Raw genomic sequence first — 106,979 nt, 5'->3', positions numbered from 1 at the left:
AAGGGAGAAAATCCTAAACCTTTTTGAACAAGTTCTCCACCTCTAAAAATGAGAAAATTGGATTAAGTGACCTCTGGTTTTGCTTATAGAAGGAAGCTAGGTACATAGTGGATAGACCTGGAATCAGGAACACCTGATCCTGCCTCAGATGCTTAGTAGCTGTATCTTTCTCAAACACAGCTTTTCCTCCCTATAAAATGGTAATAATAATAATAGCATCTATTTCAGTTGTAATAAATAATACATGTGAAATGCTTTGCAAACTTTAAAAGTGTTGTATAAATATTAGCTATTATGTCATAACATCCCTAAAATTATATAAAGGAAGTCATCCCAGAAAGACTAGTAATCCATCAGATATCAAATTGAGAATTCCAATGAGGAAAAAAAGGAGTTAACTAAAAAATGTGAATATACAAAGCAAGCTATATACAGAGTAAATATGAGGTAATAGAGGAAAGGTATTGGAATTAGGAAGGGCTGAGGAAGGCTTCCTATTGGAGGTAACATTTTAGTTGGAATTTAAAGGAAACCAGTTGTTCCAGGCATGGGGACAGCCAGAGAAAATGCCTGGAGTCAAGTGTCTTATTTGTGGAACAGCAAAGAGACCAGTGTCACTCAAATCAAAGAGTACATGTTGGGGAATACATAAGAAGATTGGAAAGGTAGAAGGAAGCTAGGTTGTGAATGGCTTTGAATGCCAAGCAGCATACTCTATTTGCTTCAGGAAGCAATAGGAAGCCACTGGAGTTTATTAAGGTGTGGGGGAGCAGGAAGAGGCAGAGATGTGATGAGGCTTGCATTTTAGGAAAATCACTTTAGTGGCTAAAAATGGAGGATGGGTTGCAGTAGAGAGACTTGAAGCAAGCAAACTCGCCAGCAGACTATTGTGGTGGTCCAGGCATGAAGTTACAAGGGCCTGCACAGGAGGAGTGGCAATATTAGAGAAGGGGGCACATTCAAGAGATGTTGCAAAAGTTGGCAACAGATTGGATTTGTGAGGTGAGAGATAATGAGGAATCCAGGATAACTCCTACATTGAGAGCCTGAAGGAACTGGTAGGTTGGTGTTGCCCTCTACACTAAAAGGGAAGGTGGGAGGGCGGGAGAGATTGGAGAAAAGAATTCTGTTTTGGACATAGTGAGTTTAAGATATCTACTGAACATCTAGTTCAAGATGTCTACAAGACAGTTGGAGATGTGAGATTCGAGGTCTGCAGAGAGTTTGGGGCAGGAGGGATAGATTTGAGAATCATCAACATAGAAATGTAATTAAATTCATGGAAGCTAAGATCGAGTGAAATAGTTCATGAGAGAGAAGAGCCCAGGCTAGAGCCCTGTGGAACACCTATGGTGAGAGGGTGTGAACTGGAGGAGAATCCAGTAAAGGAGACAGGGACAATCAGATAAGCAAGAGGAGAATCATGAGAAGGTGATGTCCTGAAAACGAGAATGGTATCAGGGAGGCAGGATCAGAAATGTCAAAGGCTGCAAGGAAATCATCAGTTTCGTAGATTGGTTTTAGTGGAATGATATGGCTGAAAGCCAGATTACAAAGGTTAAGAGAGCAGAGAGAAAGTGGAAATACCTATTGTAGGTGGCCTTTTGGAGTTTAGCTACAAAGGGCAGAAGAACTATAGCATTAGAGCTGGGATGGATGGATCAAGTGGATATTTTTCATGATGAAGGAAGCATAAGACATGTTTATAAGGCAGTAGAGAATGAGCTAATAGGGAGAGACTGAAAATAAGTGAAAATGGGGAGGAAGGGGGCAGTCTGTTGGAGAAGACAGGATGTAATGGATTACTTAAATAAGTAGAGGGATTAGCCTTGGTAAGGAGTAAAGGCACTCCATGTGAGACAGGTGAAGAAGGTGGCAGAAAGCATCTGAGTGAAAGGAAATGAGGAAGAGGGAGTTCCAGCTACAAGTCAGCTGAAAAATCACATGGTCCTCAAGGTGCAGCAGCAAAGCCAGTGTTAATGCCTCTTCTTTAATGTCATTTTGACTTATCAGTTTCTGATATTGTGCTTTTGACAGTGGCAAGGACTCTGGTGGCAAAAACTTCCTTTTCTGGGTCTAGTAGCTGTGACTGTGTCAGATTGCTTCCCAAAGTGATGTCTGAAGGCACTGCTATTCCTAAGATTCTTAGATTCAGAAGTACCCCCTTGGGAGTGGAGGGTTGGTAACACTCAAGGTGGTGATGGTGGTCTTTTGACCTGCCTGGAACATGCTGCTTTCTGTCTCTCCCTCAGATTGCCCCACTGTTGCAGCTGGGCTGGTTTGCTTGCCCTGGGTATGGAGGTTGATGGGAATGACTGGTCCCTTCTCCTCAGGAGTTGCTTCCCAAGATGATAATTGTAAAGGCTGGCATGGAAGCAAGAATCGGTTTGAAAGATGCTGCCATGTCCAGGGCACTTATCAGTGGCATTTGATCAGTAATTAATTGTTGCTGATGGTGATGGGAAAGGGGAGCCCCCCTCTCCAGAAGGTTTTCCTCCCCCAGTTGACTGGGATAGTTGTTTGTCCAGATGATGGATGGCCATGAAGGCTGACTAAAAGTAGTAAGGATGCCATGCCTATGCCTGGTCAGGTGTTGCTCATTGAACAAAGGAATTTTTTTAAATAATGATTTTATTTGTTTTCAGTGTTCTATAGTCACTTTCATGTATCTTAGATCTTTTCCCTTCCCTCCCCCCCTTTTCCCCTTCTTCCCCCCTCCCTCAAGGTGTCTTGCAATCTTACATAAGTTCTGCACATACATTCCTATTAAATACAGTTTCACCAGTCATGTGGAATAGAAGAATTAAAATGAATGGGAGAAACCATAAAACAAAACAAAACATAATACAAAAGAAAATGGTCTGCTTCAATCTGCAATCCAGTTCCATAATTCTTTCCCTGGATGTGGAAGGCTTTTTGGCTCAAAAGTCCATTGGGAATATTTTAGGTCCTTGCATTACTATGAAGGACTAAGTCTACCAGAAAAATTCCTCACACACTGTGGTTGTTGCTGTGTACAAAGTTCTCCTGGTTCTGCTCCTTTTACTCAGCATCAGTTCATATAAGTCTTTCCAGGACTCTCTGAAGTCTTGCTATTCATCATTTCTCATAGCACAACAGTATTCCATTACATTCATATACCACAACTTGTTTAGCCATTCCCCAGTTGATGGGCATCCCCTTGATTTCCAGTTTTGGGCCACCACAAAGAGAGCTGCTATAAATATTTTTGTATATGTGGGACCTTTTCCCATTTTATGATCTCTTGGGGATACAGTCCTGGAAGTGATATTGCTGGGTTAAAGGGTATGCACATTTTTGTAAGCCCTTTGTAAGCAAATTGCCCTCCAGAATGGTTGGATCAGCTCACAGCTCCACCAACAATGAATTAGTGTTCCAACTCTCCCACATCTTCTCTAATATTTATCATCTTCCTGTTTTGTCATGTTAGCCAATCTTGTAGGTGTGATATGGTACCTCAGAGTTGTTTTGATTTGCATCTCTCTGATCAATAGGGATTTAGAGCATTTTTTCATATGACTATAGATAGCTTTAATTTCTTCCTCTGAAAATTGCCTATTCATATCCTTTGACCATTTATTAATTGAGGAATGACTTGTATCCTTGTACATTTGACTCAGTTCTATATATTTTGGAAATGAGTCCTTTATCAGAGACACTAGTTGCAAAAATTCTTTCCCAGTTTTCTGGTTCCCTCCTAATCTTGGTTGCCTTGGGTTTGTTTGTGCAAAAACTTTTCAATTTAATGTAATCAAAATTATCCATTTTGCACTTCATAATATTTTCTGTCTCTTGTTTAGTCAAAAATTTCTCCATTCTCCATAAATCTGACAAATACGCTATTCCTTGCTCCCCTAATTTGTTTATAGTATCAATCTTTATACCTTGATCATGTACCCATTTGGACTTTATTCTTGTGCACAGTGTCAGGCATTAGTGAGTTCTTATCCCAGAAGCTGGGGTCCCTGGGTTTATCAGATAGTAGATTGCTATATTCATTGACTACTGTGTCTTGAGTACCTAACCTATTCCACTGGTCTACCCGTCTGTTTCTTAGCCACTACCAAGTGGTTTTGATAATTGCTGCTTTATAATACTATTTAAGATCTAGTAGGGCTAAGCCACCTTCCCTAGCATTTCTTTTCATTAGTTCCTTTGATATTCTGGACCTCTTCTTCTTCCAGATGAATTTTGATATTATTTTTTCCAGCTCTAAAAAATAATTATCTGGTAGTTTGATTGGTATGGCACTGAATAAGTAAATTAATTGAGGTAGAATTGTCATTTTTATTATATTGACTTAGCATACCCAAGAGGAACTGATGTTTTTTCACTTAGATCTGACTTTATTTATGCGAAAAGTGTTTTGTAATTGTGTTCATATAGTCCCTGGATTTGTTTTGGCAGGTAGACTCCCAGATATTTTAGAATGTCTACCCTAGCTTTAAATGCGATTTCTGTTTCTATCTCTTGCTGTTGAGCTTTGTTAGTAATATATAGAAGTGCAGATGATTTGTGTGGGTTTATTTTGTAACCTGCAACTTTGCCATAGTTGTTTATTATTTCAGGTAGTTTTTTACTTGATTCACTGGGATTCTCTAAATATATCATCATCATATCTGCAGAGTGATAACATAGTTTCTTCTTTGCCTATTCTAATTCCTTCAATTTCTTTTTCTTATTGCTACAGCTAACATTTCTAGTACCATATTGAATAACCGTGGTCATAATGGACATCCTTGTTTTACCCCTGATCTTATTGGAAATACATCTAGCTTATCCCCATTGCAAACAGTGCTTGCTGACGGTTTTAGGTAGATACTGCTTATTATTTTACGGACAGTTCCATTTGTTCCTATGCTCCACAGTGTTTTCAATAGGAATGGGTTTTGTATTTTGTCAAAAGCTTTATCTGCATCTATGGAGAGAATTATGTGGTTTCTGTTAGTTTTGTTGTTGATATGATAAATAATGCTAATAATTTTCCTAATCTTGAACCAGCCCTGCATTCCTGGTATAAATCCTGCTTGATCATCAGAATGTATTATTCTTGTGATAAGTTGCTGTATCATTTTTGCTAATGTCTTATTTAAAATTTTTGCATCTATATTTATTAGAGAAATTAGTCTATAATTTTCTTTCTCTATTTTGTCTCTTTCTGGTTTAGGTATCAGAACCATATTTTATCATAAAAAGCATTTGGCAGGACTCCTTCTTCCCCCAATTAACTGTTCTTTAAATGTTTGATAGAATTCACTTGTAAATCCATCTGGCTCTGGAAATTTTTTCCTAGTGAGTTCATTGATGGCAAAATTTCAAATTCTTTTTCTGAGATGGGGTTATTTAAGTATTCAACTTCCTCTTCTGTTAACCTGGGCAATTTATATTTTTTAAAAATAATCAAGCATCTCATTTAGATTGTTGAATTTATGGGCATACAGTTGGATGATTTCTAATTATTGTTTTAATTTCCTCATCATTTGAGGTTACTTCGTTTTCATTTTTGATATTGGTAATTTGGTTTTCTTTTTTTAAATCAAATTGACCAAAGGTTTATCTATTTTATTGGTTTTTTCATAAAACCAACTCTTAAGTTTTATTTATTAGTTCAATAGTTTTCTTAATTTCAATTTTATTAATCTCTCCTTTGGTTTTCAGAATTTCTAATTTGGTATTTACTTGGGGATTTTCTTTTTTTTTTTTCTATTTTTCAGATGATGGGGAATTTTATTAAACAGGAATTTTTTTTAATTTTAATTTTTCATTTTTTAACAGTTTATAATAGATAAAACAATTCAAACTTTGGGTCAGGTGATACTTCTTTTTAAAGCACTTACAATATGGACCACAAAATAATTTTTTTTTAAACATTAACCAACTAAGACACAAATAATATTTAAGTTGCTAACCACAAGCTCTTGACCTAATTGTCTCCACAGTATTGCTGAGAATTAAAGTACCCTAACTTATTGTTGTTGGTCTAAAGTCCTATGCCTAATAGCTTAAACCGTGGATGTTCCCCTTCCAATAATTTATAATTGAATAGTTCTGTTATTACGCTTGCAAACCTTTTGACTATAGGAAGTTGCCACCAAGAGTAGGGACATTGCAGGGATACAGTATCTCCCCAATTTCATGTCAGTTCCAGGCAGGATTAGATTATCCACTTGCATTCAGTTAGGCTTAAGGTCTGCCAGGTGTCTGTGGGGAAACTGAGTCAAAAGAATCCTACCTCAGCCCAGGCTGAACAGCTGCTCTCCCACCCTTCCCATGAGATCACCTTTTGCAGTTCATACCAGCATCTCACCAGCTTACTGACATCATGGCTTGGAGGCTCAGATCACCTTTCTTGCTACCCATACCTGGAGTTAGACTAGGAAGAACAGTCACTTAATAGTCCCATAGCATCTAAAAAATGGCAAGTTCCAATAACCAGGTTTCAAATATGATTATAATTTTCACTTTGGCTAAGGAACATCTTTTGAGGCAAGTCTTAAGTGGCTTACATGCCTTTCTATACATGTTCTAGTTCCTGATTAAATAGCTATCATAAAATGAAATTTGTCATTAAAACCTTAACTTTTCCATCAATGCCAAATTTTACCCAAGGCTACCTTCCTCTAGGAAATTTAGACTGAAATTCTTTTCCCCAAACTAAAGATGTCATTGATTTATTCTCAGTAATTCAGTCAATTGTTTTAATACTAATTGCTTTTACCTCACTTTGTAACATGCCCAATTTTTCTCCCCATCTACTTCCCTCCCCGCCCCCGCTTCCTAATACCTTGCATTCTGATTACCCCTTCCCTCAATGTATCCTCCCTTCTATCACACCCCACCCTTTCCTTATCCCCATTTTCTCTCTTTTCTTGTAGGGCAAGATAAATTTCTGTACCCCATTCCCTGTAGTTCTTATTTCCTGATTATATGCAATAAAAATTCTCAACATTCGTTTCTAATACTTTGAATTCCAACTTCTCTCCCTCCCCCTCTCCCTCCCCAGCCCCACTGAGAAGGGAAGCAATTCAATACATACTAAATATGTGTTCTTTTGCAAAAGACTTCCATAATAATCATGTTGTGTAGTACTAATTATATTGCCCTCTGTCTTACTCTATTCCCCCTTATTTTTCCCCCTACAATTGACCTTGTCCCTTCTCAAAAGTGTTTTATTTCTAGTGACTCCCTTCTCCCATTTGCCCTCCCTTCTAACAATCCCCTCACCCCACTTGTCGCCTCCTCTCCTAATTTCCTGTCCTGTGTTATAAATTTTCATATCAAATGTAGTGAGCATGTTATTCCCTCCTTCAACCACATGTGGAGAGAGTAGCTTTATTTTTCCCCCCTCTCCCCTTCTCCCTTACCTCCTCTGCTGAACAAGAATTTTCTTGTCTCTTTTATGAGTTATAGCCTGCCCTGTTCCATTTCTCCCTTTCTCTTCCCAGAATTTTCCTCCTTCACCCCTTAATTTTTTATTTTATTTTAATTTTTTGTGTGGATATCATCTCTTCCGATACAACACACCCTGTACTCTCTATCTATGTGTGTGTGTATGTACAATCTCTCCATCTACTCAAATACTGAGAAAAGATTCAAGAGTTAAAAAATATTTTCTTTCCATGTAGTAACGTAAACAGTTCAGCTTTAGAGAGTCTTTTATGATTTTTCTTTCCTGTTTTTCTTTACCTGCTTCTTTTGATTTTTGTCTTGGGAAGTCAAATTTTTCTATATAGATCTCGTCTTTTCCTCAACATGAATGATTGAAAGTCATATATATATATCATTGAATGACCATTTTTTCCCTTGAAGTATTATACTCAGATTTGCTGGATAGGTGATTCTTGATTTCAATCCCAGTTCCTCTGACTTCTGAAATATCTCATTCCAAGCCCTTCAGTCCCTTAATGTGAAGCTGCCAGATCCTGTGTTATCCTGATTGTATTTCCACAGTACTCAAATTGTTTCTTTCTAGCTGCTTGCAGTATTTTCTCCTTGATCTGGGAACTCTGAAATTTGGCCACAATATTCCTAGGAGTTTCTCTGTTCGGGTATTTTTCAGGAGGTGATGGGTGAATTCTTTCAATATTTATTTTGCCCTCTGATTCTAGAACATCAGAGCAGTTTTCCTTGATAATTTCATGGAAGATAACATCTAGGCTCTTTTTTTGATCACGGCTCTCAGGTAGTCCTATAATTTTTAAATTATTTCTCCTGGATCTATTTTCCAGGTCAGTTGTTTTTCCAATGAGTTGTTTCACATTATCTTCTATTTTTTCAAATTTTTGGTTCTGTTTACTAACTGCTTGGTTTAACTCAAAGTCATTTGTTTCCCTGAACTCAATTCTCTCTTTCAATGAATTATTTTGTTCAGTGAGCTTTTGAGCCTTCTCCTCCATTTGGCTATTTTTTAAAACTGCTTTTTAAAACCTCCTTCTCCTTGTTGGCTTTTTGGACCTCTTTTTCCAATTGAGTTAGCCTCTTTTTAAAGCTGTTATTTTCCTCAGCATTTTTTTGGTTCTCCTTTAGTAAGCTGCTAACTTGTTTTTTAAGGTCTTCTATTGCCTGAGCCCAATTTAAGTTCCCTTTGAAGGCAGAGGCCTTGACTTTCTCTGACAGTATGCCTTGTTCTTCCTCATCCCAAAGGATGGGGGAGACACCTGTTCCCCAAGAAAGTAACCTTCTGTGGGCTTATTTTTTCTCCCTTTTTTGGGCATTTTCCCAGCCAGTTACTTGACTTCTGAGTTTCCTCTCCACAACCACCTCGCCTCCAGTTCCGCCAAGCCAGCACTTGGGGGCTGAGATTCAGATGAGCTGCTCCCAAGCCTCAGGAGCTTTAGGCTGGGGCAGGGCTGCTATTCAGTGTGAGATTAAGATCAGCTGCTCAGGTGGGGGCCGGACCACCACACAGATCTGACTCCCTCCTGATGACACAACCTCCTAGGCCACTATTTTCAGCACTGGCTACTCTTTCACTCATTTTCCCTCACTCACTGTTCAAGGTGAGGAAGATTCAAAGACTCCTTCCCCTCATTGCCACTTCCAGGTTCTCCCCTCTCACTGACCTTTGGTTGAGGGATCTGTGGTGCAGCTGGAGATTCTGTCCCTGAAGCTTGCTCAGATCTGCTCCTCTTGGTGCTGCATGACCAAGGCAGGGCTGGGCTCTGCTCCATGTCTGGTGCGCAACAAACCTTTCCCTAGTCTTTCAGGTCTCTCTGGGACAGAAATCTCCACTCCATTGTTCTGTGGCTTCTGTTGCTCTAGAATTTGTGGAGAGTTCTTCTTTACAGGTATTGTATGGGCTGTGGGGTAAGAGCTAAGCATATGCATGTCTTTCTGCTCCCGCCATCTTGGCTCCCATTCTTCAGGATTTTCAGTTTGTTCTTTTTTGAGCTTTTTCAGCTGCATGCCCACTTCATTGATCTCCTCTTTCTCTATTTTATTCATGCGGGCATTCAAAGATATAAAACTTCCCCTAAGTACTCTTTTGCAGTATCCCATAAAACTTGGTAGGTTGACCAAGGGAATTTAATAGACCCTCTGAATGCTACTCTACTCAGACCACATCCGGAATATTAACTTTTAGGGCATATTTTAAGAAAGATATTGAAGAGCTGGTGTACATCTGGAAGGTAGGATGGTTAAGGTTTTTTGTATCTTTGCAAGGTGTCATGCTTGGCTGAAAGAACGGAGAATGTTTAGTCCAAAGTGAAGTCCCTGATTCTCACTTAAGTATTGTCCTGTAACTCTGACAGTCTTAGTCATCTCATAATTTTTTTTGGACCTTCAAAAGGAAAACAACCCTTAAGATTGTTAGCTTTGTTACTGAAATTTCTAATTTTCTTAATTTTGGTCTCTTAACAACTTTTGCACTTTGTATGTTATAGTAGATACAGATCTGGATTCCTCAACCTCAGGTACGCTTTTTGACTCTGGACAAGTCACACAACTTTTCAACTTTTCTTTTCTGTAAAATGGATTAGGGTCATTTTCAGGATCAAAGTGCTTTGCAAACCTTAAAGTGTTAAACATAAGCTATTATAGATTGTGGTTCATTACTAGAGAACTGACAGAAGCAATCTTAGGTCTATTTGATTACCTGTACACATGTTCAAGTCAATTAAAATGATTTTTCCATTAGAAAGTTTTCCATAGGCAATATTAAGTCTCCATCTTAAACTGAACATTTGTTTAAAGTTTGTAAAGCACTTTGCTCCTAAAAGCCTTTTGAGACAGTCAGTACAAATACTGTCTCCAGTGCAGATGAGGAAATAAGCTCAGAGAGGTTTTTGCCTTTCCTCTTCCCACAGGTAGCAATAGGAGTTAAGACACTTAGGCCTGAATGCTGCTTCCAAGTCCAGTGTTTTTTTAATAAAAAACTATAAAGCATCATGCTGCTTCAATAGATAATGTAAAAGTTTTCTACTAGAAGGTTAAAAGTACACAGATTCTAACTTTTTTTAATGGGAGCAAGGAAATGCTGGAAAATATTCTTTGTAAGTTCAGAAGCTATATTCAAACTAAATTCTTGTCTTAAATTCAGAAGTCATTTATTAAGGGTGGGAAGAACAACTCAACACTTTCCTAATAAAGTTTCCTTGGTGATTAGGCTTCAGAAGTGGCTTCAGTGTGTAATTCTGAGGACACAATATGAAAACATGAATGAAGTTCTTTTCCCTACCCTCAAATATTCTGAACTTTTTGTTCACTACTTCAAAGGTTAAAGTGAAAGTAAATGATTTCCAGAAGCCAAGCTACTGAAAAGTATTGATTCTCTTAATAACTCATTGCCACAAAAGAAATGTTTGTATCAGAATGTATAAAAATCAGTTCACTTAGTAAAAACAGTAAAATTTGAAAATATTTGGGATTGCTCTCTATAGCTGAAATTTGTCACCCAAGATGAACTACACTGCAATACTATCATCAAATGCAAAAGTATATAAAAGGGAGAAACTAATTCACCTAAGACATAGCCCAATATATACTGTTTCACAACTAAACTGAAATGACATAAGGATTACTACACAGATATGTAATGAATTTTAAGACAGTAGTAAATGAGGCATGTTAAGAGTTAATCATTTTATTTGATTTTTATTTCAGAACTTTCCTTTAACATGGTTAAGGCGACAATTGAAGCATTAGTTATACATCATTAAAGATAATATCACAATTTTGTGCAACTCTACATTTTGCCATTCATAATGCTCATGTGGAATGAAACCAAGATTGCATAATTGGATTTTTGTAAACAAAATTGGAACTAGCAGAAAAGTTATTCTAGCAGTACAATAGCAAAGCATTAAAAATACTACACCAGAGGAAAAGTAGAAGGAACAATCTTACTTTCTAGAATATCTAAAATACAGGTACCTGATTATAACATTTTAAAAAATCTGTATTAGTTATCTTAACCATAATGGCTTATAGAAAGAGTAGTTTAACGACTGGAAACTTGATGCCATGAAAGTCAAAACTCTTGAAAGGTTCACATCTGTAAAACCAGTATAAGGCTACAAATACAATTTACAGTTTGAACACAAAACTGTGTCAAACAGTAATATTCCCAGCCATAATACGATTCAAAGGCTCTCATGCAGCATATGCTTCTTGGCTCCCAGTAAGGTTTATGTGTCTAATACAGAAGATGCTGAGTAAACTGCCCAAGTTCAGCGGAGTTTTCATTATGTGAAAGATACACTTGCTTGAATTTTAAACTTCTGGGATAGCATGATCCATTAGATTTTTCATAACACTTGATGCCATCCTGTAAGAGTGATATATATTATATATACATTTCAAAGCACCCAAAGACTTGTAATTTAATTCCTAATGCCTGCTAAGTCACAAGGTAAAGACTAACTTTTTACTGTGGAAGTTAAGAAATGAAAGCCTCAAACTTTCCTACAGTGGAAAAGAGTTAATAAACAATTTGTTAAGAAATTTGCATTTGTCTGTCATATCCAATCACATGTTAAATGACTAGCCCAGGGTAACACAGCTCGTCAGTGTCTGAGGTCCCATTTGAACTAATTCCAGACCCAGCACTCAATAATCCACTGAGCCATCTGGCTGCCTTGCCTGCTCCTGAGTACTATTTTTCTTTGCAATTTCAAGAAATTCTATATGTGACCCTACTCAACACAGTCCTAAAAACAAATCCTTCCACAAGACCTAATTTGTTTGTTGTTTGTACATAGTTGTTATAAAAGGGGGAAAAAAACAGTTCCAATCTTGGCAATTAACTATCAATAGTCAGTACAGCAGTTAGTAAAACTTACTAAAGTACTTTATTTATAGAACTTGTCTTCAAAAGCAGTTTTTAATATTCCTAACATAACATCACTTTTTAAAAATAAAGTGATCCCCAAATTAAGAGTTAGAAGTCACAAAGACAGAACTGTCGGGAAAAAACAGGGCAACCAATACTTTGAAGCTATTTTTGGATGCTGAATGGGCTCTGATCTCACAGAATTTCCCCTTTCTTTCTCCTCACTCCTGACCATCCCCCCACCCCCTTTCCCATGGCACTACACACAATTTCTTGAGGAGAGTTAGTTCAGCTCTCCTAGCATTTCATGTATCCTCAAAGTTACAAGTGAAGGGTCTACTCCTTACATCAGAGCCAACGTCCCTTATCACCAACCAAGTCCAGGATGCACGAGCAAATTTCACACTGCCCAGGAGCCGTGGAAATAAGCAACGCTTCCTTTTAACACCTTCCTTTGCTCACCGTTTTTTCTCCATGGCTGTCCACAAGGCAGTCAGCATTTCTGTTCTCTCCAAGCCAAACTTCAAACCAAATTTAGCTTTTAATTGCTTAGCTCTTCAAGAGCATATATAATATGGCCACAGCCTAGCTATATCTAATGGGGGATTGGGATGAAGAGAATGATCAAATAAGAGGGAAAAGGAAGGCAACAAAAACAAATAATTCTTATCCAGATAACCCCACCTTAACTGATTTCTTAAAGAGAATAAGGGAAGATCTGATTAACAGCTACTGTAGCTAGGATCAATTCTGACCCTTAAAATGCATGAAATTACAACATATTGCTTGAATTAATTTATAAGAACTATAAAAAACATTTAAGTTGAAGAATATGTTACTTGCCTTTTGATTATGTGTTCAAAGATGAAAGCAGGCATGATTGTAATGGTAACTACAGTCCCAGATGTTGAAAGTATGTCTGCAACTTGAGAGTCCTATTAAAGTAATACAAAAGGAAATAAATTGAATTGAGGCTCAATTGAATTGAAATCACAATTGGCTACAAAGTTCTCTTCCTTCTCTTCATGGGAATGACATATCCTTTAAAAATGTGAGGCTCCAATGTCAATTTTCATCACTATTCTCTGAACCCGGCAGAGGGTCTTAGATGTATATATGCTTAGAAATGTTTGTTAAAGTGAATTAATTTTGATAATATGGTATCTGATCCTTTACATTTTATTCTTAGTAGAATGATTTATACAGAATCACACAGTTGGTTGATAGTTAATTTTTTTAAAAACAACAAGATCACAATTTGGTTGCATTTGACAAAGCTATTAAGATGATTATTACCAAAGCCCCTCTTCTAAGACATTCACATTTTAACATACACCAAAGACTAGAAACTCTCAAGTTTCTAAATTTAAACTTAGCTTTTCAAAGTTAACTATCACTGTTAACAATCATTGTTAACAAAGTTAATCAAAGTTAACAATCATTGCTTATATAAATTTCCTATATAACATGAAGAGTAAAAATTATAAAACCAATTAATTGCCTGATACAGGGTTTCTGATAAAACCAAAAAATGTATGGTATCTAAACTACAAAATTTTACCAGCATTAAAGCTATTCATTCAGAAGTAATAAAATGTAAAATATATAAAATAAAAACTAGTAAAGAAAAGGCACATATCACATTACCTTCAGGCCAATTACATTCTGACCATTGATTTCACAAATGCTGTGCTCAGTAAGAAGACCATTTCTTGCGGCAGAACTGTCTTTCACTATAGAGGTTATCTTTCCATTTTTAAAAATGAATCCAACATGTCCTGTACTATCCTTATGCATGGTAATAGTTCGTTCAAATGGTCTGTGAAAACATTTTCAGGGGAAAAATTAGTATATATTTAATCGAGACAAATTTCTGGGCTACAGTGGCATTGCCTAATAAATATCATCTAAAAATATAATACTAAAATGAACAATCAACTTTTAATATTCTAAATGTGTTCAACTTAACAGCTACTTTGGACGGTTTCACTAAGGATGCTGGCTCTAACAGAGACGTTTAAAAAGGACACCACTGTAAGAACAGAGGCAGCTAGTTGACACAGTAGATGCTGGGCCTGGAGTCAGGAATAGCTAAATTAAAATCCAGTCATAGACAACTTAGTAGCTGTGACCCTGCCCAAGTCACCTGACTGGTGTCTGCCTGTTTTCTCAGCTGTAAAATGGGAACAGCATCTGCCTCCCAGGGTTGTTGTGGATCAAATGAAATATCTGTAAAGTATTTAGCACAATGCCTAGCACACAGTAGACACTTAATGACTTCCCCCTTGTCTTTTGAAGTAGTAACTACCTTTAGCACTAATTTTTTTCAAGAACTACTAAAGTTCTAAAAAAGAATCACTTAAGAGACTCAGTACTTTCGTTCAGAGCAAATGCTTTATGCATTCTGAGGGAGAAAAGCATATTGGCAAAGTCCCTGGCTCTCTGACTGCTCCTTCCTGCTTTCCTCTGCTCTCTCACAGGGTTCTTTCCTGGGCTCTCTTCTCTATTATTTGTCTTGGTGATCTCATCAGCTACCAAGGATTCAATTACTCTCTATGCTGATGATTTTCAAGTCTACTATCCTGCTCCCACCCCACTGCTGCCCTCCAATCTCAAATCTCCAACTGCCTTTCGGCTATCTTGAACTGGATGTCCTATAGGCAACTCAAACTCAACATGTCCAAAACTGGACATGGATATTTTACACCAAACCCTCCCCTCTTTCCAAACTTCCCTACTATTGTTAAAGGTCCCATCATCCACCCAATCACCAGGCTCACAACCTAGGTGTAAATCCTGACTCTTCACTGTCTCTCCTCCTTCCTTTCCTATAGCCGTATTCAATCTGTTGCCAAGGCCTGTTAATTTTATCTCTGCAGTATCTCTCAAATACATGCCCTTCTTTCTGACCTCGCCATGGTCCTGGAATGGGCCTTCACCTTCTCACACATTGGTTGGTGTGCCTGCCACAAGTTTTTTCCTACTCCAGTCCATCTTCCATTAAGCCACCAACCAAAGTGATTCTCCTAAAAGACAGGTCCAACTACATCACAGCACCCTCCCCCAGCGCCTCCCCCAACTTCAGTGGCTATCACTTCAAGGATGAAATATAAAATCTTCTGTTTGGTATTCAAAGCCCTACAGACAGACAGACACACATACACACACACCTTTCCAACTTTCTTACACCTTACACTGTCCTCCCACTCCTCAAATTTCTGGCCACTTTCACTGGCTGTCCCCCCAAGCCTAGAATGCTCTCTCCTCTATTCCACATCCTGGGTCCTTTCAATTTCCAGATAAAATCCCACCAATCTACAGGAAACCTTCCCCAATTCCTCCTAATTCCAGTGCCTTTTATTATAATTATCTCCTCTTTATCTTGTGTATAGCTTGCTTTGCATATATTTGTTTGCATGCTGTCTCCCCCAGCTCATTGAGGGCTGGGGCTGTCTTTTGTCCCTTTTTGTATCCGTGTTTAGCACAGTGCCTGGCACATAGCAAGTGTGTAATAAATGCTTACTGACTGGCTGACTGAAAATAGATGCCATAATGACCCCTGCATGCAAAAGTCATCCAGTTTTGAGTTATGTGTATCTCAAAGTAAAAAACTCTAATTCTCAAAAAAAAAAAAAATCCAGAATGACCATAACTTCCAACTAGATCCCATTAACAGTTTTATTATAGTTACATCTTTAAATTCTGTCTAGGTCAAAAGTAAAAATGGCACTGGAGAGGCACTAAGATATAGTGCTGGGCCTGAAATCAGAATGCCTAAGTTCAGATCTGACCTCACACATTTAGTAGCTGTGTGACCTCCTTCTGCTTCAGTAACCCCAGCTGTTAAATGGGAATAATAACAACACCTACCTCTCACAGGGTTGTTGTGACAATCAAATGTGTTAATTGATGTAAAGCACTTGGCACAGTCCCTGGCACTAAATATTTCTTTCTTTCTTATACCTCCCCTTCTTTCCCCATTTTTACATTATACATTATTACATTATACAAAATTGCTATATGCCACATATTGAAAATGGATTTTGTTTTACCTACCATTTTTTTATTTAGTAGCAGCACAGATTTAGCAGAACAATACCATTAAGAGAAAAAGTAAAATAAAATGGAAAACTAGTAGGAAATTTTGCAAGAAATTCACTAAACTATCTAGAGCCAAATAATGACAGTAATTGTTCAAAGGAAGTTATGCACACAAAATCCTGAGGATAAGGGAAAGAATGTGAACCTATCTGGCATTTAAGTGTGTATTTTTAACATACTGATTTCCACTACCTTACCTGTCCCGAATAGTCATGGTAATCTTCTCTCCAAAAGCCTGTTTGAGAACTTTATGAGCTTTATCAGAGCTCCACCCTGCACAATTTTCACCATTAATTTGAAGAACTTGGTCCCCAAATCTCAGACCAACCAGAGACGCTGGAGAATTGGCCTGGACTAGCTGAACAAATACACCCTAAATGTGTGAAAAAGGAAGAAATGTTAGAAATACTTTATAAACAAATATGGCAAATTATTCTTCGAAAAGAAAAAAACTTACAAGTAATTCAAGGGTACAAAACCAGCAGGAGAATTCTGAGAACTAGGTCATAAGACCCTTCCTTAAAGCATGACTTGATCATGCTCTGAACTTCTATCTACAGATCCCAACAATACTGGGGGGAAGAGAAGTAATATAAATTCAAGTTTTTCCAAGGGTGAAAGGATATATTTTGTGGACCGAACAAGTATTAACCCTCTGTGTGTTCATTTTCTTTATTTAAAAAGGAAAAAAGAACAATTCAACTCAAATTTGGCAATTTCCTTTGCAATTTAGGACTTAGAATCTTAAATCTGAGATATGTAGCTATGCTTTCATCTCCCTCTCAAAATATACCTAATCAAGTAAGATTAGGGTTACAAAGAATTCAAAAATGAGCTAAAGTCGCTTTCCCAGTTGCTGCCCAGAGAATGTAATCCAATTCTTTCTCACCAAGATCAAATAAGTCTGAGTACCTTATAGTAACAATAAAAGTCAACAAAAGTGTATGTCTCTGTGTGGGTGTGCGCATGTACATGTTCTCCAAGAATCAGTGGAGTTATGGAGCTAAGTTCAGTGAACCTGAGTTTAGTTATAAGTGATGACTTTTTTCAGCCAAGAAAGTCACGAAGACAGCCTGCTAAGGTGTAGTGGGGTAGTAAAAGAAAAACAAATACCAATGAAATCCTGGATCCTCAAAACTGAATAGTAACTGACATTTATATAGCCCTTTAAGACCTCCACTATCAAGTACTTTAGTATTATCTCCATTCTATCTGAGAAAACCAAGATTGAAAGAGATTAAGGACTTTGCCCAAGATTTCCTATTGAGGTACCTACCCAGGATTCAAACCCAGGGTTTCTGACTCCCAAATCCATTGTTTTTCTCCTATTCCAAAAACTGCTTTGCCACCCTCGAAGGTCTGGTTCAAATCCCACCTCTGTTTTATGTAAGCCTGCTTTCTAATTGCAGAAAAAGTGCCATCCTGCTCTGGTATAGCATTTTCTCACCTCAAGATTCCCTATATAACTGAAATCACAGGTCCAGTCCCTATACCTACCTCTACTATGGCCTGCAACCAGAATTTGGGGTACATAGCCAGAAATAAACACACAACATGCTAAATGTGTTGTCTGAATATGAACATTTTAATTTTATCACGATTCTAAAATCACTTTCAGAATGGTCAGACCAATTCACAGCTCCACCAAATAGTGCATTAATGTGCTCATCTTTTCATAACTGTTCCAAAACTTTGCCAATTTGTTTGGTATGAGGTAAAACTTCAGGGATTTACACTTGTTTGTTTATTTGAAGCATTTTTTTCACATAGGTATAAATTATTTGCATGTCATTTGGGAAAGCTGAGACTGGTTGGCTTCCTTGATTCAGGAATTCTGAGTTACAGTAGAGCAGATTATGTGTCCACCCTAAGTTTGGCACCAATATGATGAGCCTCCAGGAACAGAGGATCACCAGGCTGCCTAAGAAGAAATAAACTGGCCCAAATTGGAAAACCAGAGCAGTTTCTATATCAATTAATACTGGGATCAGGGCAATGAGTGGCTGTTGCACTTCCATCCTGGGAAGGGAAGAGGAATGGGAAAAGGGAAGGGAAAGGAAAATTTTCAATATTCTTCGCTAACAACTCTTAGGGATTGGCTTCTGGTATTTACTATTTATTTTAGTTATCTCTACAAATCTTAGAAATTAGACCTTCATCAGAATTATTTGATATAAAGATACCTGCCCCCTTCCTCCACCCATTGCTGCTTTCCTTATTATTCTAGGTTGCATGAATTTTGTTCATGCAAAACTTGTTCAATTTCAATTTCCTTCCTCCTTCATTACTTATTATAGCTCTCATGGAGATCTGACTCCCTTCTGATGACACAGCCTCCCAGGCCACTATTTTCAGCACTGGCTACTCTTTCACTCATTTTCCCTCACTTACTGGTCAAGGTGCGGACGATTCAAAGACTCCTTCCCCTCATTGCCATTTCCAAGTTTTCCCCCAATCCATCACTCTGTAACCTATCTTCCTTTGAGGTTCACTCAATCCCTATCTACCACTCAATCAAAATTTGGGTAGCAGTTGTCTATGGACCTCCAGGACACTCCCCTTCCTTCCTCAGTAAATTCAGTATAGGGCTCACAGTCTTTCTCTTCTCTCTGCTGTCATACTAGGGGCACCCTCAAACACTCTATCCTCCCAGTTCATCAACTTACTCATGTTCCATGACCTACTCCACTCAGTCACAAAAATGGACAGACCATCACCCACAAACTGATTATGTTCCATGCTCATGAACTCTGAAATTCCCTCATCTGATCATAACCTAATGGCATTTGACCTTTCCCTCTGTCTTCTCACAGCAAACCCTGTTTCTCAATTCCCTGACCTCCCACCCTCAGGCCCTCACTTGCCATTTCCCTTCTAAGCCATTACCCCTCAACAAGGTACACTCTCCCTTGAACTAGGTGTACTCTCCTTTCCCCAGACAGATTCCTTGGTGAACCAGTTCAGCTCTACACTACTCTGTTCTCTGTGTCACTGACTGCAACATGCCAAGCCTCAGACTTGGATCACTACCAACACCCATTGCTTTTGTTCCTACATACAGGCTACTAAACAAAAGTAGAGACAATCATTCAACCATATTGACTGGGTCCTCTACCGATTTATATTGTATAAAGCTCAAATGGGCCCTCACCGTAGCTAGACAATCCTTTTACACCTTCCTAATTAACTATCACACTTACTACTGTGACTCTTCCAAACCTTTTCACTCCTCCTCAAACCTCCCATCACCCTCTCACAGCTGAGAACTTTATTTCAAATTTTACAGAAAACTGATTCCATTTGCCAAGAGCTCGCTCTTCTCCCTTCTGCCTTATTGCACACCATTCAAATACCTTCTGCCACCATCTCTTCCTTCACCTGACTCACCTAAGGTGACCCCTTTTGCTTGCAAAGACAACCCAATCACCTTCTACATGCACAAATTGTTCCATTCCATTCCATTCTCTCCAGCAGACTGACTCCAGTATCATCCCTATTCTCACTTATCTTCACTTATCTTCAATCTCTATCTGCTGACTGCTTCTCTACTGAAAACATACATATCCGTGTGTGAGCTCCAGTCTCAAAAAACCCTCACTTGATCCATCCATCTTAGATAACTATCATCTTCTATCCCCCCTGTCTTCTCTGGCTAAAGAAGGCCATCTACAACAGGTACTTCCACTTCCTTTTCTCCTACTCTTCTGAACTTCAGTCTGGCTTCTGTCCATATTTAACCAGAAGATGTCTCTTCAAAGTTCTCTCTGCAGCCTCTGACACTGTCCATCTCACCTTCTTCACCTGCTCGATAGGTTTTCAGAACAACACTCACTCTTTCTCCTCCTACCTATATGATTGCTTCTCCTCATTATCCTTTGCTAGATCTTCATTCAAGTCATGGCCCTAACCAGGGGTGTCCCAGTAGGGCTGTCCTGTGCCCACTCCTCTTCTCCCTTCTATACAATTTCACTAAATGATTTCATCAGCTCCTATAGATTCAATTATCTCTGTGCCAATGATTCTCAAATCTACTTATCCAATCCTAACCTCTCTGCTGACCCTCTATGATTACATCTTCAACTGCCTATTAAACATCTCAAACTGGATTTCCAAAGAAATCATATACTCAACATGTCCAAAACTGAACCTTTATCTTTGCTCCAAAACCTCCCCCCCCTTCCAAACTTCCCTGTTCCTATCAAGGGGACCACCATCCTCCCAGTCCCCCATGCTCACAACCTGAGTGTCATCCTTGATATTATTTTGTTGGGCTCCCTGCTTTCTTATGGTGGAAACAGCCATAACTACTCTATCTCTGACAGATAATTCTTTGGGGATTCTGAGTTTTTCACTTCTAGCTCTGTATCCCTAGAATCCAGCACAGTGCCCAGTAAATAGTAAGTGTTTAATAAATGCTTGGACAGCTAGATGGTACAGTGAACAGAGTGCCAGACCTGGAATCAGGAAGATTTGAGGTCAAATCCTTGACCCTGGGCAAGTCATTTAATCCTATTTGCCTCAGTTTCCTCATCTGCAAAATAAGCTAGAGAACAAAATGGCAAATCACTTTAGCATCTTGCCAAGAAAATCTCAAAAGGTGGTCACTAAGAGTCAGATATGACTGAAAACAACAAACAAAATTAAGCAATAAATAATTGGCTGGTTGTTGTCCTTTGTTCTCAAAGAGTATCAAAATGACATCATTATGTTGGGGTCTGGCTGCTAAGACCAATATGGCCTCAGAAGACTCTACCACAGGTTGGGCACAAATAGTCCATATAAACATTTGGAGTGGAGATGTCTCTAAATCTATGCATCTCACGTTTCTTTTGACCTACTACAATTCTGCTTCACTCATTTGTCTTCTTTGATGTGGGCACACCATGCTAGGTGATTCTGTGCCAGTGTTTCCCATGTCTCACAATCAAATCCAAAGTTCATTAGAGAGACCTTGAGAGTTTCCTTATGTTGCTTCTTCTGACCTCTGTGTGAGCACCTGCCTTGTGTGAGTTCTCTGTAAAATAAGTCCTTTAGGCAAACATACATTTGACATTCAAACAACATGGCCAACCCATCAGAGTATTTGATAGGTTACTATGGCCAAAGAATTCATCCCCCTAGTGATCAGTCTATTGGCTGATACTTACCAAGGAAGGTTCTCAGAAATTAAACAGTATGTCACTGGGACTGTAGTCAAAGCCTATATGTTCACTAGCTCAACCTTCAAGAGAAGTATGGATAACCTCCATGTCACAATGAGGCAGAAAAATAAGTATGGAAGAATCTATACCTCTAAAGAAGAAAAAAAAAACCCAAATACTCACATTGTCTATTGACTTAAGTCGAAGGCCAATTTTTCCCTGTTGATCTTTACACAAAATGACTTCCCGGATTCCTTGTTTAATTTCTGCTCTTCGAATTCCAACATCATTGCCAGTTATAGGAGCCACCATGTAGTTCACAGCAGAAGGCCTGGCCACCAATTGCTGCTAAAAGCATAGATAATGTTATTATATTTAGAAAAGCTTTTCTGTACATATTTAAATCAAAAATTTGTAGTCATTTGCATACACTCTTAAAGATAGCATTTTTAGACAGGTTTTTCTACTAAAATACCTTGTCTCTTAATAAATACTAAATAAACCTTTCTCATAGTCAGGCCTTGTTCCCATAATCATTCCCTCCATCTCTAGCATTTTAATGTCTATCTCTCTCATAGTTATTTCCTTTGTGCTTTTTTTATTTCACGCATGTAGTCAATCTACCTCCAATATCTCTTGGTAAAACTGAAGGGTTATGCAAACCAGATACACAAGTTAAAAAATATAAAGGCTTGTGTACAAGAAAAACTGCTAAAGCTTCAATCTTTTCAATATCCTCTTTGCATATTTCTATTATTAGATCCCAATAGCCTATAATCATATGTAAGAGAAGAAAAGTGGGCTCACTGCCTATCCCAAAATAACAACCTGTTACACCTACAGCAGACCATACTCCTTGCTATTTTTTTCACAGAAGGGTAATAAACTCACTGTGTGAAAAACTGATTATAAAAATGATTGATTCTATAATGAAAGCTGCAGCTCAGCTACTCATTTTGTTCAATTCAACAAACATTTATTAAGCACTTCTGAGCAGAACACCATGGTGGACATTAAGAGTTACACAAAATTTAAACCAGACACAATCTCTACCCTGATGGAACTTACATTCTATTGGGGAGATAAGTAAAACATAAATATGCAATACTATGTAAGATTTGTGTTATATAATAAATGCAAAATAGACATGATAAAAATGCTATGTGAAGTCAGAAGAAGGTCATATTGGCAAGTAATCAGTGAAGGCTTCATGTAAGAAGTACCATCTGAGTTGGCCTTAGAGAAAATGGAAGTCACAGTGTGGATAAAAGAGTAGGGCTTGGTATAGGATGAGAAACGGGAGAAGTGGAAAGCCAACATTATGTGATCAAATAAGGGAATTTCAGAGTTCTTGAACAGGGAGTAGATACATTTGTCAGGGATGGCCAGATCAAAAGATTTAAGGTGAAGGCAAGTTTGTTGCCTGCTTGATGGAAGGATCATGCATTTTTCTTAGCTCTTAGAAATCTGCATGAGATATTATGAGATTAAATTTCTCAAACATCTGACCTATCACAGTTATATGAATGATTCTAGTCTATGTACACGGACATTTTTATTAGGCAGGGCTCTTCTGCCTAACACACAGCCTAACAAGGAGGGAATTACACAAATTCAACTGCGGCAAGATCATATGGTCATTAGTCTCCTAAACACTGAAATATGTGGAAAGGGTTAGGGGAATATTTGGAGAGAATTATACAAAATGAAGCAATATTACATATAACAAGACATAGCATTTTATAGAAATAAAATTAATTTTCCAAAATTGTTCAAATGGACTTTTCCTCCAAATACTTTATAAAACACAGAAGTTTTTACAGTGGTTATATGCAAATACTAAACTGCAATAAATTAAAATTGGAAAGTAATATGGAAATTAGTGCACTGGCTAGATTATGAATCAAATGACAGACAGATTCAATCCTAAATCTTGTCACTTCCTTTGGACCTGAGTTCCCAGTTCAGCTCTAATAATATCATAGATTCTAAAACTATTAAAGAGATAACATGTATACATTAATTACATAAAAGTACAGTTATTTATTAACAATATGCTAAGTACAATTTACTGAATTCTAATCTACTTCCACTTTACATACCCCCTGAGATGTTGCTCCAGGAACCAAAGCCATGTTGGTACATATTTCTTCTTCATTTAAACTTAGGCCCATGTACTGAGAGAGTTCAGGATAGAGTTTGGGATAGAGACCTAAGAAAAAGGAATTAAGTAAACTTAAAGTAGAAAAATTACAGAAATAGAAACAGAACTCACACTTCATGATGAAATCAATATTATAAGCTTCTACTGTATTCAATAATGTTCAACTTCAAACAGGATAGACGAAGCAGTCATTTGTTAGGGCAGTTTCCTTACGCTTCCTATGAATACGGTGTCAGAGACAGGAGATTTTAATAAGAGTAACTCACATTTGGAGGAAAAAAACCAACACAAAAGATAAGGGGATGAGATGTGTGCTATAGCAAATGAAAGAAATAGCACTATTGCTCCAGATCTAAGAGGAGAAAGGGTTTTCCCTTGATATTTACCAAAGAATCTCACAACTTTACTTCCTATGATTAATGGCTTTTGTATTTACTTTAAATAAATCAATCTGCTAGTCAAGATTTCTGCTTCCACTCTCGTGAGGAACTCACTTTATGGAAACTCCCTCCACCAATGTAGATCTGTACTGTACTTTTACTTTCGTTAAACATTTCCCTGATTACAATTTAATATGGTTCCAGATGCACTTGGAGTTATATAGGTATGAGTTTGATACATCTGGATTAGAGGAAAAAATGAGACAGATTCAGGACTGGTTAAATGGCTGAACTTAAAAATTAGTTACAAATTTGATGTCAGTTTGGCAGGAAGTTTGCAGTGGTATATTCTAAAAGGCTTTGAGCTTTGTCATATGTTATTTCACAATTTTATGAAATGACTTAGATAAAAGCAGAGAAAATTCTCATCAAATTTGCAGATGACAAAAGCTGGGAGGGACAGCCAACGCTGTATGACAAACTAAAGATGCAAAAAGATGACAAGGTAGGATAGTGGGCTAAATCTAATAAAATGATATTTAATAGGAATGCATGGGTTAAAATAACCAACATCACAAGAAGAGAATGGAGGAGGCATAACTAGGCATCAGCTTGAAAAAGATTTGGGGTTTTTTAACAGACTACAAACTCAATGAGTCAGCAGCATGCAGAGCAGAAAAAAAAAACCAATGTGATCTTTAGGTGAGAGTTTCCAAGAAAAAGTTGACAATTTGTTCCACTACACTACTCTGCCATAATCAGATCAAAACTGGAGTTCATGTTCAGGTATAAGCACAACCTTTTAGGAATGAAATTAATGGGTGGAGCCAAGATGGCAGAGTAGATGCAGGGACCCGCCTGAGCTCTTCCCCCAAGCCCCTCAAAATCCCTGTAAAAAATGACTTTAAACGAATTTTAGAGCAGCAGAAGCCACAAAATGACAGAGTGAAACAGATTTCCAGCCCAAGATAATCTGGAAGGCTGACAGTAAGGGACTATTGCACCAGGCTCAGAGTGCAGTGCAGCCCAGTGCAGGCAGACAGGACTTAGCAGGTCTCAGGGCACTGAATCACTGGCAGCTGTTTCCAAACTTCTCAACCCACAAATGCCAAAGACAATTTCAAAGGTCGTGGGAAAGCTCTCTCACCTGGGTAAGAAAGGAACGTAGTCTGGCCCTGGCCCATGCCCATGCCCAGGCCACTGCAGCAGTGGCGGCTGCCTCTGGAGCTCTTGGCCTACAGATAGTGGGGGAATCAAGCAGCTGATCTGCGTCTCAGTCCTGAGTGAGAGTCCTGGGGCGAGAAGGAGTGCTGGCATGGCAGAGCCAGTGGTGGCTGTGGAGAAGGAATCCTGCTTGCAGTTCCAGGGCAGAAAAGAATGCTTGTGGTTGCTCGTAGACTAGAGTACAGGCCAGGAGAGGAGTAAATACCTCTCCTTTGATTATACTACCTTGGAGGAACTGAGAAGTTACAGGTCTCTACAGATATCTCTGAAAACAGTTGCACAAAAACCCTGAAACTTGGGGCAATACACCCTCCACTTAACAAAGAGCTTGAAAGTCAAGTAATTGGCTGGGAAAATGACCAAGAAGGAGAAAACAATAAATACCATAGAAGGCTACTTTCTTGATGAAATGGTATTTTCTTACGATGAGGAAGATCAAAGCATACGACCGGAGGAAAATCAAAGCGTACAACTGGAGGAAGACAGAAAGGTCAAGGCTCCTACATTCAAAGCCTCCAAGAAAAATGAAATGGTCTCAGGCCATGGAAGAGTCCCAAAAGGACTTTGAAAATCAAGTAAGAGGAGTAGAGAAAAAAATGGGAAGAGAAATAAAAGTGATGCAAGAAAGTCATGAAAAACAAGTCAATAGCTTGCTAAAGGAGACTCCAAAAAATGCTGAAGAAAATAACATCTTTAAAAGTACACTAACCCAAATGGCAAAAAAAGTCCAAAAAGCCAACAAGGAGAAAATGCCATAAAAAGCAGATCTGGACAAATCGAAAAGGAGTTCCAAAAGTTGACTGAAGAAAATAATTCCTTAAAAATTAGAATGGAGCAAATGGAAGCTAATGACTTTATAAGAAATCAAGAAATTATAAAACAAAACCAAAAGAATGAAAAAATAAAAGACAATGTGAAATATCTCATGGGAAAAACAACTGACCTAGAAAATAGATCTAGGAGAGGTAATTTAAAAATTACTGATCTACCTGAAAACCATGATCAAAAAGAGCCTACACATCATCTTTCAAGAAATTATCAAGGAAAATTGCCCTGATGTTCTAGAGCCACAGGGTAAAATAGAAATGGAAAGAATGCAGAGATTACCTCCTGAAACAGATCCCAAAAGAAAACCCCTAGGAATATTGTAGCTGAATTCCAGAGTTCCCAGGCCAAGAAGAAAGTATTATAAGCAGCCAGAAAGAAACTGTGGAAACACAAATCAGGATAACACAGGATTTAGCAGCTTCTATACTAAAGGACTGGAGGGCTTGGAATGTGATATTCCAGAGGTCAAAAGAGCTAGGATTAAAACCAAGAATTACATACTCAGCAAAACTAAGTAGAGAAAAAAATGGAACCTCAATGAAAGAGAGGATTTCCAAGCATTCTTGTTGAAAACACTGTAGGTGAATAGAAAATTTGGCTTTCAAATACAAGAATCAAGAGAAACATAAAAAGGTAAACAGGAAAGAGAAGGCATAAGGGACTCATTAAAGTTGAACTGTTTACATTTCTACAAGGAAAGATATTTGTAACTCATGAGACCTTTCTCAGCATTAGGGAAATTAGAGAGAATGTGTATCTATGTCTATCTGTCTATATGTATGTGTGTATATGTATATATGTGTATATGTGTGTGTGTGTGTGTGTGTGTGTGTGTGTGTATGTGTGTGTGTGTGTGTGTGTGTGTGTATGTATACACAGGCAGAGGGCACAGGGTGGGTTGAATATGAAGGGAAGATACCTAAAAAATTAAGTGTTGAGAGGAATGTACTGGGAGAAAGAGAAAGGGAAAGGTAGAATGTAGTAAATCATCTCATATAAAAGAAGCAAGATGGAGGGGAAGAGGGGGGAGGTGAGAGGGAATAAGTGAGCCTCACTCTCTAATCAGATTTCTTAACAATTAGAACTGAGCAAAAATGGGACATGCTGCCTCAGAATACACTCAGGTTTGCCATCACCAGATAACATAGTATACAGACTACAGTCAGGAATGGCATACTTGGGGGATCCATTCTTCCATGGGCTCAGATGCCACTAAGATGATATGCTATGATTCAATTTTCATTAAGTCATAATTCATATTCATAAGTTAACAAAAAACATCACTATTAAATGAAACAAAAGTACTTTGTTTCCTTGTGAAATTTCAATATTTCTTCTTAACATCACCAATATTTCATGAGCTGACATTTTATTTCCAATAAACTTCCTGAAAATTAAGAAATTAAAAACCTGAAAGTTTTTATGTTTCTGTATTTCAATAGTTCTGTAAACTACAGAACACAAAGCACTTTCCATACAACATCCCTGAAAAGTAGAAAGTTCAAGTAATATCATCACCCTTTTACAGATGAGGAAACTAGTAAGAGATTTTCCTATGGTCACAAAGCTAGAAAATCTCAGAGCAGGGATTTGAACTCAAGTTTTCAGATTCCAATTTGAATTTTCATTTTACTATGACTTCTAGAAAAACTTAAAACTATAACTACTTACTTCCATCTTGAGAAGTGGAAGCAGAGACATCTGACAAAATTGCTGTACTTGCAGGGTTTGCAGAAAAGGCTGCCTGAGCCTGAATGAAGAAAAAAATAGAAACGCACATTACAAATTGTTATTACATAGTAATCGTTACTTCAAAGTAAACTGAAAAGTCTTACAACAACTTCAAGAAAGCATTCTTTTAAGCACATAAGTAGCATTATCACATATCTTTCAAAGAAAATCTCCTTCAGCCTAAATTCATGAAAAAAGTAAGTACATTTACCTTATAACTTTTAATGAAACAAATTTTGGAGTCCTAAATAAAAAAGGTTAAGTGACTAGTCTAGCATAAAAAAAGATTGAGTACATAATTAGAAGCATTATGTGCCATTTCTTATCCATTTATGTCACTACAAATTTAGCACTTAGTGAAAGATCCTTAAACTCCATTTTAAAGTCCACAGAGCAACAAAGTAGATTTTAAAAAACACGCCAGGCCTGAGATCTCATGACTACTATTAGCTCTGTGACAGGGAGCCTATGTTCATGAGAAAAATATTTATCTCCTACTCTGTATGTGCACTGAGACCTGGCACTCCTATGCTAAAAGGATAAAGTAGAGTCAGTACTCCTGTTCTCCTCACGATTGTCATAAAAAGGATAGACTTCAGGTGCCAAGGGGCAAAATGACAGTTTGAGATTTTTGTTGAAGTTAGACTTAAGGTATTTTGTACCTCGTGAATCACTTACAGAGACCTAAATTCCATTTTACAACAAAATGAGGCTAGTTTCTCTGGTAAAAATGACCTTTAAGTTAAGCTTTGAAAAAAACAAAAGACACAGCATGTTCACCACAGACTATTAATAATACAACAGATGAATATGGTTGTTAAAGGAGACTTAAAAGTATTTTGTTAAGTCATATAAAGAATAATTTTGTCTAAAAAAGACTCAGAATGTATAATTCATGATAAAATTAAAAAGTCATATACAAACAGGATATCCTTTTGCTATAAGATCCAATCCTAAAATACAAAGTATCTTAAACTCAGATATTTGTCAATAAGACACCAAATCCAGATAGAAGTTCCTTATTTTGAATGCTCTACACTGGTTTCCTACAGCAATGGGACTACGCATCTAAGAGTCAGTTAAGAAGATGGCAAGTGAAATGGTCTCTTCTTACAACAAAGGAGAAGTAATCAAACTTAGCTACTACACTTTCACCGTACTTTTTCATTAGCAGTCTTACTATAAACCTCAATGAAGAACAGAAAACCTGAAAATTGCTGTAGCTTAACTTTAATCACAAAATGAAAGGTAGTCTTCTCCTGAAGACTGGACATGCCTTGACTAATTAAGCCCAGTAAGAAATGACCTAACCTTTTTTTTTTTTTTACAATTGCCAGAGCACTCTATACTGTTATTCACTTACATTATATTCTGTATTACAATTATTTGTATTCTTGTCCGTCTTTGTATCTCTCAAAGTCTACAACAGAGCATTACCTGATCAGCACTTAGTATATGCTGAATGAGCATCCATCTGATTGCTCCTTCTCAATTTCCTGTGATGAATTTTCATCCAGCTCATGCCTGCTAATGGTAATTGTCCCAAAAGGATTCTGTGTTCTGGGCCTTATTCTCTATTCACTTGGTGATGTGATCTCATCAACTATTATGGATTCACTGATCATCACTGTGCTGATGATTGTCACATCCATATGTCCAGCCCTAACCTCTCTGCTGACCTCCTAACACGTTGTTGTTGTTCAGTAGAGTCTGACTCTTCATGAACCCATGGAGACAGTATGTCACTACTGTCCATGGGGTTTATCTGGCAAAGACACTGGAGTGGTTTGCTATTTCCTTCTCCAGTAGATTAAGAAGAGAATAGGTGACTTACTGAAGGTCACATAGCTACTGAGTGTCTGAGGCCACATTTGAACTCAAGTCTTTCTGACTCCAGACACATCACTCTATCCACTGAGCCATCTAACAGCCTCATCTTACATTTCCAACTAATATCACACCATGTAACTCAATGTCTCATAGACATCTTGAACCTACATGTCCAAAGCTGAACTCATTATTTTTCCCTAAAATTCTCCTCTCTCCTAACCCTATTTCCATGTCAGGTAGCACCATCCTTCTAGTCCTCCAGGCTCACAACCTAGGTGGTGGCATCCTTGACTCCTCACCTTCTTCAAGCCCCTATATCCAATTTGTTGCCAAGGTCTGATGATTTTACTTTATCACACTTCTCACAAATGCTCCCATCCCTCCAACCCCTTATCACTTCATGCCTGGATTACTTTAATAGCCTACCAGTTGGTCTCTCCACCACAGGTCTTACCCCACTCCAGTTCACCCTATACACAGTTATTAAAGTAATCATCCTAAAATGCAGGTCTGATTTGCAACTATGTTCAAAGGGCTATAAAACCATGGAGACCATGCATGCAATTTGAACAAGCAATACTGCTACTAGGTCTGTATCCCAAGAGACATAAAAAACAAAAATAGAAAGCACCTATATGTACAAAAATATTTATAGCAGCCCTTTCTGGGAGCCAAGAAGTGGAAATCAAGGGATGCTCATCAGTTGGGGAATGGTTAAATAAGTTGTAGTATGTCTTCTCAGAAAAACCTGGAAAGACCTGAATGGGCTTTAGTAAAGTGAAATGAACTGTGTACAAAGTAACAGCAATATTGTACAATGATCAGCTGTGAATGACGTAGCTACCTTAGCAAGACAACTCTGAAGGACTTGTGACGAAGTTCCTTGAAGTTCCTTCAACACCTCACTTTGTTGATTATTTCCAATTTGTCCTGCACATAACTTACTTGAGTTTTATCTCCTCCATTAGACTGAGCTCCTTGATAGAAGGAACTGTCTTTATATTCTTTCTTTGTATCCTTAGTGCTTAGCACAGTGTCTGAGCACACAGTAGACACTTAATAAATGCTTTGACTGACTGATTTGGCCAAAAGTAAAATATCTTTTAAAATAATTAATTCCACAGTTGTGAAAGTCTCAAAGCCTTAAAAAGACTGCTTCAACGTAAATGTGTATATACTAAATACTTGGCCATGATTCAATTGTCTGTAGTAGAAAAGTCTCTAAGATTTCAGGAAGCCCAATTTTTTTTTTAAATGTGATTAGGCTATTGGGTTGCACTGAGAGGCAAGCTTTCAGAAAACAGAAGATGACAGTCACACTCTACCCTGCTATGGTCAGACTACATCTGTTTTTTGTTCAGTTCTGGGAACCACATTTTAGGACAACCAGAATGGTAATGGATCTTGGGTCCATTTCACATATGAAGATATAAATCAATAAAACTTTAAGCACCAGGGGGCAGCTTAAGTGGTGAAATGGATAGAGTACTGGCCTTGGAGTCAGGAGAACCTGAGTTCAAATCCAGTCTCAGACTTTGTAGCTGTGTGAACCTGAGCAAGTCACTTAACTGATTACCTCACAAAAAATAAATTTAAGCACCTACTACGTGCCAGGAACTGTACAAAGTACTGAGGATGCAAAAAGTGGCAAGATGTTTCCCACCTTCAAGAAGCTCACATTGGGGGAAACAACAAGCAATCCAATATGGGCTTCATATCAGGAAAAACTTCCTACCAACTAGAACTGTTTCAAAGTGAAATACGACGTCTCAATGTGTATAAGCAAAGACTAGAAGACGAGCACTTGTCAGGTGTGTTATCCTGAAAATGATTTTTTGATGCAAGGGTTGGACTAGATGGCCACTGAGGTCACTTTGTGTCCTAGAGTAAAATAGAAAACCCTGCCCAGAGTAAAGTGGAAAACAGCTTCATTGTATTAGAGCAAATAAGTGGCTTTTAAAGAGAGCAAATAGATGCAAGTCATGCCACAGTTAATGTTATAAATGGAGGAATCAAACTTTCAAAAGTTGCCTGAGAACAATCAGTTCAGAGAAACCATGTTTTAATTTGTATCTCAAGCCATCAACTAAATAGCTCTGCAGAGTAATGGGAGGAAAGAGGATTTTTCCTCTAGCATTCATTCTTATTCTTTATTTATATCAAGAATATTTATAGTAAATCCCCCTTCATCCTCTACTTCCCACCCTTCCAAAAAAAAATAAGAAAGAAAGCAAAAGAAAAATATACTTAAATATACCTGAATCACTTTATCTACTTTCAGGTCTTCAAGCGATGGATACAAAGACATTTTTGCAGGATTTTACTAAAAAGAGAAGAAAAAAACCAGTTAAATTATCCCCTATCCACCTGGAAATGCCTTTAAAAACCATACAATTGTGGTTATTTTAAAGTCCTGCTTTACAAAGACATAGTAAAGCCACATGTTCATAAAGTTACCATAATAAAATATTTAATACAACAGTTACATTCAATAGCAGATAAAACAGTGGAAGAATATGAACATATAATTCACAATACAAGTTGCTATTGCTCTCTAAAACTAAGTACATGGAATACCTGAGTACTGTAATAGGCCTACTATTTATATGTGAGAGGCAGTGTGGCATAATAAGTAGACAGTATTGGTATCAGCAAGACCTGAGTTCAAGTTCTGCTTCTAGCACATTCTGGCTATGTGACCCTGGAAGAACTGCTTACATTTCTCTAATATTATAAATTGCATTATGGTTCTTAACCTGCATGGTAGAGGGCATTTCCAACACCAATGAAATCAAAGGTCAGGATCAACTTTTGCACTCCTCAAACTCATACAATTATGTCATATTGTGCTGGATTTAGAATGATAGACTATTACCACTTGCACATGGAACCTTAGAGACTGACTAAGACCCATAAAGATTAAGCGAATGATCCATAGTGTCTAAGGCTCACCATCACCAACAACATATTCTGTGACCTTAGGCAAGTAAATTTCAAAATCTGGACCAGTTTTCTTATCTGCAAAATAAAGGGGTTGGAGTGGATGGATGATCTATGAGGTTTCTTTCATCACTAACACTCTAATCCAAAATAATTTCATCAACATGCTACAGTTACCTATATAAACACAAATTACCTGGAAATATATTAAAGAACATAAAAACCAGGTGCAAGGGCATTACACAGCATGAAATGGGAAAATAAGAAAAGGAGATCACATCCAAATTTATTTAATCCATATTTAATTGAAAAAAGTTATTTTGCCAACCTATCCAATACTACGTAGAACATTAAACAGGAAAGCAGGATAGCAACTTGTTCTAAGGCTGTTTCTTTCTGAATTTCATAAAAGACCTATGGAAGAAATCAAAACCATGTAGTTAAGCTAGGTAGGGTACATGTTATATTTTGTGTAAAACTGAAGAATTCTAAGATCTGTTTGGTGGATCCACAGAAGATAACATTATAATCTAATACCTTTATTCAATTTCAAAAAGAAAATATTTTATCCACTTGTGAGAATCAACAAAATAAATACAAAAGATAAGCAAGATATCTTGCCATCCAAACCCATTCAAAAATGATAAAAATGAGAATAATTGGGGCCGTTAGGATAGAACACTGACCCTGGAGTCAGAGGGACCTGAATTCAAAGTTGGCTTCACACACTTAGGAGCTGTGTGACTTATGCTGTCAGATATACATACAGCTGAATCCATAAAAAAGACAGAAATACTCCCTTTCTTATTTACCACTACCATCCCCACCCAAGGTAAAAAATTCATATATAAATAACACCAGAGAATGTATCTAGGCTCCAGTTCTAGGAAAGTATCATGCAGCGTTGCTCTAACACTGTCATATCGCCCACCCCAAAAAAGCAAGAAGCAAGTAAACATCGCTTCTGCCAAGGAAAAAGGAAAGGAGTGAGAGATAGAACCTATCCCTACCCAGAGCTCCAGGCCACTAGAATAGTAAAGCATTAAGACTGCGGCAGCAAGAAGCAGAAACTTAGACTGGGCTAGTTTCCCTAGCCAGCCAGATGATATTCCCCAACAACAAGAGACAAATGCCACTCAGCAGCCCAGCCTGGGCCAGGTTCTGTGCAGCAATGAATGGCAAAGGAAAGGAATATTCCCAAAATATTGACAGGGAATATTAGGAAAATGCTCCAAAATGAAAATTTTCATCAAGAAAACCTATATAAAAACCTATCATACAAGCCAATGAACCAAAGAAGACAGAAAAAAAATCAAAACAAAAATCCAAAGTACCTCCAATAAATATAATAAAGGAAGATAAATTTAATTATTCAAGTCTCAGCACAAGCACCATATTCTAGGAGAAATCTTTCTTGATCCACAACTGCTAGTACTTAGTCCCTTAACTACACTGTATATTTACTTTGCATATACTTATGTAAGCATGTTTTGCTCCCCATTAAAATGTAAGGCTCTTGGGAGCAGACTTTCATTTTTGTCTTATTTCCATCATAAAGCATAGTAAGTACCTGGCATAGAAGAGGTGTTTGATAAATTCTTATTGACTGACTAAATATTGGTTGGTTGGTTGGTTGTTGTCCTTCATTCTAAAAGAGGACCAAAATGACATGACCATGATAAAGTGAAATTTCAGTGTGTCCAGCCGTGGCTCATCAGATCAATACGAGCTCGGAATGTTCTACCACAGGTTGGGCACAGATAGTCTGTGTGAATATTTGGGGTAGATTCTCCAAATCTGTGCATCCTACATGTACTTTAAAAGACTATCTTGTGGACTCTGAGAGATCATTGGAAGATTCCAAAAAACTCCAAATTGGTCCAAAACAGAATTAAACTCTTAAAACAAATCAGGAATAAATTTAGGCAAGAATATTTTGGGAATGAAGTACCATTATGATTGCCATTTTGCAGATAAGAAAGTTGAAGCTTAGAGCAGTCAAATGCAGCAATCAAAGCTACTACAATGCAGACTAGCTAATTAGAGCAGTGATTATAATTAACAAACACCTACCAACTGCTAACTTTCAGACCGTTTTGGGTTCTGTCTTGGTCCTCTTCTCCCTCCATACTACTTCACGTGGTGATCTCATCAGCTCACATGGATTTAATTATAATCTTCCTCAAATCTTCCCGTTCCTTTATGTGCATCTCTGTTTTCATGATCCATATTGTACTTGCAGTTTTCTTGGTAAAGATACTGGAGTCATTTGCTACTTCCTTCTCCAGTGGATTAAAACAAACATAGGCTAAGTGTTGCACAGACCACACAGACACACAGCATCTGAGGCCACATTTGAACTCAGGTCTTCCTGACTCCAGATCCAGTGCTCTATCTATTGAGCCATCTAGCTGTCAAATCTACCTATCCTGCCGCAATATCTTGGTTGACCTCCAATCTCACATATCCAACTGCCTTTCAATCATCTCTAGATATTCAGTAGAAAGTTTAAACTCAATATGTTCAAAATGGAATTCATTATCTTTCCTCCTAAAATCTTCCCCACTACCACCTTCCCAGTGGCACAGTGCCAGGCTGAAATCAGAAAGACTCATCTTCATGAGTTCAAATCACTTACTAGCCCTATGATCCTGGACAAGTCCCTTAACCCAGTTTGCCTTGGTTTCCTCATCTGTAAAATGAGCTGGAGAAGGAAACAGCAAACCACTCCAGTATCTCTGCCCAAATGTCACAGAGTCAGATACGACTAAAATGACTGAAACACAAAAATTACTATAAAGGACACCATCTTTCTATCCCTCAAACTCACAACCTAGGAGTCATCCTGGATTCCTCACTATCTCTCACCCTTTGTAGCCACACTGTTGCAAGGCAGGCTGAATTCACCTTTGCAACTTCTCTCACATAAACACTTGCCACCTCTCTCTGGTACAGGCCCTCATCAACTCATGCAAACTGGTTGTTCTGCCTGCCTCAAGAGTCTCCCCATTCTAATCCATCCTCCATTCAGTCATTAAAGTGACTTGCCTAAAGCATGGTTCTGACCACGTCAGCCCCCTCCTTTAAAAATTACAGTGGCTCCCTTTGGTCTCTTAGGATCAAAAACAAATCCTGTTTGGTTTTCAAAGCCCTTCATAATATAGCTCTCCAACCTTCCCAATCTTCTTACACCTTTCCCCTCAACACATACTCTCCCAGCAACAGAACAGTGTTCTCCTTGCTGTTCACAGAACAAAGCACTCAATCTCTAGGCTCTGGGTATTTTCTCTGGCTGTCTCCCATGCCAGTAAAGCTCTCCTTCCGTAATTCCACCTACTGGCTTCCTTTAAGTCCCAACTAAAATCCCTACAGGAAGCCAAAATTTTCCAGCTCCTCTCAATCCTAATTCCTTCCTTCTTTTAATTATTTTCTGTTCATCCTGTATATAGCTTACTGGTAATAGCTGTTTGCTTGTCTCTCCCCCATTAGCCTCTGAACTCCTTGACAAGGATCCTATTTGTCTCTTTTTCTATCCCCAGAACCTGGGACATACTAGGCATTTAACGTTTACTGACATTGATTTATATAGACGCTCAGAAGAGAAAGCACCGTGCAAACTAGTTCAAAGAGGTGCTAATTCCAAACTGGCCATACCTTTCGCATATTCGGGTCTCAGTTTTCTTATTTGTAAAATAAAGATATTTCTACTCATACTACCTATAACACCTGGTTTTTGTAAGGACAGTAATTTGTATACTATCAAGTGCACTTCAAATGAAAGCCCATATTACAATGGTCTCTACTCCTTCCATTCATTTTCTCACTCAACCAAAGAACAATCATTACCTGTCTTCTATGGAGGTCTTTTTTGTTTGTTTGGTTTGGTTTTTTTTGGTTCAAGCCTTGATCTCACTGATGTAAGGGGCTGGGTGAGACACTTCCACTACTAACCCAAATGAGCACTTGGGCTTCAACTAATCTTACAGAGCTGCCTAAGGACACTCAAGAGGTTAGGCAACTTGACCAGGGTTACATTAAGTGCTGCAGATTCAAATTTTAAAATAAGATAAAATCCAGAGTCTCTGAACTATCCAGGTAACTCTCCATTTTCCATCAATGTCTCTGGTTTGACTCCACAGAGTAACAAGCTCCCAGCCAGGGACCCCCCTTTTTCAGCTTCCTTTTATAGTCTTTTCCCCCATTAGACTGTAAGATTGTAAATTTCCTTGAGCACAAACACAGTCTTTTTTCTTTTTTGTACCCCCAGGGTTTAGCACAGTGCCTGACACATAGTTTTTGATGTTATTGTTGTTCATGCTTCAAAGAAGTCCAATGACATCCTGGAGTCATGTTTGGCCTTGCCCATTAACTAGATTTAAGTGAGGTAGAGGTGTACAAAGTCATTAGGCTTACTCTCTCTTCAGGTCACTGAAGACCAGGGGCAAGACAAATGTCAGGACTACTGGCAATGGGGATGCAGTGGACGACCTTGATGTCTTCAGTGTCTGACCAAGCTCTAAGGGCTCCACACTTGACCTGCATCAGCTGCCTTCATGGCCTTGGAATAAATTGTTCTCACCTGCTCATTCCACAGGGGCAGTGTTCACATGCTTGGGGGTAGATTTTTCCATAACTCACCGAGGCCTGAGTCTGAGGACTGTCAGTTACTCTCAACCTGGTTTAGCCAATCTACTGAGACCTTTTTTAGCAGGGTGTGGCTGATGCACACACTCTACAGCTTCTTGGAGCCACAGGTGAGACTTGGGTGAAGGGGAACACCAAAGGTGGATGAGCAGCCCTCATAAGAAGTGTTAGTTTTCCCTGAACACCCCACACACCCCTGGCACAGGGTAGGCACTTAATGTTTATTGAATTGAACTGAACTGAATCTGCCCTTAAGGGTAAAGCAGGAAGCCCAAATAATCATAATACAAAAAAAATTATAATATACAAGCATGACAAGAAAATTTCTGGCTCAGACTTCTTGTTCCCCTCTGACTAAAGATTAATGGGAAAGAAATTGGCTTAGGCATCTTTCCTCTACTATGCTATGAGGGCACTTCCCCAGCTTTACTTTGAGCTTCCGGTCATTGTTCCTGGAAGCTAGAAGTCTGCAGAATCAAAGCTGGGAAACCAGCTCGGTGTCATTTTTCCCTTTCTGTTACTAGTTTTCAGATGAGTTTCCTTATCTTTCCCTACTGTTTTCAGTGAAATTCCACTTTTCTATGCTATTTACATATTCTGCTATACAATATCTCACATATGCCCTCTTCTTTCCAAGGTCAGCATAATCACCCTAGTCCCACTATTATAAAAATGTATTCAACTCTTCTTCCTGCCTCCACTCTAGCTTCTCTGTTTCTTCCTTCATATGGACAAAGTAATCTTCCTTAGAAACATCTCTGATCACATGACTCCTTTACTAAAAACTCAATTGCTCCCTATTAACTATACAAAGTATAAACTATTGATTTTGGCATTCAAAGCCCTCCAGATTCTTGTTCCAACCTGCTTTTCAAATTACTTCACATCTCAAGTCTGTCCTTATTCGGTGTGATTCAGCAAAAAGTACAATACTACATCCTCTATCTGTATTAGTATCTGATCACGGTACCTCTTCATGCCTTGAATGGACTCTCCCCTCCATTTGTCTATTAAAGTTCTTCCCTTTCCTTGGAGGTCCAACTTGATGATGTATTCTCCATAAAGATTTCTTTGGTACCTAGCCCCCATTTTCCCTACTTATATGAATTTTTCATTGTACTTTGCTTGAACCTGGCCTTTGCATGTTCTCCCTTGTATGTTTTTTGTGTGCTTTTCTCTTCTTCACTCAGCAATTAAAGGATCTTTTTCATATTTATTTTTATATTACCATCACCTGAGAGTATCTTTCATGTAACATTAAAAATGTTGAAATTAAATGAAAAACAATGTCCAGTCTTAATTTCAAGAAACTGATGATGAAGCATACTCTCATCCTGGTGAAGAAGTAGTAGACTATGGTGAGTACTGCTACATAGGGATTGTATTGGTTTGTTTTACTTGACTGTTTCTATGTTACGATCAGGTGGGGAGCTATATATATGGAGGAATTCATGGGAAGCAGCTGTGGCAAAATGAACACAAAAAATCACAAAAAATTCAAAACATTTTAAAAGTAATTAAATGAACCTCCCTACCTATCAATCCGAGAGACCTTCCTCGGATAGTTTCCCTTTTGTAACATGTCTTCCCATTTGCATTTATCTGACTCACTGTTATTTTTAATATTTATGTTCTAGGTTTTGATTCCTCTGACATTCATTTAAACCAGATTTTACCTTTACAAACATGCCAAGAATAGAAGACAGACCCACTCCTTTCTTGGGATATTCTCTCTCCACTTACCTAGAATTAAACTGGTTTACCCCTGACACCTAACAAATGATCCACTGGCCTAAAAGCAACCATCAGAAAAAATATTTCCAGAAATATCCAACAAATCTTAAATGTCAGCATATATTCACGTGATAAAAACATCATTATGAAAGCTTTGTGCGACCTTGGAACAAAAGATATACTAAAGGGGGAGGATAGGAGGGAATAATGACCTTCCTTCTTGGAACAAGTGATGAGAAAGAATAGGATCATATTGCTGGAAATAACCTCAGAAAATATCTAGTTCAATCCTTTCCTTTCATAAATGTGGGAAAGTAAATCACAGGCAGGTTAATTGGCTTGCCCCCAGTCACATAGGTACTATGTGACAGTCTTCTGACCCCAAAGCCAAAGGTTCTCCTACCATACTCAAAAAACATTTTCCTATTCATTTGTCTATAACTTTGAAAAAATAAATACTTCCTAAAGGGCAATAGAAAACTATGATATACATATAATTGAATTAATGTTCCATAAAGGTAATTTTTTAAAAAACAAATTCCATGTTCCACATATCTAAACTAGACTATGAAAAGACAATAGAGTATAGTAGAAATAGTGCTAGACTTTGCAGTGCTAGTAGTTATTAGCTCTGTGATCAGGGCAAATCACTTCATCTCCATTTCCTCATCTGTTTTCTCATCCAGCTCACTAGTGATCTTCGTTAAGTCAAGAGACTTAACCTACTTCTCTGTATCTGTCTCATCTGTAAAATGAAGGGGTTGTATCAGGATGAGCTCTAAAGTTCAAGATCAAGATCTCTGGTCCTGTTCATTTCAGACTCTTGTTCCAAGAGGTAAGTTCATATATTCATGTCTCAATTAATATTCCCTTTGAGTATTTCTTTTGCTTCAACCTAGCACCCAAATGATATTCATGTTTTTCTTAAGCATACTCTTTAAGATGGACAAAACAGAAAAACCTTAGTGAGAATGTAAAGAGCTTTGCAAACTCTAGATCACAAGAGAAATGGCAGCTATTTGTGTTTACAGATAAAGAAAACTGAGGCCCAGAGAAATGACTTAAATTGACTTTCTTATGGTTACATAGTGCCAAAGGATAAAAATAGATTTCACCTACCTAATTCTGTCAAAAATCTGGAGGATAAGTCAACTCTAAGGAGATAGTTTATTAACTACAGTAACTATCTACTATTATTAGATTTTTCCCATTCTGGTTGGGGAGTACGGTATACTACCATTCCTACCAGTATCTTGGAAAAAAAAAAGACCAGAAATTAACAGCCAAAATCTAGTTTAGGTTACAATTTTATGGTTACCGAATAATCTTTATGAAAAGCTTGATGAATTTTTTAAAATTTTTATACTGCTTACTTTTGTACTATTTAGCTCAAATGTCTTGTAGGGCTACCAGGCTCTCTAAGAGTTCATTGGTGATAACCAACAAACTATGAAGTTACAATTTTTATCTTTCTACATTTTTAGTCCCAAGCTAGGATGAGAAAAAAAATGAAACGACTAGACAACTAAGATCTTCTCTACATCTTCTGCATATAGCGTAACAGGAAACCCTAAACCCAGTGGGTAGGGCTACTACCCAATCTTTATAAAATATACTTGAGGCAGAACTGCAGCCTATAAAAAGACATGTCAAATGAACTAACACTGTATTAAGTGCCTATTATGTGCCAGAAACTGTGCTAATAACTACCATGAGTGGTCATTCATTTAAAACTTTTCCCTTTATAAGTCACTAGTATTCTTTTCCCTCAACTAGAGGCCAGCCGCAGATATTAATAGAAATTACAATTTGGCACAAAATACGCCCCAGAAACATAGACTTTTGAAATAGCCTTGGAATTTCCTGTCAAAACTCTGTCATTTCGGTTGAAATGAAAAGCCCGTGTTGTAAGAGTCCCCTCTACACTTCAATCAGCATTTATTAAGCGCCTGCTAAAGACTGTCAACAACCACTCTCGGCTCTCGGCCCCCGGCCCTCCGGGTCAGGAAGGCAGGCTCCGGGGCCCAGGGCCGAGGGCTCTGGGCTGTCCGCGCCCACACCCGGCAGTGCCCTCCACCGGATCCACCTTCTCCCAAGTCAAGGTCTGTGCGGCGAGCCAAGGCTTGGGTCATCTCCACGTCCCCAGCCGAAGCTGCGCCCACGGAACCAACAAGCCCCCCACCCCCTCCAGGCCCCAGGCGCCCCACCAAGAGGCGGGGAGCGAGCCCGCAGCCCGGCTTCTTTGGGGTGCTTCTCCCCCGTTCCTGAGCCTCTCGCAGGTAACGGGGGTTCGGGAGGAGGTGCCCCGAGGCCCACGCCCTTCCCCCCCTTGGTTCTGCCCCGGGGGCGGCGGCTTTCCGCGCCCCCCCCCCCAAGCCCGAGCCCCGGGCGGGGGCCCATTCGGATCGCGGCTCCTGGGGGGGGGGGCGGATGAAGCCCCAGCGCAGCTTCCGCCCCGCCCCGGGGGTTCACAGCCCCAAGGGGTGAGTCCTACGGCTTCCCATCCTCGCCCCCAAACCCACCGAGCCCGGGACGGGGGGGTCACCTTGCCATTCCGCCCCCCCTAAAGCCTGCCGCCCACCTGAGCGTCGTCCGCTGTCTCCTCCAACGGGTCTCAACTGCTTTTCCCAGCAACGGTTTTCCCGATCCTCAGGGAAGGGAGAAGTCCGGGAACCGAGCAATCAGTCAGCGGGGGAGTTACGTCACCCACCCTAAGCCCCGCCCCCCGCCTGCGCAGACCACTCTCCGACATCCAGGTCAGGTGACACTCTCCTCGGTCACTCTCCCCCGCCCTCGGGGTTGCCAAGACAACCTTGGGGCGGGGCTAAGCCTGAGAGGCTGGGAGAGGGGGAAGGGGATGTGGTTTGGCATAGAGCCACTGTCCCCTCTGCTCGTTTCGCTGGCTCGCGTCCTTCAGCCCCTGCAGGAGGCGGAAAACCATCCGCGACCCCCTGGGGACGGAGACTCCCCGCTTTCCGCTTTCTCCATCCTTACCTTGGAGGCGCCCGGCACACAGCGGGCGCGTCATGAATGTTGATTGATCCGACCACTGACCTCCCAACTAAACTCGCCCCCTCCGCAGGAAGCGCTCCCGACGCCCCGGATTCCGGAATCTCCTGTCTCTGCCCTGACCACCTCTCTCCGGCTTCCTCCTGCAGGAAGCCTTCCTGAACCCCCTTTATCCCGGTGCTTTCTTCCTCTTAGTTAGGTCTCCTTGGTCCTGGCTGTGGTGTGCCTTGTCCACGTTCGTCTCCCCGTAAGCTCCTTGAGGGTGAGGGCCGTCCTTTGCCTTTGTGTACCCAGCTCTCAGCACAGTGCCTTGGCTTAAGGAAGGCTCCCGAACCGAATTCATCAAGATGTCTGAGTACACCCCCCTTCCCCCACTTACTGTCTTCTTATTGCCCGGATCCCCAGAGCCCCTCTGTAATAGGGGACCCAAGTCTGAGTACTAATCATTAATTAGCTGCTAAATGCAAATTGCGGCTGTATGTTAAGCAACTTATAATTTTATTATAGGTAAAATATGAATGTAGCAAAGGAGTTGGTCAAGGAACCCCAGGACAATTGACTTCTGCCTCTGCTCCCCATCTACTTGGAGACTTTAGAATGTAAGGAGGAAGTGATGGCTTGGAAGGCGTGAAAGGGCACAGCCTTGTCAGGCACTTGGCTGCTGGTAGTGAGGTGCCCTCTTCAGACTCTGAACAGCCCATTTGTACAGGGAACTAGGTTAAAGTTTGGGAAAGATAAGCGTGCCCTTTCCTCTGCATAACAATAAGAGTAACGAGAATAGGAGCTAGCATCTGTGTAGTCCTTTTAGGGTTACAAAGCACTTCCTACTCATCTGATTCTCCCAACCCTTTATGTAAAGTAAGTGCTGTTATATTCCCACTTTTCAGGTGAGGAAAATGAGGCTGAGAAAAGGTAAGTGATTCGCCCAAGGTTATGTAGTCTACTCTTTGACTTGGGCAAACAGGAAGGACCTGAGGCGCAAGAGCCAAGCCTGCTGTCTAGCAAACAGATGGATCAAGAACAAAAGAGAGTTGGTTATGGAGAAAGCACTCAGCTTTTGAGATTTTCATTCTTTACATTTTCCCTTGTACATCTTGGAGAGTGCCACAAAGAAAGGAAAGAATCACCCCCACCCACGTGGTTGACAATGGCATCTTGAAGTAGAAGCACTTAGCAGTGTCAGGAAGTATAGGGTCCATGGTAGTCAACAACAGGAGTTATATGGCAGCTGGAGACAGGATCCTACTTAGGAGATGGCTTCAGTGAATCTTACAGTATGGATTCCAGTTCTGCCCCAAACTGCATACCTGTACTTTAGTCCACGATTACGGCTGAGTCCAAAGGCAGAGACAGTGGAGACTACAGCAAAATATCAGATCTATTGAGTATCACCCAAAGCTTAAGGGGCCCAGAAGGGAAACTCATCCAAAAAGTGATACTGTGCTCCTGGAGGGACAACAACTCCAGGAAGTTCTGAGAAGACACTGGAAATCTGTAGCACCAGAAGTATTGATTGCATTGGTCACTTGGGTTCCCTATTTGTGTTCCATTCTATTTGTAAAGTTTATGCACTGATGCAGTATATATTTATGGGAGAGTATGCCCCAGCTTGTGGAGGACATTTTATTGCTACTGTACTTAGCTATGTGAGCTGGGGCAATTCCTTTATTATCTGCTCATTGTGTGCTCTAGGTAGCTAAGAAGAAGAATACTTCAGGAGAGGCTTATAAGGCATAAAGCTACTAGTGAGGACCCTTAAAATGTTGTACTTGGGGTAGTTATTCCTCAGTGATCTCAGCTCGCGATTGCTATTTGAGGGAGCAGACCAGAGGAAGTACTATACTATGAGGGCTCTACCAGTATAAATTTTGAATATTTTATGAATATGTAGAAACCTACTGAGAAGATTTTTTTTTTATTTCTACCATCACTGAAAGTGCTTAAAACACAAAAGACTCGCAAGTACACATCAACAAATGCAGAAACATAAAATAATATCCTGTCTCTTACATTACTCTCTTCCCAGAGGTAAAGACAATTTTGTGAAACTGCTGAAACCCACATTCTGTTTGCATATCAAACCTGCACGGTATGAGCTGCTTACAACAAATTTCCTGGCCATCCAAGGTATAGCTTGGGTTTTTTATGCATTTCTGTAGTAGTGGTACTTCTTGGTAGTGGTACTTCTTCTCTTCTGAGATGTAACGATGGTAATCACCTCCCAGTGGTCAGCTATCACTCAGCTGAATAATTCTCAGCATTTTTACTTCATGAGTTTATAGCAAGGGCTAGAAATGTCCATATCTCAGGTTTAGTGATATATTTTATGCTCAGGGGAAAAACAAAAAGTAAAAAGTAGTTAAGGACTCAGGCTCACATAGGCAAACACCATGTTGTTGTTGCCATATGATAGCAGTCATCATTGCCGTTGGGCTAGGACGAAGATAGAACTTCTTCACCTTCCCCTTGCTGGCAATCCAAGAGAGGGCAAGCACTGGAAGATTCCCATATCCATAAAAGATCATGAGTTATTTCTTCTCAGTTCCTCTTAAAATCCACCAAATATACAACTCCTCCTGCTCCTGACAATCGACTTTCACTCAATCCCCATCATTGGTGACCAATCAAGTGTTGCTACAGTTTCTCAATTAAGCTTATGTCCTTCAGAAACAGGCTAGAGTACATGGCCACAGAAAAGAAACAGAGCACCTGCCTAGCTCTACAGGTAGTACCCTAGTCTAACCGATCAAAGGGTTTCCCTCTTCACACTCATTACATGAATAATTCTCATAAACATTTGCAATGTTTGTGGGCTTTTGAACATGCCTGGCTTGTCTGACATGAAGCTCATGGAGCTCATGGGGTCCCCTGCCACATAAGTGGGGTAGCCTCCTCTGGCTCTCTATTTCTCTCCCTCTGTGTCTCCCTCTGTGTCTCTCTTTGTCTGTCTGTCTGTCTCTCTCTTTGTCTCTCTCTGTCTCTCTCTCTGTGTATCTCTGTCTCTGTCTCTCCCTCTCTCTCTTTCTTTCTCTCTGTCTGTCTGTCTATCTGTCTCTCTCTCTGTCTCTCTGTCTCGCTCTGTCTCTCTTCCTCTCTCTCTGTCTCTCTGTCTCTCTCTCTGTCTCTCTCCCTCTCTCTCTCTGTCTCTTTGTCTCTCTCTGTCTCTGTCTCTCTCTGTCTCTCTCTGTCCTCTCTCTCTTACTCCTCCCTCTCCCATCTTTTGTCTATGCTCCTAGCTGCTACTCCTAGCCTGGATGTTTGCCCCTACACTTCCTCTTTTACTCTGGCTCTAAGACATGGATCTAAGGGTGTTTGTTTCTCTTCTCTGTTGTTTGTCTCTAGTTTCAGGTGCTAGAAGTGATCCCCAGAGGACCAGGAGTTCAAGCCATAACCACCTTGGAGCCAGGATTGCAGGTAGGATAGTGCAACTGTACACTACACCCCCCCACTCCAGTAAAGGGAAGCCACAGAACCCAGGGTACCTTGGACTGGAGCCCAAGTGAAGCGTTTGGACATTGACCTGAGACTTTGTTCTAAGGGAACTGGATCCAAACTATAAACCTAATCACCTTCCTGTCCCCAGAGACTGAGGTAGTATGGAGGGAGGAGGAATTATGCATCTCCATGATGGGAGAGGCAGAGAGTATGTATGTTAGTGAAGTAAATATTCCTCTTTATAAAAGCTCCACTGTGTTACACATTTATTTACAGTTTTGAGAATTAAGATTTTCATTTTTTTATTTGCAAAGTACCTGAAATACTAATTCTATAACACAATTTTGACTGTTGTTCTGTAGGTTTCTGTCTTCATTTGAATAAACTACTAAAAAGTTAATTATTTGCGGGTCATTTGATCTGTAAGATTATGTAACTCCTTCCTTCTTTTAATGCCAGCCACATGACAAATCAACCACAGTCTCTCCGCATGATAACAATGTCTTAAAAAATTATTTTTCTCTATGTGCAATTTCATATAGCATTATGAACAATTCCTTGTAAGACAGCAAAACCACTACTCAGCTGACTAGCATGCAACATACTTATTTCCACATATACGAACTGTTTCTCACTTTAGATGATGAGTAATTTACTGAAAAGTTGCATACAAAGCATTTTTTTTAAAAACTGAGTGTATAGTCTAAATGGACAAGTAGTAAATTTTTAAAAAGAAATTCTGAGATAAATAATTCTGTGAAATCAAGGGTATGTGAAAAAACACATTTGGATTATGGTATTGATAAAATATAGGCTGGATTTACCTCCCCCTGAAAATGTTGCCTTTAGAAAATTGAGGTGTAGCCTTCTATAATCAGTTATTTCAAAATATATATCATTTGTATGTGTATACATACATACATATGCATACATAAGGAATAGCATTTTTCAGCTGTGATCTTGTAATGCCAATGAGAGTTAAAGATCTTCCCCACCCATTGATGGGCCTGCCCATTAAGAGAAACTTGATTAGGGGAGACCCACACCTTTCCTTAATTTATAAAGAGGCACTGGTTCTCAAGGGTTGTGATGCCCTCTGACTCTGAAAAGTTTATAAATACTCTGAAGTGAGGTTTAACTTTGGGGCTTACTTATTGGAAGTGTTTGGCCAGATGAGACTCTGGGCAACCACTAGGGAGTCCCCCCCACTTTGAAAACCCAGATGTTGGTGCTTCTCTCTGGTAACTATGTAAGTATGCTCAGACAGCTGGATCTGTCTGTTAATCTGTGACGTCTGTATTGCTTACAGTCAGATAGTTGGAAGCCCTGTCTATTGATTTTTATTTCTTTATATTTTCTCTGAAGTTCAGGATGCTGACTTTGCCCCTGAACTAAGTGAATGATATATATGCTTGATTAAAGTGAGTGTCAACCCCTCAAAAGTTGCTTTCCTTTTAGAAAAGCAGATCTAAGAACCTGTGCAGCAGCCCTCCTGTGTATGCCGGGGTCCTTACTGATACAGACCTATATTCAGAAACTGAACGTAATTTGATAAAAATGGTAACTTATTTTGTGACCCTTTGATCTTAGATTGTTTGGCTACCTCTGGAGTGGCACTGTTATCCCTGCTGAAGATACTCTCTTACTATCACGTGTGCCCATGTGTTCATGCACATGTGTGTGTGTTTGTGTAATGCTAGATCATTTATTTGTTTATATTTCAATACTTCATTATGTTGTGCTGCCTTTGAAGTAGATACTCGTTTCTACGGTGCCGCCAACATTGTTATATCATCTTTAAGAAGAAAATGAAGCTGGACTTAATATAGATCTGCATTTTCGTGAAGAATTATCTTTGTCTATAGAGTCTCTGAAAATGCCTATTATTTAGTGTTTGTTAAATTCATTATAAAAATAAATTACAAAAAAAAAGAAAAAAACACATGCTAGGGGTATCAGTGAGGTAGTCAAATCAACTCTTCTCCCTCACTTTTCACTCGTTCACCTTTTCCAGTTATCCATTTCTTTTATGCCACTCCTGGCAAGCAAGTCATCAGTGCTAAAGTACTCCAGTGCACTGAAGCCCAACATGAGCCTTTTGTGGGACTCTGCACAGGACATCTTTTGTAGGAACACCGGTGAGCATCTTTGGTATATGTCTTCCTGTTTTCTGCTGTGATTGATGTTAATAATCTATCATTGTACATTTTCTTTATAGTTGCAACTCTCTATGATGTGAGTTTTAAGTACATGTTGGAAATACTTTCTTGGACAAAAAGTTTTAATGTTGTGTTTTGCTCTCCTGTGTCAAATGCTTTTTTAAAAAAATCAACACAAAATAAATGTAGTGGAACCTTATATTCTTTGCACATTTTAATCAGTTGAGTGGCTTTGAAGACATAGTCCGCTATAGAAAATCATCTGTGAATATCTGCCTTCTCTATGCTCATATATCCATCCAGTATGCACCCTTTATAGATATAGATCATTCCTATGTAACAACAGAAGACTGCTGCTAGATCCAGGGAAGTGGGGACCCTTATTTTAATGGGGTCTCTACCTGTGGACCCATGTGCTTGAACTGGATTCAGTCTTGAATGAGTCTGGCTCCTACACTGAAAAGCCAGACTCATCTCAGACTCTCTGGCTCTTCATACCCCTACTGGAGCCCTGGAGAGAATCATCTAAAGCTTATTTTTGACTCATGTCTAGGGTACAAAAAACAGAGTAAAAAAGTATTCAGTGTACATTGGAGAGCAGGCAAATGAAATGTACTTTCACACACATGCTTAAAATACAAAAGACTCACAAGTACACATTAACAGCATGTGAAGTAGTAAGTTATAACTAGCATCATGCTCTCCTAGGAGGTTGAAACATTAAAACATGAAGCATTTAGTGGGACTGTTGAATAGGCATTTTACCTTGACCTCACTTCTGCCTGAACAACTTCTAAACAACTTCCTTAAAGTCCATTTTTCCAGAAAGTCTTCTGGTAAGCTCTTGCTATCAGAGTTCATCTGTTCCTCTAAGAAGCACTATAGTAGCTGTAAAGGGGCACTTCCCATAGTGCCTCCAAGGAACTCTCAAGCTCTTGTGTTCACAAGGTACCTCTCCTGTTCTCCACTATCTTTCCTAGATCACCAATAATGGTTCAGCAGTCACATGAAGCATTTCTTTCACTACCATAGTCTAAGTTTATCTGTACCTGGTCACATGTACTTATCAAAAGGATCAATTTCTCTCTTATTATCTCCATATTTATCTTGTGTTCCAACTCCCTATTTGTCATTTTTCTTCTGCCCTTCCTAGTTCAATGATCATTTTCCTCAACATAAAAAACAAAAGCAAAATAAGATTTTGAACAGTTCCACTCTGTCTCTGTCCCTTACCCACTCTGAACAGTAGAACTACTTATTCCTCCAATATACCCTCTTTTCCACAATATAGTTTACAAAATCTGTTCTTGTTGTTTGAATTCCTAGTAAACCTTACCTCATTCTGAGCTTTTGTGGTATTTACATTACTCTTACATAATTTGGCTATTTGATCATCCTCCATTTTCTGCCATGGATTCCATCTAATGCACTTGCCTTTAAAAATCTAAGTTGTCTTTTTGGCAGCACTCCTGTTCTTCCTCTTCAGAATTGTTTCCTTTTTTGTCTTGAAAATTTATGCTTACTATTTTCACTTTCTTTGTTTTTTATGTTTTTTTTCCTTTTCTTCTATTCTTTCACAACATGACTATTATGGAAATATTTACATGATTGCACATGTACAACCTATATCATATTGTTTGCTGTTTTGGGGAAGGGAGAGAGAAGAAAGAGAGGGAGGGAGAAAAACTTATGAATGGAATGAAGTTAGTGAAGACTTCTCAGTGCTTAACAAAAGGCTTTTAGTAGATGGTTAGGCCTAAGTTTCAGTTTCCCAGAAATCATATGCCGCATCAACATAACACAACTCCCCTTGGGTTGCCATCACAACCCCCCCCTTGACCCCTTGAGTTGCCATACCAGCATAACAAACCCCTCCTTGGGTTGCCACATCAACCTCTACATCAACATGATGGGTATTCAATGGTTTTTCACAGGGTAGACTGTCGTGTTTAGATTGTGAGCCTGCCTCCCAGCCAATGGGAGAAAAAGGCCAGTGGGGGGGGGGGGGAATCTGTGTTAGGGCTATATAATCTCTATTTTTGGCTTCTCTAATTGCCTCACTCTCCTGATTACTTATCAGAAAGGAGATGCCCTTTCTTGTGAGATTGTAATAAAATCTTGCTGCTTTGCTTCTACCTTGAGAAGTCTCTGATTTTTATTTGAGTCAGTGGTCTCTTACCCACACACTTAGAACCCAAAATCTTTCAAAAATGAATGTAGAAAACTGTCCTTTCATGTGAATTGGAAAAAAATAAAATATTATTAAATAGAAAAGAAAGAAAATCGCTAACTGACAAAAAAATAAAATAAAAGTTACATTTAAAAAAGAGTTTCTATTGTGAAATCATGTGCTTTCATCAGGTTGAGGCTACACCTGCTTCTTTACTAGCCTTAAGGCAATAATATCCTAGACAATCTCTATGAACCAACATGAGTTCATTAAGAACAAGTCATTAGCTTAGGCCAACATTTCACATCATATTCTACAATATGATACTTGACCTATAAATAAAAAGTCATATCATAAGGAATGTTCACTGACAATAATACTCTTTCAATGATGCAAATAAAAAGTGATCACCAAACCTGAATAAGGAAAGGTTTTTGCTCTTATTAGCACCATCCCAGATAAAAATTTTTATGTGGAAGTTCACCTTCTAATGAGCTCTAGCTCTTTAAAGGTCCTCTGGAGTCCAGATTTATAGTATTGAAGTTCAGGTCATCCTGCCAGAGGAAAAACTTGAGGATTATTAGAGTCAAATCCCATTAAGAAATTCCCAGTCCACATAAATCACAGTACTTGTGGAAGTTCAGATTTGCTCTTTCCCTTGCTGTTTCTTGACTCTTAACTCCTACTTGATTCTGGAACTCCTCTGCTTGGCCCAGTGTATGTAAGGTGAATTTTAGTGCAAGTAAGGTGGATTTTAGTGTGTGTAAAGTGAATTTTTGTTATTATTTCTCAGAGTTCATTTTCTCAGGATCCATAGCCATAACAATCTCCTGTTCTCAAGTACTAGATATGAGTTCCCACAGCTATGGTTCAAAACATCTCCACCATGCTTGTGCAGCATTATATAATGATAAATAATATAGACATCCACTGCAACTGCACAGTGAGGTACAGGAATGAGATGATGCAAACTTGTGAGGCCATTCCTGGCAATATACATTCTTTGTCTGTTGGTCTATAAAACAGGTGGTCACTTGACAGTGAATGAAGAACCCTTAGGATTGAATGCACAAATGCTGCGTGTGCCTCAACTAGCCCCCATTGAGGCTTGGGGAGTACCTGAGGGTTGAGTGCACAAGCTGGAATGCTGTACAGCCCTTGATTGGCCCCTGTCAAGGCTTGGGGGGAATCTGTGTTTGCCTCAGCTGACCCCCATTGAAGCTTCCCCTATTGAGGGGATATAGGGGATACACAAGTTGTGTCTATCTTGATTGATCCCATCAAGAGGTAGGGTTAGTTGCCTCCCCCTTCCCACCGCCCCCCAAGAGAAGGGTGATTAGGGAGAGTGATTGGAAGGGTGTAGAAGTTTGTGCTCCTATTATCAGCAATCCTCTTCTGAGAAAACTAGACTAGAATAAAGTAAGATTATTAACCCTTTCTTAGTGTCTTTCCTGTCTAACCAAATTAAGAGTGAACCTATGCTAGCACCCCTCAAGTGTTTATCTGTTTTACATCCAGAAATTCCTCTTCATCTATGGGTGCCACCATCTATTTCTGTGGCCACATGTTTCCCAGATATATAGTCTTCCCCTCTAGGGGAATCTAGTTCAAGCCTCTGTGTATTTCCCTCTCTGTGTCTGTCAGTTTGGACTCTTTCTTTCTCCCCTTTTCAAAGATCTAGACCAAAGGTATATCTTAGTTGCTGTGAAACTGGCATTTAATAATCCTAATTGTGGTAGAGGATGGCTAACCAGCACTCAGGGTAAGATTTCACACTCCATCAAAGAAATATCTTCAATGCTGGAACAAAGTGTCACAGTTGATATTAATAGGAATGTTTATACTTTGTATATAGAGTGACATCTTTAACGTCTAGACAAAGGCTTCATACTTTGACTTTGTAAATCTGGCATACAAGGAATTAACCTTGATGGGTTCCTTCTGGGTGAAATCCCTACACACATAAACTAGGATATTACTTTTATGTTCACTGAACCAGAGTTAAATTTAATTTTCAAAGTCTTCGATGAATCATGCAAACATTACAGAAAAGTCACTGTAACTCTATGTACTTTTGTTTCTTAACTCATAAAGTGAAACTAATAAGGAGTCTTGCCAAGATGATTAAATCAATATTCATAAAGCACTATTTTATTCTTGAGGCATTTTGAGCTCATTTGTTATCATGATCACTAACATGTAATATTAACAATTGGATAGGGATAGGGATTGCCCTCAGTTCACTGGTATGGGTAGTCCCAAGCAAGAAAAATCTGTCTACCAATAAAGGTTAGCAGCTTTTCTGTAATAGGTAGGCTTAGAGAGTCACCTAGAACATCAAGTTTAAGGGACTTGTACGGGATTAGTTAGTATGTGTCAGAGGAGAAACAAACTCAGATATTTCTGGCTTCCAGGGTGTCTCTATCCACTATGTTATTTTGTATTTTTCAATTCAATTTTATTTAGATCCCAAATTTTCTCCCTCCCATCTTATATACATGATAGCTATTATTGTTAATATCACATTGGCTAGATGGCTAGGTGGCACAGCTGGTCTTGGAGTCAGGAAAATGAGCTCCAATCTGGCCTCTGACACTTACTGGCTTTGTGACCTTGGGCAAGTCATTTAACCTCTACTTGCCTCAGTTTTCTTATCTGTAAAATGAGGATAATAACAGCACCTGTCTCTCAAAGTTGTTTTGAGGATCAAATGAGATAACATTGTAAAGCACTTAGCCCATTGCCTGTCTTTCAATAGATGCAATAGATTTATTCTCTTGCCTTAATGTATTCCCCTTCCCTTCCCCAACCTTTGAGAAAGCAAGAAAAATAAAGTCAGTTAGAAATATGTATCATCAACCAAAACAAATTCTGGCATTTGTAATGCTTCAATCTGCACCCTGAGACCATTGGCTCTCTTTCTCAAGGTAGATAGCATGTTTCATCATGAATCCTCTGGAATTATGGTTGGTTCCATTGTGTTGATCGGTGTTGAAAGATTTAGATCTTTCTTGTCTTTATAGCATTATTGTTATTGCATAAATGCCCCTGCTCACTTTACTTTGTGAGGTTCGTACAAGTCATCCCAGGTCAAAGTTTTGTAAAACCATCACTTTCACTGTTTCTTACAATACAATAGCATTACATTGCATGCATATGGCATAACTTGTTCACTCATTCTCCAAATGACAGACACCCCCTTGTTTTCCTATTCTTTGCCATCACAAAAGGAGTTGCTATAAATATTTTGTACATATAGGTCTTTTCCTGATCCCTTTGGAGCATGGACCTCATAGCAGTATCACTGGATCAAGGGATATACACAGCTTAATAGCTTTGGGGGCATAATTCCAAACTGCTTTCCAGAATGGCCAAACCATTTCACAGTTCCACCAACAATGCCCTAATGTAACTATATTCCCACAGCCTTATCAGCATTTGTCATTTTCGTTTTTTTGTCAACTTTGCTAAGTTGATGGGTGTGAGGTGCCATCTTTATGTTTTTTTATTTACATTGTAAAATCAGTTCTCAGCTTTTGCAAGGGTAGAGTTCCTAGAAAATTGTGCAAAAGTAAAAAAAAATGAATATTGATACATGGAACCTATGGAAAATAGGGGATTAGGTTCCTGTAACCACTATAAACTGTAATCTTTCACTAGAGATTGCTGAAAATATATTTTTCTTCATACAATTCCTTATAACAAAACATCAGTTCTGATAATATGTACTTTTCCTAACACAGTAACCATGAAAAACTCATGAAATGCAGTATACAAAATAACATTGGCAATATGCAAAACATTTTTTTCTCACTAGTGACTTCCTAGAATTCTGTGACCTTTTCTCACTAAGTCTATTTTCTGGTTTCACCAGATTCCCTCCACTCTCCCCACCAAAGAATTGCAATAATGTGTTCCCTTCCCCAGCTAACCCCTAGAGCAATGAAAGGACTCTCTCACACAAATGGTAGCACCTATGTCTATCCTCCTTAGTGCTATAGCATCTCATTGCCCTAAGTTTTGAAGCTGATTTGGTCTGCCAATCTCCTGGCCCATTCCACTATACTTGTTAGTGTCACAACTACATTCTCAACAAACTTCCCCTAAATCCTTCATCTTTTCATCCACTATTCCTTTTACCTCTTCATTTAAATAGAAATCTGATTGTCCCGAAGGATAAATCTTTTATAAAGCATAAGTCCCACACAATTCCTTTGCAATTCATGGGTTTGGCTTAACTGTTTTGGCTAACCATTCATGCAAATCATGGCCTCTTTCAGTAAAAGTATTATCAGACCATTCAAAAAATGCACACAACCAGTAGCAAAAGCATATAAGATATGAAAGACTTGTAGATAAGAAATAAATCACATAGTCATTCTTCACTCTCCCCACTTGCAAAAGAGTACAGGAGAATTATAATCCCATTTGTTCTATATCTCCAAAGAGCTTCCCAGAATCTTGGGAGAGGAACAGTTACTTCAGAACTCACAGCTACAGTGGTATACAATTAGGTGCTGTGCCATCTGTCTCTTATGGTTTTTGCAGATGAGGGATGCTGGAGAATCACTGAAGTCTCTTGCCTTAGAATTGTAGTGAATAGGATACAGTTGGGAGTTTTCTGTCTCAAAATTTGATTCTCTGATCATTGCCCAAGACTCTGAAGCTACTATGGCCAGATTTATCTCCACCTCCCCACCTCTTATTTCCTTTTATTTATTTCCAAGACCTTACCCAAAGCCTTTCCATCATGGAAGAACTCAGGACCATGATGATATAGTCTTCAGAACCCATACTCCCTTCCTTGCCGTGATGATATAATCAAAGTCCAAAGGAAAGGGCATGTCTTTTAACTTGAATAAATTTTCCAGACTCTCCTAATCAAACATCTATACTAGTTCTTCTGCTTTTGGGGATCAAGAAAAATAAGTCTAATCCCTCTTCCACACAATAGATTTTCAATTATCCAAAGATGGCACTTATGTCCCTGTGAAGTCTTATATACACCAAACATTCTCAATTCTTTCAACCAAACCTCTCCAAACATTTATAAATGCTCTGGATCCAGAGAAATAGTCTAGGAGAAATTACCCTAGGTCTTCATTTCCAGTGAAGTTTGAGATGAATTTGGAATTGAATATTTTGACAGAAGGAATCCTCTGAGCCATATTTCCCAGAACACTCTATGGCTAGTCAAAGAATGATGACATTAGCAAGTGGGTAATGTGAGAAAAGGGGGTAGATTTATTGAATTCACTCACAAGGGAGCCCCATCCCTATGGGCAGAGACTCCCTTAAGGAACAAAAGGACGAAACTCATGTAGGTTTCAATTTTGGCAGGAGGTGAATTGGGTATGGGTACCTCAAAATTGGACAGGGCTTGCAGGATAGGAATAAGGGATGTGGTATCCCTAGACTGGACAAGACTCTTGCTGGAGTTAGTAACAGGAAAGGCTCTTCTTCAGGTTAGCTATCTCTTGTAACCCTACCCTAATAAACAGGACAAGTAAAGTGGTAGACAGGGTGAGGATTACAACACAAACAGGGTCAAGGGTAATTAATACAGAGGAACTGCAGAAAATATGGAGTTGCTTTAGCAACAGGACAGGGTGGTCAGTACTGTAAAATGTTACTAAAAGGTCAAAGAGGACTATTAGCACCCTAAATATAGTAGAATAAGCACAGTGGGCACGTAATAACTTTTTGAAATGACAATGATGATAGGAATTCACCAAACTAATTGTTATATGGTTTGGAATTACATGGAATTTCAGTCTGAAATGTAATTAATATAAATATGCTCAATTTTTCATAAGAACATCATATATTTTCATCCTTAAGAAGTCATTTAATTTAACATCATCATCTGTTTTCCGTTCCTTATGTGTTTGTCTCCACCAAAAGGAAAAAGGAACTTTTTAAAGCTTGAGGGAAAATACAGTTAAATGTCTTCCTCTGTTAGATAAAAAGGTCAAAGGCTAGGTGATTCAACATTTCTAGTGGTCACAAGCTCTCTTTAAAAAGTTCAGATTATTATTAAACCTTTTCCTTTGTGAGAAAGTTACACATTACATCATTCATTACAGTGATGCTATGGGGGAGGGGGAAGTGTGGAAGGGAGAGCTGGAAGTTACTAATGGTTTACCTCTATAACTAGTTGACACAGCCTTCCACTTTTTTTGCTAAATTTTACAGGAAGGAATATTTTAATGTATTTATTCATCCTTCCTGATCTCAACTACATCCTCCTCTTTTGTATACATTTGAATAAAAATTTGAATCTCTGGTAACTTTTGATGTCATCTTTAGTTTTGCCACCCTCAGAACAGCCACATTTTAATAATTTCCAATTTTTTCATCATATTCAACCAAAGATGATATTTCATAATATGTCAAGAATAGAATGATGATTTGGACTTTGATGTTAACCTGTAAGACCAAGAGCACACTGACAATCTGCTGTCCTTGGTGTCCTACCTACTTTGTATCTTTCATTAGAGTTTTCCCTACTGAACCAGAAAACTTGTCTGGTTTTTTCTGGAACTTTCTGGTTCATTTATTTTGAATAATTGCCAAAGCACTCAATTGCCATACTTACAAGTAACTGTTAGTCCATTGTAGTTTGGTTTGGATAAGAAATCTTTCACACCCTTCCTCCAACAACACCAATATCAGTCCAGAAAGTCTGTATTGGAGAAGAGATTTAAGGGATAATTCAAGAGATCATTCCCATGCTAAAGACATGCAGGTGCAGTTGGATATACAAAAGGAGGCTCTATGGAGCATCATAAGTAAAGGTCTTGTAAGAGATCCTCTGAGCTTGAGAATTACACAAAAAAGAAGGAAAAGCACGAATTCTGCAAAATGATGACTTAAAATTCAATGATTTATGTCAGATTTTAATAGAAAAATCTTTGAATCTAGGGGATTTAGAGAGCTCCAAAGTCTCTCCAAGTTCTAGTCTATATGGACCATGTTGAGTTTTTCTCCTCAAAGGAAGTCAGAATCCACAATAAGGGAATTTTTTCCTCAAGGGAAGTTGCAAGGATTTTTCTTAATACTGTATAAATGCTACCCATTCCATATAGTAACAAATATAAATATATAAGAAAAATATGTATGTTTTAATGAAAAAGCATGACAGAAATCAAGATTTGGTAGCTCTGTGATAGAATTTAGAAATTCACAATTAAAAAGAAGGGAAAATGAACATTATTGCCCAATTAGAAAACTGCCAAGTGAGGATTGCTGTATTTGGGGAACATATAGTTGGTTTTACATTTTTCTTTGGAGGTATTGAACCACGGATGATGAAATAACTTTTGATTGTAAACTACCTGCTCCATCTGCTGGAAAAGCACAGCACAGCTGGGCACTGCTTTTTTAAAACCAGTGTTTTGTGTTATTTAGGAGTTTATATTATCTTCCTTTTTTTCGATTTGGTAGAATTGGTTTCAATTATTTTCCTTCTTTAGTCAGCCAAATTTTTCTTTCCTCCACAAAGATTCTAGGTCAATGTGTCATCATGACAAGAAGGTGAACCTGGGTTCTAAAGTCTGTACCAGCATGGCCCTTAGTTCTTCCAAGCTAGAAAGGCTTCAGGTGAGGTCCTAGAAATAAATTCTTTATTTGTTATGCTGGGGCTAGTCTAGCTACATTCAAGGAAGCTAAGCACCAGAGCTCTGATGACCAAATGATGACTTTTGAGAGGTGCAAAGGAAGTCACAGCAATCCATTAAGCTGACCACTCAGGCACAGAGTGGTGGTTAGCTGAATTTAGTGACACCAGTCAAATCATAGATCATTTGATGTATTATATTATAAGATTCTTATCTTAATTCCATAAAGTGGCTATACATGGGTGAGATTAATTGATTGCCAAGTTGCCTTGCAACCCTGATTCAGTGGCTATAATATCCCAGGTATAGAAGAGAGGAGTTTTTTTCTACCCCTTTTCCTTAGGGTGAATCTATATGATGAAAAACATGCAATCCAGAAAGCATTTGGATTGGTGTATTTGCTCATATGGACACCAGAGTATTTTGGCCAAATATGAGAAAAAAAATATTGATAAGATGACTGAATAGAACACATCTCCCCTAACCCAAAGAGAAACTTCAACTTACCATTTCAATGGTAACAGGACTTTAACTTCTCTTTCATTGGATGTAACTTTGTAGCTGAAAGGAGACAAAAAGTCCTTTGGGACTTGTACTTTTAGAGTCTTGCTAGTTGACTCTAGACAAAAGTGGAAAGTACTAAAAGCTTATTCATAGAATTCCTTTTCAGTTTTTAATAGGGAAGATAATACATCAAACGAAGCTGAAAAAGGGTCAGAGAAGGAGAAGGTACCTGCATGGGGGGTAGGGCAGAAAAAATCCAGAGGGTCAAGAGAGGATACCTGAAAGGAATGAAGACATAGCTGACCTGGGCATTTTCCTTAAAAGGAAGGTTCTGGCAGGAAGCAACCGATCAGAGGAAGGGAAGTACCACAGGGGTGGAGTCTACTTTCAGGGTAAAAAGTCCAGGGATGTGAAGCGCAGTCAACCCTTAGAGGAATGAAGATGTGGCACTTGGTGTTTCTTGTAATCAACATATCACTGGATTCTGTTTTATAATTCATTCTTCTCTTTTCATCCATTTTATTGGTGAGTTCATTCCATTCATATTCATAGTTGTGATAATTAATCTTGTATTTCCCTCCATTTTATTATCTTATACTTTTCTTTCTCTTTGTTTTCTGTCTTTATAAAGAATAAGAGTATAGTTAAAGAGAGAGGTGCTCAGAACTAGTAGTCTAGGTGTGGTGCAGCCTGCTTAGGCTTTCCTGTCCCTCTTCTCAGTCATTGTGGGTCACTCACCCACAACCCAATCACAAATTCTTATCTTTTCTTTTAAATTCCTCTTTCCAATTCACCTTTCTTAGTTAGAATTTGTTTTTACTAAGGATTAATCCCTTCTTTAATCTACCTTCCCTCTTACTCCTGATTTCTATTTCCTTTTAGAGTGAAATATATTTAGATGAGAACTCCTGACATGAATTATAGTTACAGTACCTATCCCTCAAGTATCTATAATGAATAATCTTTTGCCAACAAGCATTTTTCTATGATGTTTCAAACACATCCTTAGTAAGGTTGATTATGAAGAATTTAATATTTTACAGATATTTCAAAGGATGTATGTTCTCTCCAATGTTAGTTGTTACTCAGTTGTATCCAACTATTTGTTACCATATTTGGGGTTTTCTTTGCATAGATGCTGGAGTGGCTTGTCATTTCCTTCTTCAGCTTATTTTACTGATGTGGAAACTGAGGCAAACAGGGTTAAATGACTTACCCAAATAAGAAATATCTGAGGTTAGATTTGAACTCAGGTCTTCCTGATTTCAGGCCTCATGCTCCATCCAGTGCACCATCTAGCTGCCTTACAGTATGGGTATGCTTTCCCAATGAGATAGCAATGTATCCACATTTTCTTGTGCTGTGCAATTCTTATCCGTATGCTCCTGTAAATCTATCCCTAGAGTTCTACACTATGTACTGAAAATATTCTTTTGGTTCTCTGGAATTAACCCTCACTCTGTGAATGACCCATCATATTTCTGATCATGTATTTCTCTGATGACATGTATATGATTCTGCATAATTTTAAATGTTTCATGTCCATGTCTACTCATGGTCACCCTACCCTTTAGTTCTTAGGAGACTGTGGTATAGCATGACTCATAGCTATAACAATATACTGCCAGAAGAACACTGATATTACAAAAGTGGGTCTGTATTTCAAAGAGAACCTTGGAATGATAAAAGAACTATGTAAGATTACAAAGTCAACTTAGCCTGTTCTCTTTCTCAGCAATTGTGGGTCAAACTCATTGCCCATTTGTAGTGTTTGTCCCAGATATGTATACTGATGGAAAGGGGTGTATGGGATGTTCAAGAAGGACTAGCACCTTTGGTGTGAGGGCTGCTAATCCACTTTTACTGTCTAAGGTACTCAATTCTTACCTGTGTCTCCAAAAAGCTGTAGCATGCACAGTGGCTACAGTTCAGTAAACTGTCTTGGCATATAGTCTAAACCAGGTTGAGAATAACCAACAGGCCTCAAATCCACATACCCCAACCATGTGAAGACCTCCCCTTCCTGGCCAAATGGGCAGATGAGAACAATTTGTTCCAATAATATATTCCATGGAGGTGACTGAAGCAAAAACTATGGAGCACTCAGAGGCTGGTCAGACATGAAAGGTGCCAAGATCATCCACTGCATCCCAGACCATCCTGACTTTTGTCTTGCCACTAGACAAAGCTGATGATTTTCTGTAACTCAGCCTAACTGAAATCTGTGACATTTCAAAAGTTCAAGAGATATAACTTATAATTATTCAGTCATTGTATTCATAATTCCAGTATTTTAATAAAAAAGAGGCCAGAGGAACTCTCAAATGCCAAAGACCATAGTGGCAACAGGCTCATATTTATATTCTCTTAGGAGAGGGCTGTTTCTGAGGGTAACAATGAACTCTGATTAGTCAACAATTAATAAGAAGTAAACTTTACAAAGAGAAATGAGCTCACTCCAGTGAGGGACTGAGAGTAACATCATGCCACTCTTGGACAGAGAGACCATCCCTATTTCCAGACCTCTCCCAACCTAGACAAAAGAATCTCTCTCTACCCAGGCTTGATTGAGAGGAATTCACCTTAGATTAGGGATTCCTTGTAAGATGGGGGGTGGGGAAGGGGGAACCTGACCAAGATTGAGGAGAGCTAAGTTAGTGTCCCTCAAGAGACTGAACTTTGAGATGAGGACTATAGAAAAAGGGTGAACTCTGCATCTCCCCAAATCATTGATTATTAATAATCATTTCTCTCAAATCCAATTCACCCATGAATCACCCAATATCACTCATGGTGTCACTGGTCATATTAAAAAATGAAGAACAAATAACTGATGGATAATTTCTATAGGTTTTCTGTTTATATATCATATTCTGGAAAACAGTCATTCTCCATCCATTTGGTTTTTCCTTTATGGATAGTTAGGACAAATTCTCTTGAGTAATTATAGTCTCATTCATAAGGCTCTATAGCATTTCTGGGTTTGATGCAATCAGCATGATGTCTTTTGTAAACTAAAGCAGTTAGAGGACCTCTGAATCTCTGATGTGCATTTGACATGTTTTCATGAATGTTGAATATCTTCCACAAGGGTGAGAAAGACCTTTCATGAGCAAATATCACTGTTTTTATCCTCCTTTAATGATGGGATCCTTGAACAAAGTTATCTGTCTTGTTATATCTTTCAAGGAATCTTGCATGATTTTAACATATTCATGGGAGTAGTATTTTGCTCCTACTAAATAATGGGCTTTTTATATTCAACAAAAAATAAACACAGTGGAATATTATATTCTCTGAACCTTTCAGTCAATTGTGTGGCTTTACAATTCTAGTAGGTTGTAAAATATTATTAATTTGTTCCCTTCTCATAGCTTCCTCACTGATGTGTGTACAGATTATGCTCTCTCTTTTTTAATGCAACTTAGCATTTTAGTAATTTTGTGTGTACTGAGTCCCTCAGTTCTCTACCTGGAGGTATATAGTATTTTTTACCATGGGACCTCTGAAGTTCAGGTAGATCATTGTGTTCCTCAGAGCTGCCAAGTCCTTCAGAGTTATTTATCTTGAAAATACTGCTGTATTTTCATACTGCTGTATGATCATATATCATAATTTGTTCAGCCATTCTCCAATTGATGAGCAAACCCTCAGTTTCCAATTCTTTGCTGCCACAAAAAGAGCTGCTATAAATATTTTTGTACATATGGATACTTTTAATTTATCTTTTGATTACTTGAGGTATAGATCTAGTAGCAGTATTGTTGGGTCAAAGGGTAGGTATAGATTAATAATTTTGATCATATTTCCAAATTGATTTGCCAAATAGTTGGACTAGTTCACAGCTCCACCAACAGTACATCAGTGTACTTATTTTCCCACATGCCCTCCAGCACCTGTTGGTTTCCTTTTCGATCATCTTAGTCAATTTGATAAATATGAATGAGGCGGTTCCACAGAGTTGTTTTAATTTTCATTTCTTTAAGCAATGATGAGTCAGAGCATTTTTTTCATATGACTACTGATATCTTTGAAATCTTCCTCTGAAAACTACCTATTCATATCCTTTGACCATTTATCAATTGGGGAATGGCTCTTATTTTTGCAAATTTGGCTCAGTTCTCTATGTTTATGAGAAATGAGAACTTTATTAGAAAACCTTGCTATAGAAGTGTTTCCCCAGTTTGTGTATATTATTATCGTAACAATATTGTATATATAGGAAAATCATACATGGGTTGATAGTTTCTATCATTCTCTTGGCCTCGTTCTTTGAGTTGTAATAAGGTCCAAGATTTTTTCTTCACCTTTGGAGTCTTCTCTTTGAGATATACATATTGAGGATCAGTTCTTCCATATTCTCAAAACTGCATTGCCTTTAGCACATATCTGCTCCATGAATATTGTGTTAACCTTTGTTTTCTAGTACTAATTCTATTTTCTTCATGTACTACATTTGAGACTATGATGATGGAACCAAATGTAATGACTCTGCTTTCTGTTGCATGAAAAGAATCTGTTGCAGAAGTTTCATGTAGACTTTTCCATTTTTCATCTAATTGAAAACCTCCTTCCAGTTTCATTATTAAATATCCTCAGGTTGATTTTGCTTAATTGGAGCTCTCTCCAAACTTTTTTAAAAAATGTGTTTTCCCCTCTCTATGGCTTCTTGTTGTTATGTGAAGCAGTACTACCCATAATCTTCCACTATCCCCGGGAAGATTTTACAAACAATTCTATAGTCTAAAAATCTGGTGCTTGCCTTTGGATTCCATATATCTCTACTTAACAACACATCAAATACTTGATGGCTGATAAATAATTTCTAGTCTATTTTGGTTTTCTAATTATGGAAGTTGATTTACATTTGTTAGACTTCTTTAAGAAATGCTTACAATCAGTAATGATATCTACTCTTTCATCCATTACCCATTTTCCAGATTAACAACTTATATAAACAGTTCGGGTTGGAGTTGTTTTTAGTTGTGTGCTTTATATTTTTCTTATTTTTGTTCTTTAATTTTTGTTAATTCTACTTTTTGCTTTAACAACTTAATGATATGACTGTATATATAGTATTTGGTTTGGTAATAATTTCCATAGATGTAATAAATGATTTCTTCTCTATTAAAATATAACCAAGTTAATTAAAAATGTTATTTGGTCCTAACTGTAACTATTATCTCTCAATTCTTTCCTCAAAGGAATTATTCATCATCTATAAATGTGAAGTTTTCTCATTTCTTACTCTTAAATAATATTTTCTGAAATATTTTTCATCGTTCTCCCCATACATATTTTTGTCAAATAGATAATATTTGTAAAGTATTTAGTACAGTACCAGGTACGTCGTGCTAGATATATGAATGCTTATTCCATTCTCCTCTTTGTATTGAAGTCACTATGTATCAAAGCATATATTGATTTAATTGGGAGGGTCTTATCGAGATATTCATAGAATTTCCTTACCTCTTCATCTTCTGCAACAGATTTTGTCAGGTAAATTTCAACTTTCATCACCATGAAAGAACTTATCTTTTGCTAATACCGTTCCAATTTGCTAATACCCTTTTACCACTGCAAAAAGAGATGATCAAGTATCCCACGAAATGATGGAGGTTTTTGTAGTTTATTAGTACAAAATTAAACCAATTTGATTAATCCTTCTGCTTGCCTATCCAGTGACAATCTCTGGGCCATCCTTCATTTAGTGATGACTGCCTCTTGTCTTTCAGTTTCAATTGTAGAGCCAACATCAAGATTGATACTGTTTGATTTCTCCATTTATAGGTACATTTTTTGGTCATTGGACAAGGATCTCACATGTAGACCATCAGCTTCTAAGTTAATATTTATATATAGCTTTGTTCTCTAACGACTCATGTGAGTAGCCAGTTGTTTCCTGGACGTTGAGATATAGTCAATTTCATATCTTGTGATCTTTCTCAGTACTCATTATATCCAGCACTTTCTAACATTCTTCTTGAAGAAAATATTGATGGCTCCTTCCACACATATATTTCTCTCTGCATTAGACATTTCTTTCCTTGAAGTTCTTCCTTTCCAGCAACGCATCTTAAAAGTGTGGAAGATGAGATGGAGTTTTATTGGGTGATGGAAGGGATGGCGTTTTATTTTATAAGTCAATTCTCAAAATCAGTCTATACAAAATTAGTCTATACATTAGTCTACACTATTATGATGAGAGCAAGGAGATTTACTCTCAGTGAGGGACTAACCCTTACAACATGCATAGAAATTCTCTTCCTGTTAAATGCAAAAAACAATAGATAAAAGTAAAGACATTGACTGTGATTATCACATTTCTCTGATCTACACAGCAAGAAAGCTGAAATGCCAAAAACCCTCTGAGCCAGTAAATACTTTATTACCTTGCTAAACAGAAAAATAATACAGCTAGCAACAACAATGGCTTAGAGTATAAGCATATTTGAAAAAAACTATGTAAGTTGATGATGATGGAAAATTATGAAAAAATAATAGATCCAAACAGTGGGAAAATAGTACAAGGCATAATTGTTTTGCACTGGATTTCAAGTCAAAATCTCAGTTCAAATTCCAGCTTTGCGAATTATCATTTGTAATGCCTTGAGAAAGTTGCTTCTCATCTCTGAGCCTCAATTTCCTCCTCTGGAAGAGGAGGAGATTGGATTAGAATATTTCTAAGATCCCTTCTGGCTCTTAATTCAGTTAATTTAATGGCTTGAAAAGCTAAGCCAGATCATCCCAATTAACCAAGCCAAAAATCCCCAAGCACTAATTAAATACTCACTATGTGCCAACTCCTGTGCTAAGCTTTAGGGAATTACAGAAAGGCCAAATAGTCCTTTCCCTGAAAAAGTTTACATTTTAATATACATTATATATATATATATATATAAATATGTATAGTGTACATTACATATATATATACATATATATACACACACACACACATATGTTAGTCAGTCAGACTAAATTGTTGAGATATATTCCTGAAATATCCATGACCCATTTTCCTATAAATTAATAGTCCAGGAGAAAGTGGGATCAAGCCTAGAAAAGCCTACATGTGAAAACTAGGTAGCTCCTGGAAATTCTTTTCCTAGAGTCCTTAAAGATGTTCTCTTTAGGTACAGTGTAGTTTTTCTGCTAGGATCCTTATAGAGACTTGAATCTGCCTCTTCCCATCACTTCTAGTCTATCTTTGACTCCCAATGCAGACCCTGACCTTAGCTGTTGCTGACCTAGGGACACTAGTAGGAAAGTAATGAAATCATGGGATTTCTTCTGGCCAAGGGGGCAAGGACTCAAGGAAGAAACTAAGACAAAGGTGAAAGCTAAGGAATTGATCCTCTTGTCCTCCCAATCAATTCTTTCTCAGGAGATTGACTGGAAGACTTCCACTCTAAATTCTCAAAATGCTCAAATCTCTGAGTCCCAAATTAGCTTGCTATTTAGATGCCCCACAGGGCATAACCAACACATCTGGACATTTCCTATGCACTGCCATTCCAGTTCATCCAGTAGCTTTTACAGACACCTACGTGGATCAGGCACTTACTACATATTTAGTTCCCAGTCTATGACAGTATATGCAAGAATATACAAGATATATATGGAATAGATAGAATGCAACCTGAAAGATGCTAACAGCTCAGAAGACTACAAAAATGGCATCCTGTAAGGGTGGTGTTTGAATTGGGTCTTGAAGGAAAATAAGAATTCTAAGGCATAGAACTGAAAAGGGAGAGTATTCCAGGAACAGGAAAATAGCTAATATAAGGCAAATGATGAGGTCAGAAAAGCATAATATTGAGGTTTGGGGTGGTCAGGACCCCAAAATAGCCGCATGCCGGGTCCTGCCAAATGAATTCGACTCAAGCCTTCTTTCAGCCAAAATAAAACAAAGTTTATTAAAGATTCACCATATTTGGTTGGCTCTTAACTATTGTGACACCTGTATTGACAAGCAGGCCCAATAGAACCTCAGCTAGACAGAATCAGAGCTGGATAGAATCTGAGCACCTTCATGGAAGTGAGATGGAATTTATATACAGAAAGGCTGTGGGAGGGATTTGGGGGTGGTCTAGTAGTCTGGGAGGAGGGGTCTAAGGAAGATCTTGATGGGACTGGGGTAATCAGTGATGTGATCAAGGGTAGGAAACAGCTGGAGGCAATAGGGAGGTGTCAGATAATGGAGGGCTTGGGTGGGAAGTAATCAAGGATGGGCCAGGCTAGTTCAAGGGTAACAAATTTTAAAAGCCAGATTAAGTGGGAAGATTCAAGGAGAGTTCAAGGAGGTTTCTATAGTCTGAACCCCATCACATAGAGATGGGAGTATTGTGTGTGATGAAAAAAAAGTAGAAACCAGTGCAATTTCATTATAAATAGCGGAAAGAAATGAAGTTTAGAAGACAGGAAGATAGGAAAGGACCTGGCTAAGAACTTTAAATGCCAAACAAAAGATTTTAAATTTGACCAAGGAGGTAACAGAGAACAAGTGGAGTTTATCGGGTAGGAGTAGAGTGACTCCTCCTTAGGAATATCATTTTGAGAGCTTTGTAAAGGATTGATTGGAACAGGGAGAGTCATAAGGCAGGGAAACGTTAAAAACTTATGCAACAGCTCAGGTAAGAAGGAATAAAAGCCCCGACTCCACAGTGGAGAGCCAGGGACATATAAGAGAAATTTGTATTTGTACAATAAAAATTGTGCTTAAAATATTTGGAGAGTTATCTCAAGGAGTTTAGCTGAGAAGGAGAGGAGAGATAAAGGATAATGGTGATAGTCAGATAAGTAATCTATAAGGTTTTTTCACATATTCAAAATAAAAATTATATAAGTCAACTTATGTAGTCAGATTAATTTGAGAGCTCACAATGGACTAATTTTGAGAAGGCCATGTCACCAAGGTAACTCAAAACTTAAACATAAGTATCATGAAACAAAAAGCCAAAGCAATACAATACTGATCATCAAAATTAACTTATATATCAAATCTCCTTGTATGCTACTAAGCAACTCCAAATGTCCATTTAATAAGCATATTCTGAGTTCCAGATGTCCTATGTAGTCATTTGGTCCCTGAATATTTTCTCTTGTACATTCTGGAATAGGCTTCACTCCTAAGACACCTATGAAGGGGTCTCTGCTTCTCTGGTTCCAAATCACTTTTAGAGGTTCCTATATAACTCTGATTAAATCTACTAGTAAACAAGACTTGATACAATTTAGTACATTCTCTAAAATTTGGTTCTCCAAACCTGAAACTTCAGAGAATTTCAATTTTTATTTATTTTGCAGTTTCTTTCTTTCCTAAGCTATGTACCTGATATGAGAATCTTATAAAAAAAAACTCATGAGAGTCTAACTTGTAAAATGAACTCTTCTGCCTTTTAAAAATTATCAAATTCTTAAGAAATGGGAAAATAATTTCACTTTCTTTACAATTATTCATACAATTTTTAAATGTAAAATCCTTAATCCAATTTTTAGAATTTATTACAAAACATACTCAAAGTCTGAAATTTCATGCTAGATACATTTGGAAGGCAATCATGTTTATATATATAATTCTTAGAGAAAACAGTCTAATCCAATTGCTTTCTCAAAATTTACTACTCCATTTAACTGGAAACTTTTACATTACATCTTTGTCTTAATACTTTACCTAATTCCCCCATTAGAGGATATCATCTCTATATTATAATTTGACCACAAATACAGATGAAAATTATAATATTTTTCATTTTTGCATTTTATTATAGTAACCCAGAGATGTTCCAGCATCAATGTATTAATTCATGATATAGTATTGTATTTACAAAATTTCTACTGTTCACCTCCCCTGTTTATAGAAATTTGCTGTGAAAAGAAAAGGAGGAATATTGCTATAAAAATGTCAAGGCTTGTCCCCTTAGGGACACAGACTGATCTGACATATATCATAACAGGAAAAACAAACTCCCTTAACTCTATCTGATTCCAGGTACAAGTCATATCTGGCAACCAATTGTCACAGGGTATCAGAAGCCAGGTTTAGGATTAGCCAAGTGGGGAAAGTTTTCTGTTCAGAAAGGAAATAGCACAATGTAGAAACTGAATCAAGGGCATCCTACCATTGACCATGCCAGGGTTGTCTCCAAAACTTTTCCTAGGCACAGACATCCATCTTTAGCAGTTCTCAGTCTTCAGTAAACATAATTTTCTGCTATTGGCTTCATGACAATTTGAGCAACCACCCCTGTGATCAAAACTTAAAACAGTAGTAAATTATATTCCAAGAGTTTTTACCTCAAATAGAAAATTTCATTAATCACAACTTAGGACTTAAATATTATTAATTTATCATATTACATTAACAGTTTCAATTACTTCAGATTATCCCAAGAGAATAAGGATAAAACTGGTAAGTGGTCCAATAAACAATCCAAAAAAGAGAAAAGATCTGTAAAAATTTCTTAAACTAACTTTTCCCCCCAATGGCAGTGAAGTCATCATATTTGAATTCTGCTTAGTCCCTGATCTGCTACATGAAAAAGTAGAAAAGGCATTTTTTAAATGAGGGGACAGTTGCACTAGATCAAGTGCCATTGGGGGGAAAAGTTAGTTTAAGAAATTATCTTGGAATAATCTGACTTAATTGAATCTACTGTCCAGTTTTGTCTAAGCATGCTTTCTTATCCCACTAATTCCTGCTGATATATATTCACAACATTTACAACACAGATAAATGAGATAAATTCACTTTACTTGAAGGAGTGCTTGTAAGATTTTTTAAAATTCAACTCCTCTTAAATGTGATTTCATTCATGGAAATTTGATTTTCACATATATTTTCAGGAACACATTGCCATGATAAAGACAGGCATAACGGTAGTGCAGAATAATGAAGTTTGTTGCAAAATTGGAGGTAGTATTAAGTTGTCCACTAGGTGGCAATCCTACATAATTAGTGCCAAAATTACAGATGGCTCTAAACTAGATAGCAAGAATTTTTCATGTTTGTTTTCTTTTTCTCCCCATAGAAGGAGATGTAAATTATGGGAAAGAAGCACTCATGAGTTAGAGAACAACCTCAGATTAATTTAAGAGATATATTTCTTTATGACTGATAAAATGAAATTGGCCTACTAAAATATTTGAGGGGGCAGACCTCAACTAAAACCATGTTCTAGTATTTTATCTTAGTGTGACGGTGACCCTAGGTCCTTTAAGGGTATGGTAGCTGAATGCAAAATCTGGAAAATCTTAACAAAATGAGAAGACTTGGGGTATGGGCTGAGTGATGTGTTTATCATTAGAAGATCTGCCCCCTTAGGTTCAGAGAAGCCGAACTAGAAGTTTAGCTGCCTGGGATATGACAGACTTTTATTCTCCTTCAGTCACAGAAACTTATAAGCTTACATTTATTAAGATGCAGTCAAAGAGGAACCAAGATAGCAGAGTACATTCCAGGACCCAGCTGACCTCTCCCAATACTCCTCTCTAAACAACATTAAAATGATGACCCCAATCAAATTTTGGAGCATCAGATCCAACAAAAGTTCAGAGGAAGATATTTTTCCAATCAAAAACAATTTAGGAGGTTTGCAGGAAAGGTCTATAACACAACAGAGTAGGGGCCCGGCCACAATTCCAGGGCCAAGGGGAGCATGAGTACTTGTTGCTGCAGAGGATCAGGAGCCCTTCCTGGGCAAAAACCACAGCACAGACTGGGAGAGCAGTGACCACACCTCTCCCACTGACTTGCAAGTGCCCAAAGCTTGAAGACCATCAGAACTAGCTTTAAAAACAACAGCACACACACACACACACACACACACACACACACACACACACACACACACACCCATATACACCCTCATACTTGGCACAGTGCCTCCCCACCCTCAGGTGAGCAGAGCCTAATTTAACATAATGTTCAAAGTGAAGAAATGGGCCAAGAAAATGAGTAAACAACAAAAAAAGCATATGAGCATAAAAAGCTAATATAGTGGCAGGGAAGACCAAGACATAAATGTAGAAGGAGAGGGCAATATGAAAACAGCTACAGGCAAAGCCTCAAAGAAAAATGTTAATTGGACCAAAGGTCAGCAAAACTTCTTGGAAAAGTTAAAGAAAGAAATAAGAGTGATAGGTAAAAATTGGAACAAAAAAATGAATGATGCAAGAAAATTATGAAAAGATAATTAGTAGCTTGGTAAAGGAGGCACAAAAATTACTGAAGAAAATATCAACTTAAAAAACAGAATTGACCTAATGGTAAAAGAGGTACAAAATTCACTAAAGAAAAGGACTTCTCTAAAAACAAAATAGGTCAAATAGAAAAGAAAGTACAAACAAGTAACTGAATGAAAGCACTCCTTAAAAAGCAGAAGTGGTTAAATGGAAAAAGAGGTACAAAAGCTCACTGAAGAAAATAATTCCTTAAAAATTAGAATTGGGTAAGTGGAAGCTAGCAACTCCATGACAGTTTAGGAAACAACAAAACAAAGTCAAAAATGAAAAAAAAAAAGACAAGAAAATGTGAAATGTCTCATTGGAAAAATAACTGACCTGGAAAACAGATTAAGGAGAGATCATTTAAGAATTATTAAACTACCTAAAAGCCACCATTTAAAAAAAAGAGCCTAGATATCATATTTCAAGAAATTATAAAGGAAAATTGCTCCAATAGCTTAGATCCAGAGGGTAAAAATAGAAATTTTACAAATTCACCAATCACCTCCCAAAATAAAAATTTCTCGGAATGTAGCCAAATTCCAGAGCTCTTAGATTGAGGAGAAAATATTGCAAGCAGCAGAAAGGAACAATTTTAATATCATGGAACTATAATCAGATTCACACAAGATTTAGCAGTTTCCACATTAAAGGAGTGGAGGGCTTGGAGTATGGTATTTTGGAGGGCAAAGGGGCAAGAATTATAACCAAGAATAAACTACCTAGCAAAACTGAGTATAATCCTTTGCAGGGGGGGAGAAATTATATATTTAATTAAATAGAAGACTTCCAAGTGTTCCTGATGAAAAGACCAGAGCTAAATAAAAAATTTAATATTCAAACAGAAGACCCTAGAGAAGCATAAAGAGGTAAATATGAAAGAGTAACCACAAGGGAATTATACTGTTTACGTTCCTATATAGGAGAACGAGAAATATAGCTCCGAAGAACTTTAGCATTATTAAGGCAGTTAGAAGGAGTCTGCTAGACAGTGTAAAGCCAATCTGCTTCTGTGAATAATTTTAAGGGTCTAATCACATAGCATAATGAACTCTCTATTCAGCAATAAACTAAACATTGTTCAGTAAAGTAAGGCATAATGTTCATAGCATTATCCTTAAACAAAGCATATCATCTGATACATATACATTATAACACTCAGTATCAGTGTGTCGTATGTCATATATATATATTTATAAAATACTCAGTATATTATGTGTTATACATACATGTATACATACACATATATACATAAAACACACTCAGTATATCATATATATGTCATAGCATATTATTATTGCATCTCCAAAGTCAGGGAGTCCCAGGCTAGGGTCTGCCCTAGCACAATGCATCCTTAAGGGGTAGAAAATACCACACCATCCACCCCTAGTTCACTATAAGAACATCTCCTTAATCAATACACAGTGTCCAAGTAAAGTCCTCTCTCATCTTGAGTTGCTCCCACCTCTTTCCTGCGTTTACAGGCAGGCAGCTCTCTGCTCCTGTTCATTGTCTCAGCTCATGAGACTGTTCCACTCCAAACTCTTCCTGCTTCTGCCTGACAGTAGTGCTCCAGGGGCTCCTGACTACAGCTACTGTTTCTAGGAAAACAAAGCTTAACGGGGCTATAACAATTTTTATACACATTACCAGTGCCATCAACAAGACTTCTGTTTGAGAAATCAACACAGATCAACAGACAGGGCTTCTGTCTGAGGAATTAACACAGATCAACAGACAGGGCTTCTGTCTGAGGAATTAACACAGATCAACAGACAGAGCTTCCAACATCACAGGCCTCCCCACAAGCAAGTTCCCCTAGCCCATTCACAGTAGCTTCTCTCTTTCAGCTCTACTTCTCTCTCTACTCTTCTCAGCTCTCCTCTTTCTAAGCATACAATATATATGGTGTTTCCAATCAAAGATTCTTGATTGATTCAGTCAAAGGCAAGACTCAATCAAAGGCGCTTGACTGGCTAGAATTTAATCCCCAAAAAACGAGCAAAAAAATCCTACTTTGCTTACCATTACAGACAGAGGGCACGAGTGTGAGGTAATTACGTTGGGATGATCTCCAAAACAAAGAATGCAGCGGTGAGAAAGAGAGTTGCACTGGGAGAAGGGTGAAGGTAGAGGTACCATGGGACAAATTTTCACACATAAAAGACTAATGATGAAAAAATGTTATCCACCCACAGAAAGAAACGATAGATTCTGAGTACAAATTTTTTTCACTTTATTTTTACTTTTTTGTGATATGGCTGATATGGAAATATATTTTGCATGATTTCACATGTATAATTGTTATTATATTGTCCATGTATATTCTAGTCTTCACAATTCTCCCAGAAGCATCTCCCTTATATGCTGGGTCTCCACATATGTCAGACCCCCATTACATAGGCAAATTGTAAAAGGTCTTAAGAAGAAAGGAAAAAAACTTTCAATAATTACTTTGTAAATTAATTTTATAATCTTTGACAAATGCCCCAATAAAAAGTTTTAAACAGTTGTTTTGTGGGGGGGCGTTTTTTAACAGTTGTATCCTTTGTCTAATGCAAAGGTAATCGACAATACATGGCAGCTGCCTCTGTGGGGTCCCCCACCTCTCTGTAGAGAGGAAGGAGGTTTATGCTAACAATTAATAATTATGATTGTATTTTGTGTTCTATTGCCTCTGAATGTTGTCATAATCACTGTGTAGATGTTCTCCTTATACTACTTCCTCCACTTTGTATCATTTCATACGACTCCCCATGATTCTCCAAATTAATCATTTTTGTTGTTCTTTATGGTAGAAGCTATCGTGTTCATTAAGCACGATTTATCCAGCCATTCTCTAATTAATTGGTACCCTTGTTTCTAGGTTTTTTTGTTCATCTTACTACAAAAGTGCTGTGATGGATATTTTGACTTTCAATTACTGAACTTTTTGGAGAATGTAACAGCGAGTAGGGTTACTCAGACAATAAGTATAAGTAATTTAATAATATTCCTGTATAATTCTAACTTTATTTACAAATTGATTTGGACTAATTTGCAGTATATAATTTACCAATGAGTGTTTATTAAGTATTTACTATATGCCAGGCACAGTGCTAAGGCACTAGGAATTCAAAACAAAAGAAAATGAGACTATCTCTTTTATTTAGAAGCTTATACTTTATTGGGGGAGACAACAGGTAAGTACATTTGTGTACTGTACATCAAATCTGTACATAGTGAATTCAAGACAGCTTTGGGAAGTCAGGAACTAGCAACTGGAGACACTAGGAAAGGTTTCATGTAGAATATGGAGCTTGAGCTGAATCTTAAAAGAAATGAAGATTTCCAGTAGGTGTATATCCAAAATATTGAAGGAGTGCATTCTAGGCATGGGAGAGAGCAAGGGCAATGGAGACCAAAGTGAGTTGAGGAAGAGCAAGAAGGTCAGTACGCATGGATCATAGATTATGTGGAAGAGTGTAATATATAAGAAGACCAGATACAGTAGAAAGGGATAAGAGATTAACAAAGGGATTTAAAAGCCAAACAGAAGAGTTTATATTTAATCCTAGAGGTATTAAGGAAAAATTATAGCTTATTCAACAAGAGGAAAGGGAGACATAGTCAGACTTACTACAACATCAATTATTTCTATTTATTTTTACTGTTTTTGCCAAATTGAATAAGATGATTTCATATCATATCTTGGTTACTCCAGTTAAAATTTCTCTTATTAGAAATGACTTGAAACATTTTGTTGATAGATTATATTTTTTCTTATGAAAACTAATCATAATCTTTGATCATAAGCTTGGAATCATGCAATTGTTAGGGACCACAGATATAAATACATATTCATATATTGATCAGTAGTTAGTTTTTCTTTTTTATTCCAGAAACATTTATTTTCTTTGTGCAAATACATTTTGTTTACATAATTTAAAATTTTCAACTTTTGTAATGCTCTCTATTATCTAGCTATATATCTATATATGTATATATGTAGCTAATGTGTCTAGCTATAAATTCTCCTCCAATAATAACTATTAAATATACCTCCTTTCAAGAACCTCTGTCTTTTTTATGTGCCCTTTTATATTAAGATCACTTATCTTTTTGGTGTTTATTGTGATACACAGCATAAGTTCTGGTCTAATTATATTTTCTACTAAACCTCTTTCCAGTTTTCCCAGAAAATTTTTCCTCAACAGGAAAGTCCTTCCCCTAGGAAAATGTTCTTGGGTTTTGTTAACATTGAGCCTTTCTGTTTGAAGCAGACAGCCTCAGGTTCCTTTCACACACATGAAGGATTTGAGGTGAAAATCTGAAAGAGTGGGGATAGTTAATGGCAATGCTTCTTGTCCCTTTTTCAGAAGAAGGGAACAGAGGAAGAGATCTCACCAAGCCTCAATCTCAGTCCAGGACAGTCTTTTCTTTCAGGTGTCACTTTAGTCTGATAAACACCACAAACAGCAGTAGTGGTAACACCTCATCATAGTCACTCAGGAGAGGAAAGTTGGGAAAAAAACTCTAGTACTCTACGGTGCCCATCCACATGTTCCAGAGATGGAAGACAAACTTCAAACTCTCACTGAGAACCCAGCTCCACTCTTTCCACACATTTCTCTTAGAAATCTCTGCAAAACAGTCCCAAAAAACATCACAAGGAGCCTTTCCCAGAAATCTCAATTCCAAAATGTCAGTAGCTAGTGGATTTAGGAAGCATATCTCCATAGCAACACGGAATTCAATTAGAAAATTTTCTCTCTCATTGAAATCCTTCAAGGCCTAACTCAGATTATACTTTCTCAATAATGTCTGGTCTTCTTCCTCTTCTCTTTATCTCTCTGTCCTTAAATTTTCTTAGAGTATCTTATCCCTATCACATTCTACCTTTGATCATAATTATTTGGGTAAACATTATATCTTTCTATCAGGCTGTAATATCCTTAAGGGCTATCCCTGAAATGGTTTTCTGTTCCTAGGGACTAAAACAGGCTACTTAGTGAAAGTTTATTGAGTAGACTAGAATGGGATAGAATAGAATGGATTGTTTTTTTTCCTGATTAAATTGACTAGTTAATTCAGTCAAGTTGCTTGTATAAGCAGAAGATAAAAATATGTGTGACAAAGTGTGTTTTATTTTATTCTCCCTTCCACATACAGCATGTGTCAGTATTGGTTACCTACTATAGTTAGTTTTACATTGTGGACTTACTTCAGGGTTTTTATTTGTTGGTTTTTTCTTTTCTGGTTTGCTTTGCCATAATTCTTAGTTTAGTCAACTTGGGCTGTTTGACTCAAATCTCATACCTCTCTGGAGCCAAGAACAGTTTGTGTCTACTGGCTCGCTATCTGTATTATGGTGGAAATTAGAGGGCTACTAATGGTACTGAAATTCCTGTAAAACCTAATCCCTTGACCAGATCTTGTAGCAAGAAGAGCCTTTACAAATTTAAAATATAAAAAATATTTTGATTTTCTGCAGTTCATTTAGCCTGGAGAAGGAAAAGGCAAACCACTCCAGTATCTTTGCCAAGAAAACCCTAAATGGGGTCCCAAAGTGTTAGACACGCTGAAAATGACTGAACAGCAAGAGGTTCATTTAGTTACCCAAATAGTGAACAGCCAAGAATGAAAAAAGGGAGAAAAATCTCATGTAAGAGAGCTCAAAGAAAGAGGGTCACTCCAGTCTTTACTTAGTTTAAGTAAGCTCTTAGTTTAGACATAGCCTTAAGAGCTTGTTCACCTAGAGATAGATAAACCCTAAAAAGAAGGAGATATAAAAACCCAAAAAGGACAGCATTCTGGGGTCAACATGGAGAGTCAAACAGCTCTACTTTAGCACAAAAACCTGTGATTCATTTTATCACTGCAACGTCTGAGTGCTTTATTTAGGAACAAGCAAACTTTTGCAACTGATAGTCAACAGTGCACCACATCTTTATACCCTTATAGTTAACTGAAAGATATAGTGGATATAAGATCTCACTGTGCTTAACTGTTTCTTGATTACAAAAAAAATTTGAGAGAAGCAGGGCATCTCTTCCATCTATACACTGAGATCACTTTGAAAGATGTCATAACAGAAATAACTGTCCATTGAGTCTCTTATAATAAATATCAGGCTAGGCATAAATCAGGGTGGTATATGATGCTAATGGAATTTGTCATTGTGTGGCAAGAGATCTGGGCAAGAAATATGTTGAGGACGATTTCCTGGGAGATGAAATAAAGTGAGGTCCTTCAGATGTTTATTTGCTGATGATATCAAACTCCAGGACATTGTAGAATCTCCTGGGATAGATTTGTAATTACTCAAAGGAATTTAACCTGTCCATCCATGCAAGAAAGACCAAGAGATGAAGAATGTATGCTGTCTAGATTCCAGCATGTAGACTGGCTACAAGTTTTCTACAAGTTTTCCATGAAAGCAAAGGTCTGTATTTTCAGTAATAGCATTTTACGGGTGTTGCTTTATGACAATGAGACATAAAACATCACTGTCTCCAAAGAAGCATAGAGGGTAAAGGAGAGGCACATGGCAAGAAGAAGCAAGCTACAACAGCTGCAACAACAACCAGCACTTGTATGACACTTCAAGATTTGCGAAGTACCTTACACATATTATCACATTTTATTCTCACAATAATCCTGGGAGGTAGGTGCTGTTCTTATTCCCATTTTACAGATGAGAAACTCAGGCAAACAGAGGTTAAGTGACTTGCCCAGGGTTGCATGGCTAGTAAAGATTTGAGGCTGGATTTGAATTCAGGTCTTCCTAACTCCAGAGTGAGCACTCAATCTACTGTGTCATTTAGGCGCCCTATAGGAACTTTGAAGAACATGAGTAAAGGATACCATCAAGGAATTATATGACAGAAAAAGCAGATGAACTGGTCATGTGGCAAGAGTAAGGGATAAATAGATGGAGTGTCCCATTGGTGCCCTTGAAATGTCAAAAGAAAGCTAGAAACATTTCTAGCATGACAGAGTGTTGGGTGCATCTGGACTAGCATCTCATAAGATGGAGAAGGTCAGGCATAAATGGGCATGATTCGCACTTGCAGGAAAATCTCAAATCAAGAAGATCATAGATCTTGGATCATAGATCCAGTTGAACATTTGAATCTGTAATGATTCATGTTCTTAGTAATGACTCTGAATCAGCCCAGAAAGTTAAATTCTGAAGGGTTCGTCAATAGCAGTTTCAACTTTGGGTTATGATTATATTTGTCCATGGCAATTCACGAAATTGTCTACCACAGTATGAAAGGGTACAAATCTGTGTTGGTAGAAGTTTGAACCACATCTATGAAATAAAAGGCTTTTTGAAGCTTTAAAATATTTGTGAGACAGGGAAGTATGGGATGCATTTTTAAAAGATTCTGATGAAAAACTTTATCATGTTTTGTTACAACAACAACAACAACAACAAAAAACAACAGTTATCCTCCCCAAAACAAAAATAAAACATTTTTGTACAACATAAAATGTGATGATAGAAATTCACTAAGGAAGAAAAAACAAAAATGCAAAGACATTTCACTCAGTTCTCTTTTCTTTGAACTTGACCACTAAAATCTCCTTTTGGTCAGCCAAATAAGATATTTTCTTCTTTAAAAATTGAAGGATTGGGGGAGAGGAGCCAAGATGGTGGAGTAGAAAGATACACATATGCTAGCTCCAAACCCACAGCCTATAAATTACCTGTAAAGAAGAACTCCCAACAAATTCTGGAGCAGCAGAAGCCACAGAACAATGGAGTAAAGTAGATTTCTGTTCCAGAAAGACCTGAAAGACTGACACAAAAGGTCTGTCACGCACTGGACCCAGAGCAGAGCCCAGCCCTGCCTTGGCCAAGCCACACCAAGAGGAGCAGATCCAAGCAGGCTTCAGGAGGGAATCTCCAGTGGCCACACAGGTCCCTCCGCCCACAGGGCCAAAGGTCAGTGAGAGGGTCTCTTTGGCTGGCCGAGAGGGGAGTGGGGTTTCCCCCATAACTCAGGCCCCCTCGGGAGGCAGCAGCAGAGGCAGCAGCAGACAAGGGCTCCCAAAGCAGGCAGAAGCTCAGATCCATTTTTGAAGGTCTCTGCATAAATCCCCTGAGGGAACTGAGCCCTGTGAGGTGGCCCTGCCCCCCACCTGAGCACCTGAACTTAATCTCACACTGAATAACAACCCCGCCCCGCCAAAAGCCCTGAGGCTGGGAAGCAGCATTTGAATTTCAGACCTCAAGCGCTGGCTGGGCGGATCTGGAGGAGAGGTGGGTGTGAAGAGGAAGCTCAGAAGTCAAGTCACTGGCTGGGAAAATGCCCAGAAAAGGGAAAAAAATAAGACCATAGAAGGTTACTTTCCTGGTGAACAGATATCTCCTCCCTTCCTTTTGGATGAGGAAGAATAAGGTTTACCATCTGGGAAAGACATAAACATCAAGGCTTCTGTATCCCAAACAGACAGAATAAATATTCCATGGGCTCAGGCCATGGAAGAGCTCAAAAAGGATTGGAAAATCAAATTAGAGAGGTGGAGGAAAAGCTGGGAAGAGAAATGAGAGAGATGCAAGAAAAGCATGAAAAGCAGGTCAACACCTTGCTAAAGGAGACCCAAAAAAATGCTGAAGAAAATAACACCTTGAAAAATAGGCTAACTCAACTGGCAAAAGAGGTTCAAAAAGCCAATGAGGAGAAGAATGCTTTCAAAAGCAGAATTAGACAAATGGAAAAGGAGGTTCAAAAACTCACTGAAGAAAATGGTTCTTTCAAAATTAGAATGGAACAGATGGAGGCTAATGACTTTATGGGAAACCAAGAAATTATAAAACAAAACCAAAAGAATGAAAAAGTGGAAGATCATGTGAAATATCTCACTGGAAAAACAACTGACCTGGAAAATAGATCCAGGAGAGACAATTTAAAAATTATGGGCCTACCTGAAAGCCATGATCACAAAAGGAGCCTAGACATCATCTTTCATGAAATTATCAAGGAAAACTGCCCTGATATTCTAGAATCAGAGGGCAAAATAAGTATTCAAGGAATCCACTGATCACCTCCTGAAAGAGATCCAAAAAGAGAAACTCCTAGGAACATTGTGGCCAAATTCCAGAGTTCCCTGGTCAAGGAGAAAATATTGCAGGCAGCTAGAAAGAAACAATTCAAGTATTGTGGGAATACAATCAGGATAACACAAGATCTAGCAGCTTCTACATTAAGGGACTGAAGGGCATGGAATAGGATATTCCAGAAGTCAAAGGAACTAGGACTAAAACTAAGAATCACCTACCCAGCAAAACTGAGTATAATACTTCAGGGGAAAAAATGGTCTTTCAATGAAATAGAGGATTTTCAAGCATTCTTGATGAAAAGACCAGAGCTGAAAAGAAAATTTGACTTTCAAACACAAGAATGAAGAGAAGCATGAAAAGGTAAACAGCAAAGAGAAGTCATAAGGGACTTACTAAAGTTGAACTGTTTACATTCCTACATGGAAAGACAATATTTGTAACTCTTGAAACTTTTCAGTATCTGGGTACTGGGTGGGATTACACACAGACACACACACACACACACACACACAGAGCACAGAGTGAATTGAATAGAATGGGATCATATCTTTAAAAAATGAAATTAAGTGGTGAGAGAGAAATATATTGGGAGGAGAAAGGGAGAAATGGAATGAGGCAAATTATCTCTCATACAAGAGGCAAGCAAAAGACTTTTTAGTGGAGGAAAAAAGAGGGGAGGTGAGAGAAAAACATGAAGTTTACTCTCACCACATTCCACTAAAGGAAGGAATAAAATGCACACTCATTTTGGTATGAAAACCTATCTTACAATACAGGAAAGTGGGGGAGAAGGGGATAAGCAGGGTGGGGGGGATGATAGAAGGGAGGGAATTGGGAGGAGGGAGCAATTTGAAATCAACACTCTTGGGGAGGGACAGGATCAAAAGAGAGAATAGAAGCAATGGGGGGGCAGGATAGGATGGAGGGAATTATAGTTAGTCTTACACAACACGACTATTATGGAAGTTGTTTGCAAAATTACACAGATATGGCCTATATTGAATTGCCTGCCTTCCCAAAGGGAATGGGTAGGGAGGGAGGGATGAAGAGAAGTTGGAACTCAAAGTTTTAGGAACAACAGTTGAGTATTGTTCTTGATACTAGGAAATAAGAAATACAGGTAAAGGGGTATAGAAAGTTATCTGGCCCTACAGGACAAAAGAGAAGATGGGGACAAGGGAAGGGAGGGATGATAGCAGAGAGGGCAGATTGGTGATAGGGACAATTAGAATGCTTGGTGTTTTGGGGTGGGGGGAGGGGACAAATGGGGAGAAAATTTGGAACCCAAAATTTTGTGAAAATGAATGTTAAAAATTAAATAAATAAATTTTTAAAAAAATCAAAGGATTGAACTCATCAGGCTGCCAAATAATTTACTCCATATCCCACTCTAGATGTTATCTTCCACATCTCTGCTCAATATAATTCAACCTAAAAAGCTGAATTTACATTTTATTTACATTTATCACTTAATCTTTACTGTTAATTATAATAGCTGAACTTAGGCGATAGGTCAACATATTTCTGAGAGACCTTCAATTTATCAAGTATTGCATCTCTTTGATTGCTTTGGAACCTCTCCTGATACCTTTGGACTTAGTTCAAGGCCACTCGTAACTGTCCAACAGATGATGCTTTTTTTAAGGCACTCCTAGAACAAGTGGTAAATTGTTTGCTTTGGCCATTTAAGTTCAAGTTAATGAATCTGTGTTCTCTTGTATATAAAAAGTTATGCTGAGGTCTGTGTTGAACATGTCCTTACTCATTTGAACACAGGTTCCCCAGCTGCTCAGAAGTTCCCTCTAGAATTTCAAAATGTTGACAATATCTTTGATCTGGGGTATTGTTGTGGCAGTATGCTGTTGCTTGTGGCTTGTTATTGGAATAAGGAGGAGGTAAGCAATGTCTTTTACATTATATTTGAATTCATTTCATTTGAGACTTGTCTATATATATATATACATATATATGATGATATATATGACATACATATATATATGACATACACATATATGATGTACATATATATATGACTTGATGTCATATCATGTTTTGTGCTTAAACACAGTAGTGTTTTCTAGCCTTTCTTCATTTTTAAAGGCCTTTTTAGAAGCCTTTAAAGAGCCATAGATTTTTCTCTGAGTAATCTTCATAGTCTTTGGAGTTTTCTTAATAAGGTGAGAATTCCATTTTAGTTATAGATATGTTCAATGTAGGTGATAGAAAAAGAAAAGATATCACTAAAAGTGAAAATTAACATATGTACATATCCATAGGTCATAAGAACATATAAAATCACATGGTGTAGTGGATAAAGGGTCAAAGTTGGAGTCAAGAAGATCTGATTTTGAATCATGCCTCTGACACATACTAGCTATGTAATGTGCAGACAAGTTATTTATCCTCTTGGGCTCCAAACAATTCTCTATGACTAAAAATTATACATTATCTGTCACCATCATGGTAGTGGTTCTCTACAGTGATAAAATCATGGGTCTGGGTCACAGATCCACAAGTACAGTCATTATATGTATACATTGGTTAGAACTTCACAGAATATGAGTTTTTTATTCCAGAGTTTCTTTTGGTGATAAGAAAAAACAAGCAATGTGGTAGCAATTTGATTGGGATGTAGTACAAATGGTGGAAGTCAGTTTTGAAGAATCAAAGGGGGAAAGGTTTGGTTTCCCTCTATTATCATAAGAATGTGACTAGTGATTAACAAGCATTTATTAAGTGACTATTATGTGACCTATGATAGAGATACAAATATTATCAGGGAAACAATCAGTAATCACAAGGAGCTTACATTACATTAAGGGGGATAACAAGAATATAAATAAGCATGTACAGAATAAATAGAGAACAAACGCAAAATAGTTTAATACAAGGAAGTTTGGGATGGAAGGTACTAGCAACTGAGGGGATCAGGAAAGGCTTCTTATAGAATGTGGTGTTTGAGATACAGACTGAAGGAAGAGAGGGATTCTATAGAGTAGAAATGACGAGAGAGTTCATTCCAGGTTGAGGTTGCAAAGGCATAGAGCTGGAGATGCAACATAGAGCTGGATTTGGAACATAGAGATGGAGATGGAGTGCTGTGGGTGAGGAAGAGAGAGGACCAGCTCCTAGAGTACAGATAGGGGAGTGATATACAGATTTGAACAAGGTCATGGAAGTTTTAAAAGCTGAATAGAGATGTTTATATTTGATTCTAGATGTAATAAGAAACTATTGGAATTGATTGAATAGGAGTGTGACATAATCAGATCTATATTTAAGGAAAATCACTTTGCCAGTAGTGTATAAGATAGATGTAAGTGAGAAGAGACTTGAGGTTAGAGTGACCTATTAGAAGGATATTAAAATAGTCTAAGTAAGAGATAATGAGAGCCTGAAATAAAGAGGTAATCAGATGAGTAGAGAGAAGGGGAGAGATGCAAGACATGTTATGGAGGGAGAAACAGCAAGATTTGGCACCTGATTGGATGAGTGGGATGAAGAGTGAGGAAGATGAGAGAGAAGATGATGCTCCGGTTACAAATCTGAAAAACTGGAAGAAAAGGTAGTACCTTTGACAGAAACAGGGAAGCTTGGAAGAAAGCTGGATTGGGGGAAAATGATACTTAGTTCAACTTTATACATCTTGAGTTTGAGTCGTCTCCAGAACATCATATTCAAAATGTTTAATAGTAAATTGTAAAATAAGATTAAGGTCGGGGAGAAGGTGGGGCTCCATATACAAATCTGGCAGATGTTAACATAGAGATGATAATTAAACCCATGAAAGCTGATGAGGTCACTCAGAGAGAATGCATAAGATATGTTAGGTCAAATAAATATTTGGAGAAAAGAATAGTACCGTATTTACTTAGGTCTCCAAAGAGACCTTTGGGAAGTTTGTACTGAGTTTTATGTTCTGGAAAAACCGAATTGGCCATACTCAACTTCTCTGATATGTATTTTTCTATTACAGGCGTATAGGAGAGCCACCTCTGGTCAATGGGCTAATTCCATATGTAGGATGTGCTCTGCAGTTTGGAGCCAATCCACTTGAATTCCTCAGGACAAATAAAAGGAAATATGGTGATATTTTTACATGCAAACTAATGGGAAAATATGTGCATTTTATTACCAATCCTTTTTCATACAATACAGTAATGCGGCATGGAAAATACTTTGACTGGAAAAAATTTAACTTTGCCACCTCTGCAAAGGTATCTGTTTTTTAAACTTTGTTTCAATTTAGTTTTCTATCACATTATTCCTTATGTACACCCATTTGTCTGTCTGACTGCTATTCTTTCCTTAATCACTAAGGTCCTCTCCTAGGTCTCATCCTAATAATACAAGAGCTCTGAGTTCTAAAAGGTTATGTCAGCAAAGTAGAAAGTTTGGCAGGGGCCGTCAAGCTAGAAAGTCTTTGAGAAGAGACCTAGAAATACATTGAATTCTCGTAATCTGAGAACAAACCCAGCTAAACTTGAAAAGGCTTCTTGTGCTTGGGCTATCTTCCAGTGATAAATTTTAAAACTTTTTCCTGGCCATAGTGGTTTATAAAGATGGCACAGTGGAAGACTTGGGTTCAAACTCCACTTCTGACATTCCCTAAATTTATGATCATGATCAAATCACTTAACTTCTCTCAATCTCAGTTTATTCATCTGTAAAATGGGGGACAAATAATACCTCTGGTATCTACCTACATTGCCAGATTGTTGTGAAACTCAAATATGATTACATATATAAAATGCTTTGAAAACTTTATCACAGAACTTAAAATTCATTAACAAAGGGGTTGCCATCTGTTGGGTGTAGGAATGTCCTCACTGATGAAAGCTTTTTAATTACTAAACCACCATGTATTAAAATATTTCTAAAATCCCTTCTAGTTCCTTCACTCTATCAGTAATATTTTTAAACTTCAAAGTAGGAGTATTTGTAACGCTCCTTAACCATATTACCGACCACTCTGATACTGATACTGTGATTTTGCCTATGTGAGTATTCTCTCCAAAGACACATACCTAAACCCTTTCGTACCTTCATGTACTGTGTAATTTTTATTGATATTTCCCCTGACTTACAAGGGTTTTTTATGTCATGACAATGTTTCAGGGTTGTTGGGGTTTTTTGCCATCATAATACTGAGATGATGAATTACATGACAGCTTCATAATTGTCATCCATAATCCACCTTTATGTAGTGCTTAAAGGCTTTATAAAGCACCTTTCCCATTTTATAAGTGAGAAATCTGCAGTTCAAAGGGGTTGAGATTCGAGAGTCTCAGATTATAACAACAACAATAAACATTTGATAGCATTGTAAAGTTTGTAAACCACTTTATAAATATTAACTTATTTGATATTCACCACAGCCCTGGGAGGTAGGTGCTATTTTTACCGCTCTAATTTTATAAATGAAAAAACTGAGGCAAGAGTGGTTAAGTGACCTGCCCAGGTGCTGAACAGTTAGTAAATGTGTAATATCAGATTTGAATTCAGTTCTTACTGACTCCAGAACAAGTGCTTGGTCCACTGCATCACCTAGCTTCCTCAGAGACTAACCTCCAACCCAGGTCTTTTGGATTTAATACCCTCTCTACAACACCATGATGCTTATAATAACAACAGGTCAGGCATTACCTAGTCAGAAAGTAAGTTGAAGATAAATAGTCTTACACAAAAAAAGAAAAAAAAATAATCTTTTTTTTTAATTCTAAAGTGACTGATTACTAATTTTAAAACAGCCCAACAACTTAAATACAAGTTTACTGTCTATGAAGCACATGGGACTTAGGTGCTGTGCTAGATATAAAAAACCAACCCGGCCATCAAGGAGCTTAAAATCTAGTGGAAGACAAAAGACACATACACATAAAAGAATGACTAACAAAAGAAGTCAGTGTATGCCAAGTTCTAAATGTTTTAGAGTTTTACCTACAGAAGATAAAGCTGCAAATAAATTCAACAAGCATTTAAAAGCATTGTCTAATGTTGCAGGCACTGTCCTTAGTGCTGAGGTTACATAGGTAAAAATAAAACTGACTCAACCCTTTTACATTCCACCAGGAGAAATGTAGAGAAGTAAACGCAAAATATAATGCAGCAAGTTCAAAGCAATTTCGCAAGACAAAGACAGAAACTAAGAACAGTAACTAAGAATAATAAGTAGAGAGGCATAGGGATGGTATCCAAGAGAACAGAAAAATTTCAACAAGGACATCCACGTAAAGCATATCTAAGAAGTAGTAAGTAGACCAGTATAGCTATAGTAGAGTGTGTGTTGCACAAAGTATAAGAAATAAAGTTGTAAAGGTAATGCCTTTTGAATAGTAATTTGTCATATTCTAATCAAAATCATAATTTACAAATTCTATGACCTATACAAAATATATGATCTTGCATATCCAGGGAATAATTTACTTTCATAAAGGAATCAGTTTGACTATAGAGTATTAGGGAATTCTTCATTTAAAGACTTCCTTTCTTCAAGATATTTGTAACCTTTGAAACTGTTTTTCATGCTTTGTGTGCAAAATACCTATGGCCATCATTTCTGTTTTAATTTATTCAGTGATACTATGTTAGGCTTTCATTTTCTCACACATTTTCTGTTTGATGGCAGGTCTTTGGGCACAGAAGCATTGATCCCAATGATGGAAATACTACTGAAAATGTACATGAGACTTTCATTAAAACTTTGCAGGGGGAAGCCTTGAATTCCCTCACTGAAGCCATGATGGAGAATCTCCAGTATATCATGAGGCCACCAGTTCTTTCCAAAACAAATCGTGACAGCTGGGTTACAGAGGGCATGTATTCCTTCTGCTACAGGGTGATGTTTGAGGCTGGTTATTTGACTCTCTTTGGCAAAGATCTTACGAGACAAGAAGCTCAGAGAACATTCATCCTAAATAGCCTTAATAACTTCAAGCAATTTGACAAGATCTTCCCAGCCTTGGTAGCAGGGTTTCCAATCCACATGTTTAAGAGTGCCCACAATGCAAGAGAGAAATTGGCTGAAGCCCTGAAGCATGAAAATCTGCAGAAGAGGGATAATATCTCAGAACTGATCACTACCCGTATGTTCCTGAATGACACTCTCTCAACCTTTGATGACAAAGAGAAGGCAAAAACCCACTTGGCTTTACTTTGGGCAGCTCAAGCTAATACCCTCCCTGCCACTTTCTGGTGTTTATTTCACACAATTAGGTAAAATAACATCATTGGTGCAGAAAGAAGGAAATTGACCTTTTCAATAGCTAGTCTTATACTCAGAGTTCTTGTCATGTCATCTGTCAGGTACTGAGAGCCTTAAGCTAAATAGGAGTACTCACATTAAGTCTATGATGCATTCTAAGCAGCAGCCAAAAATATTAGTTAACTGTTTCAGACAGGTGCTGAGGTCGTTTCATTTCCCTCCCTCAAATATCCATTGTGATCTTATCATTCAGTCTGATAATTATCATAACTTTTGATCAACCATTATCTTTCAGTCAGTCCTGTGGAAACTAAACTTAATCTTTTCCCTTTATACATTTATATATATATATATATATGTATATATATATAAATTATCCCCTTATTTATCATATTATATTATATCCCTACATATATATAATATTTTCATCATCAACTTTTACGTATGTATTTGTTTACTAGTCAAGGAAATTGGCAGCGCCTCCCTAAACAATTCTATGAAAATACTCTGTTTCCATGTCAGAGAGAAGAAATGACTTTACAGTAAAGTAAAATCATGGAATGAATATTGTATAATTAATACAAGTAACAACTTATATTCATGTGACACCTTGAAATTCACAATGTTTTCCTAACAACAGACTTTATATCAATTGTTCCCATATTAGGACAGAGAAAACAGGCTCTGAGAAATTAAGTGAGTTGCTCAAGGGTCCACAGCTACTGAATGCCATAGTGAAGCTTTCCCCCAGTTCTCCTGACTCCAAATCCATTGCTCTTTGCTATTGACCATGCTGCAGTTAGTTACAGCCACACAGCCAACATATAGCCAATATTCTTCAGCCCAATATTTTGCACCAACTAACTTCTATTTCATAGCATCTACCTCTTGACATGACACTCATGCATGAAATGAAGCCACTTAGTCACCATTTGGCAGTTCAGAGTGCTGCATAGTAATTTTGTGACAAAGCAGAAAACTTCCTATTCTGGATAAAATTATAGAATCAGGGTCTTTGAGAGGCAGTGAGGCATAGTAGATTGAGCTCTAGACATGGAGCTCCAACACCTATGTTTAAATCCTCCCTTTAACACTTCGTAGGCAAATCATTAATATCTTCTGTTTCCTCATCTTTGAAATGACAACAACCACACCTGTAGTACCTAGTTCACAGCTGTTGGGAGGGTCAGCGGAGACAGATAACGTGTATTACACATCTTAAAGTGCCACATGGATACCTGCTATTTTTATACCTATAGACTTCTAGAAGGAGCAAAAATATCTTCAAAATTTCAAAATTATCTAGCCCAGTCCCTTCATGTTGAAAAGATGAAAATAGGGATTTAAAAAGTGAATTTTTTTTCTGTCGGAAGCTTGACCAGAATGAATAAGACATGTGAAATGATATTTTTACAGGCTTTTTCTTTAAATCTTGAGTGAGACCTTTTCCTAAGCTACTTAGCTTCCCCTGCTCCTTATGAGAGACCATACTTTGCAAGGGTGATACCATATTACATATTTACTACAAGCATAGTTAGCCACAGATTCACTTCTTGTCAATGAAACCTAAATTGCTTCCCCAAGATTCGCTTAGTTTTGACCAAATAGTTAAGAGAAGGCAAAAAAACCCCAATTTAAATCTACAAAACAATTTGGTATAATGAAAAATAACATTCTGTGTATCTTTTCTTTCTTTTGGTTTTTAACAGGAATCCAGAAGCAATGAAGACAGCTACAGAAGAAGTCAGAAAAACTTTAGAAAATTCTGGCCAAAAAATTAGCTTAGAAGGCAAACCCATAAGCCTGAGTCAAGGGCAACTAAGTGACATGCCAGTGCTAGGTATGCTGACCACTTGCATTGCCAGAGAACATTTTCCCAATGTTTCATTTTCCATTTTATTCAGTTCAATGAACCAAAAATTCTTCAAAAGACAAATCCTTTTACTTTCAACCAAAAGCAATCAAAAGGAAACCAAAAGGCGTAATGACAGCAAGAAATTGTCTATCAGAGCTTACTTTTTCACTCAATCTAGAACAACCTTTACCTTTTTATTACCTATTTCTTTTTACTTTTTTTGTTTCTTTAGGCAGAAAGAATTTCTATATGACTTCAAATATCCATTGGTAAAACCAGAAACATGCCAGTGGCCCAAGTTTTATTTAACACTAACCATCTGTATGAAAATGGAAAAGTTCAGTTTGTTTTGTTTATCCAGTGCCAAACATCTGGATATTTATAAACATTCACAAATGATTAACTGAATTTTAATTTTTTTATCCAAGTGTTTAGTATAATATACATGTAGCTATGTAGTATTATTCCACAGGATTATGAAGTCCAAATTCCTATTGACTGGAATTTTGCCTTTAAAGATCAAAAGATCACATTGGATCTTCATTTTTAGATTCAAAAATCCATCCAAATGATGTTGTATGATAATCAGTAACAGAGCAACAACAAAGAAGAGTCAGAAAAGTCCGAGGAAAAGCTTATCTGACTCCTGTCATATGCTGTTTTGAACTCCATTCTTTTATGTTCATCTGCTTTTTATTTTGTCTAAGTTTTTGTTAGGAACTTGCAAATAGTGGGATCTAAATAAATATTCCATAAGGTTGTAGAAGTATAGTTGGAAGGGACCTTAAAAGTTTATTTAGTCCAGCTCCCTCCTTTTATAGATGAATAAATTGAGGCCAAGGAAAGTTGAGTGGTGTGTATATAGCTGCACAAATATTAAATGTTGGAACCAGAATTCAAATCAACCCAAATAATCTTTTTCCAAAGCCAGCACCACTGTCACTATAACACATTTGAATTGAATTGTTGTATATTATATGGGATGATTATGTCTTGTAAGTTCTTTAAAGAACTGGTTTTTTTCTTTATTTTACAGACAGCATAATCAAGGAGGCTTTACGACTTTCTAGTGCATCCTTGAATATTCGAGCTGCTAAAGAGGATTTCACTTTGCACTTAGAGGAGGGATCCTATAATATCCGAAAGGATGATATAGTAGCTCTTTATCCCCAGCTGCTGCATTTAGATCCGAAAATCTACCCTGATCCCTTGGTAAGTAATTTTTCATCAAAGTCACTGTCAAATTTGGGCACTTAGCAAAAGTAAATTGAGAATAGATCATTGAATAGGTGTTTTTTAGGATATTTGATTTGCATGATGCTAAAAGTTTGGATATGTGGAAACATCTGGATGATTTTTCCCCCTGATTTTCTTCCTGACATTTAGCATTGTGCAAATAAATATAGCTCCATCAGAGGTGTAGTATTGGTGATAAGGTTGATACTTCCTCGTTTTCTCCTTAAAGCAGTCCAAAATGGGAAACACCAATCTTATATTTTGTCTTTCATCCAGATTCCCCAAATCCAGGAAACTGTGCCTACTATAATAGTGTCATTTGGTTTCTGGCCATAATCCCCAACTCTTAATTTAATCCAACTCAGAAAGCCAGTCTTCTAGGAGAGGAGAGGACAGGAAAGGGACTAAAAAGTCTTTATTACTTATCTTTTCTTGTGTATCTCTTGTCTTTGGATAAGTTCAGTTTCATTGTAAAATCCTTAAGTAACTAAATTGCTATTATGAAATGTGATAAACAGAATTCACAACTTTAAAATTCAGGTCAACAAAGTGTGATTAAAGATAATTTAAAGTTATTTCAAACTACTTCTTGAGGTATTTTTTCTCTATTGTGATTGCAGGTTTTCAAATATGACCGTTACCTCAATGAAAATGGAAAATCAAAGACCAACTTCTATTGTAATGGCATCAAATTAAAATACTACTATATGCCCTTTGGATCAGGACTAACATTGTGTCCTGGAAGATTGTTTGCTGTTCATGAAATCAAGCAGTTTTTGATTCTGATGCTTTCCTACTTTGAAATGCAGCTTGTTGATAGTCAAGTTAAATGCCCTCCTTTAGACCAGTCTCGTGTAGGTTTGGGCGTTTTACCACCAACAAATGATATTGATTTCAAATACAAACTAAAACACTTGTGAATGTTTACTGACAGAAGAAGGGAACATAGGTAATGTTATATGTCCCAAGAAAGCCTGATGGCAGGCAGAATGAACAATGTTAGGCTGCAACATGGAAGGAAGAACACAGTATTTGAGCCCCGGCTGTTGCTTACTACTTGGTTGACCACCAGCAAGTTAATTAGTCACTCTGGGAATCAATTTCCTCATTTGCACAATGGGAAGGGGTATTGCACTAAATGATTTCCAAATTCCTTCTCGCTTTAGGTTTGTTCTACAAGGTGGGCTCAAGTGTTTTAATAGTTCTGTTTTTATTTACCGGTACTTGCTAATAAAGTATGACATCTCAAGAATAATTTTAGATACCACATAGATCTGTACTTCTACAAAGAATAGTTTAAAATTATTCTTTGTTTAAATTAATGGATCAACTTTCTTTCAACCAAAGCTTACATTTTATTCTAGAGAGAAGGGACATGGAATTGACACTTTCAGGAGAGAAGGTTGGAGTTAGTTGAGAATTTTTTTTCCTAAGGACACTCCTTTTTATTTTTACAAAATCAGCCAACCATTATTTAGAAAAATACACAACAAACATAAAAAGCAATTCACGTTTTAGTGAAACTGTCAATCTGGTACACGGGCGGCTTCTTCAGCTGTTAGAAGAGTTTTACAAAGACTTAACCCAGATATTAAAGCCAAGTGAGGGAATGTCTTTCAAATGTCCTTGAATCTTAGATAATTAAGGCAGCCTAACCTTTCCATTTTAAAAGATGACTTCAGTGTACTGATAACATTGGACTTCGTTGTAATATATTTTCTTTTATTATGTGTTAATATATTGTCTCAGGAATATCTAGCAGTCTAACTATGCGTGCCTATTTCTACATTTGAATCAATCTTGGTAAGGAGAACTTTTTAGAAAACAAAGGACAAGTTCATTTTTTTCTTCAATGAAAAGCATGTGGCTTTTAAATAGTATTTTTTGAAGGTATACACTTGGCTTTCATATTTCATTTTATTTTTTCTATTGCTAAATGAAATGTACAAATAAAAATGATAATTTGTGATTATGTATAATAGTGTTTTAACTATTGTCAATAACCTGGATTTCATTAATATTTTATGTATCAGCTATTACTTATGATGTTGTTATTCATATATGTGTATATCTATATATAATTTATATTTAGTATATTTCTTGTATAGTGTGCAGAAAATATTAAGAAAATGACAAGGGTGTGACTTTTTCTGAAATGGTTTATTCATTTTAACTTACATTAGTTCATTAAAAATAAAAAACCACCTCAGGAGTGTTTTTTTAAAACATATCTTATACTCAGAATTTTAAAATGATTTTTTTGTTTGTATAGTATTTCATTTTCTCTGAACTTCATATAAAAACAATTTTTAACATTCACTTTTAAAACTTTGAATTCAAAATTCTCTCCCTCCTTTTCCACATCTCTTCATTGAGAAGGCAAGCAATTCTATTTGGGTTAAGCATGTAGAGTCATGCAAAACATTTCCATAATAGTCATGTTGTGAAAAAAGACATGGACCAAAAAAAGAGACCCTCAAGAAAAATAAAGTAAAAAAACCCAGATGCTTCTGTCTACTGGACACTCCAGTAAAAAAACAATTTTTAAATGTCCCTACTTGATGAATAATTTAAAAATATATCATTTCTATTATGAAGTAGTATGTGTTGCACTGAAACCTTGACAAAACACGGTCTCCAAGGAGCTTTATCATGAGACTGTCTTTAGAAGAAAAGTCATTTTCATGAAATTCTAGCTTTGTAGAATTGGAAGTGCTTTTGTCAGTCATCTAATGATACCCATATATAACCAATGCATCAACTGACTGCATAACACCCTAAAGTAGTGGTCATTCAGTCTTTACATGGACATTAAGAATGGCTAGGAACCACTTCATTAGAAATTACTAGAATCTATTTTATTTCCAAATATTGCTGAGAAAGTCTTCCTTATATTGAGTAAAAATATGTTTGCCAGTTTGCCCTAATTCTTTTGCATTAAAACAGAATAATTCCAATCCATCTTTTATGTGACACTTCATTTTTAATATTTAATAGTATATTTTTTATTTCCAATTACATGTAAAGATAATTTTCAACATTCATTTTTATAAGATTTTGAGTTCCAAATTTTTCTCCCTTCACCTTCCCCATGACAGCAAGCAATCTGATATAGGTTATACATGTACAATCATGTTAAACATATTTCTACATTAGTCATATTGTAAAAGAAGAATCAGAACTAAAGGGGAAAACCACAAGAAAGGGAAAGCAAAAATAATTTTTTAAAAAGTGAAAATAGTCTGCTCCAATCTGCATTCAGACTCCATAGCTCTTTTTCTGGATGTGTATAGCATTTTCCATCATAGGTCTCTTGAAAGTGTCTTGGATCACTGCATTGCTAAGAAGAGCTAAGTCAGTCATAGTTGATCATCCCTCAATGTTGCTGTTACTGTGTACAATGTTCTCCTGGTTCTGTTCACTTCATTCAGCACCAGTTTATTCAAATCTTTTCAGGTTTTTCTGAAATCTGCTTGCTCATTATTTCTTATAGCACAGTAGTATGCCATTACATTCATATACCATAACTTGTTCAGTCATTCCTCAATGAACAGGCATCTCCTCAGTTTCCAATTCTTTGCCACCACAAAAAGAGCTGATATGAATATTTTTGTTTGTATAGGTCCTTTTTCCTTTTTTTGTGATTTCTTTGGGTTACAGACCTAGTAATAGTATTGCTGGATCAAAGGTTATGCATAGTTTTATATTTACCGTTGGACATAGTTCCAAATTGTTCTCCAGAATGGTTGGATCAGTTTATAACTTCACTAACAATGCATGTGTTCCAATTTTCCCACATCGCCAACATTTATCATTTTTCCTTTTCTGTCATATTAGTTAATCTGATAGGTGTGAGGTGGTACCTCTGAGTAGTTTTAATTTGTATTTCTCTAATCAATAGTGATTAAGAGCATTTTTTTCCCTATAGACAGCTTTAGTTTCTTCATCTGATGACTGCCTATTTATACCCTTTGATCATTTATCAATGGGGGACACTTCTTTAAATGAAGACAAAGATCATCGTCTCCCTCTAAATATTCTATTTTTGTGGCTAAATGTCACCAAGTGTTTCAATTGATCATTGCATAACATCATTTCCAGTACTACTTAACGTCCTGGTCATTCTCCTTTCAATACACCTGAGCTTGTCAACAAACTTCTTAAAATGTGGTACCCCAAATAATAATAGTAAAGCTAACATTTATATAACACTTGAAGGTTTGCAAAGCACATATGTTATCTCATTCAATCCTCCTAACAACTCTGTGAGGTAGCTGTTAATACTCCAAGTGGGGTCCAGCCAGGAAAAAGGGATAATCCTTCTAATTCTTCGGTTGTTCCGCATTTTTTTAGTTCATCTTTCCACATTAACTTCCTTTGTTTCTATATGAAGCATTGCCATTACTCTGAAATGGTCTGCCACTTTCATGGTTTACTAGTTACTACCCTAGAATTCCTTCCCCCTATCCTGCTATTCCTGATCTACAAATTCTAATTTGTGGGTAACACCTCCTCCCTCCAATCTAATTTTGCCTTTCTTGCCTTGGGTTTACTGAGCGTCACTGGAGAAAGTCTCAAAATTGAGCTAATTTCATCTGATGGGGGTTGCTTGGGTGCCTGTGCTTGAACCCCAGTTCTAAAATCACATTTCTCTCTAAAAATCACATTTCTCCCTTGCCTCAAAACACTATCCAAGGCAGTTTCTCTCCAACCCAAGAACAGCCTGCCCTAGATCTCTCTTCCTGATACAGTAGCCAGCTGCACCTTTAGAATTTATTAGTTTGATCCAAGTGTGTACTGGCTGAACTGGCTGTGTACTCAGTCATAAAGATATTTACTACTCACTGACCAGTCATATGTATCCTAGGCTTAGACATGTGTATACTTCCTTACCTTTATCTCATCTAACAAGACATTGATGGGGGCAGCCTAGGTATTTCTCAGTCAGCCCTGACCATTAGTTGACTTAGTGACATTTCAGTCCTAAAACCACACCTCCATGTAGTCCCACCTTGGTCTATTTTCCAGTGAACTCTGGGTAAAATACCTGCCCAGTAGATACTAAAAGTGCATGTTCCTTTAAGAGCTAACCACTCCCTAGTCCTGCCCTGAATCACCTGGTTAGCATATTTGGCACATGTTTTACTACAGAGATACTATAAAAACTTTACCTGTACCCCTCTCAAATTGCAGGTCCCTTAAGAACTCTTGCCCACTGAAAAGCAATAACAATAAATCTTTACCGACTTGATTTAAAGAATGCTTGAGTCTGTGAATTCATTCCAGATGACCCACTCCTATACTCTAGTCTTTGAGGGATCCCAGAATTTGACCCCTCCTTTTCCAACCCTCATCACTTTCACTTCAAAATTGTCAGTACATAACCTCTGCTGGATCCTTGCTGCTATTCAAGAATTCTTTGGTTCTTCTCTACTACAGCCCTTATCTCAGTAACTACAATGACATTTCAACCTTTTTTTTCTTTTCAGGACCTCACCTACTCCACTGCCCCCTGCCTCCTTTTCAAGTAGATAACTTAGTCTCCTACTTCACAGAATCTTGGTTTTAGAAGGGATGTCAGAAGCCTTCTACTGCATCCCATGTATGAACAGGAATCCCCCATAAAGCATTCTCTACAGATGATCATCCAGTGTTCACTTGAAGATCTCTAGTGAGAAGTGAATGCACTACCTTTGGGAGACACCCCTTTTCATTTTAGAAGAGTTCTAATTATTAGGAAGTTTTTCCTCATATAGAACTGAAACCTGTATCTCTGTAATTTTTGCTCCCTTGCTCTTAGTTCTGCTTTCTGAGACTAAGCAGAAGCCAATCCATCTGCAAGACAATCCTCGAAATACTTTAAGACAAATAAGTAACATTTTCTCCAGAATAAATATTCTAAGCTCATTCAGTTGATTCAGAAATTCAACTGATTCTGAAATCAGAAGGAATAGGTTTTCAAAGAGCCATAGACTCACTGACTTTGAGATAGAAGGTCTCTCCGAGATAATCTAGCTCTATATGCATCAAAAATTCTATCTATTACATGACCAACCTTTTCGGTTGAAAGAAAGTTGATCCATCAATTTTTCAAAGTAATTTTAAATTAAAGAGTAATTTTAATGTATTCTTTATAAAAGCACAAATTCTATAAGAATCTGAGGTGTACTAGGACATCCACATAGATATTCCCTAAAGGTAGATGGATGTACAAGTCTGGACCTCAGGTTGGTGTTTTCTTTGTCCATTTTGGGAGATAACCAAAATGTTTTCATATTTGTGGATTCCTGTAAATAAGCAGTACCTTCTGCATGCTCCCCAGCCACTTCATCACTTCTTGATCACTTTGATCTCATGCGTTCTAAAATATTGGGAAACAACCACACATGGAAACTAGAGTACACAGCTAGCTTATGAGCAGCACCAAATTGCGTGATGAGGCGGGGTTTATTATTTGCTAAAACCTACCAGAAGGCGGAAGGGTTCACAGACTGTGCCTGGCAGGGTAACTTGTTGACTGTCCAAAGAAAAGATAAAGATATCTTGATTGGGTCAATATTGTTACAAGGTTCTAAGTTGTACTAGAGAGACAATGTGGCAAAGGGGATGAGAGTATGGTGAGGTCAGAATTTTCTCTTGGTATTATTTTTCTGTCTCTGACTCACTGAACAACTTCAGGCTTGCCATTTTACTTCTCTGTCACTCCACTAGTTTTGGATATTTTGATCTGGAAAAAGGAGAACTATTTCAGAGTATTCTCAGGTATTTGCTTTGTGGCAAAAGGGGCTAAAACAGTCATTTTGCAATTCTATGTCAAGTAATAATAGTGATGGCTGGTCAACCCTTCTTAGTAATTTTGTTTCATGTGGGAGTAGCCCAGATTGCCTTGAGGAGCTATAAACCCTGAATAATCTAAGTTTATTGAGATAGTATGGATATTTGGAGTGTATTAGTCTCTCAACTATCTACAAATTAACAAATGCTTGTGTGTCAAAAGTTTGTTGGTAAATCAGTTACTTGAAACTCTGATTAGATTTGGTTTTAAATTAAAAAAAAAAAATTCTATGGCTATGACTGTGGGTTTTCCAAGCAAACTCATACCATATTGCAAAGTATAAACTGAAACTGAACAAGAGTGGCAGGTGTCTATGGATTGTGGTCTCCTTGGTTGGATAGAATATCTCCTTGGCCGAAATGACAGATCCACTGGATTGTTAGATCATTCTACCTTTGCCACTTTTGTATTTTTCATGTTTTTTCCTAGTAATGTTATTGGGCTCTAAGTAGTACAACACCACAATTACCAAAGAATCTCAGGCGCATGTGATCCATAGGACACTGGTGAGATAGATATATGATGCGTGTGAGTAGGTCCTAGCATATTATCACTGAAAATTTAAATTCAAGAAATGGCAAAAATTAGATGATCCAGGAAATTTATGATGAGAAAAAGAACAGGGTCAAGCAATAAGTGTGAGAGACAGAAGGCTGACAGCCCAAGAACTGTACTGGTACCTGTGTAATGTTAAAAGATATAGAGCAAGGTGCCCAAAATGTTAGATAGATCCTTGATGAAGAACTTTTTGAGAAGATATGAAAAAGCTTGCCCTGGGTGAAGTGTGGATGGTTTCATTATACAACACTTACAAGATCCCAGATTCACTGAAATACTGTTGCACTTTTGGGCCCTGGCAGTGAAAAACACACAAAAATACTGTTGTAATATTAGAAATTAAACAAAACAGGAAAACAATAATATTAAATAAGAAATCTCTTATTTTTATTATTAATTTAAAAAATACTACGAACATTGGTGCTTGAGATAGAAACTGAATAAGAGAAGGATGAGGAGTTTGAGAATTCGGTTGAGCTTCTGAAGGGGCTTTTTGGACATTTGAAGGGTTTTGTTATTTTTAAAATGATGACCTCTCTTTTTCCAGATTTCTCAGAGGCAGTACTGGTCAAAATTTATCAGTCATACTTAAGGTCATTTTTGTTGCTGATTGAAAGGATAGTGTTTTAGTGTCTTATTCCTTTTCCTTAGTGATTCAAAGTTTCACATTTCCTATTCAAATCAATCCAATTCATTTCAGCCCAGGTCAATTTAGCAAGCATTTATTAGGTAGGAGAGTAGCAAGAAAAAAGTCTAACTGATCTCTAAACCACAACTCCTTCAAATAGATCTAAAATACCAGAATGGGGATTGATTGTGCAATTTGGGGGGAGGGGAATCACAGTAAAATCATTTTTCCAAACCAGGTCATCACTGGGAGATACAAAGGTCTGTGAACACTGAGGATAGGGTCCAGCCAAGAACAGCTGTGCAGAGCATGCCAGGGCAGGGAGAAGCTATTCAACTGAGCGAGAAGAGGTTCCCAAATCCAGCACAGAAGGACCTATATTGGTGCAGGGTGCAGGAATAACTGTTAAATGGTAGCTTTGTTGCTATCCAGTTCTGGGTCATAGATCCAAGGAAGACTGATGAGGGAACCTGGGATTAGGGATGACATTCTAGGGTGAGGAGCAATGCCAGGCCCGAGGTAGTATGCCAAGCAAGAGATCTAGGTTGGTCCTGCTTCTTCTTTCTTAGGATACTGAGAATTGTGTTACTCCTGAATCTAGAAACAGCTCAGGGTAGAACTTGCAAGTTTTTAGCATTCTCAAAGTGGTCTGGCCCAGTGCAAAGGCCAATTTCTACCTCCTGGTCTCAGCTCTCCAAGTTCTTGCCATGGGTTTGAGCATAAGTCACATGTTTGTGAACATGCCCCTTTTGGAGTTTCGAGTGCAGCTATAATGAGCCACTATCAGCCAGCTGGAAAGCTCTGCAGGATCAGAGGCAGAAGTGCAGGCTTTCCCTTTGGTCTCGAATTCCTGACCTGGCTATTTTGCTCTAGGCTTCTGATTTTGCTGAATGCTTAAACTAAGGCCCTCTCTGTTCCTGGGGTCAGAGCCATGCAACTGTTGGTTGCTTCTGAACTTGTTTCTTGTTTGGCATACTACCCAACCTGGCCCTCACATCATGCTGGAAGTCAGGAAGTAGGCTGGTAGAATGATTAAATAAAAAAAGAAATCTCATCATAAAAACTTTTTTGGTGAGAGTGATGTTCAGTATACAAACCTAGAAGAAAATAGCTCTAAAATATGTACAAGGAAAACCAAAAAGAAAAATATAGCTGGGGTATAAGTTAAATTAGAATTCCTGGAAGAGATAAGTCAAGATTTTAAAACTCTTTTCATAAATGAATGAGAATGCTAGAGGAAAAAAATTGGAAAAGGAATGAGAAGTATGGAAGAAAGAATTGTAAAGGGAATTAACAGCCTGACCAAAGAGTTGTAAGACTTATCCAAACAATAAACCCCCTGAAAGTTAGAATGAACCACACATAAGGTACTTATGGCATGAGTCAACAAGATATATTAAAACAAACTAAAAGTACTAAGGAAAAAATATAATTAAATGTAAATTATCTCATTATAAAAAAAGCATTGACCTGAAAAACAGAGCAAGGAGAAATATAATTTACAAATCATTGAACTACCTGAAAGCCACAACAACAACAACAAAAGCCTAGACATCACATTTTAAGAAATCATAAAAAGAAACTGCCTGGGTCTTTTAGAGCCAGATGAAAAAACAGAAATAAAAAGAATACACTGGTCACCTTCAGAAAGATACTACAAAATGAAAATGCTCCCAAATATTACAGATAAAACACAGAGCTTCCAGAGATATCATATTGCAAAACATATTGCATCAGTCAGAAAGAAATACTTCAATTACAAAAGAATCACAGTCAATATTACACATCAACGTAAGAGAATGGAAAGATTAGAACAGGATATTCCAGAAAGCAAAAGTTATAAACTTACAACCAAGAATAATTTATCCAGCAAAACCAAGTAAAATCCTAGCAGGAAAAAAAATAAAGGAATTCAAAGAACTCCTGATGAACAGAATAGAGTTGAATAAAAACTTTGAAATGCAAACACAGGAGTCAAGAAAAACATAAAAAGTTAAACACAAGTGAACAATTATAAGGGACTAAACACGGATTAACTGTTTATATTCTAATATGAGGAGATGACACAAGTATCACCTTAGAAATCTCTCATTCTTGGGGGGAGAGAGATAATTAGACTAAGAGCCTGGGAGTGATTCTATTATGTTTTGGTGATCTTTAAAGAAGAATGAAAATGAAAGAGAATAGAAATATAATGGCTGAGGAGGAGAGAGGAGAGAAAGGAAGGGGGAAATTATTTCACATGATCAAAGTATGCATGTAGATGTTTGCACAAATGAAAAGGAAGGAATTGGGAAGGGAGCTGGTGACACTCATCTCACTCTCATCTGAACTGGTGGTCAAAGAAGAAAAAATACACACAAACACAGAGCTGGGTAGAGAAACATTCAACAGGGAAACAGGCAGAGGAGATTTAGAGGGGACATTTAGAGGGAAGATATATTAAAGGAGAGATTAGTAGTAAGCAAAATAATTTCTAAGGATGTAGAAAAATATGAAGAGCAGTTTTTTGTAGTGATAAATAATTAGAAACTAAAAGAGTACCAGTCAGTTGATGAATAGCTGAACAATTTGTGGCATATAAAAGTGATGGAATACTACCATGTTATAAGAAATCATGAAGGAGATGTTTTCAGAGTCAGAAGACAAAGATGGGAATACTTGTATGAAGTGAGATAGAATCAGTTGAGCAGAACCAGGAAGAAAATTTATGCTATGACAACAATATTGTAAAGAGAAACAACTTTGAAAGACTTAGAAATTTCTAAAATATATAGAGAACTGAGTCAAATGTACAAGACTACAATATGAACAAGGAGTATTCAGAGGAAGAAATTAAAGCTATCTATAGCCATATGAAAAAAAATGCTCTAAATCACTATTGATTAGAGAGATGCAAATCAAAACAACTCTGAGGTACCACATCACACCTATCAGATTGGCTAATATGACAAAATAGGAAGATGATAAATGTTGGAGAAGATGTGGGAGAGTTAGAACATGAATTCACTGTTGGTGGAGCTGTGAGCTGATCCAACCATTTTGAAGAGCAGTTTGGAACTATGCCCAAAGGGCTACAAAATGTACAAAAATAGCCTTTGACCCAGCAATATCACTTTTAGAACAGTATCTCAAAGAAATCCCATAAAAATGGGAAAGGGTTCCATGTGTACAAAAATGTTTATAGCAGCTCTCTTTGTGGTCATCAAGAACGGAAAACTGAGGGGATGCCCAACAATTGGGGAGTGGCTGAACAAGTTGTGGTATATGAATGTAATGGAATACTATTGTGCTATAAGAAATGATGAAAAGGAAGAGTTCAGAGAGACCTGGAAGGACTTACATGAATTGATGCTCAGTGAAAGGAGCAGAACCAGGAGAACTGAGCAACAATCACAGTGCAAGGAATTTTTCTGGTAGACTTAGCCCTTCACAGCAATTCAAGGACTTAAAACATTCCCAAAGGACTCTTGAGGGAAAATGCTATTCACATCCAGTGAAAGAACTATGGAACTGGAAAGCAGAATGAAGCATAATATTTTCTCTTGTGTTATGTTTCGTTTTGTTTGGGTTTTTCCCATGATTTCTCTCATTCATTTTAATTCTTCCATGTAATATGACTAATGTGAAAAATGTGTTTAATAAGAATGTATTTCTAGAACCCATATAAGATTGCATGTCGTCTCAGGGAAGTAGAGGAGGAGGGAGGGGGAGAAAATCTAAGACTTATGGAAATAGTTGTAGAAAACTGAAAACAAATAAATTTTTTTAAATTCAATGAACACAATGACCAATCAGTAATCTAAAATCTAGAATCATGATAAAATATGCTACCCACCTACTGACAAGGTAATAGAAAAGTAAGGCTAAAGAAAGGTAATAGAATCAGAATGTAGTTTGAGAATACATACATAGATACACACATACACATACATATATATATTCATACGAGGTGTAGGGTGTGTTCAGGGAGGACCAGTACCTTTGGTGTGATGGCTGCCAACCCCTTTTCAGGGCTCTTTCCACCTTTGGTGTCCACCTGTTCCACCTAACTCTCACCTGTGGCTCCAAGAAACTGCAGCATGCACAGCGGTCACACCCTGGTAAACCATTTCAGCAGACAGGCCAAACCAGGTTGAGAGTAACCAAAGAGTCTCAAACCCACTGATGAGTTGGGGGATGTCTACCCCAAGCATGTGAAGACTTCCCCTAGTGGAATGGGTGGATGGATGAGAACAATTTGTTCCAACAGCCATGAAGGCAGATGAAGCAGGCGATGTGGAGTGCTTAGCACTTGGTTAGACACCGAAGACTCCAAGTTCATCCACTGCATCCTGAGCTATTGTCAGCTATCTTGACTCTGTCCTGCCACTGGACTATGATGACGCAGGAGGAGAGAGTGAGGCTGACACTTTGTGCAACTCTGCCTCACTTAAATCCAACTTACACATGAATCAAAAGACATGACCCATACCATTTCACTAATATGCCTCAAAGTCCTGCGGTGACAGGCAAGTGATGAAGCAGCAGGTGCGGATACACTGGGAGCTGTAGTCACAACCTTGCACATAGGCAACATGGGCCATAGGGTCGTTTCTCACTGGAAGCAGCAGTGGGACTTGGCAGCCCCCTGGGTGTCTGAGCAGCCTTTTAAGGATCGCATTGCTTACCTCCTGGTACGAGGAAGGGGACTAGAAATGGTGCCCGAAACATTGCCTGCTTATCCAACCCTGGCCTGATTACCATAGCAGGTGGGGAATCCCACTATAAAGTTGAAACACAAAAAAATGTACAAAAACATCTGCAAAGATGATTCCATTCACCATTGGCACATGGAATGTGCGCACAATAATAGACAACACAAAATCCAGTAGACGTGAAAGAAAAATTGCTTTTATTGCAAGAGAACTCAATAGGTATCGCATCCAAATAGCAGCTCTGAGTGAAACAAGGTTTGCAAATGAAGGCCAGCTTACTGAAGTTGGATACACCTTTTTCTAGAGTGGGCACAGTGAAGGGGAGGGCTATGAAGCTGGCGTGGGTTTTGCAATCAAACCTAATCTAATCAGCAAGCTGGTATGCCTGCCGAAAGGAGTGAATGACAGGCTCATGACAATGTGATTGCCACTCACAGGCAAACGCCATGCCACCATCATCAGTGCCTATGCTCTCACCATGATGAACCCTGTTGAGGTCAAAGACAAATTTTAGGAAGACCTACAGACCCTTATCATCAATGTGTCAAAAGACAACAAGTTTATAATTCTGGGTGATGTTAATGCTAGAGTAGGCTCAGCCTACCAGACTTGGCAAGGAGTCTTAGGGAGGAATGGAGTTGGAAACAACAACAGCAATGGTCATTTACTGCTGAAGACTCATGCATCACATGACCTTCTCATCACCAACACTGTCTTCCATTTATCTAAATGCAATAAAACTTCATGGATGCACCCTCGCAACAAACATTGGCATCTAATAGACCGTGTGATTGTAAGGAGAAGAGACAGACAAGATGTGAGAGTGACAAAGGCAATGTGTGGTGCAGGGTGCTGGACTGATCACAGACTTATCCTTTCCAAGTTAAATATTCGCATTTATCAAGAGCACCACCTCCAAGGCAAAATAACTACCAGATGAATTAATGTCAACAAATTAGAACTCTTCCTTGAGCGTGAACAGTTTGCTCCTGATTTAGAGGGAATGTTGAGCTAACATACAGTTGGCAACAGTGGAACTGAAAAGGAGTGGGCAGTTTTCAGATATTTGGTGTACAGCAATGCATTTGCTCATCTGGGTCAGAACACTCACAAACACCAAGACTGGTTTGATGAAAATGATGGGAAAATTCAGAAGCTGCTAAATGAAAAACGAGAACTCCACAGGATTTACCAGCAGGATAGTTCATCCACCTCTAAGAAGGCAGCATTTAATTCCATCTAAAGCAAAGTACAAGCAAAGCTTAGAGAGATTGCAGGATTCCTGGCTCAGTAAGGAGGCAAATGAAATTCAGTTTTATGCTGATAGTAACAATCCAAAACATTTTTATGATTCCCTGAAAGCAATTTATGGACCAAAAGCCAGCACTGGGGACTGAGATTCAGATAAACCTCATGGGCAGGGCAGCCATTCAGTGTGAGATAAAGATCAACTGCTGGAGGGCCTCTACACCCAGCTGAGGTAAGAATCAGCACTCAGTGCCCCCAAGGGTTTTACAATCTCACAGTGGATGCTGGTTGCTGTAGGGGCTGCGGTGGGGACTGCTGCCACCTGCCAGATATGGCCTCTGAGGCCACTGCCTGAGGCCAGAGCTATGGGAAGGCCTTTCGCCCTTCTCCCTTCTTGGTCAGCTGAAAAAACCCTGTCACTGACCTTTGGTGCCTGTGGGTTGAGAGATCTGCAAAGCGCTGCTACTATGACTGGATGAGGCCTGCTCACGTCCTCCTTCCAGAGCTGAACAGCCCTGCGTGGCCAAGGTTTGTCTAGGCTCCACTCCGCATCCCTTGCGACAGATGTTTCCCATCAGGCTTTCAGGTCACCCTGGGCTGGAAATCTCCTCCACTCTGTTGTTCTGTGGCTTCTGCTGCTCTAGAATTTGTTGAGAGTCTTTCTTTACAGGTATTTTATGGGCTGTGGGGGGAGAGCTAGCATATGTGTGTCTTTCTACTCAGCCATCTTGGCTCTTTCCCCCCCAATTTCTTCTATTTTTCAAAGCTACAATTACCCTCTACACTAGCATCATGTTCAGATAAGAAAGAAACAAGCCATCTGTACAGAATTTAGAAATCCTAGTGAGATTTATTGAAGGATATTATTCTGTTACCAGTAGGGGTCTCAGAACAACTGAAAGTAAGACTGAATGCTCCTTAGCTTTATGTCCTAAGTTGGTTCTCTACCAATTTTCAGAATAATGTAGAGACCAGCTATCTCAGATTAATTAATGCAGAAAAGAGAGGGAAGAGAGTGACAGTTCCTCAAATGGCTAGAAGATAGGACTGGATGGCAGCATCTCTCAGGGGTCCATAACTGGGACAGCACCAAATATGGCTTTCCATCCAGGTAACCAGATAGAACAGGGGCCTGAGATCTCAGGTCACATAATAAGGAGTAGAGAGGAAGATACTGATATCTATGTTACCTATAGGCCACCAAAGATGACTTCTATACACCAAATCATTCCATCACTGAGATTTGTTAGGGATGTTTCTATATTCTATTTCTCAGGGTTTCCAAAGTAGTAATTGGCTCGTTTTTGCTTAGGAAGCAGTTATCTATAGTGTACTACAAAAACCTATTTCTCTTGGATTAAGATAATGGTCTGAATATTATGAAAGTTTAGGAAATTGGGAAAAATCTTTTCTGCTATTGAGAGATCTGTGAAGTTGCAATAAATTGCATAGGTAACCAAAAAGAAAAAGATTTTCTTTGTCACTTAACTTTTCAAAGTCAAAGAAAATGGCTCAGAGGTATGTTCTTAGGATAACAAAAGAGACTTTGATCAGAAGAGTTTACAGGTAGCTAGTTGCATTTTCACTTTAATGCTTCTTTAAAGGAGGAGGGGAAGGGATGAGGACCTTTACCAGAATTCTAAAGTTAGGAAGAAAAGATCTTGATTTACCATTCTAACTTCCTATAGATGTGTATGCATGTCTATGTTGTCTAGCAAGCAGTAGAAATTCAATTATATTCACGGGAAGGCTGATGTTTGTGGTTATAAAAATCCTAAACAACCAACATATGCTTATATATAACAAGAAGAAAGCAAATATTATGGAAAGCATTGCAGCAGTCAAAGTTTGCTGGCTCCCGGACAGAAGAGAATGGAGAAAATTTCATGGGATAAGTGGTCAAGAATTGGAAGAGAGTTCAGGAAGGGAATTTAAAATGACTTGTGTATAACCTACAGATTTCTAGAGAGTAAGTTCCAGGCACCCAGAAGGGCTATTGACATTTTTATCATGTTCTGCAAACACTATCTTAATTTGCACCTCTCTCTCTCTGCTCCTGGGTTTTCTTGTCCTGCGTTCTTTGGGTGATCCATTGTATAACGCACTACCCTGAAAGTCAGGAGTTGTTGGAGTTCAGCTGTTTTGTGTCAAAAATTATCAATGCCTAACAGAGATCGGCTGCCTCCAGCAGCAGAAGTTGACTATGTCAAACTGTCAGTTCCCTGCTACCATTGTAGTCTGTGGACTTTGTCTCAGCATTCTTTACCCTGACCTCTTACATCTACCTGGAAAGGTCAGACCCTTGTCTGGACGGCAGAACGCTGCACACTCCTGTTTTGATCTGCCCTTTCTTAGGGAAGCCAGCAATTCTTGTGCTAATGATTGTTTTCCCCAACCTCTCAGCTCGCTGCCAGCAGGCCTGGACTGGAAAAGAGGTGGGGCCAGACTTAAGCAGAACTTCAACTGAGGCAAAGCTGGTCTGTAGTGTCCCCATTTCTTCCTCTTTCAGTATTCTAATATTAGAGAGAATACACCTCAACCTACCTTCCTGGCCATTTGTGGTTCTGTCTTTACCCTCTTTCCTCCTTTGCATCCCATTCCAATAGAGTTTTGTTATCTCTGTTCAAAGTGACTCTATCTAACGCCTTCTCCCATCTGCCCCCCAAAACTCGAGAAGATTAAAAAGCCTGTTGAACCAAAGGAATGAATGTCTAATGGAATTTTTGACTCTAAATGTGACAGGAAGGCAGAAAGATTTTTGTGCACCCCCCTCCCCTCCTTTCCCCAAATCCCTTAAATCTTAGCACATGGGCATCTCTCTATTCATGACAGTCCTTGGGCAAGAGAACTGCTTTGGTTCTATCTTTGCTATGGACTTAATCAAGTCACTAATTCTCTTGTATCTCATCTACCTCACTTTAAGAAGACATGGGTTATTGTAATAGCAGCAGCAATAGTAGTAGTAGTAACAGCAGTGGTGGTGGTGGTGGTAGTAGTAGCAGCAGTAGCAACAGTAATGGTAGTAGTAGTGGTGGTAGTAGTATCTAACATTTGTATAGCACCTACCATGTGTCAGGTACCGGGCTAAATGTTTTACAATCATTATTTTATTTCATGCTCACAACAGGAGGTAGATGCTAGTATTATACTCATTTTACAGGTGAGGAAACTGAAGATCACAGAGATTAAGTGACTTGCCACACAGCTAGTCACACAGCTAGTAAGTGTCTGAGGCTAAATTTGACCTCAGGTTTTCTTAACTATAGGCCCAGTGTGCCATATATCGTGCCACCTAGCTGCCTTCAATATAATAATGTAACAATAAGGAGTACTTATATGGTACTTTAAGGTTTTCAGAATGCTTTGCATATTATCTTATTTAATCCTCAAAACAGCACTGTGGATTAATCAATTTCAAAAGTTGTTTTATCTCCAGATAATAAAGTATTTTGTATTTGTATTTAAACCAAAATTTCTCTGTGTTAATAGTGAATTTTTGTATTAAGATTCCTTGGATGGGGCCTCACATCTCTACT

At 37.9% G+C, this 106,979-nt stretch overlaps 2 protein-coding genes across 6 annotated transcripts; one reads left to right on the top strand and one right to left on the bottom strand.

The window, feature by feature from the left end:
• Window positions 1-11,088: 11,088 nt before the first annotated feature.
• SDCBP (syndecan binding protein) lies at window positions 11,089-41,814 on the bottom strand. 4 transcript variants are annotated; one of them, XM_072604652.1, is made up of 10 exons: window positions 41,591-41,723; window positions 34,705-34,910; window positions 31,949-32,014; window positions 27,802-27,880; window positions 23,637-23,746; window positions 21,718-21,879; window positions 16,591-16,766; window positions 13,940-14,111; window positions 13,136-13,227; window positions 11,089-11,788 (listed from the first exon to the last, which is right to left on the bottom strand). In XM_072604652.1, exons 3-10 carry the CDS (start codon window positions 31,997-31,999, stop codon window positions 11,734-11,736), a joined length of 897 nt encoding a protein of 298 aa, XP_072460753.1. In that variant the 5' UTR covers window positions 32,000-32,014; window positions 34,705-34,910; window positions 41,591-41,723; the 3' UTR covers window positions 11,089-11,733. The 4 variants fall into 4 exon arrangements, with proteins under 4 accessions (XP_072460753.1, XP_072460751.1, XP_072460750.1 ...); XM_072604650.1 differs by having other exon boundaries at window positions 21,718-21,882; window positions 41,591-41,720; XM_072604649.1 differs by lacking the exon at window positions 34,705-34,910 and having other exon boundaries at window positions 21,718-21,882; window positions 41,591-41,814.
• Window positions 41,815-41,896: 82 nt separating this feature from the next.
• CYP7A1 (cytochrome P450 family 7 subfamily A member 1) lies at window positions 41,897-91,681 on the top strand. Of its 2 annotated transcripts, XM_072604646.1 has the most exons (10): window positions 41,897-42,280; window positions 42,526-42,617; window positions 44,045-44,145; window positions 45,361-45,432; window positions 80,959-81,077; window positions 83,159-83,399; window positions 85,811-86,397; window positions 88,096-88,226; window positions 89,278-89,453; window positions 90,098-91,681. In XM_072604646.1, exons 5-10 carry the CDS (start codon window positions 80,998-81,000, stop codon window positions 90,395-90,397), a joined length of 1,515 nt encoding a protein of 504 aa, XP_072460747.1. In that variant the 5' UTR covers window positions 41,897-42,280; window positions 42,526-42,617; window positions 44,045-44,145; window positions 45,361-45,432; window positions 80,959-80,997; the 3' UTR covers window positions 90,398-91,681. The 2 variants fall into 2 exon arrangements, with proteins under 2 accessions (XP_072460747.1, XP_072460748.1); XM_072604647.1 differs by lacking the exons at window positions 41,897-42,280; window positions 42,526-42,617; window positions 44,045-44,145; window positions 45,361-45,432 and adding an exon at window positions 58,324-58,430.
• The last annotated feature ends 15,298 nt before the right edge of the window (window positions 91,682-106,979 follow it).

This window comes from Notamacropus eugenii, chromosome 4 (genome assembly GCF_028372415.1).
Source record: "Notamacropus eugenii isolate mMacEug1 chromosome 4, mMacEug1.pri_v2, whole genome shotgun sequence".
NCBI classification, from domain to species: domain Eukaryota; kingdom Metazoa; phylum Chordata; class Mammalia; order Diprotodontia; family Macropodidae; genus Notamacropus; species Notamacropus eugenii.
This window is presented reverse-complemented; position numbering and strand designations above follow the sequence as displayed.

Excerpts from the sequence above, each read along its gene's own strand:
- SDCBP (XM_072604649.1), bottom strand. The coding sequence starts at position 31,999 with ATGTCTTTGTATCCATCGCTTGAAGACCTGAAAGTAGATAAAGTGATT. Across the intron at positions 27,881-31,948 it reads AAGTAGATAAAGTGATTCAG|GCTCAGGCAGCCTTTTCTGC; the intron begins GTATATTTAAGT and ends TTCTTCATTCAG. Across the intron at positions 23,747-27,801 it reads TTCCACTTCTCAAGATGGAA|GTCTCTATCCCAAACTCTAT; the intron begins GTAAGTAGTTAT and ends CCTTTTTCTTAG.
- CYP7A1 (XM_072604646.1), top strand. The coding sequence starts at position 80,998 with ATGTTGACAATATCTTTGATCTGGGGTATTGTTGTGGCAGTATGCTGT. Across the intron at positions 83,400-85,810 it reads ACTTTGCCACCTCTGCAAAG|GTCTTTGGGCACAGAAGCAT; the intron begins GTATCTGTTTTT and ends GTTTGATGGCAG. Across the intron at positions 89,454-90,097 it reads AAATCTACCCTGATCCCTTG|GTTTTCAAATATGACCGTTA; the intron begins GTAAGTAATTTT and ends TTGTGATTGCAG.